General features: G+C 33.2%; 5 protein-coding genes across 10 annotated transcripts; 3 read left to right on the top strand and 2 right to left on the bottom strand.

Annotated features, from left to right (window-relative positions):
• The first annotated feature begins 22,779 nt into the window (after positions 1-22,779).
• On the top strand, positions 22,780-26,928 carry LOC148602315 (hypodermin-A-like). The gene is made up of 6 exons (XM_088553274.1): positions 22,780-22,873; positions 23,397-23,461; positions 24,146-24,300; positions 24,787-24,862; positions 25,235-25,409; positions 26,825-26,928. The coding sequence occupies exons 1-6, from the start codon at positions 22,834-22,836 to the stop codon at positions 26,926-26,928; spliced, it is 615 nt and encodes a 204-aa protein (XP_088409400.1). The 5' UTR covers positions 22,780-22,833.
• Positions 26,929-39,269: 12,341 nt separating this feature from the next.
• On the top strand, positions 39,270-46,432 carry LOC148602316 (uncharacterized). The gene is made up of 6 exons (XM_088553275.1): positions 39,270-39,453; positions 40,231-40,524; positions 41,330-41,605; positions 43,113-43,367; positions 44,675-44,725; positions 45,987-46,432. The coding sequence occupies exons 1-6, from the start codon at positions 39,381-39,383 to the stop codon at positions 46,430-46,432; spliced, it is 1,395 nt and encodes a 464-aa protein (XP_088409401.1). The 5' UTR covers positions 39,270-39,380.
• Positions 46,433-51,966: 5,534 nt separating this feature from the next.
• Positions 51,967-67,162, top strand: LOC148602317 (uncharacterized). Of its 3 annotated transcripts, XM_088552115.1 has the most exons (7): positions 51,984-52,128; positions 52,851-52,929; positions 57,722-58,009; positions 61,117-61,226; positions 61,593-61,785; positions 63,230-63,505; positions 65,274-67,162. In XM_088552115.1, exons 2-6 carry the CDS (start codon positions 52,863-52,865, stop codon positions 63,457-63,459), a joined length of 888 nt encoding a protein of 295 aa, XP_088408241.1. In that variant the 5' UTR covers positions 51,984-52,128; positions 52,851-52,862; the 3' UTR covers positions 63,460-63,505; positions 65,274-67,162. The 3 variants fall into 3 exon arrangements, with proteins under 3 accessions (XP_088408243.1, XP_088408241.1, XP_088408240.1); XM_088552114.1 differs by lacking the exon at positions 65,274-67,162 and having other exon boundaries at positions 63,230-64,035; XM_088552117.1 differs by lacking the exons at positions 61,593-61,785; positions 65,274-67,162 and having other exon boundaries at positions 51,967-52,128; positions 63,230-63,402.
• Positions 67,163-71,745: 4,583 nt separating this feature from the next.
• LOC148602318 (uncharacterized) lies at positions 71,746-95,920 on the bottom strand. 3 transcript variants are annotated; one of them, XM_088551619.1, is made up of 15 exons: positions 95,842-95,867; positions 95,242-95,350; positions 94,428-94,593; positions 93,948-94,019; positions 93,078-93,290; positions 90,806-90,925; positions 89,878-89,940; positions 88,294-88,359; positions 79,529-79,552; positions 78,653-78,983; positions 78,264-78,443; positions 76,459-76,742; positions 75,679-76,196; positions 75,095-75,130; positions 71,746-74,785 (listed from the first exon to the last, which is right to left on the bottom strand). In XM_088551619.1, the coding sequence occupies exons 3-15, from the start codon at positions 94,505-94,507 to the stop codon at positions 74,481-74,483; spliced, it is 2,292 nt and encodes a 763-aa protein (XP_088407745.1). In that variant the 5' UTR covers positions 94,508-94,593; positions 95,242-95,350; positions 95,842-95,867; the 3' UTR covers positions 71,746-74,480. The 3 variants fall into 3 exon arrangements, with proteins under 3 accessions (XP_088407745.1, XP_088407746.1, XP_088407743.1); XM_088551620.1 differs by lacking the exon at positions 95,242-95,350 and having other exon boundaries at positions 78,264-78,314; positions 95,842-95,920; XM_088551617.1 differs by lacking the exon at positions 95,242-95,350 and having other exon boundaries at positions 95,842-95,920.
• LOC148602319 (uncharacterized) lies at positions 80,606-88,064 on the bottom strand. Of its 2 annotated transcripts, none has more exons than XR_015916329.1 (2): positions 81,103-88,064; positions 80,606-80,724 (listed from the first exon to the last, which is right to left on the bottom strand). XR_015916329.1 is itself a non-coding variant. In XM_088551616.1 (2 exons), the coding sequence occupies exon 2, from the start codon at positions 87,347-87,349 to the stop codon at positions 81,440-81,442; it is 5,910 nt and encodes a 1,969-aa protein (XP_088407742.1). In that variant the 5' UTR covers positions 87,350-87,536; positions 87,915-88,064; the 3' UTR covers positions 80,606-81,439. The 2 variants fall into 2 exon arrangements, 1 of the variants encoding a protein (XP_088407742.1); XM_088551616.1 differs by having other exon boundaries at positions 80,606-87,536; positions 87,915-88,064.
• Positions 95,921-144,179: the final 48,259 nt, after the last annotated feature.

The raw sequence follows: 144,179 nt of genomic DNA on the forward strand, positions 1-144,179 counted from the left end.
CAAAATAACTAAAAGCATCGTCTGATCGTTTTTCTAATTATAAATCACCGTTCCATAGGCGGTGTATGAATTTTATATATAATTATATATATATGGACTCCTACTTAAAATATAAGCTACATATCAAATAGGTAGAACATTTATTTTTAGATGGAGTTGTACTTTAGTTGCATACTTTCTGCATGGTATGATCAATATCTTTCTTTTGACTGTTTAGTAATCTTTCTATTTAAATGAATTCTTTAAAAATGTATAAATATGCTCATTTTAAATTTTAACTTTCTAGAATTTAGCTAGCGTGTCACATTTCATGTATAGGTAATGGTATGGATACCCAATGCTAATGATCTTAGTTTCACTTCAGTATATCGAAAATGGTACCGAAGCACGATTGAAATAGAAGGACAGTGCAGACACATCAAAATTTTAAACCGTGGCTGAACGGATATAGAGATGATCGACGTACCCAATATAGACAGATAAGGAAAACGAGACAGCACACATGCACTATAACAGTTGTTTGACTTAAAAAGCAAACCAAAAAAATAAACAAATAAATAAAAATATAAAATAAAATAAAAACAAAAACAAAAACGAAAAACCAACAAAAAACAAACACACAAAAGTAAATAAATAAATAAATAAATAAAACACATACGAACGATATTTACACCCGGTATAAAATTCGTAGCGTTGCGTTGCTTAATAAATATGTAATCTCATTGAGTTTAATGATTGACACGTCGGATCTGTTTTCATTTTCTCGAGGTAAACGGAAACTGATATAACTGAACTTTAACTAGAATCGTGAACAAAAGTTTATGATGAATGACGTTTTTTACATTTCTGATGTACACCAAGGAAATGTTTAACAAGTTTCAGGATTTACAATTGTTGTCTATGTTTTTGATAATTTTTGATAAATTGTTTAGTATTATATCATTTAATTTTTAACAATAATAACAGACGCTAACAATGAATAACCAGGCAGAATTATGTCAATTTTTACATGTTACCGATGAAAAATTAACCAAATTTTATCGTCGAAAAGCAAAAGTAAAGGTTGAAAAACCAAAACTCTGGAAAAAAAACTAAAAGGTCAACAGACATAAAAAAATGACTTCGAAAGAAAAAAATCTAGGGAAGGCACAGAGGACAAAAAGTAAAAAAATCGAGTAGGATCTGTTCTGGAAACATTTGGCAAGCATTATTTTGTACACATTATGTTAATTTGTAGATCTTAAAAAAACTGTACTTAATGCACAAGTTAAAGAATAATCAATTGTATGAAGATTCGAGCGGAAATCAACAAATATTTTCACGTGAATTTCACTTAACACGACTTTCATGTGAACAATTCACGTGAATTTCACGTGAAGGTTCGATTCACCTGATTTTCACGTGAACTCTGTCACAAAGTTTATTTGTTCAATTCAGGTGAAAATCATGTGAAATAATTTTGACTGTGTAGAATTCTGAAGTACGAAAGAATGTCATGTCTCCGTGACAAGTGCCTAATCGCTTCTTTTTTTTGTCCATGACTACATCTGCACTCACAGTTAACTATGCGTAAAATATAATAGAATAATTTCACGTTCCCAGTTTCATTTGTTTTTCCAATTCCACTTCTATCAAAAATATAAATGGTTTTTATCAAATTCATGAGAATGTAAAATTATGGAAATTTGATTTCATAGTAGATTTTACATGCAAGTAATACTTGATCATTCATTTTTTATGGAGGCACACGGATATTTCTAATGGTTATCATTTACTACAAAAAGCGGTTCATTAAAATAAGACTTTACCAAGTAAATGTGATATTCCATATTAGAAAGAAGACAATAATGAAAATTTTAAGGCAGATTAACTAATAATTAGTCCTAAACGTCTATTCTAAAATGTGCGAACATCTTATTAAGCATACAATAATGATGTTTCCGGGTATCTTATTGGCTTAATTGGTCTTCATACTGGGTCATTACTTATACAGGTACAGGTATACAATATACTTATATAGTAGAGCTCTTGACCCACTTACATAGTAGTAATTAAATAATAACATTAATGTACAAATAGTAGGATACATAGAAGTCATCAAGAGAACCACGATATGAGTGAAAATCAATAAATACATTCAAAGGTCAAAGAATTGATAAGGAAAACAAACTCATACAACAAAGAGGTTTGGAACCTTAAATAACATACACAAAGAAACAAAAATAATAAGAAACCTCGAATGTAATAAAAACGGAGACATGGACTATATTCAATGGTAGGGTAAGCGTCCTCTGCTTTTCCAGAAATACCCGCCGAGTTGCTCATAAAATGTTACCTCCATGGTAGACGAATGGGGAAAGAAACACACTGACACGATCAACAAATAAGTGTTTATGATGCAGATGAATACACAATAACGATGAACTAGTTCATAATGACAACCATAAAATTTCTGTTGTGATGACAACATTATCCTATTCAAGAAGCCCATAAAATTTCTGTTGTGATGACAACATTATCCTATTCAAGAAGCCCATAAAACTTCTGTTGTAACCCTGTTGTAGTGGTTATATTACAAGGGAATTCGCAAAGGAACCTGGAAATATCACTCTATAGCTCTTGAATGGCATAAACATTATACTTGACTTTTTATGAACACCTCGGAGGGTGTTTCTAGAAAAGCAGAGGACGTTTACCTACCGATGCACCTGGTCCATGCTCCCAGTTTTTATTTGAGTCCAAGTTGCTCCTTTGCTTTTATTACTTTGTATGTATGATTTTAGTTACTTTATGTTCTTTGTTGTGTATGTCTGTTTTCCATGTCTGGTCTTTGTCCCTGGATTACATTCTTTTGATTACCGCTATAACCTTGGTTCCCTTGATTACTCTTTAACAAAGGTACATGCATATCTGTATTTATAAGCTACAGTTAAAAGTGGACCCAAAAAAGTATTTGTGTTTTAAGATTCTCAATCCAAAGATATCTTTTAAATAATAAGTTTTCTATTTTTCTTTTGAAATAAATTTTGATTAAGTGCTAGGAGTAGAGCTATCCATCTATGTAAGGTATATATAAAAGTACATATTTAAAGTGGCATTAGCTAGTTTATTGTGAAAGTTTTAAATTTGTTATTGGTAAAATTTCAGCAATATTTTTTAAAGGAAAAATATACAGCAAAACCAAAAATCTAAAAAGAAAAAGAAAGAATGGTTCTCTGATGCATTCCATGAGCTCAGAAACACTGTAAAAATATCTTTCACTTGTAAATAAATACCCAAATAATGACACTTACAGAAGTAAGTTCTACTCCTTCCTGTCTTAATACCGACAATAATTTGCAAATTTGCGATGATATATATTCAAACCTGACCAACGACTCTAAAACATTTTGGAGCATGATCAATCGACTGAATAATTCATGTACTGACACAATGACGATGTTATCAATAAGGAAGATTTTACTACTTTTTTTTTTGAAAATATCAACATTCTGAACGTACCCCAAATAATTATTTGCACAATTCTATAAAAGAGCAATTAGGAAAATATATTGATGATATAAATAAAATCTAAATATTCAAAGGAAAAGTCCATATGATGACCCTATAACAAAAGATGAGATCATGAAAGCAGTCAAAACCTTTAAAAATGGGAAATCTACTTCAAGTAACTTAATCTCTAATGAAATGCTTAAATATGGTATACACTTCTAAAAGTTTTCAATGTAATATTCAAAGAGGGGTGTTTTCCAAAAACAATTGAACGAAAGCTATGTCTTTGATAAAGGAGATAAAATGAATCCATCAAACTGCAGAGGAATTTCATTAACTTCCAACCTAGGAAAACTTTTTAATTAAATTATATTAACTATAATCATGAAATTCATAAATAATAATAATCTCATTTGCGAAAATCAAATTGGATTTAAAGAAAAGTGCAGAACTACTGACCACATCTTTACAATCAAGTCAATATTCGATGTATGTAAAACAAAGAAAAAGAAAGTTTTTACAGAATTTATAGATCAAAGACTAAGATCAAGGCTATCGACAAAGTATGGCCAGAAAGTTTATTTTATAAACTTTGTAAAAGTAAATTCCCTACCCAAATTTTTAATATATTTTCAATGTATAGAGACCCTAATTGCAAAATCAAGTTCAAACAAGGCCTAGGTAGAACATTTGTATCAAGATGTGGAGTAAACAAGGGGATGTTCTGAGACCCATTTTATTTAATCTATACATCAATGATCTTGTAACAAATCTAAATGAATCTCAAACTGATCCAGTTGTTCTGATATTACTATTATTATTATATTATATTACTATGTATACAGACTTTATTATTTTACTGTCCAACACCGGAAGTGGTCTACAAAAATCTCTAGACGTATTAGAAAAAATATGTTCATAATGGAAACTAGACGTATAAGAACAAAATTCTAAAATAATGGTCTTCAATTCAAATTAAACAGTTTTAAAATCAATAATACCTATACTGAAACTGTAAAAAAACATACTGCTATCTTGGAATAACTTTTAAATATAATTGTAATGAAAATGTGTCCACAAAACTATTAATGGAAAAGGGCCGGAAAGCCTGGTTCAAAATTAAGAAAGCCATGGGACTTAATAATGCTAGTTGTCTATTGGGAAAACTATTTGACTCACTTGTAAGTCCAATTACATTATATGGATGTGAAGTGTGGGGTGCATACTTCAATCTTAATGATACTGACCCATTTGAACACTTACATATAAAATGTATTAAAGAAATTTTAGGAATACATGGTAAAGCAACAAATGTTGCATGCTTAACTGAGCTTAATAGACATACTTTAAAAGAGAAATACTAGCAATAAAACATATCTCTAATTCAGCGAATACATTGTAAACAAAATATATACAAATATCCCGGATTCATATAAATGGATAACAACAATTAAATTATGGATAAATAAACTTGGTTTTGGCTACTTAATTGATAAAAATGTCTGATATCAAACAAAGACTCCGTGATCAAACCATACAAAACCAAAATAGTAGTATAGGTGAATGCAATAAATTATCTTTCTTTAAAACTATCTATAGATAAAACCAAAGGCCTTCCTATGTAGATACAAGTCTGATAGGTCAACAATTTGTAAATATAGAATAAGTGCCGACTCTCTAGCAATAGAGAAAGGTCGTTATAAAAATATCCCTCAAAATAACAGAATTTGCACAAAATGTACCACTGGGCAAATAGAAGGTGAATTGCACTACTTTATTTATTGCCCAACCTACAATTAGAAAAGAACTAATTACTAAGCTTAAAAGTAAAAATGAAAACTTTAACTCATTAACAGAAAACAAAATACAATTTGTTTTGAATAGCAGCTCAATAATAATCCTCAAGGCTTTCATTGAATATATCAGTAAATATCAAGACCACTAACTTTAAATTGTTGAGATAATGAGATGTTAAGACACTCGGTTTTCAAAACAGTTAATATTAAACCCCAAATTATACTGTAATTATAATATGTAAATGCCAAAGTCTCCATTGCCCTATCCCCAATTTCTATTGCCCCATAGCCCCGTAACCCGTAAACGGGAAGTTTATCCCATACAGGTACTGTAAGAAAAAACGAAATCACCGAAGTGCAAAGGAAAAAGTGGATGTCAAAGACGGGAAATCCAAGCACACAAACGTGTTCGAAACACTTTTGGCAATAACAAAAAAAAAAAAACCCCAAAAAAAACAAAAAACAAAAAAACAAAACAAAACAAAACAAAAACAAAAAAAACCCCAAAAAACAAAAACAAAAACAAAAGAATAAAGATGAAAAAAAAATACGTTGAGGTAAGCATTAACATGAACCAAAACAAAAACAGTTCCTGATTCTTTTAATATACCCATCGTGCTACCCAATGACGTCCAAGCTCGGTAAGCAAATCTACGGCAAATGAAGCTTACATTTGTTCTTTTTTTCATAATTGATCAAAAGATGCTCCTGCAGTTTACTTATGAGTATTTATGATCATTGCAAGATGCGCATATAATTGAAGATATATGTAAATTTGAATTCATATTGTAAAAAAAGAATTCGTTTTATGGATTTTGGAATTTACATGCTGTGTGTGTTGGTTTGAAAATATCCCTAACAATTTTGCTCCTGTTACAAAATATATGAGGTAGTATTGAATGAATTTCCATCATTTTTTATTGTAATCAATGATTTGAGCTTATCAATAATTCAATAATCATGTCTGCCACTGCTTCGAGTTTCTTACTTTCTTGATCATTTGTACCTAATGTTTGATATTAAAAAGTCTATTCCTTTTTTCCATTCCATTATAGTTTCTGATAGGGGTGGCTTGAGATATAAAGTTTTATACTCGAATATTCGGCCATGATACTCGCGAGTACTCGGTTAAAACTTTAACGTTCGGTGAAAAACTTGCGTTTGTTATTAGCTTTTGTATACAAGTTAATTCTGATGCCATTGCTCTGCATAAGTATCCGAGACCCAGCTCAAATTCATAACTACAACTATGGCATGTGTATTGCTCTACCTTGAACAAAGAAAACTTGAACAGAGGTTCTACTAATAACTTTTCATGATAGCATTTATTATATGTGTGTTTATGTTACCAATACGAGACATGTAAAAAAACATCGTTAAGTTAAGGAAGTCAGATTTGATAGACACAACCTGGGAAGTTAGCAATTTTGATTAAAACGTGTCCTATAATTTGCGTTGATAAACTATACAGCATCTGAGTACAAATACTTTTATAAAAGGGTGAGTTATTTGTTCGTCGTTATTTGATATTATTTAGTATTACTACTACACTCTTTGAAACGTTCACTTTTCCAATTTTAGCGTTCGTGCTTCGTTTATCGTTCTTTTACACATCGTTTTGTTTTCGATAAAACGCACGATGAACGCACGACAGAAGCGTTCGTTTAAACGCACGCTGTGAGCGTTCGTTTATTTTTGTACTTTGATTATTTCCTTTATTCAACTGTTAAATTTATAATATTTAATTTGAATATTTTCTTTAATTCAATTATTAATTTTTTGTTTCGTCATTATTTGTTAATATTATTATTTTTCATCGTTAGTCTTTTGTGGGTTTAAACGCACTCTTCGAGCGTTCGTCTATCGAGCGTTTAAACGAACTCTACTCTAGGCCAGCCTCCCTAAGAGATATAAATGTATTCACCATATCTATTATCGTTATACATATGGAAAGTACTGTAGTAGTCATTATCAAAAGATTATTCAGTAAATGACACTAAAATAGAATAGAAACTTTTTGCATTTTCGAATTACTGTATTATGTTCTTATTACCGTTCTAATCCTGGTTCTCTGGTTCCCGCAAAAGAAAAAAGTGATTCTCAAACATGATGTGAATGAAGAGTCGTTTCATAACCCATAGAGATAGGAATTGTATAATTGCGGTTGATGCTACATTAAAATATTCCGGAAACCTCAGTTAAACTACCTGTGCCTTAATGTATTACATTTCAGAAAAAAACGGTCACAATACACACTCAAAAACTCGGAAATTAAGTTGAAATGAGACATTTTTTCCTAGTTCAAGTAGTGTTTCATTCAGTTAAGCATAGCTTTTGAGCGTTTGATTTCTTCAAATTCTCTACGCTTGCTGGTTTTCTCTCTCTTTAAAATTAAATTGATACCAGTCTTTACCAAAAAGATATAAATTTAATTTGATTCTTTAATGCCTTCGACATGATACCTTGAAAAGACATTACAAATATGACCACAACCTGTGAAATTTAGTTCATGATATGTGTTACTATATTTATTGAAAAATTAATCTTATTAAAGCCCTTTAGTTAAAGGTGTTAAATTTAGGTGTAATTATCGGTGGTTTACAAATAACGCGAACCTCTCCACTACCGAAAGCGGATAATTTGATGGATCAATACTTTGCTTTTGATAAGGGTTAATGTGTTAACCTCTGCCGGATGCTTTCCTCATATCCATACTATTAGTTCAGGTATTTAATATGCCACTAATAACACGAAGGTATATAATTACCAATATCGTATTGTAATACATTGATATGAATAGCATATAATAAAACCACAAAACAATTGGACTGTTGTTATATAGTTACAGGAAAAGAAACGCTCAGAACAAATTCTGATGGGGATTCATCAACGAAAGTGGCCACAGGGGTATTAGAAAAATTCAGTGAAACACGTATAAAGTGAATAATCCCGAAATTCTATCTAGATCCAGACACTTACGAAAATCTTTTTATATGAATTAAAATATATTTTGAACTTTGGTTAATCGAAAACCTGTGTAAATAGAACAAATGATGTAGTCCGAAAAAGTGTGATTTAGACAGTTTTTGTTTTAGTATAATAAGCATTCTAGACTCGAGAAAAGCGTTGTTCAAAATACCCCATGTTTTGTATTAATTACTTATAATGTAGTAATCAAATACCAACTTTCTTTTTGTTCAAGTTCAAACCATATCGTTAAATGCAGTTACTTAAGATGTAAAGTCCTTAAAATACTAACTTGGTCTATAAAATCATGATATCTAAATAAAGTTTACTAGGATTTTCTTTTACAAAATCAAACATAAATCACAAAAGAGAAACCAATATTTACATAATTTAAAACAGACGCAAAATGCTAATACCATGTTTACGTTGTCTCAACTTATCATATAATTTCTTAACTTTAGGCCGGAAGAAAGAATCGCATCTACGGAGGAGAGATACGCTCATCGAAAAAGTCCCATGGCAGGTTTCGCTTATGTTGAATGGAGGAAATGTGTGTGGTGCTGTAATATTATCGAAGACAAAGCTCATAACAGCAGCTCATTGCTGCTCAAGAAAGTAATTGATAACTGTTTTTACTTGATATCATAGTCTACCAATCTCTCTGCCTTAATGTATGCATAAGGCTTTGATGATAGGTTTACTGGTGGCAGGATAATATCATTGTTTTTGCTTGAAACATTTACAAATGTTATCAAATCGCTTTTATTCATGTCATTAATATGTAATTTAGACTTTCATATAGAGTATACCGTAACCTCCTGTGAATTACTTAAAAAAATACAGTGAAACATTACTGAACAATGGATACACCAAAAACTTTCAAATCAAGATACCTTTAAACAATTCCTTCATTTAAGTTCATATGTATTTTGAACCTGTATAAGCAGAACACATGTCTAGACCGAACCAAATATGTTGTTGAATTTAGATTGGCATCATCACCATTTATGTACAATTCCTGTGTATTAACAAATGTGCATAAAACAAATTCCGCAAATTATATCAAAAAAACTAAACCTGATCTGACATAATATCCCCTTCACATACAAAAATATTTGTTACGAAATTGCATGGTAATTTATCCGTCGTAACAAATCGTGAACTACTATCATAAATGTACATTCAATCTAGGTAAATCGTAAACGGATCGTTCATACTCGTAAGCAATCACAAGGCACCCATAAATAATTCGCAACAGTCTCTTATTCGCAAGAATTAGTGTTGGTTCATGAATATTGTAAAATTTGAAGACTTGTAAATATTCCTGAATATATACGGGATAAAAGCAAAAAGTGGTCACATTGCAATTGTTTATGACAATACAGTAAAATCTTAAGTAAACTTTTTGAATGTAAGATTTACTTGGTTCAGTACAAAGGTTCAAATGCAAGGTTCGGTTGAGACATGTTTACTGTTTAAGAATTCATCTTGATTTAGATCTGTCCAAATCTAAAAATCAAACTACGAAATAAATATGTCATTAAACTTACGTTTTCCTTTTCTTCTATGCATTGTTGCATTTCAATAAAGCAAACCCTTTTCACATTTTATGAATCGTATCGGTCGTTTCCGTCATTTTAGATGGCGAAAAAAAAATTGGAAGGAATATTTTCTTTCTGTAAAGTTGTAATTCAAGCTATTGAAAGGAACACATATGATAAATAGTTGATAACCCTTTTAATGTATGATTAATGATAAATTCTTAGGTACAATGTTAATGCGGTGATCTAACGTAGAATTAGTCTTTTATATATCATCGGAGATCATGGTACTAATTGTTTCCATTAGAAAAATCCTTAGAAAAATAAGAGTATGCTTGTGAAGAACACACAATTAAAATCATTCCCACACATGCGTGTAAACCAGGTAATTTACAGTATCAATTTAACAAGGAACTTGTAAAATCAGGAATGTGCACCAAAATAACACCATACTTATTATTAGATTAGACTATTTCGGACTCGTTGTGATTCGAGCATCGTTAGAATGAAATAATTTACGTTTATATATGCCTAATTACCCTTTTCTGTGGACGAGTCGCCAAAATTCTGGTGACAGTAACATGAAGAATAATGTAAAATTAGTGCAGAATTTCCGCAGTAGTATGGGAATTGCGAAAAAGAGTCGACACACTTAGAGAAAAAGAGAAAAAAAAATAGTTAATTTTGATTTTCTGTGTCTTCGGTTTTTTTAGAAATAGAAATATAGATGTGAATACTGTGCCCTATTTACCATATAACGGATTTATAATTTAACAATGGTTTACTCGTTTCATCATCGACTTGGTGATCTTTCAAATGTGTTAATGGAGTAAACAAGTAAACTAACATGGTGTGTTATAACTACAGATCGTTAATTTCAGATAAGGTGAGAAAAGTAAACATAAGTAGGTAGACCTAAGGCAAGGGACACAACTCTTATAAAATCATTGGAATGTTTGTATTTAGCATTTTACTTCAATCTCATGTAAGCATCAAAGTAACTTGAATAAATTTCACTTTGTTTCAAACGAAAGCTTGATATGCTTTGATGATATTGAATATGATACAAACATATAATTGATTTCAAGAGTTATGTCCCTTACCCAAGCTCTACCTCCTTAATGCTTACCCTATTGCCGTCGGTATAACATTAACAATCTGATTCTTTACATTCAATTTTATATTTCTGGGTGATAGCGGTGGTCCATTAGTCTGGACTGTTGACAATCAGGTTTATCTTGCCGGTGTATCTTCTTGGGTGATCGGTAATCGAAAACTTCACATTTGTTACACGAGTATCCTGGTGTATATACACGGATATCCGAATTCTTGCCTTGGATTTCATCCAATTTGGTCATATGATGAAACAGATGTTATAATAAAGTAGCACTAAATTGTCACTCCTAGACTTTAATAGATTCAACAAAAAACTAATGATGTCCCTTATGTGGTAGGTATATGTGACGTGTACGAGCAAACCATAGTTTTGCCTGATGCAGAGAAGCCGGGGGGGGGGGTAATCGAACAAGTAATTATGTGAAATTTGAAATGGAAAAAATATGGACCATTTTACATAGACTTCAGCTAAAGAGCATAACTTTTGAAATCAATGATATGTTTGTATTATATGCAATTTCACTAAAGCATTTGCAACAGTATGAAATAAAAGGCATTTACTAGACACTTGCATGATATTTATATAAAATGAGAAACATGAATGTACTTTTGATTTGTAAGAGTTATACTCCTTAACCTCAGTCTTCCTCTTTGTTCTGCTACACATGATTGTAAATTTGGCATGTCCATTACTCATTTAGAGTCCACGAATTTTATTTCAAATTTACTACTCTTATTTGCAAAATAAAAAAGGAGCCAAACAGAATTTTTGAACACTGATGTTAGAAAACCAGGTTTTCAGTAGAAACTTCTGTTAAGACCTTTTCGGATGGTGTTTGGAAAAAATGCTCTATATTGAAACAAAGTTTCTGAAAAAAAGTTCTGAATTTAGGTTTCACTCAATTCCAATATAAACATCGAGAAAATAAGGAAAATTACGTAAGTGTATCCCAAAATCCAGCAAAGTCTTACCCAGCAAATTTGTTCTCTTTCGAAGTTTTCTCAGTATGTTGGTCATTTGTGTGCTGTTTTGGATGTGAATCAATTCCTGGTTTGTAACATTTACCCTGATTGGTCGGCCGAGGCACTTCAGTTCAAATCTCATAAGGATCTTAACCCAATTCGGTATACCAATGTTCGATTTATAGTACAGTCTACTACTAACTATGACTGATGACATTATCATTCCACTCATAATTATATTATACAGTTATTAAATGGGTTGGATGCAATAGACCAGAATATTTGTCCTGAGGTACTGATCCTTCTCAGTACCAAAGGACAAATGTTCTGGTCTATTGCATCCAACCCATTTAATAACTGCTTTATTACCTAATTTGTCTATGAGATATAATAAAGAATGGAAATGGGGAATATGTGAAAGAGACAACCATTCGATCAGGAATAGGAAATTGACCACTCCATGTTTACGAATTGGCAGACGAGAGTCACATCTACGTTTTTACACACGAGTTTTTTTGTGTGTAAATTCCAAGTCAATGAAGCGCTGAAAAAAGTTCAACAAATCAAAAGGCTTAAATAAGGTCATTATGGGGTCAGTGCAATAGACTCCTGAATGAGACTTTTGCACCGTGCAATAGTACATCGACAGTGCAATAGATCGCCTTGTCCTGGATAAATTTTGAAAATAGAGAAAAATATATGTATATTTAATAATCAAGATAAAACCTTATAATTAGGTAACAATGAACATTAATACGATGTAGATTGATAAAAGCCTCGGTTTGGCGGTTGCCGATAGTAGTTCCTGAGCAATGGTAAGTACACAACAACTGCAAGCAAACGTCTGATAGAAAATCCAATTCGTTCATCGGATTCTTGAGGTAAAAAGAAAACTGCAAAATTATCAAACGATAATAAAATTGTTGGTACATGTATTATTATAGTGACGAATAGAAAGCTCGGTCGACGTCTGAATGATAATGCATAAGAAACAAGGTTCAGACTTGTCACACTATTTATGATTTCAACGCTAGTTGTTTCAAGATCCCACTCGTTATTTTCTATATACTCAAGGGTTTGTACAGTGGAGTAAAACAAATTCAATTTAACATCATTACTACCGAAACACCATACAAGTATGTTCCAGTCACATTTTTGTTTGTCAAATGGGAAGTATGTGGTATCAATACTGAAAGAAAACAAAAGGTGTTGACCTAGATAATAAGTGATGTTCCCAGTGTGTAATACACAAGCACTTATTCCATGAATACCAAGTAATTGCATTCGTTTACCTGTGTTTGCTAAAGGCGGTGTCCAAACCGAATCTGGCGGTACATGCATATATGGTGTACTTGTTATAGTCCACTGCATTCCAATACATGTGTGGATCATTCCTGTCAAATTGAAAAATCCTGTAAGAGAAAATGTCCCTTCAACGGCGTTTATTCCTTGAGGATACAAAAGATAGAAATCGACGAAAACTTCAGTTGCTTGGCTGTTCGCGATGCGAGGTCGAATGTTCTTGTATTGACTCGACGTTGGATAAGTGAATAATGAAACGAGGTTGTTGAATGGTCCGACAATGGTGTTGTTCATAAAAGAAAATATTGCAAAATTAATAGCCACAAATGGTTCATAATGTAAATTGTCAAAATTTTCATTGTTATTAGTATTAAACAGTTGGTCCAAAATAAACAAAAAGATACACGAGATGAAACACTTCATTATGTTTTTTTTTCAATCTCATTGATACTTAAAAACGGTATATATATTAGTTATATTTGTTGTGGTAAATGGCTGTTCTTGTGTTGTTTTCAGAGAAACAAATTCTACTGAAAAGGTTACGTCAATACGGCTAAAATAAAAATATCATACTCTTAAGTGATGTTAAAGCAAATGTTGGTTCTTTGAAATTCCCCATATGACTATATTGAATTAGATCTTTTGTTTCGAAACTAAAACTAAAGTACTTTTTAGAACTAAACAAAGATAACTAAAATAAATGTTACAAAACTATTGGAACAAATGTAAAATCGATCCACATATGATATTTTAAATTAGTAAAAGTATAACTGTTGGCAATTTTAAAGTAATTAAGAAACCCAGTGACCTGCTGATTGTATTCCCTTTAAAAGAATTCAAAACCTGAACTTAAATTATCGATGTGTCTAAACTAGAAAACAAACCCGTTAATAAGCGGCTGACCTGTGAAAATGTGTGATGAAAAAATTAGTGTACATCAAATGTTTTGCCCGTTAGCCAAAGTTTATTTTCCTATTTACATACTAGCGACTGCAGCTACACTAGTACAAATGCCTCATATGTGCACATGCGTGTGATATGTATTTCACATTCGTGTCTCATACGCATATGAAAATGACGTGTAATGCTACGCATGTGATACATGTGTAAAAATCAAATGTGATACGTGTGAATCATATAAGTAATCATGTTATTCACATGCGTCTTCATGTTTGAAGGAATATGCATGTGACACATGCGTAAATATTTCAAGTGAAAAACATGGTGCATGTACTATACATGCACTTAATTCTTTCAAAATGTCCCCCTTATTCAACAAACATGATGGTTGATCATGTATCATTGTTCTTAAGTTCAGCAACATTGTATGGTATGTTTTATTTTAGTTTCAATTTTATTCATTATTAGATGTTGTAACTGTTTTGTAAGAAACAATTTATAAACAGGAATATGCTTTGCCCATCAGTTGATGGATTTCTGCTTTTACGAGTCCAGGTTTTACCATTAGGATTCTTTACTTTATATTATTCTATATCTGCTCTATATTTTAAAGAAAAAAGAACAATTAAGTTTTAGGTTAATATCATAACTTGTAATAACTGATGACTTGACCTACAATGTCACTTAACATGCTAACAAACGAACATAATATTCTTCACAGTGTGATGTCAACATTTAGTATGGACAAAAGATACTAAAACTTGTTCAGCTATGAAAAGTTAAAAAATTCTGGTGTGATTAGATGTTTGACAAAGTATATATGATTAGGATCAGAATGAAAGCGTCAAAGAACTTTAAAGTTTGCTATCAAATATGAGAAACAATTAATTCATACAAAAATGAAGAAAATTCTTATTTCTAGCATTAGAATGGCAGAAACCAAGAATATATTGCTTTTTCCCCAATTCTATCCTGATTACGGTCATTACCCCCTCACCAACATTATTCTCCAGCCTGACGTTGACGGAATGCTACAGATGCTCTTGACCTGATATACATGTACCCTCATGACCAATATCGATATGCCTGCATCAAAAGACACCAAAGTTACAGCCTGGACATGAATCGATATTGCAAAATCATTAATTTGACCTTGAGGTTGAAGTTAAAGGACAAAGATCAATGCACATCATTTTGAGCTGATATACCCTCATACAAAATATCAAAAGTTTAATCGAAATGACCACAAAGATACAGCCCCGATATGATTTGTTACATATAGTTTCAGGGCCCTGATGATGGAAAGAAATGGAGTTTTGCATGTATTCCTGAATGATCACTGATCCGATTTGGTCGCGGTTTTGTTACGTAAAATGACAGATGATCGGTTCATGTAAATATCAGAATTTTCATCGGAACTAATCAAATAAAATGCAATTATAAATTTATAAATTCACTTTGAGCTGACAATAATAAATCAACGTTTTGTATTTTGAAAATCAAAACAAACTGGTTCATAAAATATGTGAACCGATCAATTTTCACATGATGTAAAAAGGAAGCAATCACTGGTTTTAATGGATTGGTGATCGATAATTGCTTGCAATTATAGTCGCTCAGGTACTGTAAATAAAACGAATGGGAAAATATTGTTTTTCTTAAAAGTTCTCCCAACTCATTGAAAGAGTGATTGACAATAGAAAGTCCCTCCAAAATATCACTATTTTTACAATATCTTATTTAAAAAATCAGAAAAATATGAGATTTTGACCAATTTTAAAGCCTGATGTGTTTAGAAATGTACTTTTTTTCTGTTAGTAAGTAGTAAATGCATTTATAATGGTTTCTATTACTTGCTTGTAGAAATATCTGTTAGTTTAACCAAGTTAAGAAAGACGTTAGCAACTACTAGAAGGGAAATTTGTAAAAATTGAGATTCCATGAATGAAGATTAGAATGGTTGTCCAGCTCCCATATCAAGTATATTTTTTTGTAAATTCTTACTTATGTAACATTTTTGTTTGTGACATTTTAGTGTGAAAACATGAATATTACCAGAAAATCACCCAAAACAAGTCTTCCATTTACAAAATAGAAAATTCACGGTACTGGCATGGAGGGTTAGAAAGGGGAGGTAACACAGCATAGAAACTAATAAATGTTAAAAATGATCAATTAAGTAAAAACTTGACAGTCCAGTTTGTAGTTTTAATGACCACCTTGACAGTCCAGTTTGTAGTTTTAATGACCACCTTGACAGTCCAGTTTGTAGTTTTAATGACCACCTTGACAGTCCAGTTCGTAGTTTTAATGACCACATTGACAGTCCAGTTTGAAGTTTTAATGACCACTTTAATATCCTTCAATAAAAACCACGTTTGTTTCTTAAATTATTCATTGAAACTGTCTGAAAGTTAGTTAATACAACGGTATTCTAAAAATTGAACAGAATGAATGTTTTTATTTTTGAAATTGAAAAAAACACACCAACAATGTTTCTTTAGGTTACATACTACTATTTCAATCAATGAGCTTTTAGAACATGCACAAATATAGTCCTACACATGATATTTTCAGAGCTATTAGTGTAAAGATGCAGCTCTCAGGTTATAAATATATAGCAAAGAACTATGTATAGCTTGATATAAATAAAACATCATGCCATCTCCAAAATAAAGGCTTATATGTAAAATCTTTACTATCCCTCTCTTTAACTCAGAAACTAAAATTCCAATTATGTAAAAAAAATAACAAATTGTTGCATGCAAAGAATCCCACACTAAACCATTTTTGTCAAACCTTGGAAAGGAAGACACCGACATGGTACAAATCATAATGTTTAGATATTTTGTATTTACCAAATATCTAAACATTCCCTCCTATACTAGCTGAGAAATCTGTTATGGAAATTTTCAAAATGCGCCGCCTAAAAATAACCAAGTCGTTCAATTAAAATGAAGTAGACGAGAGAGGATTATGAAAATGAGAGACACAATACAAGTCATCACGCCGAAGCACAATATTATCCAATTCAAAAAAAGCATTCTATTCAATACAAGCTGAGAAATCTGTTACGAAAATCTCTATTGTGCAAAACCTAAAAAAAATACTATGTCGATTTATAAATTGGAAGTAGATGAGCATTAAATCTCAAAAAAAGGAGATACGGTACAGGTTACCTTGCAAAAGCAACATGCCAAATATGTTATCAATCCCTCAAATAGAAGCCGAGATATCTGTTACAGCAAAGTGAAACGGACTGACTGACAGACAGACAAGGTGATTGCAATATAGCCCTCACTTATTGAATTATAGTTATGATAATATACAGTCCGTTAGACTACCATAACAAACAAATGTGTAAAGAAGTCTATTGACTGAGGGGTCTACAAGGGGTCCCCAAGTCATAGTGTGGCATGTTAACGTGGATAGACGGCGGACATTAAAGTCAATAAGGAACTTACATTGAAGGAAAAAAACACGTCATCAAAGTTTCATGGACATTGCTGCAAGGGTTTGTGAGTCAGGTTTGTGAGTCATAGTCCGAAAACAGAAAATTGCTCATAATTCAAAACTGAAAAATGCAAGACATTCACATAAAAAAACCAATTCAACAAAGTTTCACAAAAAATGGTGACAACGTTTTTGAGTAAAAATGCATTAATCAGACAGACAGATGGGTGAACACTGGTTAACCATAATATGTTCCCTCATGTAAGACAGGTAAATATGTATATAACTTAAACGCGGTACATAGATTATTGAATATATTTTTACATAGTACTGTATACTGTGACTCATAAACTTTCCTGGTTTTCTTCTCCCTAAATAGAAAAAAAAAACATAAACCACAAAGTATCATGTCCAATTGGCAAATCAGACGTTGACAACTACAATGTACATGTACATTTCTACATGAATGAGTTGTGATAACTTTTGTAAATAAACAACATAATTTTTATGGAAATCTTTAACAAAAAAAAAGCACTAGAAACATAAAAAACTATAAAGAACATGCAATGTAGCATATTTTTACCACGACAATCTATATTTTGCACAAATTAGCTTCATTTATATATGTACATTTCGTACATTGTATGCAACACAGATGTGCATGTACACAGTTCTTAACTATTCCATTTTTATCTCAGAGTTCGCAATATAACGAAATTGGATGAGGGTGAATACTCCTGCATCTCGAGTGCTGGGTTATCGTCATCTGAGGTTTCCTTTGATTTACGATTGATGGATAAGTAAGAACAAAAGCCAAATTAAGTGTGTGTGTGTGTGTGTGTGTGTGTGTGTGTGTGTGTGTGTGTGTATTCGAAAGATAGAATGAGAGAAAGAGAGAAATAGATGTGGGGAGAGAGTTTATAGAATTAATAATTATTGAAAAAGGAAGGCCCTAAATATTGAATTGTTTTCCAATTGTTTCCCAATGTATGAAATGAACACTGTATTTAACAAAATTATAGTGTATATAGAAAGAAAATACATGCCTATCTAATCCCAGTAAGTCTGTCAATGCCTATCTAATCCCACTTAGTCTGTCAATGCCGGAAGTTATTACTGACAATTAAGGAAGTTGTTAAAGCTAACATCAAAACTAGTCTAGTATTTTCATAACCGTTTATGATTTAATCATAAATGTTGATTTAAAAAAAAAATCAAACTTAAATATTATCATAAAAATGCTTTTGATAGATGATAAATACGACAAATCAATGCACTTCTTGACCTTCTTGACAAACAAAATTAAAGCCAAGTTATATGTAATACGAGTTTTAGAGTGAAATAATCCACATAGTCAAAGTTTTAAGAATTTGGAATCTTCTACATTTGACGGTTTATGGTGACTATTGCATCCAAACACAGAATCATGAGTTAAAATTAAATGTTTTGAAAGAATTGTCTTCGGGAAATCAAGATATTGGGGCAATATATAAATATCCGCACTTCAATGAATTATTAATGATCTGTTTAAACGACATTTTATGTCTTGTTTCATACTCTTGTCTTGTGACAGTTGAAATAAATCCTTGATTTAATTTTGAGACAAACGAATCTATGAATAGCTACACATTTAGAAATTGTTCACTAAAGGACAACTATATCCCTTTTAATGATGTTTTTTTCATGTGTAAGTTTCACCAAGATATATAAAAATAAAGAACGAAATAGGAGGTATGATCTTTGCTGCGAAAGACCAAACAGTTGATTTTTTGCAAATTAAATGAGTGTTAACACTTGAAATATCCTTAATGGCCTTATATTATTGTTTAAAATAATAACATTTCTCAAAATGACATAGTTATGCAGACTGTAAGGGTGCGAAAAATTTTCATTTCAATATTGGTCCAAAATTACTGTTAAAAATATAAAAAATGGCAATATGTGTATCCGGTTGGTGGTTGCGACACTCATATTTCAGTCAGAAATCTTCAAAATGACATATTTTTGCGAAGTGTATGTGTGCGAACACTTTTAATACACCTATTAATCTAAAATTATTGTGAAAAATGTTAAACTTGTCTATATTATTATTATGTAGATGGCTGTGATACATATATTTCAGACCAATTTCTTGAAAATGGGATATTTTTTTGCAAATTTAATGAGTGCGAACACTTGAAATTACCTTTATGATCTTATATTATTGTTTAAAACGTTATAATTGTCAAAATACGCATCATATGTTTGGCTGTGACATATTAATTTCATTTCAATTACTCAAAAATGACATAATTCTGCAGAATGCAAGGATGCGAACAGATTTAATAATGGTCTAAATTTCTTGTATAAAATATTAAAAATGGCAATAATATTATCCTTTTCGAGGTTACGACGATTGACACATTTCTGCCAAGTGAAAAGGAATCAACATTTTATATGTTTTTTTTTTTAAATGATCTTGTTATTATTGCTCAATGTGTTTAATTTTCAATATTAAAATCATACGATTACTCTAAAACAAGCTTACATTTGTTCTTTTTTTACTTTTCTTCGAAATTGGTCGAAAGATGCTCCTGCAGTTCACTTATGAGTATTCATGATCATTACAAGATGAGCATATAATTGAACATATATGTAAATTTTAGTTCATATTGTAAAAAAACTAGTTTTATGGATTTTTGAACTAACATTGCTGTGTGAGGTAGTATTGAATGAATTTCCATAATTTTTTATTATAATCAATGATTTGAACTTATCAATAATTCAATAATCAAATCTTCCACTGCTTCGAGTTGCTTAATTATCTTACCATCTTGATCATTTTACCTTATGTTATATATTACAATAGGCTTTTCCTTTTTCCTATTCCATTATAGTTTCTAGGGTTGGCTTAAGATATAAAATATTCGGCCATGATACTCGCCAGTACTCGGTTAAAACTTTAACGTTCGGTGAAAAAACTGGCTTTTGTTATTGCCTTTTGTGTATAAGATAATTCTGATGGCATTGCGATGCATAAGTAAGTAGCCGATAATCAACTCAAATTCAAAACCTACAACTATGGCATGTGTGTTGGTCTATCTTGAACAAAGAATACTTGAACAGAGGTTCTACAAATAACTTTTCATAATAGCATTTATTATATGTGTGTTTATGTTACCAATACGAGATATGTAAAAACATCGTTAAGTTGAAGTCAGATCTGATAGACACAGCCTGGGAAGTTAGTAATTTTGATTAAATCATGTCCTATAATTTGCGTTGATAAACTTTACAGCATCTGAGACCATGTACAAACACCTTTACAGAAGGGTGAGTTGTTTGTTTGTTGTTATTTAATATTAATTAGTATTACTACTATACTCCTTGAAACGTTCACATTTTCCATTTTAGCGTTCGTGCATCGTTTATCATTCGTTTACACATCGTTTTGCTTTCGTTCAAACGCACGATGAACGCACGATACAAGGGTTATATTGCTACAAGATTGAAGTCATCACTACAAAAGTTTTATGAACTCATCAAGTCATCATGAACTCATGGATCGTTACGGTGTATCCATCTGCGCCATGAAAACTGATTTCTTCAACGTGTCATGGTTTTATTTCCTCTTTCGTCTACCCCGGACTTGACTTTTTATGAGCAACTCGGCGGGTGTTTCTAGAAAAGCAGAGGACGCTTACTCTACCGGTGCACCTGGTCCATGCTCCCAGTTTTGAATGGAGTCCGAGTTGCTCATTTGCTTTTGTTACTTTGTATGATTTTAGTTACTTTATGTTCTCTGTTGTGTATGTCTGTTTTCCATGTTTGATCTTTGTCCCTGGATTGCATTCCTTTGGTTACCGATATAACCTTGGGTCAGTTGATAACTCTTAATAAGAACTTGATGGGGAACTGCATCAAAATGTTTAAAACGCAAACAAGTATCCGAGTACTTAAAATATTACTCGAGTACTCGAATACATTTATATCTCTTAGGGCGGTTGGCCTTAAGTAAGGTACATAACTCTTATCACATACCCTAAATAAGATGCAACTTGCGAGAAACAATAAAAAATACTTTTAGATGTACAATGTTTGTATGTTTTCAACCTACTTAAACTTCGAAGTTGACAGATTCAAATTAAGATAAGTCATAACTAAGTTCAAAACAAATTGTATCTTTAGATACCAGAAAAGAATATGGCGGTAACATGCTTTCAAATAATTACTTTAATAGTTTTAAGCCATAAAACATAATAGATTTCAGATATTTATCAAACAATACATTATAAAAATACAGGTGCAATCTCGTATAAGGAAATTATCCAAACACATTTGGACGTTTATTTGCAGAGTTTTTACAAGCTTGAACAGCAAGGTAATGTATCTTTTACTGTATTGTACACTTCAAAGCAGGTTTGGGAAAAGGTAAACCCATCAAAAGATAAGCTAGTGGTCATGGCAGAAGATTTGTTCTAATTCCAGGCACGTGAGTAATTGCATTGTACATGTACGGAACACATCAGTTATATATGATTTACACCACGTCTGTTATATGTACTCATTGCACGGACATAATCCTCTTTTTTTTCTGACATTTCAAGAGGACATTGGCGTCTATTTTATTACAAGATGGTGTTTCGCTTATATGATATACCTCATTAGAGTATAATTTGTTGAGTTAATTCAAGAGTGAATTTCGAATTCTCCAGTGATAAAATTAACTTCATCATGACTGTTGAAATTACATTGGATTGTTTAGTGTGAGTCAAAAGCCAGAAATATCATGTGTAGATGTATAGTGGTATATTCGTAATGATTAATCATTGATAGTTATGATGAATCCGATTTGTTAACTGTCATAATTTTTTTTTTTAAATTTCGTCTACGTCTACCCATAAGTGAAATTGAATTGGTGGGTGACTGTAGAAAAGCACAGGACACTTACATTGTCGGTGCATGTTGTCCATGCTCAAAGTTTTTAGTGTTGCCCAGGTGTCTATGTGCGTGTTTTTCTGTTTGTTTCATATTCTTTGTTTTGGTGTCTTATTTGTAAACGAATCACTGTATTATGTTCTTATTACCGTTCTAATCCTGTTTCTTTTAATTTCCCGCAAAAGAAAAAAGTGATTCTCAAACATGATGTGAATAAAGAGTCGTTTCATAACGCACAGAGATAGGAAGTGTATAATGCGGTTGAAGCTACATTAAAATGTTCCGGAAACCTCAGTTAAACTACCTGTTTTAAAGTGCCTTAATGTATTACATTTCAGAAAAAAACGGTCACAATACACACTCAAAAACTCGGAAATTAAGTTGTAATGAGACATTTTTTCCTAGTTCAAGTAGTGATTCTTTCAGGTAAGCATAGTTTTTGAGCGTTTGATTTCTTCAAATTATCTAAGCTTGCTGGTTTTCTCTCTCTTTGAAATTGAATTGATACCAGTCTTTACCAAATAGATATATATTTAATTTTATTATTTTATGCCTTCGACAAGATACTTTGAAAAGACATTACAAAGATGACCACAACCTGTAAAATTTAATGCATAATATGTGTAACTTTATTTTTTTTAAAAGGAATCTCATTAAGGCCCTTTAATTAAAGGTTTTAAATCTAGGTGTAATTATGGATGTTTCACAAATAACGCGAATCTCTCCGCTACTGACAGTGGATAATTTGATGGATCAATACTTTGCTTTTGATAAGGGTTAATGTGTTAACCTTTGCCGGATGCTTTCTTCATATCCATACTATTAATTCAGGTATTTACAAATATGCCCTAATTACACGAAGGTATATAATTACCAGTATCGCATTGTAATTTATTGATATGAATAGTATATGATAAAACAACAAAACAATTGGACTGTTGTTATATAGTTACAGGAAAAGAAACGCTCAGAACAAATTCTGATGGGGATTCATCAACGAAAGTGGCCACAGAGGTATTAGAAAATTCAGTAAAACATATATAAACTGAATAATCCCGAAATTCTATCTAAACCTAGCTGTCCTTTTCACCAAAAACCGTAAGTGTAAAATTAGTCGTAAGTTATGATGTCATAATAGAGTTAAGTATTGTGACGTCACAACTTATGACTAATTTCAATCTTACGATTTTTTGTGAAAAGGGCTGCAGACACTAACGAAAATCCTTTTATATGAATTAAAATGTATTTTGAACTTTGGGTAATCGAATACTTGTGTAAATAGAACCAATAATGTAGTCCAAAAAAAGTGTGGTCTAGACAGGTTTTGTTTTAGTATAATAAGCATTCTAGACGAGTTTATACTCGGGAAAAGCGTTGTTCAAAATACCCCATCCCAAAAATGTATTGTATTAATTACTTCTAATGTAGTAATCGAATGCCAACTTTCCTTTTTGTTCAAGTTCAAACCTTATCGGTAAATGCAGTTACTTAAGATGTAAAGTCCTACAAAATACTAACTTGATCAATAAAATCATTATATCTAAATGAAGTTAACTAGAATATTCTTCTAAAAAATCAAATACACAAAAACCACAAAAGAGAAACCAATCAGGAATATTTATATAATTTAAAACAGACGCAAAATGCTAATATCATGTTTACGTTGTCTCAACTTATCATATAATTTCTTGATTTTAGGCCGCAAGAAAGAATCGCATCTATGGAGGCAGAGATACACTCATCGAAAAAGTCCCATGGCAGGTTTCGCTTATGGTGAATGGAGGACATGTGTGTGGTGCTGTCATATTATCGAAAACAAAGCTCATAACAGCAGCTCATTGTTGCTTAAGAAAGTAATTGAAAACTGTTTATTTTACTTGATATCATAGCTCACTATCTTCCTTAGGTTAGTCATCTGTCTTCGTCTTCAGTTTGCTCTTTCGTGAAGTTTCTGTCTAAGTGTCATTGGCTTACTAATGCGGTACATTATGGTTATACGGTCTTTTCCTGATCGATTATTCCTTTTTACTATTGCCTAGATGTTTTCAGATTATTTTGTTATTACTTTTAATGATACTTGTATACTGTATACGTAAAAAATAATTCAATGTGTCAATTGTTCATTTTCAATGTCAAAATTAATGTTAACTTCTTAGTTTGATATATTGAAAAAATATACCCCATAGCCACTCCCCCAAAAAATCCAAAAACAAAACAAAAACACCCATTGCATTGTATAAATGCAATGCTGGATTTTTTGTTTTCATTCCGAAAAGCTTTTTGAAGTTTCAAGTTTCCATAGAAATAATATCAATCGTACAACAATAAATCTATTTCAGGGGAAGTTATGAAATTCGAGCAGGTTCATCAGTTCACCAAGGGGGCAAAGTTGTGGGCGTCAGTAGTTGCATCATCGTAAGTCTATTAAGTTGAAATTTACACAAACTTTCCTGTCCTCATTGTTACAAAACAAACAAACAAACAAACAAAAAAATGAATATGATAGAAAAAAAGATACAAATGATAGTTGGTATTTTTTTAAATTTCGGTAACTAACAGTGATATTTCTAATATTATGTGAGATCGCAACCTTGAAGATATGTGGTAAATGAATGGATTCCTCCAAAATACAGATCTACATACTGCACATACTATAGTTACGTAAAGAAAAATGCAAATCGAAAATGCTTTGTTTGTTATTTATGTTTTTCTTTAGCATTAATTACCTCTACCATTGAGATTTTATATTAATTTGTATTTATATGATGAATTTGTTTTATATCACAGCATGAGAGATATAAACAAGATCGATGGACCAAGTCCAACGACATCGCTATTGTCGTGTTATCATCGCCTCTTAACTTTTCAAATCGTATAAAGCCAATTTCTTTGCCAAATCATGAACAGAATTTTGACAATATGACCTGTTTGGTTAGCGGTTGGGGAAGAACCTGTGACTCTTGTAAGCATATAATGCTAATTTATATAATGAAAATCGCAAGTAAGGTTGTCCAAATTCAAGACGATGATCAGTCCATTATGATTCTAGTTTTTAAATGTTTAACTGATGCCATCCAGAACTGTTTTTCAGATCTACCCCGGACTTGACTTTTTATGAGCAACTCGGCGGGTGTTTCTAGAAAAGCAGAGGACGCTTACCCTACCGGTGCACCTGGTCCATGCTCCCAGTTTTGAGTGAAGTCCGAGTTGCTCATTTGCTTTTGTTATTTTGTATGTATGATTTTATTTCCTCTATGTTCTTTATTATGTGTGTCTGTTTTCCATGATTGGTCTTTGTCCCTGGATTACATTCTTTTGATTACCGCTATTTTGTTAACATTGATTACTCTTGCAATTTATTATACGATTAAAATCTTCAAATGATAAAAAATAATAATGATGAAATAATGTGATCGAAAGATACCGATATGCTTTTCATTGTTTTAAAGATTGAATTAAGAACACAAAATAATTTATTTTACTCAAATACAAAATACCAATCATATAAATCGCAAATGTCGATATGCTTTACACGTATTCCAATGAGTAACCTTCTCATCAGTAGCAAAAGAATCAAATACATATGAAGATCTTAATTTAATTATTTACAAGAAGTACTCAACGCTAACGAAAGTTAAATTCATCGATATGAGGTTCTACCATGAACAATTTAAGGAATGAATCCTCGCCTCAGTAACTATGCAAATTACATTAAATACGGTTCGGTTCATGTGTTTAGTTTTTTTTAACAATAACGTTGTAATGTAATGATTGTCTAACAAATAAGAAGATAACCAAATTTGCGACATTTTTGTGCTCTCAACCACTTTAGACTATTACACCAACCGTATCAAAAGCTACACATTCTCGGCGTAGGTGATTTGATAAAATTATTTAAAATTAATCTTGATATTCTGAAGCATGTTTGTATATTTTGTCTAAATTTCTAAAAAATAGGTGGGTCTAAAATGGCGCAGGTTTCACAAATGTAACAAAATGGTCAATTTTGTTTTAAAATCTAGCTATTTTTGCAAACCCTTGGTTTTTGTATTTCGTTCATTTGTCATTATTCAAGTAGAATTAAGTAAACTGAAATTGCAATACGGTTATTTTGTTCAATGAGTCCTATTCGTGGCGTTTTATTTCTATATTTCGAAATATAACTTAGTAGGGGGTTAAAAGTACCCTTAAGTGTATCTAGTATCTTTGTGGTATTTCGAAAGACGGTAAATTTTGATAAATATGATAAATAAAATCTGATTAATTTTGGGGCCAGACATGTCTGTCTACTAGGTTGGTGAATATGCTTTACACCCCATCCCCCCCTAAATGATCACAATGATCTATTCTTTCAAAAAATGTTGGTTTTTTATATAGGTCCATATTCTGTGGCCCGCGTGCTTAAAGCGGCATTTATTCGGGTCTTACCGGAAGAAGAATGTAAAACAAGATTTGAATTTGATAGGAAGCATCGCTGTTGATTTGTATATTTGGCGATGGCAAAGGAAGAGGTTCCTGCATGGTATGTATAACCTGTTCAATTTTGTTTTTGATGTAGAGTTATCTTTCTTTTGATTTTTTATTGCTTAAATCATTTACAAAATGTTATCAAATCCCTTTTATTCATGTCTTTAATTAAGATTTTCATATAGAGTATACCGTAACTTCCGGTGAATTACTTAAAAAAATACAGTGAAATATTACCGAACCATGGATACACCAAAAACTTTCAAATCAAGATACCTTTAAACAATTCCTTCATTTAAGTTTATATGTATTTTGAACCTGTATAAACCGAACACATGTATAGACCGAACCAAATATGTTGTTGAATTTTGAAGGGCATCATCGTCGTTTATATGAAATTGCTGTGTATTAACAAATGTGCATAAAACAAATTCCGCAAACTTTGCAATTAAACTAAACCTGATCTGACATAATATCCCCTTCACATACAAAAATATTTGTTACGAAATTGCATGGTAATTTGTCCGTCGTAACAAATTGTGAACTACTATCGTAAATGTACATTCAATCTAGGTAAATCGTAAACGGATCGTTCATACTCGTAAGCAATCACAAAGCTCTCATAATTCGTAACAGTCTCTTATTCGCAAGAAATCGTGTTGGTTTCATAAATATTGTAAAATGTGAAGACTTTTAAGTATTCCTGAATGTATACGGGATAAAAGCAAATGTGGTCACATTGCAATTACAATACAGTAAAATCTTTCTTAAGTGAACTTAACTTTTTGAATGTAAGATTTACTTGGTTCAGTACAAAGGTTCAAGTGCAGGGTTCGGTTGAGACAGGTTTATTGTATAAGATTTCATCTTGATTTAGATCTGTCCAAATCTAAAAATCAAATTTCTGGATAAATATGTCATTAAACTTACCCTTCCTTTTTCTTCTATTTTGCATTTCAATAAAGCGAACACTTTACACATTTTATGAAGCGAATCGGTCGTTTCCGTCATTTTTAGATAGTAAAAAAAAATTGGAAAGAATATTTTCTTTCTTTAAAGTTGTAATTCAAGCTATTGAACGGAATAAATATGATAAATAGTTGATAACTCTTTTAATTAAATGATTAATGATAAATTCTTAGGTACAACATTAATGCGGTGACCGTAACGTAAAATCATTTTTAAAATTCATATCTATCATATATCATCGGATATTATGGTACTAATTATTTCCATTAGAAAAATCCTTAAAAAAATAAGAGTCGGCTTGTGAAGAACACACAATTAAAATCATTCCTACACATACATGTACACAATTTCACAAGGTAATTTACAGTATCAATTTAACAAGGAACTCGTAAAATCAGAAATGTACGCCAAAATAACACCACAGTAATTATTATTATAGACTATGTCGGACTCGTGATTCGAGCATCATTAGAATGAAACAATCTACGTTTATATATGCCTAATTACCCTTTTCTGTCATTTCTCTTAATATGTGACTTCAATTTAAAAAAAATGTTAAGATTCAGAAGCGGAATGGCCGGTAGTTTCATCCAATACTTTCTTTCTTATGCTGAGTTTCAAGGTCCTACATGATTGTATATAGTGTGTTGTATATGATTTATATATTTGATGACGTACGCTTGCATGTGGTGGAAGAGTCCAAAAACTTTTGGTCTAAAAAAATGTCCAGCAAGTAATAATTAAAGCTAAGCATTAAAAAACAGTAACATGAAGAATAATGTAAAATTAAGAGTGCAGAATTTCTGCAATAGTATGGGAATTGTGAAAGAGAGTAGAACAAATTAGAGCAAAAGAGAAAATCCAATAATTAATTTTGATTTTCTGTGTCTATGGTTTTTTTTAGAAATAGAGATGTGAATACTGTGTACCATTTACCATAAAACGGATTTATAATTGAACAATGGTTTATTCGTTTCATCATCGAGTTGGCCCTCTTTTAAATGTGTTAATGAAGTCAACACGTAAACCAACATGTTGTGTAACAACCACATATCGTAAATTTTAGATAACATGAACAAAAGTAAACTTAACATGCTTAAAGAGGTAGATCTAGGGTAAGAAACACAACTCTTACAAATCATTGGAATGTTTGTATTTAGCATTTTATTTCAATCTCATGTAAGCATCAAAGTAACTGTGATGGATTTCACTATGTTTCAAACGAAAACTTGATATGCTTTGATGATATTAAATATGATACAAACATATCATTGATTTCATGAGTTATGTCCTTTACCCTAGGTCTACCTCCTTAATTCTTATCCAATTGCCGTTACTTTGACAATCTGATGTTTTACATTCAATTTTGCAATTAAACATTTTAGGGTGATAGCGGAGGTCCATTGGTCTGTACTGTTGACAATCAGGTTTATCTTGCCGGTGTAACGTCTTGGGTGTTCGCCAATCTAAAACATCACATTTGTTACACGGAGTATCCTGGTGTATATACACGGATATCCGAATTCTTGCCTTGGATTTCATCCAATTTGGTAATATGATAAAAAATGTTACAATAAACTAGCACTAAAGTGACACTCCTTGACTTTAATTGATTCAACAAAAAACTGTTGATGCCCTTTATGTGGTAGGTATATTTGACTTACGATATATATATACGAGCAAACCATATTTTTTCCCTGAAGAATAAAGCGGGTTGGGGGGAGGGGGTTTAGCAAGTTATTATTATGGACCATGATACACAGAGTTAAGCTAAAGAGCATAACTTTTGAAAACAATGATATGTTTGTATTATATGCAATTTCACCAAAGATTTTGCAACAGTATGAAATAAAAATCATTTACTTGACACTTGCATGATATTTATATAAAATGGGTAACATGAACGTACTCGTGATTTGTAAGAGTTATACTCCTTAACATCAGTCTTCCTCTTTGTTCTGCTAAACATGTTTGTAAATAAGGCATTGTCATTACTCATTTAGAGTCCACGAATTTAATTTCGAATTGACTGCTCTTTTGTAAAATGAAAAAAAGTAGCCAAACAGAATTTTTGAACACTGATGTTGGAAAACCAGGTATTCAATAGAAACTTGTGTTAAGACCTTTTCGGATTCTGTTTGAAAAAAATGCTCAATATTGAAACAAAGTTTCTGAAAAAAGTTCAGTTTAGATTTTACTCAATTCCAATATAAACATCGAGAAAATAAGCAAAATTACCAGTAAGTGTGTCCCAAAATCTAGCAAAGTCTTACCCAGCAAATTTGTCCTCTTTCGGAGTATTTTCAGTATGTTGGTCATCGGTGTGCTGCTTTGGATGTGAATTAACTCCTGGTTTCTAACATTTACTTTGATTGGCCGAGGCACTTCTGTTCAAATCTCATAAGGGTCTTAACCCAATTCGGTATACCAATGTTCGATTTATAGTACAGTCTACTACTAACTATGACTGATGCTACTATCATTCCACTGCCATTATTCATTATATTGAACATTAACACGATGCAGATTGAAGAAAGCCTCGGTTTGACGCTTGTCGATAGTAGTTCCTGAGCAATGGCAAGTACACAAGAACTGCCAGCAAACGTCTGATAGAAAATCTAATTCGTTCACCGGATTCTTAAGGTAGAAAGAAAACTGCAATATTTATAAACGATAATACAATTGTTGGTACATGTATCAGTATGGTGACAAATAGAAAGACCGGTCGACGTCTGAATAATAATACATATGAAACAGTGTTCAGACTTGCCACACTATTTATGATTTTAACGCTAGTTGCTCCAAGATCCCACTCTCTATTTTCTATATACTCAAGGGTTTGCACAGTGGAGTAAAACAAATTCAATGTAACATCATTACTACCGAATCCCCATAAGACTATTTTCAAGTCACATTTTTTTTTGTCAAATGGGAAGTATATGGTATCAATACTGCAAGAAAACAAAAGGTGTTGACCTATATAATAAGTGATGTTCCCAGTGTGTAATACGCAGGCACTTATTCCATGAACACCAAGTAATTGCATTCGTTTAACTGTTTTAATTAAGGCGGTGTTCAAATCGAATCTGCAGGTACATGCATATACGGTGTACTTGCTATAGTCCACTGCATTCCAATACATGTGTGGATCATTCCAGTCAACTTTGAAAATTGCTGTAAGAGAAACTATCCCTTCAACGGCGTTTATGTCTTGAGGATACAAAAGATAGAAATCGACGAAAACTTCAGTTGCTTGGCTGTTCTCAATGTGTGGTCGAATGTACTTGTATCGATTGGAAGTTAGATAAGTGAATAATGAAACGAGGTCGTTGAATGGTCCGGCAATGGTGTTGTTCATAAAAGAAAATATTGCAAATATTAGAACCACGAATGGTTTATAATGTAAATTGTCAAAATTGTCATTGTTATTAGTATTAAACAGTTGGTCCAAAATAAAAACAAAAGATACACGAGATGAAACATTTCATTATGGTTTTTTTTTCAATCTCATTGATACTTAAAAACGGCATACATATCAGTTGTATTTGTTGTGGTAAATGGCTATTCTTGTATTGTTTTTAGAATAAAAATTCTACTGAAAAAAGTTACGTCAATACGCTAAAATAAAAATATCATACTCTTAAGTGATGTTAAAGCAAATGTTGGTGATTTGAAGTTCCCCATATGACTGTATTGAATTAGATTTTCTGTTTTGAAACTGAAACTAAAGTACTATTCAGAACTAAACGAAGATTACTAAAATAAATGATACAAAACTATTGCAACAAATGTGAAATCGATCCCCATGTAATATTGTAAATTATTAAAAACTATAACTGATGGCAATTTAAAACTTATTAAGGAACCCAGTGACCTGTTGATTGAATTCCGTTTAAAAGGCAGGAATTCAAAACCTGGACTTAAATAATCGATATGTCTAAAATAGAAACAAACCCGTAAATGCAATTTATAAGCGGTTGACCTGTGAAAATGTGTGATGGAAAAATTAGTGTACATCAAATGTTTTTGCCCGTTAGCCAAAGTTTGTTATTTTCCTATTTACATACTAGACACTGCAGCTACACTAGTACAAATGCCTCACATGTGCACATGCGAGAGGCATGTGTTTCACATTCGTGTCATACGCATGTGAAAGTGACGTTTAATACTACGCGTGCGATATATGTGTAAAAAACACATGTGATACGCATGAATCATATAATTAATCATGTTATTAACATGCGTTTTTCATGTGTGAAAGATTATGCATGTGACACATGCGTAAACATTTCAAGTGAAAAACATGGTGTATGTACTATACATGCACTTAATTCTTTCAAAATGTCCCCCTAATCCCTTATTCAACAAACATGATGGTTAATCATGTATCATTGTTCTTAAGTGCAGCAACATTGTACAGTATGTTTTATTTCAGTTTCAATTTTATTTATTATTAGCTGTTTTAACTGTTTCGTAAGGAACAATTTATAAACAGAAATACGCTTTGCCCATCCATTCATGGATTTCTGCTTTTACGAGTCCAGGTTGTACCATTAAGATTCTTTATTTTACTCTATATCTGCTTCCTCGCTGTTCATCATACCATATCTTTGTATAAAAAAAACACACACATTTGTTGACATCTTGATTTTCTTCCAAAGGGTATATATTTTAAAGGATACAATAATATTTTAAAGAAAAAAGAACGATTATGTTTTAGGTTAATATCATAACTTGTAATAACTAATGACTTGACCTACAATGTCACTTAACATGCTAAAAATCGAACATAATATGCTTCACAGTATGAGGTCAACAATTAGTATGGACAAAAGATACTAAAACTTGATTTAGCTCTGAAAAGATAAAATCTCTGGTGTATTTAGATGTTTGACAAAGTATATATGATTATGATCAGAATGAAAGCTGTCAAAGAACGTCAGAGTTTGCTTTCAAATATGAGAAACAATTAATTCATACAAAAATGAAGAAAATTCTTATTTCTGGCATGAGAATGGCAGAGACCTGGAAAATATTACTTTTCCCCCAATTCTATCTTGGTTATGGTCATTACCCCCTCTCCAACATTATCCTCCAGCCTGACATTAACGGAATGCTACACATGATCTTGACCTGATATACATGTACCCCAATGACCAATATCAATATGCCTACACCAAAAGACAGCAAAGTTACAGTATGGACATGAATCTATATTGCAAAATCATTAATTTGATCTGGAGGTTAAAGTTCAAGGACAAAGATCAACACATATCATTTGATCTGCCAAATATCAAAAGCTTAATCCAAAGAGTGATTTACACTAGAAATTTCCTCCAAAATATTTTTTTCAAAAATCAGCCAAATATGAGATTTTGTCCAATTTTAAAGCCTGATGGGTTTAGAAATGTACTTTTTTCTGTTAGTAAGTAGTAGTAAGTAGTTTATTGCATTTATAATGGTTCCTATTACTTGCTTGTAGAAATATCTGTTAGTTTAACCAAGTTAAGAAAGACGTTAGCAACTACAAGGAGGGAAAAGTTTTAATTGAGACTTCATAAATGCAGATTAGAATGTTTGTTCAGCTCCCATATGAAGTATATTTTGAAATTCTTACTTATTTAAGAGTTATCAAGGTTATAGCGGTAATCAAAAGAATGTAAGGGGCAAAGACCAGACATGGAAAACAGACATACACAACAAAGAACATAAAATAACTAAAATCATACATACAAGTGCGAAAACATGAATATTACCAGAAAATCACACAAAAAAAGTCTTCCATTGACAAAATAGAAATTTCATGGGTACTGGCATGGAGGGTTAGAAAGGGGAAAATAGCTCAGCATTTATTTGCAAAAAAATATTAAATGTTAAAAATAATAAGTTAGGTAAAAAATTTTCTTGACAGTCCAGTTTGTAGTTTTAATGACCTCTTTGGTATCCTTCAATAAAACCCACGTTTTGTGCTTGAATTACTCATTGAAACTGTCTAAAAGTTGCTTAATACAAAGGTATTCTAAAAATTGAACAGAATGAATGTTTTTGTTTTTGAAAGTGAAAAAGAAAAAAAAAAACAAAAACATTTCTTTAGGTTACAAACTACTAATAAGAACAAAAAATGGTCATACACAAATTTTAGTGGACTTGTCATGTGTCACTGTTGAAAATGGACATCAAATCTGCACGTGAGCCTGTTTTTGGAAGATATATTTTTCCTTTATTTCAAGACATAAAGTGGTTACTGTAACTTAATAAATTAAATATTAATGAGTTTTGCATGAGGACCGCCTTTTTGTGAAATGTAAGGAATTCCCTTTGTAGTTTGTTCATTGTCTTCTAGCACCCGGTGTCGCACAGCAAGGTAGTAAAATAAATCCCACAAGATACCTGGGAAGGGGAGACATCGTCATGGTACAAACCATAATGTTCAGAAAAAAGCATTTTATTCAATACAAGCTGAGAAATCTATTACGAAAATCTCCAATGTGCAAAACCTAAAAACATATTAAGTCGATTGATAAATTGTAAGTAGATGAGCATTGAAACTCAAAAAGGAGATACGGTACAAGTCACCATGCAAAAGCACCATACCAAATATGTAAGCAATCCCTCAAATAGAAGCCGAGATATCTACAACAGAAAAGTGAAACGGACGGACAGACTGACAGACATGGTGATTGCATTATCACTCACTGGATTATGGTTATGATAATATACAGTCCGTTAGACTACCATAACAAACAAACAAAAAATGTTCATTGACTGAGGGGTCCACAAGTCACATTGTATCATGTTGAGGAGATGGACGGCGGACTTTAAAGTCAATTAGGAACTTACATTGAAGGAAATAAACACATCATCAAAGTTTCATGGACATTGCTGCAAGGGTTTGTGAGTCAAAGTCCGAAAACAGAAAATTGCTCATAACTCAAAACTGAAAAATTGGAGGCACTCACATAAAAAACCAATTCAACAAAGTTTCACAAAAACGGTGACAGTATTTTTGAGTAAAAATGCATTAAACAGACAGACAGATGGGTGAACACTGGTTTGCCATAATATGTTTCCTCATATAAGACAGGTAAACATGTATATAACTTTATTACTGTACATAGATTATTGATATAATACACAATCATTTAATAAAGCGTGGGTCTAAAAACCACACATTTCAGTATGCCTGTGGCACGTTCTCGTGATGGGCAAACCAAAGTTAAAGAGAGGTTGACTGCTTGGCCACCTAGTTTTCTGTTCAACATCTTATAGGGATAATTAGTGCAGTGACTTTCACTCCATATTAGTTCAGTTTCGGAAAACTAGCCTGTGTGAAAAGTTGGGTATTTTTCTTTTATTTCTACCCCTGAAAACATAGTATACATTATTCATAGACTACTGTTTACCAACCAATTCTTTTTCTTATCTGTACAAACTTTACATGTGTATGTGTACGTACTGAGGAAGTTTTGCTCAGAAATTCTGTAGATGCTTTCTGTGTCCTCATCTCTCTGATACTAATACTCCCTGTTTAAGTGTAAATATCAATGAATCTTCTTCCTCCTAATTAGTTAAGCAAGTCAGGTGACTGTATATATTTATACATAGTACTGTATACTGTGATTCATAAACTTTCTTGGTTTTCTTCTCCCTAAATAAAATAATAAAAAAAAGACAAAACACAAAGTATCATGTCCAAATGGCAAATCAGACTTAGACAAATACAATGCAAATGTACATTTCTGCATGAATAAGTTAGCTCTAATTGTGATGACTTGTGTAAATAAAGAACACAAATTTTATTGGAAATCTTTAAAAAAAAGCACTAGAGAGATAAATAAGGAACATGCAATGTAGCATATTTGTACGACGACAATCTATATTTTGTACAAATTAGCTTCATTTATACATGTACATTTTGTACATTGTATGCAACACAGATGTACATGTACACAGTTCTTAACTATCCATGAGTATAAAATCAGAGTGATTAGGTCAAAAGGATCAGGACTATAGACCTAAGCATAGTAACTTTTTCATATAAACCAGTATAGACCCTGTGGTTTTGATTAACTTTAAATTGTTAATTAGCTCTTACTATACGAATCAATAAGCGTTAAGAGTTTACAATTTAGCCTGGACCCTGGTGACTTGTTGATAAAGAACGTCGGAAGGCATTGTGTCATTTTTAACCAAATAAATTATAATACGATTCAATTAACTTTCGGGATTTGGAGCTAGATATATTGCCCCCGCAGCATGATACCAGGGATACGGGGCGGTGGATGATTTGAAAATCAACATATTTTTCTACGCAATACCAAAGTCCACTTTACACGCTACAGAAAATACAGCACGTTTTCCATCAGTGTCAAAACAAAAAAAATATCTGCGGCGCCAAATTCCAAAATGGTTTACAATTGTATCAAATATATGGAACAATTAATCAGTAATACTTATCCGACAAAGGAACTGGTGCAATTCATAGATGACTGTCTGAATCACGTTTCCATCTTCACATTTTCGAAAAAGGACAGAACGCTCGCGAGACGTGATGGACCAATCGACCCAGTACAAAACATGTACATGTATAAATATCAAATACATGCCAGTATGTACAAGACTTATTGTCCAGTAATCTGTACAAACCGATTGTCAGGAATTTTTTACTTTTGTTCGTCTGGACAGGGTTTTCCCTAAGAAGCGGCTGGAGGCCAAATTGCACGGTTCAAGCACATTTTTGGGCTATTCATGCTGAGTTTTTTCTTTACAAATGTATGCAACATTGTTAAGTTTTGAGCTGTTTCATAGCTGTTTTTGGTCGGTTTCAGCAGAAATTAGGGAAAACCATGCTGGTCTTATAACCTATAATGGAAACACGAATTTGTGGCTTAAGTAGAACGAGCCGCTTAAGGGCTTAAAGTAAGGGACACAACTCTTAAAATCATTAGAACGTTTGTATTCAGCATTTTACATCAATCTCACGTACGCATCAACGTAACTTGATTCTATTCTGTTTCAAATGAAAGCTTGAAAGACTTTAGTGAAATTTAATGTGATACATATCACTGATTTCACGAGTTATGTATCTTACCCTAGGTCTACCTCCTTAATTGAAACCACGAAAAGTGTCGAATACATATTGTAAATGTACAAGTAGATGTATGGGTTCGCCTGTATTAAGACATGCCAATAACATAAAAAATAAACAACAGTCTGTGGTCCACAGACACAGATCAAAATGCAAATTGGCATTTATCGTGTGATTGGAACAGATTGTGGAATTAATTTAACAATATTAAAGCATCCATTTAATATTTTTTACATCCAAAACAATGACTAGCACACATGTATGCATGAAAAACACATGTGTAACACTTGGTAATTTTGGATATATCACATGCACCTCCAAACACGTGTTACATGCATTTTTAAACAAATTCGTAACCTTTGTACATTTTGCATGTGTCGCATGTGTTTTTCAAACACATGCATGATACGTATGTTTTGTTGCACATATGCGTATCACACTCATTTCAACGCATATGTACCACGCATGTTTCCCATCTGTGGCAAGAAACGTGTATTACGCATGTCAAATACCTGTTTACATGCGTTTTCAGGTACATGTGTGACACATGTGTGAATTTTTTACCCCAGTAATATCATCTTAAAATTGTAATAGTCACCTTGAAATACATAAACACATATTTCTTCTGTAATGAAAGGCGTTTTCAGGTTAAATTTGACAAATCATTCGACATGTTCAGCAAATATGTAAAAACAGATGCACAGCAGTAATTGAATGCATTTACATGTAAGACTTTATGAATCTAACATCGCTCAGAATGCACAGACGGAGAAATCTCACACACCCAAGGAAAGATTTCAAGTTTTTTTAACGAGGCTTTGCCGAGTAAGAGAACAATGAAATCTTATCCGAGGGTGTTAGAAATTTCCTAGTCTTGTAGTTAAGCTTTGTTTGATTCTTTTCCTTAGTCTTAAAGTTAATTGTATAATTATTACACCAATATGAATTATTCTGCTTGCCGAAATTCCTTTGAGTTTACGCGACGTCATACAACGTTTTATTCTGATGTCACAAACGCAACCTTGAAGGAGATAATGATATCTCACATGGATAAAAAAGATAGGAATCTGCCTGTCTCTTTAGTGAGAAAAAAAACACGAGTTTGAACTCTTTTTTTTTATATATAATACTCATGCTTAATGAGAATTTCTATCTTATTCATTGTTGTCTTTCCGTCAGAGATATGAATTTGAAACTGTAGTAAATATAACATTAATATCAGTTTAATCATTAAGTAGAACATTTCATCTTATTTCAAAGATATTTCAATTCACTGATATTTCAAAGAAAATTACGATTTTAATTTGCTGCTTGTGCTTTTGTTGAAAACAAAACAACATTTTTCCTACTTCCAAATTTCAATAATGACAAAATATGGATAAATAATTGATAAAAATACTACATATTTTTTTCAATTTAAAAGATGCCTTCAATACGTTATTTGTAAATGCTTTACAGCGGAAAAGCGACTTTTATGGCAAAAAGAAAAGTATAAGCAAATCAATGTCTTTGATAAAATACGATTTTCAACAGAAGTAACGATGTTGGGGTAGAAATCAATAATAAAAAACAAAACAAGTAAAAGAAGTCAACTTTCATACATTGATTCGACATCATGAACTAATCAACGCAATGAAAGTCAAATCTAATAAGGCTTTTAACCAAGACCACCGGTTAACAATTCACTGGGTATACACTATTGATCATGATGCAAGGTTCTACAATTTAAACGTTCAGCCTTAAGATACACTGTACCATTTCATATTTCATACTAAGCAATCTGCCTTGGAGGTGTCGGTTTCTATTACCATATGGGATGTTGTGTATTCGGTCCAAGACAAAGTCATACTACAGGCCTTACAGATTTGATTTTAGCGATTTCATTTTAAAATGCCTGTACAAAGTCAGGACCAGTGCGGGGATTTCCAACTTTATGATTTTTACACTGATATTGCCATTTGTGATACGGTCTTTCCTTTTAGTCTATTCCTTTTGACTACTGCCTAGATTTCATCAGTTCCGTCATATTGTTATTGTCCTTCATTTAGCAGTCACTGATTTTTCGCTTTAATTGAGTGGTAATGCAACCGGAATGATGTATAAAAGTGGAATATACGCTTTCCTGTTTGTTGTTGCTTATGAGGGCTTGTACATTTAAAGACGACAGTAAAGTATGGTCTGTTTATTTATCAGCTTTTCTTGACCTGAAATGCATAAAATGCATTCCATCAAAAGCCAATCAATCAAACATATTGATTTATATTTATATGATGTGAAGACAATGAAAGACTCGATGAAGTACCAAATTTGATACAATAAATGATTTCATTATATTGCGACCGAAACAGGAAGTTTGTGATGTCATGCACTTTTTCGTGTCAGACAGTTCAATGCTGATTGCCATGGCATATGAACGTTGATATCACCAATATGTATGCATATATGTTTTTTGCGACAGGACTGGGCTTTTTGTCATTTTCAGGTACGTAAAGCACAATCAAATAATGGAAGGAAAAAACGTATATACTGTAAAAGTACTTTAATACGCGGATACCAATTTTCGTAGATCAGGGAAGAAACACAAGTTCGTGGATTGTTGAATACGTGGTTTTGAAATTTTCAGTATACACATCTATGGGAATCTACTATTCGTTGGGAACAAAATTTCGTGGTTTTACCTACCCACGAAAAACCACAAAAATTGGTATCCCACGAACAATAGTTCTTTCACAGAAATGGAATCTTCCAATGTAGATTTTAAATAATATCTAAAAGGTAAGGTTCATTGTAACATATTTGCATATGCTGTGACATATTTGGTTACTATTATTGCTATAACACATTTGACCACTATTAATGCTGTGACATACAATTCGTTGGGAAAATTTTCACATCACTATTTAAACATTTATTGGAACTGATTTAAAAAAAAAACAATTATTTCCTCTCTGTTGCCACTTGCGGCTTATTTAGGTTTCAAATGACTGCAAAATTACCAATCGTTTAAATTCAGGAGAAGTTTCTGTGCAGCTTAAAGTTTGTTAAAGCGGAAAACGGAGAGGTACCCTATCTTTTCACTTATGTTGCTTCACATATATACCAAGATAATTTTGACCGGTACAATGGTTCTCTATATATAGCCCGGAAGATATTTCATCATCAGTTCATTATAAAAAAAAAATAACTGAACTTGAAATGGTAGAATAAGTAAATAAAATATGTTACATTAACATGCTTTGTTTTAATAATTATGATATAGGTACTGCATCAACCGATGTTTTAACCAAACTCAATGGATGTATAGTGTTTAATTGTTCTACAGAACCCGGAAATAGTGTGTCTTGGCATTTCAACAGACACGTTTATACAGTTGGGACTAGAATAAATAAAAAATTTGCTGACAGGGAAAATATTGCTCTAATAGGAAATCATCTGATTGGCGAATTTAATCTCAGAGTTTGCAATATAACGAAATTAGATGAGGGTGAATACTCCTGCATCTCGAGTGCTGGTTTATCGTCATCTGAGTTTTCCTTTGATTTACGATTGATGGGTAAGTAAGAACACAAGCCAAATTAAAAGTGTGTAATATAGAAATATAGAAAGAGAGAAACAGATGTGGGGAGAGAGTTTAATGTTTATTGAAAAAAGGAAGGGCCTAAATACTCAATTGTTTTCCAATTTTTAAACTCATATGAAATGAACACTGTATTTAACAAAATTATAGTGTATGTAAAAAGGAAATAAATGCCTATCTAATCCCACTTAGTCTGTCAATGCCGGAAGTTGTTACTGACAATTAAGGAAGTTGTTAAAGTTAACATCAAAACAAGTCTAGTATTTTCATAACCGTTTATGATATAATCAAAATAATGATGTAAAAAATCCAGTTTAAATATTATTATAAAAAATGTTTTCATTGGATGATAGCTACGACAAATCAATGCACTTCTTGAAAAACAAAATAAAAGCCAAGATTGATGTTATAAGAGATTTAGAGTGAAATAATCCTCATAGTCGAAGTTTTAAGAGTTTAGAATCTTCTACATTTGACGGTTTATGGTGACTATTGTACTTGCATCCAAACACAGAATCAAGTTGTTTGAAAGAACTGTCTTTGGGAAATCATGATATTTTGCAATATATAAATATCCGCACTTCAATGAATTATTAATGATCTGTTTAAACGATATTTTATGTCTTGTTTCATACTTTTGTCTTGTGACAGTTGAAATAAATCCTTGATTTAATTTTGAGATAAACGAATCTATGAATAGCTACACATTTAGAAATTGTTCATTAAAGGACAATTATATTCCTTTTAAAAATTATGACTTGATGTTTTTTTCATGTGTAAGTTTCACCAAGAAATATGAAAATAAAGAACGAAATAGGAGGTATGATCTTTGCTGCAAAAGACCAAACAGTTGATCTAATGTGTACTGTGGATCAAGGCATTCCTCACGAAAAACTTGTATGGGTCACAGGCCATAAGATACTAGCCAACGGAACAAGAAGAATTGGGTTCAATTTTACAGCAGATAGAAACAAACATCTTCAACTTTACACATGCCGAGCTTCTCATCCTGCTCTCACTCAACCATTAGAAAAGTCAGTTCAATTTGTTCTTAACCGTAAGTATATCAGTAGGTGATCCGAAACTTGGAAAACAGAAATAGTAGAGGCAACAAATGTGTGAATATCCATGATATAAGTTAATCTAATTTCTTGACAAAAACAATTTGTTCTGCTAGCACTCATTCATCATTTTGTTTTGCTAGCGGTTACTCGTCATTTTCAGATATATTCATTCATAGGCGTAGAAACTTTCTTGCCTTCAAAGACAGAGTGAAACTATGTGGATTCCGTTGAAGATTTTTAAAGTACTAAACGTCAAAATATTGATCGGTATGTTTATTAACATACTTGTCCTCTTTGTAAGAGTCATACCTATTCAAACTATGTGGTTTTCGATTATTTATAGTTTTGATATAAATTAGGCTAAAGCATTTAATCTTCGGTGTTTTGTGTGAATATTACTTATTAAAGACATTTGAGGTAAAAGAATTAACTAAAATGTGCTTGCAAAATATTTAAAAATCACTTCTTAAAAGCAAAATCCATTGATTAAAGATTAAACGAAACCTTTTAAATAATATTAACACTCTAAATCATTCTATAGAACATACCAAAAATAAATTTATGTGATTGTTCAACCAATAATTTAACGTATGTATGAAACTAAGTTGTATTTTACTTAAAAATCATCCATACAGATCTTGCAAATTTCGATATACTATACTCGAGTTTCAAGGAGTAACCCCTAATCAGCAGCATGACTACCACATACTTAAGAAATTCAAGTTTCACCTAAAATATCGATATAGGAAGCCAAATCTAGCATTGATCTACCAATTTAGTAAAGGAACTACATATTGATACACTAGGTTTAATACAAGAAGTGAAATCCAGTTTTTAAGAGGTTTTGAAATTTGTATAACGGCTAGTTTTTGTAAGAGTAATCAAGGGTATCAAGATGTTAGCGGATATCAATGCAATAAAATCCAAGGATAAAGACTAGAAAGGGAAAACAAAAGCTCACAACAAAGAGCATGAAATACAAAAAAATCACACAAAGATACAAAAGAAAATGGGCAATTCGGACTTTGCTAAAACTTGGAGCATGGGCCAGGTGCACCGGTATGATAAATAATATATAATTACATAAATATTAGTCAGACAAGTCTGACTACTGCGTCGATGAATACACTTTTGTCCTTTAATCTATCGGCAGTGTTTTACTAAGATTTTATGTTTTAAATAGCCAAAACGGACACAGACTCTAACGGAAATCAAGAGAATGCAACCCAGGGTCAAAGACGAGACACATTAAACAAACACACACAAAAAACTACCAAAGCAAAACATACAAAGTGACAAAAGTAAATGAGCATCTGCAAACATATCTTTGTTACAATGGAGACAGATATGTAAATAAATGTCTTCATCGATATAAATATTATGCAATAGAGTGCTTTTATTATTCTGTACATGTTTAACAAAAACATTTTTATCAAATTTCCTTATTTCATAACATTTATATAGATTTTTATGCAATGACTTAAATTTTATGTCATAAAGAGCCACCTATTGTACATGTAATAACATCACCAACCCAGATGATAAAAAATGGGCACAACATTTCGCTCCTTTGTGAATTGGACCATCATATAGGACTGAAAATGATATCATGGACACAAAAGAATAAAACATTAACCAACAGAGGAACATTACTATTTCTGGAGAACGTAGACAAAGATCGTGAGGGTTTGTTTTGTTGCCATGCCAAAAACAAATATGGCATCGGAACGTCTTGTACTTTTATTACAATCACAGGTATGAATAAACATTTTTTTTTCACTTAAGTATTTCTCTGTTCTCTGTCTTAAAATCTCCTCCCTCATACTACATCTTAAAACTTTAGGGGGGAAATATTCCTGTAATTTTTTCTATAGTAGCGTTTAATTAATAGGCACAACGACGACATCCTTTATATGAAGATGCTATGAAGAAAGAAAAAACTCCGTCCCTCATAGGCAATACCTTAAATAATATTAAGTTCGAAATATATGCTTATCCCAGAATATATAATTTGTTATCATTGTATGCTTCTATTTTAAAAAGAAACTGTTCATATATGACAATGGATTAGATAATGATGACATTTTTAATCTCCTATTTCACTCCTTTAAAATTTAAAACTGAAATATAAAAGTAGACAAACATACACAACTCAGGGATAATTATGTTTATAAGAAATAAAAAGAAAAATCGATGATTCTTGGGTGTGGATTACACTTGCAGTCATTTGTTGTATAGATTGTTGTATACTTATAGATTATTTTATGATTTTCCAACGAAATTTTGTTCTCATGTTTATTAAGTCCAGCAGCATTTCAGACAGACAAATACTGATGCCTTGATTCTTGTAATGTGCAATTCATACGACGTAAACATTCTTAATAAATAAATACATAATGACTCGCACAAAATTATAACATTATTGCTTTTTTGCAACCTAATTAATCAAAAGAACCAAGATTCGAGCCAAAAAAAAAAAACCAAAAACAAACAAACAAACGAACAAAGAAACAAACAGAAAAAAAACAAACAAAAAAAATATTCAAAACAAAAAACAAAGCATGTGAAACAACCACAATAACATATATAAAGAAGTCTATAGTAATGAACAGTCTAGCTGGACTCCAATTAAAACTGGACACATGAACAGGATGGACGGGTTGGGTAAGCTACATCTGTTTTTCTAGTATTATCCAACGATTTGCTCATAAGGTGCCACCTCCGGACTAGACGAAATGAGAAAGGAAAACTATGAAACGTGAAACAAATCTTAAACCTTAACAAATTATGTTGGTTTATGTTCATAGTTTTCAAATTCATACATTAAATGTTTGATATCATACTTTTAAATTTTCATTTTTAACTTATTTGGTTGTAGCTTAATAATGGAAAATAGTAGAGATATTATTATGAAAATTTAGGCTTTAATTCTAAAATATTATAATTTGCCCAAACAATTCATGCACGGTCAAATCTAAAATAAAAACCAATATGATCTGTACGGACACGGTTTAATTGTTTGATTTGTGACTGTTAATAGACCTTCAGATAAATTACTTCAGATTCGGAAGAAGCGAAGGATGGTAACAGATCAGTCTCGTCATCTCAAATAGGTAAAAGTTAACCTTTATACTGCTTTTCTTTAAGAATAATCAAGGGAACCAAGGTTATAGTGGTAATAAAAAGGATGTAATCTCGGGACAAAGACCAGACATGGAAACAGATATACACGACAAATAACATAAAGTAACTAAAATCATACATACAAAGTAAGAAAAGCAAATGAACAACTCGGATTCCACTAAAAACTGGGAGCATGGACAAGGTGCACCAGTAGGGTAAGCGTCCTGTACTTTTCTAGAAGCACCCGACGAGTTGCTCATAAAAAGGTCATGTCCGGGGTAGACGAAAGAGGAAAGGGAAACTATTACTATTACTATTGAATGAATCAGTTTTCATGGCGCACCATAACGATTCACAAGTTCATGATGACGAAAATAAAACTTTTGTAGTGATGACTTCAATCTTGTAACAACATAACCTTGTTCCAGAAGCCTATTTGTTAGAATTCTAGCGTAACAAAAAGTTTCAGCAAGCTCTGGAATAACGTATGAGTTGTGATATATGAACACTTCATACACAGGTGCTGAAGCGATGTTGCCACAGATGAAAGGAAAGTTGACAATTCTGAATGAAAAGTCATCATGTTTGTCGTAAAGTCTCATCAATAGTTTTACTTTACCATCACAGTTTCTGTAGTATACTTTATCTCAATTTCTTTGTGGTAGATGCGATATATCAAACTCCCGAAATTAGGATTGTTTAAAGATAACACGTCATCTATATAGCGGCAACTGAGATTAAAGGTAAACGATAATCGTTCTTTCGGATCAGATCAGCTATAAGGTCGGCCTCATAAGAGTGAAGGAATATGTCAGCAAGTAAAGGAGCACAATTTGTTTCCATTGGAATGCCGACCGTTTGTTGAAAACGCGTCCACCACACTGGAAAAATATGTTGTCGATTAAAAATTCAAGCATTTTGTTAACATCTTCCTCTGTATATTTGGAAATGTTTCGGAATTATTTCTTACAAAGTATGAAGAATCTTTACCAAGAACTATATATTTGTATCTAGGTGTACCATCTTATTTGGAAAAACATTGGTGGATATTAACTGTGGGGAATAGAAATATACAGTTTTAAAGTAACTTTATTGTTAATTTTCTGTATTCCATAAAAAGTTGCTCCTTAAATTCATATTCTACGTAACGTATTTAACTTTCTGTTAATTTTTTATTTATTTGTTTAATAACAGATTAAATTTGAGCTTTTTCTTTAACAAGACATGTCTAAGATAACGCAATATTTTTAGGTTTCGAATTACAAACAATATCATACCCAACTGCCTTATTATGCGCAAGCACTGTTCTTCTGGCTTCATTGGCGATTTATCGATATTTAAAATATGACAAAAATAGATACATTTTGAACCAAGAAATAAACAATTTGGACAATACTGAGAGATTATCAACCGAGTCAAATGACCGCTACGAGATAATTGACGAATCAGAGATATCAATGTACCTCGAAGCATGTGGAAAAGAGAATAATTTTGAAATTGAAAGTGGCGATTTGGATACAACAGATGCTACTGAAAAACAGCAGTCAGATCCTTCTTCCTATCAGTCATTACATATACATACATATAATACTAATAGAAAAATGGAAATATCTGAAGTTTGTCGAAAAAGTTCTGGTAAAGATGATCTATGCATTCATACAGACCTTCATGAGACGAGTGAAAAAATTGTGTCGTAAATATGAATGAATTTTACACATCGAACACTGATATACAACTTCGGTTTGTTTACATTAGTTTAATAAGGTAGCATGTTTTTGTAAAAAATCAGACAACAGATTATTCATACATGCCAAGACAACCGATCAAATTCACTTTAATTTATTTCTTTTTTGAAATTCAGAAACATATTATAGACCTGATCCAGTCTTTGTTTGCAATTGAGTTGTTGCACCTTTGAAAAAAATATGTAAATGTTTTGTGTATGCTATTGGCACTTTGAAAGAGTAACTTTTCTGGTTAGATTTATTATAGTTGAACATGAATGTATGATTTCCTCTATAAAACATTTGCTCTATAACCTTGGTTCCCTTAATTACTCTACAACACAGAAATGGCTGTAGTTATGTAATAATATAGCACACGAAAACCGAAGCAACTTTTTTTAGCATCTTGAAATAAATATTAATAATCATAGTAATGCGGAAAATGGTCACATGTTGGACAATTCGAGAAATTAATTAGCTTCGTTTTCTGTCATCTTGATTTTTTTGTTAGAATACTAAAATACTGCATGCTTTATTGATCGAAAAAATAATGATTGTACAGACGATATCACAAAATGCGGATTGGCAAAGGATTATGATATATGGACAACGAAAACAGATATTGCCTTCACCATCATTTACATTTTTGTTATATTGCACAGAAGAACCATACACTGATACTACTGCTCTTTGGTTCATATTTATTGTGTTTGTTGCATAAATGTGTGTGACTCTGTAGAATCCGGCGGCTATATATTTTAGGAAACAATATAGAAAAATATAACGTTTATTGTCAGTAATACATTTACACAATTTAGAAATCTCCATGAACAATTTATAACTATTTCAGCTGGCAAAATAATAAAATATCAATAAAACGTGTGAAAAATATCCAAACCTGGGATAATTGTATCACAATCTATAATTTAGATTATCCAATTTGTATGTAAATATTTATACGGAACAAAAACCCCGGAGTCTATAAATAAATATCAGTACAGTGAAATGGAGATAATCGTCGGTAAATTTGCGAACTTCCACGTTTAGTGACTATATTTTGATGAAAATCTAGTTTGTGTGTAATAAACCAACCCAAGATAAGTTATTATTCATCACAAATGCGATTCCAAATTTCACAAAAGGTCGAGAAAATGAAAAAGATGCGTTCGCTGTCTGGGCTAAAATTAAAACATGCTTTCCGGTAGGATTTCCAAAAAGTGAAGCGTTGAAAGTCATTTCTTACTACTATGACAACGACACATGACACTTTCCCGCAAAATGTTTCGCAGAGAATATCAAAGAAAACAACTGACGTCTAATTTCTAACAAAACTCTTGAATAAATAGCGTAAGACAAACACAATTCGTTATGGTAAACAAAGTTTCACTGCAAAGACCTGTGTAAAGATCGATAACTGTAACGTTTAAGGTCACAAAATAGAAGAAATACAATTCTAGGATAACATGAATACGTGCACATTCTATGCTTTTAAATTGACCTAAAGTGAGTTGATTATTAAACATAAATATTCTAATAACACCTTTCATCATTAACGTCTAAAATACCGTAAAAAAGTAGTTTCATTCAATTCCTTATGCGAGATTCTAAATAACGATGCCATTTTACAACAGTGTTCCTACCTGTTAAATTGGCATATTTGGACATGTAACGTAGTATAACTGTATGACAGATGAACTTGGTTCCCTTGATTACTCTTCGTAACGTTTTATACAGATGCATTACTGAATCAGAAAGTAACATAAAACGAGACAAACTGAAAACTAAAGAACTAACCCGATTGTAGTGCTCTCACTAGTATTATATTTTCCTTGACTTCACAGTTATAATAAACACAATTGTATCATTGTTCAGTTTCTGTTTTTTTATGTGGCGTTTATTCTACATTTCTCCTGTATTTTGTGGTATTTTATTGTCCGACATATTTTTATCGTCTGCTAATTACAACAATATGACAAAATAACCGATGCGTATAATAAGGGGAATAAATCACTTGTAACTAGCGGAACGAATTTTGGTACCTAGCGTAAATGTTTCACACGCAGCTTGTTTTAAAATAAATGATCCATTAACTGTTGTTTCCTTTCCAGAAAGGGTTTTTAGTGCATACCAGGTACATAGTGTACATATTGTACCATTTATGCAATGTACCATAAAACTGGAGCGAACAATGACTACTAATTCAGAAATGTTCATGATGTTGTTCATGACCCCAAAAAGGCGATAGCCCGACAAGAATACATATTCAAATCATCAATGTCTACCAGAATGTCCATGATTTATCTCCCTTTGACAACGAGTGTTGTATTTTACAATGATGTCATATACCTCTTACTGATTGGAATAATGAAGCTATGTTACAATTTAACGATCGTGATAATTATTTTGTATAGTCCATGCCTTAAATACGATATGACGATCAATTGTGCAGTTTACAATATTAACACTCCTTTTTTACGAGTGTTTTAAGTGTATGCTTAATGCTGAATTGAAAAATATCTAATATTTTGTTTGTATTTGTTTTTTCTTCTGTCTCTTAAGTAAACAAAACTTAAATAAAATAAGTTAATGGTTTCAAAATTGAGATATTTTTCTCGACTCTGCTTGTGTACATCAAAACCTGTAAAGCATGAAACTGCGATGTGATTGATCTTCTCTAGAAGGTGTTTTTAAAGAAAGCTGACCCTCCACACTTAATTATACAGTCAATCTTAAACATGTGACATTGCTTTCTTCAGTTTCAAAATCTCAATTAACTGCATTCCTTTTAATACCAGAACCCGATTTTTACTCGTAGTAAAATCATCGTTGAAGGTTCAGGTATTATTTGACTGTAGATGCAATTCATTTGGCTAACATCCTCCATCACAAAAACGTTATCAACAAAATTCCCCCATATTTCAAACACAAATCCATACCAATTATTTCATATTCCTATACATTACCCATTGCATCCAAAATTTTCAATTATAAAAGGCTATTGCAGAACCTCGAGATTGAAGACTTCAAGGCTAAACCACCTGACTGTTCTTGAAAAAAAAACTCTTCATTCAAATATGATCCTTCCGGTCACGTCGTTACGGGTGATTTGTCCATCATCAAAAACGATTCTCTGCGTAATATCCTTTCTAAACGTCCCAGGTACAGTGAACCGCGCTCGGCAAATTAGAATTATAACTTTAAAGTTCTTATGGATGTTGAGGACTACGGAAGAAAATGAATAAAACGAGAACAAGAAGACATTGATTCTTTGCCAGAGTGGTTAAAGGCCGTGAGCCTTAATTTTGAAACTAATGAAAGTTTTAAGTAGGTCAAAGAGTGCCAATGCTACATCAGTTTTCAAGGACCCTGATGTAGCAAAAACATTGTCTACTATACATGACAAATATGTTGTCGTACCAGCAGACAAAGCCCAAAACAACATTGTTTTTGTCTGCAAAACGTTTTAATCCAATGTTAATTATCAGAGTTAGATATAGAAAATAATAGCAGTGATAAGACCTATACTACTATCACACTCTCCAAAGAAGAAATTGTGGAAAACCATAAATCTGTGCTATCCTCTTTTGGTCTCTGTACCAAAGACGATGACTGTGATTTACCGTCTATGTACTGAATTCCTAAACTCCACAAGAATCCATACAAACAACTTACATAGCTGGATCTGCAAAATGTACCACCAAACCTCTTTCAAAACTTTTAACTTATATACTCACAACTGTCAAAGAGGGTTGCAGTCCTACCACAAGATTTGTTACTCCCGTAGTGGTATTAATTCAATGTGCATCCTGAAAAATTCGAAAGATCTTTTGGAGACAATCAATTCAAGACTATTATCAGAATATCATAGTATTAAAACCTATGATTTTTCAACGCTGTATACCTCTATTCCACATACTCAGTTAAATCCCGACTTAAAAACATTATACATCGTTGTTTTTCCAAAAACGTTGATGCACCTAGATATAAATATATAGAGATTCCTCATAATTTGCAAGAAATAATCCCAAATCATCTTCCAAATATAAAGAAGATGTTAACAAAATGCTGGAATATTTAATATTTCAACAAATGGTCGGCATTCCAATGGAAACAAATTGTGCTCCTTTACTTGCTGACCTATTCCTTCACGCTTATGAGGCTGACTTTATAGCTGATCTGATCCGAAAGAAAGAGTATTGTTTAGCTAGATCCTTTAATTTCAGTTTCCGCTATATAGATGACGTATTATCTTTAAACAATCCTAATTTTGGGGACTTGATACATCGCATCTAGCCCAAAAGAAATTGAGATAAAGGATACTACAGACACAGTGAAGTCAGCCTCACATCTTGACCTACATTAAGAAATCGATGGTAAAGGAAAACTATTGACCGAAGTTTACGACAAACGTGATGACTTTTCATTCAAAATTGTCAACATTCCTTTCATCTGTGGCAACATCCCTTCGACACCTGCGTATGGAGTGTTCATATTACAACTCATACGTTATGCCGGAGGTTGCCGAGACTACGCAGACTTTTTGTATCGCTCTAGAATTCTAACAAATAGGCTTCTGGAACAGGGTTATATTGAAGATTGAAGTCATCACTACAAAAGTTATATGGTCGTCATCATGAACTCGTGGATCGTTACGTTGTATCCATCTGCGCCATGAGATCTGATTTGTTCAACGTGCTATAGTTTTCATTTCCTCTTTCGTCTACCCCGGACTTGACTTTTTATGAGCAACTCGGCGGTTGTTTCTAGAAAAGCAAAGGACGCTTACTACCTTCAACCCATACACATTATATCACTTTTCTGCTTCTGCTGTATTATAATAAATTATCGGTATGTACTGTGAGATTATTTTTGACTCCCATCTAAAACAAGCATGATATTTCGAAATCTACAATACACATGTAACTTTACTGAACAAAACCCTGATAAAACTGGCAATCTGTGTAAACCAGACATTTTTTTAGATCCCTTTATCTCCGTTTCAATACTTGTTTAATCTATATAAACCTAACAACAGAGTTTTCACTGCATATAATCTTAAGTGTATACCTTTTAGAAATTGCAATATGAAACAGGTATGAATTTATATTTCCACGACTTCACGTTATCTTAGTATATGCGTTTATCCCCCTCTTTTTGAACACATTTATAAGGTTATGTATTGGTTGATATATATATTGGAGTTATACATTATTTAAAGTGAATATTCCGATTGTCATACTTGTTCATCGGTATTGAATGTAGAGACAACTTTTATGTTATAATGTGGAAGATTCGAAAACCAGAATTCTTTTTAACAGCAAAAACGATTTCGAACAGTGTTTTTGAATATTTTATTTTATTTGTAAAATTTATCGACTTTAAATATAACAGGTAAATACATGTCCGGTATAGTTTTGTAAATTTTCTGTCAACCAAGGTAACTCTAATATGGCTTCATGTACATTATGTAATATGCAATTTCAATGTTTTTTCTTCATAAAATAGGCATATTTGTAAACGAAAGTTATTAGCAATTTTGAAATGCTATTCTTAAATTTGTTAAATAAAAGCAAGGAAATAGAATGGACCTAAAAATAACTACGATATTAAACGACCAGGAACTATAAATCATTTTGTAGTTGGACTTTATACAAAGTACAAGTCGTTTGGTAAGTAGTAAAATTTTCCTATCAATTCACAATATAATTTGACAAAGTTGTTTAAAAAGCAAATAGGGATCAAGTGACCCTATTCACTGTTTATTGTGATATATCAAGGAACAACCCCAAAGCAAAAAGAAAACCAAAAAACAAAAAACAAAAAAACAAAAATGAAAATAGTATTGCGAAAACGGACAAAACTCAAGGAACTTCGTTTTGTAAGGATAAATACGATCCAGATGTTATAAGAAGGTAAATGTCATTTGTACTTGTTCAAAAATTAAACATGTCAAGTCGCTTTTCTTAATATCGGTTTTTGATTTGTAAGAAAATTGTTTACATATACGTAAACTAAATTGATAGTAAATGAATATCATATTACATGTTTAAACTTATCTCTTCAGTCATAAACTGCATGTATAATATTTTAATAATGTTCTGGATGCATGTACAACTGAAATAGATGCAATGATATTGCATTTGGTTAAATATATAAATATATACATACTTGATACGCATACTGCCAAAGACTCAAAATGGAAAGCTCGAATTAATCTGTACAACTATATATTAGAAACTAAATTGTGGCACCACCTAAGAATGAGTGACGAAATAACAACTAAAAACAATCATCTAAACAAAGAATACATTTGGAACTAAACGATAGAATTGCATGGGTGGAAGCCTTCATGCGAGATTCTGTGCAGATCATTTTTGTTTCTTTCTTCCAGAGATGTTGAAAAATGAGATACTTCCCTAAGCTTTTGCTGATTTTTGTTGTAGTGAAGTCATTGTATGGTAATGAGGCAGGTAAGTGTTTACGTTTAATGATCTACATTGTAAGCATGGGATTGTGTATCGATTGGTTGTTTACATGCTTGGTCCATGCTCCCAGTTTTCAGTGGAGTCCGAGTTTGCTTTTTTTGCTTTGTATGTATTATTTTAGTTACTTTATGTTCTTTGTTGTGTATGTCTGTTTTTCATGTCAAGTCTTTGTCCCTGGATTGTATTCTTTTGTTACCGCTATATCTTGTTCCCTTGATTATCATCTTACAATAGAAGTCATAAACAGATATTAAATTGAAGTCCTTACTAATGTCTATTCTATTGAACATGTGAAAGTTAATTGGATTAAGTTGCAGCGCGGTATGTACACGCATCTTTGTTATAAAAAGCTGTAAAAATATTCAATTTGTTGAGTAGTTCCGAATTTAATTACGGCCTGTATCTTTTAACTATACGTTAAAGCATACTCACGTTTATCTTTGTTCTGGGTTTTAATAACCTTTTCCTTCCGTTATGCAAACTATAATTGTTTTCAGACTGAATTAGTCTTGTTATATGGTCAGTATAGCTTTTTGCTGTAGAACCGACAATGATCTCAAATTTTACCAGGTTAATGGTTGTTAATCCCCATATGCTGTAATATATGTAATATCATTGTATAATTCATATTTTAGTTGCAAGTCAAACGATTTTCTTCGTTTCTATTTATAAACTTAAACGGTCATATGAGCTATTGCCATCACTTTGAGTCCGTCATCTGTCGTCGAATGTTTGTATCATCGTTAACGTTTCTTTTCAAATCTTTTCCGTAGGAACCACTTAATGAATAATTACCAAATTAGGTCACTTGCGTATTTTCTCGAAATTGTGCGGTTATATAAATCAAGAGTAAGACATGGCCGTTTTTGTAATTATCAGAATACAGGGGCCAAGTCACGAACTTCATCATACATCACAAAAACTAAACGAGATAAAGGAAAATAAATTTAACTCCTTCTTTTGCCTTCAGCATGGAAAACTCCAAGAAAATGTCAGTTGGCTCAAAATTTAAGAATGACCCCTTGTTAGTGTTATTACTGCTCAATTTAAAAAAAAATGTTAAAAAAGTTTTTAGCCAGAATTTCGGAAACAATGAAAGGTAGACCATACTAATTTTCCATTCTTAAATTGATATTTACATTAAGGTCCAACAAAAGTCGTCTTTGGGTTGTAGTATTATCTTTCGAAGGCGAAAAACGTTTTTTTCTCAGTTTTTAGCATTTACCTTGAAAAACAAAATAGATCGAATAAAAAATAATCAATTGATGTAATGATTCTTTTGATGAAACTACAATTGTGTTGAAGTTATAAGACAACTCTTTGACATATTTATAGCCATGTATTGAAATACTAAAATTATGTTTATGACATTTAAACACATATCTTGAAATCGAAAATACGAAGTAGTGTCCTTTAAGTACAATTTCGTTTTGATCTACACGAAACCGAAAACATTTTCTTTCATCTTTGTAATGTGTTTGGTCAGCTTTTCCTTTTGTTATGCCAATTATTGTTGTTTCCAGACAGGATTAGGTTTGTTATGTGTCAATATACATTTTTATCGTAGATATGAACCATATCCTCATGTTTTAATTAGTTTATGGTATGTTAGTCTCTATGAATATGGTGTAAAATATAAAATATATATGGTATAATTTTTATTATAGTCACAAATTATTTACTTAAATTGATTATTTTTGTTACAGTATATAAGATCACCTTGTGAAAGGCCATGTGGGCTATTGCCATTACTTTGCGCTCTTCATATGTCGTCGTGTGTTGTCTATCATCATTAACATTTCCTTTAAAACCTTCTCTTTTGAAACCACTCAGTGTACTACTACTACATTTCATCACAAGGACTTGTAGGGTATTTACAAGTACATAGAAAATGTTTCGATCGTAAAATGTGGCCGTCGTTGTCATATTTAGAGTGCAGGTGCCAAGTCACAAATTTCTTTGTATATCCCCCACCTAAAAAAATAACCAAAAGAAAAATCTCCTGTACTGAGGATAGCTCCCGAAATTGGGACAAAGTTTTAGGATAACTCCTTGTTAAAGTTATTACTGTTGTAATGCAAACAATGACGTTTGTTTACTATTTCTAGCCATAATCTAAAATAAACCTTTCAAGGAGTTCTCATTGAAAGGTTTATTTAAATTGAAAGGCAAGAAATGATGCTTATTACAGCTTTAAGCAAGTTCCATGAAATCCATAATATTAAGAAGTTTCTTTTGAGATCAATTTAATTTTAATCCCCACGAAAACGTGGCATGATTTATTTCTGATGGTTGCATGAAATTGCTTTTTCGGAACTAATTACATATTTTTATTGCACAACAATTAGTAAAATTGTCAATACAAAGAATCCTAACAGAAGGTTGAACAAAATAATGCGTTTTTAAGCTAACAATAACGTATATAGACTCTCAAATTGTTCTCAATTTGTTGACTAGTTTATTACAGCGTAAGAGCCGTTTTAATGAAGATAACTCTTTTAATTGCTTATTAAACCCATTAATTGTTAAGGTCTACAATAAAAAAATACAATTGTTCCTCATAATGCGCCATGTTGTTATAATAAAGACCTTTACATTTAATCATAAACCATGAAAAAGGCTGTCAAACAGTCTTATAAGATAAAATTCCTTACTATTATCTAGTGTATTTAACAGTTAAAATAAAAAAAATCGTTCATTGGACTAGATTACAGGGGGTTTCATATTTTGTTATTGAACGTGGGAGAAATATTTCATTTGATATGTCAATTTCAATTCATGGCTTTTCTTATATAATGAATTTGCAATTGGTCTGTATGTCGTATAAATATCTAAAACCTTCACGACTAAGCACATTTTCTTCTTTCATCTTTCTAATGTATTTGGTCAGCCTTTCCTTTTGTTATTCAAATTATTATTGTTTCCAGATTAGGTTTGTTATGTGGTCAATATACCTTTTATATTAGGTAATTATTTAATTCATTATTTAAGAAATGAGCCATTACCTCATGTTTTAATTAGTTTATGGTATGTTAGTCTCTATGAATCTGATGTAAAATATATAATATCATGGTATAATTTTTATTATAGTCACAAATTATTTTACTTAAATTGATTATTTTTGTTACAGTATATAAGATCACATTGTGAAAGGTCATGTGAGCTATTGCCATTACTTTGCGCTATTTATATGTCGTCGTTTGTTGTCTCTCATCGTTAACTTTTCCTTTAAATCTTCTCTTTTGAAACCACTCAGTGTACTCACTACCACATTTCATCACAAGGACTCTTAGGGTATTTACAAGTACATAGAAAATGTTTCGGTCGTAAAATAATGTTGTCATTGTCATATTTAGAGTACGGATGCGAAGTCAAGACAATTTCTTTTTATACCCCCCTGCTAATGAGAGGTTACTCCTTGAAATACATGTACAGCATTTCGAACTTTACAATATATAAAACTGGTATTTTTTTTATTTATTTGATAAAGAGACAGTTTGAATGGGTTTACAAACACTAGATATAAATTCATGTCAAAAATATATAAAGTGACTTCAGCAAGAACCTGGTAAGCAAATATGAAAGAAAGAATTTATTAGATCAATAGATCATGATTAAAATGAAGTTTTTTATTCCGTCGGAAACAGTTTTAGACAATGATTAAAATATCGTCAAAACATGTCTATGTGTGTATCATTGTTATGTGTCCTGTTAACTTGTGTAAAATCGATTGGTGTTTTCAATTAACACTATAGAGACATGATCCTTTTATCATAATTTATTGACATAGGTTGATTAATGTAGACCTCAGTGGCCAATCTTTCTTATGAATTCCTACTTAAAAAAAATGTTGTTTTTTTGTTAAATTAAAAACTAAAAATATCAGAAAAAATCAAAGAATAATCAAGGAAATCTATCATCTAGCATTGCAGTGAAAATATACATGAACTGGTTATTTTTATCCTCATTTTTCTTAAGGAAAATTTTGTTAAGAGTCAAATTCCTTGATCTGCTACTCATTAAGCAAACCATAACATACTATGTGCCTTGTAGACATGCTCGTACAGGTCAAACCTTAAACAGTATGGGCAAATTAAAGTTTTGTTGGGAGCAACCACATGTTCATGTAAACTTGTGTGTGGAGGTCCAAACCTAATGATTTTACCCACTAAATTCTAGTTAAATAAAGAAATTTGCAGGACAGAGCATAATACAACCACAATATTTTAAACTCTTTTCAATTTGGGCAATTGTGGACATAATGTTATTTTTTAAAGTCGGACGTCACTAAATCTTGGAGCATGGGCCAGGACATAAACGTTGTATGGACTAGCATATAGTAAGTAAACAAATACAACTTTTAAAAGTATGATATTATTGGATATAGTATAGTATGATCCAAATTAGATCGAAATGCGTGATGCATACAATATTTTTCAATCTTCCTGACCTCTACGGAACGTAAGTTTGTTAAAACCAATTAGACTTGGCATTTACAATAGTTAAAAAGAAAGTTGAAACAACCGCAAGTGGGTTAGAACAGTTAAAAATTCCGCTTCTATTACGGATTATTGTTTCCGGTGTATTACAATACAAACAGTCAGAACACAACTACAACCAGGCAAAATCAGTATTTAAAACAGCACATAATATTGGGTGATTGTATTATGTAACTGTATCGTCTATATCTATCGGTAATCCATAAATAGCAAATATATGTCGAAATTACTTCTTTGATCTATGCCAAATTAAAAAAAATCTATTTTTGACATTTCAGTTTACTGGAAATTGGTGACACCGAAAATACAACTACACTCAGCTGTCATTTTAGAATGTAATCACGAATGTTGTAGTCGGAATTCCTCAACATACTGGAAAATTGAAAATGGAAGTTCAACTCTTGCGACTCAGTATCCGTTCAAATATACAATTTGGTCTAGTACAAGAAGTTGTCGACTAGAAATACACAATTTCATCGTGGAAGATGCAAACATAAACTACACGTGTTTTCATACTTTCAAGAGTTTCAGCAGAAACCTAAAGCTAGGGGTGGATAACTTTATTCGTATGTATATCTTAGCAAATCTATCATAAACCTGTAACGAACCTTACGATTAGATGATTTATTTTTGCATTAAGGATGATCGCTGCTTTGTTTAAGAATAATATTGATATTAAAAGGTAAAATCATTCAAGGTCTTTCATGCTAGAACAAAATGAAGAAACGATTGGTCAGTTTGCTCGTTTTTGTTATATCATCATTTAGAAATTTGGCGGGAAAATGATTCGCTGTGTTTTCGATAGGGTTTGACTTAGTAGGTTCTAGCTATTAAAAACCCGGAAGAAAACATAAGAATTTCATAGAAAAAAATTCAAATAACAGATGTGTTTAATGATATCATGAAAAGAAAATTGGGGTCACTAGGAAATAATATTGGTGCTACGAAATGGATAACGCCAGAGGGGCCCGAAAGTCTGACAAAAATGACTGAACTCGAATAGCGAACATCCTTATAATACCCTAATTGTGGTCCCATATACGAAATAAGAAAACCAAATACAAACGATCATAGCAACATTATACGCTTTGATAATGCACATGACATCGAGGTCATACCATTTCCTCAAATCAATGACATTTCATATATGTTAAGCGTTTGTATTATTCAGGGCCCAATTACAAACATGATAATATTTGTTAAATAATTTCTTGAAACTCTGCAAACTGGAACATCAACTTAGTTTATTGGGGAATTACTTAAGGATTAACGGAAATATCAGATAGAGCTCTTTGTTTTTGTTATGAAAATTATATTATTAATTAATCGGTCTAGGGACTCTTGAATAGTTTCATCATTGTACAACATTTCCAAAAAGGAATTTTCCTTCCAATTTGATATCTGAATGTACACAACGTACAAGATTTACACAAAATGTTTAAGTTAAAAGGCATGTCTTTTGCTAAATTTAAAATGACAAAGTTTTTGCTGTCACACACAGAAATGAAATTAATATCGAAATGCTATTTAACAATGCTTTATGAGATTAACGATGCGTTTACAAATATTCATAAACAACTAAATGTACAAGGTAATAGAATTTTTAAAGAAATCTCTTTGATTTTACATGTTGTTGATATATAAATTAGCAACAAATGTAATATAAGGACTGTTCACTATACTGTTGATGTCTCAGGCAGTTACAGTCATTTATCTAGTCATTTATATGTTTCATACACTTAGTAATATCATTTATACTAGTTTTTGACATTACGTTCAATCCGAAAGACTTTAGTTTTTAATTTAAGATAGTGATGTTTGGCCCGGTCTAAAGATGACAGTAATTGTTAGCTCATTAGGATATATTACTTAGGTTATGTTCATGATTTTTGTACAGGTCGTATAAAAAACCTTGTATTCGGCAGGATAGTTAAGGTACTTTGATTACATAAAAAACCTTAGTCATATTATACTACAACCTCATAAGTAATGTCCATGTCAAAACGTCAACGTGATTAAGATATTCAATAAATGAAACACGTTATTAAAAACCTAATGTGAAACATTGGATTAGAAGAGAAAACTGATAAAATACATTATCATCGTAATGAAATAAAAACTTTTAGTAAATTTGCCTATTTCATATTTCTGATGATTTCAATAAATTGGAAAATGGCGAGGTTTCAAGCTTCAACCTCAATTGGCACCACTTCATATCAATAATTAAGTAATATTAAATAGGCGTGAAAATGATATAAAATACAACCTTTATACTCCCAACTCCTCTAAAAGTGCAATATTGAGTTTGATTAAATGTTCACAGACTGTTTTAAATCACCGGAATGCTTTTTAGGGGTTCTAAAGCAATGATGTACTTTCTCAGATGTCGACCGGTGTATGGGGGCTTTTTTTATCTGCATATTCTCTGAAACTTCCCTGATACAAAACATGGCCTTATCATTTGCCAACCGGGGAGGAGTTCATTCTTGTCCACAAATCTTCTGTATCCTCTGCTTCGAATTTGATAAAACTTTCACAAATTCTTTTTTACATGATGCGATTGTTGTGTACCATCTACTTTGTTAGAATAAACCTGTCCATATACTTATCCTATCAAAACTCAATACCAATGCCTTTTTTATCGAGTAATATTTGTTAAAATGGATACGTGTAGGTCTTATCCTTCCCTTTTTAGATGTTCAGTTCGCCTCATGGTTGAATTGTTTTATAGTATTTATATTAAGTTTTTGTGTCAAGCAAGTTTTCTTATAATCTAATTTAGGAGTTAATTTTCTGTGTGTTTATCATTTTTGAATTGTACTATATCTTATTTCCTCTTTTATTTTTTTATGGATTCAAAGAAGGTAACAATAGAGTAACCTATCTTTTTATATTTGATATGTTCAAAATTATATAAGAACTATTTTTTTTTCTGTTCACTTCGGATATCAATTAGGTCAAGATCTAGAGCCACACATCAGGAACTGTATTTATAAAGAAAATTTATTTCATTTAATACAAAACATTGACTTTGTCATTTAATAACCGGGCATGGTGGTGGGATTGGGGGTGTCCTTCTTATTCGGAACTCCTCTGCATGGCATTTGATGAAACTGTCACATATTCTTTTTAACATGGTATCATTGTGCACCTATTTCGTTTTCCATCTGATTGATTTTTTGGAGTTTCCGGAAGCAATACATAAACTTTATCATGTGTCGACAAAGATAGGATTTTTTTTCTAATTTTGGCGGAATTATTTAAACAGGTGCCTGGAACAGATGGGACAGCTCCGATCAGATTATACAAAATAACCTGGTTTGCTCAAAGAGACAGCCTGTTACAATTTGAGTTCACTTACTAACATTTAAATTGCATGCATTTATTGTAGATTCCTTTTGTGGTCCATTACCGTGTCGAAAGAACTTACATTTATTTACTGATGGGAATGAAGCCATTGATAATTTAACTCACACTTCCAGTTCAGAATTTAATTCAGAAGAAAAAGATATATTTCTTATTTGACGGAATTAGACACAAGATGACATATGTTAGAACAAGTGCTATTTGAAAAATACCCGTAATCGACCTGCGTAATTTATAATAGAGTAAACATTTTTTAATAAGATTTCTGAAACAATAACATGACATACGTATTTTTTTTCTCTCACAGAATTACCATCTCGAAAAGATATAATAACCAGTTTAGATGCAGAACAACAAACCTTTAACATCAGATTGAGAAATACATATCCAGCTGTCAAATGTTTTGCTCACAATAATGTAAGTTTAATTTATCTCCTTAGAAATTTAAAATGCAGGGGATGCCGTATGCTAACTATGTTTTAAAAGATTAAGCTTATTGAACTATTGAAACTTTATATACCCATAAATAAAACAAATAAAGTTACATTAGTAAGACAAACAACAATGAAATAATCTTTACTTCAAACAAATGACCATGAGTACATTATAAATTCAAATATTGAATACAAAGTATTGAGGTATTCATTGTACATTTGTACATGAATAAATCCGTTTATTTTACAAGAAAAACTGACAACAGCTTAGGGAAAATTATCTTATGGACGACACATGTACATAATAAGTGAAAATGGGATAACTTGGACAACTAACTTTGAATTTCAGAATACATCCGTCCATGTTGCAAAATACACAAAGATGATAGGGATGTTGTTTTCATCAAACATAAAAGTCCGAATTCCAGAATCAAAAGGACTTTTTATCATAAATTGCCGTGTGAAAAACACTGAGATTTTCAGATATATGATTTTTACACAACAAATATCAAATGGATCCCGTGTTGATGTCCTGTCAAAAGGTATATACTTACAATACATGGTAAAAAGGTCACTAATAAATGTTTTTCTGTAACTTTTCAACAAAATGTAAAATGAAATAAAAAACAAAAAACAAAAACAAAAAACAAAAACAAAAACAAAAGAACAAACATTCATTTTGACGAATATTTCAGAATTTCAATCAATAATTATTTCCTATTGCGCGACCTTGCTAGTAAATTTACAATAATGCATACCCAATATTAATAAATTATCCTTTTTTCACTTTAGAAAAAAGTAAACTGTTAATTTGATATCGATGACATTCGTGAAATTGAAAGAGTAATCAAGGGGACCAAGGTTATAGCGGTAATCAAAGAATGTTATCCAGGGACAAAGACCAGACATGGAAAACAGACACACACAACAAAGAACACAAAACAACCAAAATCACACATACAAAGTAACAAAAGCAAATGAGCAACTCGGACTCCACTAAAAACTGGGAGCATGGACCAGGTGCACCTGTAGGGTAAGCGTCTTCTGCTTTTCTAGAAACACTCGCCGAGTTGCCCATAAAAAGTCAAGTCCGGGGTAGACAAACGAGAAAAGGAAAACTATGACCCGTTGAATAAATCAGTTTTCATGGTGCAGATGGATACACCATAACTATCCACGAATTCATGATAACGACCATGAAACTTCTGTAATGATGACAAATCTTGTAGCAATATAACCCTGTTCCAGAAGCCTATTTGTTAGAGTTCTAGCGCGATACAAAAAGTCTATACTCGAATTCACCTCAGCCTGTTTCAGTTTATTTTAGATTAATTTTTTTATTACTCATAAGTTCCTTTAAAAAAACTTGCCATACAATTACTTCTCGTTCTTACCTCCGAGATTGAAAAAAAATCAAAATTTATTTTTCCTACGAGAATTTTGCACTGAACGTATTGTTTATCCGCCATCTTGTTTCTATGGATATTTTGAGATGTTCCCTATTACCTCACAATTGAAGAGCTGAAATACCATGATTTCCTGCCATATGGGGACAACTTCCTTTATCATAGTATATGGGGGGAGGGGGGGTAAGGTAAGGAAAGGGAAATGGGCAATGGAGATATGAAATAATGTATTGGAATGGAGATTTTGAATGGGGAGGATGGGGAAATAAATTTTTCAAGTATTATTTTATATGAAACATGAATTATATTTCATAAGAGATGACCAATAAATTCAATTAGATGATATAAATATTTGTTATAAAAAATCCAGTGTGGATTTATGTAGGGAATGATGTGTGGGAACAATAAGGAATGGGGAATTGGAGGTGGTATATGGTGTAAATTGAACTTTATACCATTCAAGAGCAGAACTTGTATCAGTAAAAAAGGAATGCTTTCAATTCTTATCTTCCCTTTCCGAAACCAGCATTATTCGTTCTTTTCTCACTGTTGATAGATCTTTTCTTATCATTATTTACAGAAACGGACAACTGTAAGGTAATCGCTGGCATAGCAACAGTCCTATTATTTGTGTGCCTTCTGTCGTACAGTCTACATTCACTTTGGAATTGTACAAAGAGGAAACATAGTCATCTTTACTCTGAGCAAAAGTTATCCGTCCAAAATTATGGAAAACCATTATTGAACAATAACAAAGTTCCTCCAAACAACATCAACTCTCTGAATGTAAATGAAACAAAACAGACATAACAAGAATGCGCATAAAGTGAATTAAGATTGACAATAGTGTTGACTGGTAAGTCCTCTTTAGCAAAAAAGGTTATTTTGTACAACCTGGCTTGGTACCATGACACCATTACGTTCGATTGGTCTCGTCTCTGTGATTCAAATACGTCCAAACGAAATAACGTCTTTATTTTGAACAAATTCTTAATATTTTGTCTGTCACACATTAGAAATAAGTTTATAAGGAATGTTTCAAATCATTCAACAGGTTTTAAAGTTGCTCGGGTCACTGTACACTTTTGGTAAATTGTCCCAAAAAAGGTTATTTCGTTAAGCATTTTTTTTAAAATTCGATATATTCCTTGAGGGGTTTTGCTTTATTCAAAGATTATGTTCAACAATTTCAAAACAGTAAAATTGCAAAGTAATTTAAATACTTATAAAATATATTTCTTTTCTTCATGAAAGTTTGCACCAAGTCTGAAGAAAATTTTCAGGTGGTCATATCAGTGAAAAAGTGGGAAGTAATGTTACCTACGAAATATAACTCTAGTTAATTCAACAAATTATCAATAAATGATACGATGCAATAAAAAACACTTACATGAGATTAAAGTGCAATATTGAAGCTGTCAGTAACATGAACATTAGCAACTCGGCGGGTGTTTCTAAAAAAAAGCAGAGGACGCTTACCTTACCGTTACACTTGTCCATGCTCCCAGTTTTACTGGAGTCCAAGTTGCTCATTTGCTTTTGTTACTTTGCATGTATGGTTTTAGTTACTTAATGTTCTCTTTTGTATATGTCTGTTTCCAATGTCTGGTCTTAGTCCATGAATTACATTCTTTTGATTACCTCTGTAAACCTTGGTTCCCTTGATTACCCTTTAAGTATATTTAAATCAATAAAATAAGAAAATCCATGGGTTTAAATAGATTTGCAAACGTTTTTAATTATTGTACAAATATGACAGTGTTTGAATATTGTCATTTGGTAACGTCCTAGACGGATGACCGCTAGGCAGTTGACGAATGTCAGGCGGTCAGACTTTCAAATGGAATCTCATAGAGCAGGAGAAAGCAAGGGAACCACCCTTCTAATCTAGAAACATCCACCGAGTTGCTCATAAAAAGTTAAGTTCGGGGTAGACAAAAGAGGAAAGGTTGAATATTGCAAACTATCAGATTATCATTTTTATTTAAGTTTTAGGTTCGTTTGTTATGGTGTTGAAATAATATAACTAAACTTGAATTTTGCGATGTTCAAGTTTCACTCATTATGGAACCTTTACGCTTATTATAGATTATCTGTCCTGACAAAATCTGTTAACTTTTCTATCATTTTCTTTTTAATTGTTTTAATATTAACATGTTTAAGATCCACTCTCTCCGGTCAATTGCGTTAACTGTTGCCTAATCTTTACTTTATCATTACTCAGGTATGTTTTTAAGTAGCACTCTAGTTAAGAATCATGCAAAAAATACGATTGGTGGTTGGAAAGTCTACACATATCTTATTTTTGATATGTTTGAAATGCTTCAGTAAACAGGAAATTACATGTGACTATTCGTAGAACCATTCTTCATACGAGATAACAACTATATAGAATCCTCTGTTGATTTTAAAATGAATGGAGACAGCTATTGAATGTTAATGTGAATAAACTCTTTAGAGAAGACAGATTGAAATGAATGATTGTACTTTTCATTATAAAGACCTATTACGCAATTTAATAACAACAATATTAACAAATGAATAGCTTTTTTTGGGTGTATCATATTTTACAGAACTTGCATGATTCTTACAAACACTGCTAATTTAATACTTTATCTTATTAGGAAGACTGATAAAAGGTTATGAATAAAGATTTGGCAATGTGTTATAAACCTGCAAAGAGAATGTCTTACATTGCATTGTCATTTATAATTTTCTATGACTTTATTTTTCGATAATATGGACTGACAAAGGATGTTATCAATTCTCTGACCATGAACGTTTCATTCTGACCAAACTGTATCAATTTTTGTATTACATTAATCATACAATGGGGATTGACAGAAACCAATTCTTTAAGCATTTCAACAATACTGTATACACTTTATTTAATCATTACATTTCTTAGTGTTATACCTGTGAACTGACAAAAAGCTTTCATTTCAGCTTTTACCATGAGTTTTTTTTTTCATTCTGAAAAATAAAAATGGTGTTTTACTTTTAAATTACTGTTGATGTTGTTTTTAAAAACTTTTTTTGAAAAAAAATGAACCAGTCAGTTGACCATGTATCTTTTTTTATTGAAACAAAATGCTATTGCATTAACAAAATAGTGTTAACTATTGCATCACTTTTTTGTTATTTATTACTTTACTTTATGTTATGTTGCTTGACTAAAAGCTTTGATTTTAGCTTTGAACATCAACTTGTTTCATTCTAAAATGAAAATGTTGTTTTATATTGAGTAACTCTTGATGTTTTTTTTACCATATTCTATTTATTGAAACAAAATAGTGTAAACTATTGAATTACTATTTTTGTTATTTTTTACTTTAATCGATGTTATATTGTGGTCTGACAAAAAGTTTTGACTTTAGCTTTGCAATTTGACTATGAGCTTTATCATTCTGAAAAAAAAGAAATGGTGTTTATTTTTGAATTACTGTTGACGTTGTTGGTTTTTGAACTTTTATTTATTTTATATATAAAACACTGTAAGCAATTAATTAATTTTCATTGAAACAATATAGTGTTAACTATTGCATTACTTTTTTTTTGTTATTTATAACATTAATTAATGTTATATTGTGAACTGACAAAAAGCTTCGATTTAAGCTTTGACCATGGGCTTTTTGATTCTGAAAACAGAATGGTGTTTTCTATTGAATCACTGTTTATGTTATTGTTTTTTATATTTCATTTATATTTGAAAAAAATGACCAATTATTTAACCAAGTATATTGTATTCTAACAAAACAGTTTTAACTATTGCATTTCCATTGCTTGTTTTACTTTAATGTTATATAGAGGACTGACAAAACGCTTTGATTTAAGCTTTGATCATGAACATTCTTATTCTTATATTTAACATTGAATCATTGTTTTTAAGTGTTTTTTTTTTAAATTAAGTTCAAAAGCGTACTGAAAAGAAAAAAATAATCAATTCTATGATCATGGATCTTTTGTTTAAACAAAAAAGTGTAAATTATAACATTGCCATTTTTGTAATTTATTATTGTAATTGACAATATATTGAGAACTAACAGAAAAGCTTTGATTTTAGCTTTGACCATGAGTTTTAAATTCTAATAAAATAGTGTTTACTATTGAATTATTGTTGAATTTGTTTTTTTTAACTTTTATTAGTGTTTTAAAAAAATGAAAAAAAAAGTTGCTTAAGAAAGTAATTGAAAACTGTTTATTTTAATCGATATCATAGTATTCGAATAACTCTACCTTGCTGTATGCATACGACTTTTATACTAGGTTTACTGGTCGATGGATAAGCTCACTGTCTTTCATGTTTAGCTCGCTATCTTAATCAACTTAGCTCTCCTTCAGTTTGCTCTTTCGTGGAATTAGATAACTCTCTAAAAACCCATTGACTTTTTTTGTGATATTTTATGGTTAAACGGTCTAACCTTTTTTGTGATATTTTATGGTTAAACGGTCTAACCTTTTCGATTTGTCCTTTCGACTGTTACTTTGTATACGTAAAACATGATTCAATGTGTCATTTGTTCTTTTTTTAGTGTCAACATTAATGTTAACTTCTCAATTTGATATATTGTGGATTTGGCTTTTTCCGGTATGTTGACTTCTGAGAGCCAACAAATTCTCAGTCATTCACTCCAAATTTTACTTCTACTTTAAGTTGGATTTATGTTCAACGTACAACAATTCAAAAGAAACAAAAAGAAGATGAAAAAGGAGCATATAGAACGAAATACATCCCTTCCCCCCACAAATACACAAAAAAATAAACACATTATGCAAGTGCAATACTGATTTTTTTTTTCCATTTTGAAAACCTTTTTTAAGTTTAAGGTAACCATAGAAGCAGTATCAATCTTAGAACATTGTTCAACAATTATTATGTTCCTGAAGCAATGTCTTAAACTCAAATTTTAATATATGACCTGCCAATATTGATACTGAATGCTCAAAATGTCGGGTTTGTGGTAAATGAATGGTTTCCTCCAAAAAAAAAGATCTACATACTAAACATACTATAGTTACGTGAAAATGGAATGGAAGAGAGAGGTTTAGCGCTCTGTAAAACCTAGATTTAACCCACCATTTTTTTTTCTTTATCATCAATTTCCTTTGCAATTGAGAGTGTCTGAAAGTTTTACTAATTTGTACTTTTATACACTTCAGTGATGGATTTCTTTTTATATCACAGCATGAAAGATATAAACAAGATCGATGGACCAAGTCCAACGACATGTCGAGTTAACATCGCCTCTTAATTTTCAAATCGTATAAAGCCGATTACGAATAAACAATAAATCAAGAACGAGATTTACGAGCCAATTTCATACGAAATAACTGTAAACGATGGATAATTCCGTCTTACCTAGAGTCATCTTTCATTTGGTTATATATTTGTGTTTTTATCGTTTTCAAATGTTATCGAATCGCTTTTACAAATATATTAGTCAAATGTATAACAAAAAACTTTACACGGAATGTGCAAAAACACAAATACATTGTACAAAAGACCTATCTTATGGAGACCAAGTTTACATATATTTTAAACAGGGATAGACTGAACCAACTATGTTGTTTTGATAAGAAGGGCATCATCGTCATTGTTCTGCATTAACACATGTGCATAAAACAAATTCCGCAAATAGATGCAATAAAACTAAACATGATATCATGATATATAATAATCCCTTCACATACAACACAATTTCGTACGAAATTGTAATATATCTGTAACAAATCTGCTGTCGTAAATGTGCATTCTAAGTAAATCATTCAAAAAGTAAAAAAGGTGGTCGTTCATACTCGTGAGCAATAAATTTAAAAACACCTATAATCACGTTTTACAGTCTTATATGCAAGAATTAGCTTTACGAATCTTGTATAATATGAAAATTTGTCTGTGTTCGTTTATGTATACGAGGCATGAGCAAAAATGGTTGCATAATTTATAGAGTATTGAGTCTCTTGTTAAAGTAACAGTTAATCTCCATTGTTCGTTGCTACCATCTCGCGATATTTTCACATAGGAATTTCTTATTTATCATACATTTACATGTAACACATGCTTACAGCGTCAAATTTCAAGCCATGAAGAAGCATCAACTATTTGTAACACGCAGGTTCCACAGATATCCGAAATCTTGGATTGGATTTGGCAGGTTGTATGATAAAAATAATAAATGTTATAATAAACAAGCATCAATGTGTCCTTGACTTTAATTAATTAATTCAAACAATAACCGTTGCTGCCCTTTATGTTAAGGTACGTGTATATGTGACATATATGAGAAAACAATAGTTTTGTTTGGAGAAGAACAACAAAAAAAAAAAACAAACAAAAAAACAAACAAAAAAAACAAACAAAAACAAAACAAAACAAAAAACAAAAAACAAAAAAAAAAAACAAAACAAAACAAAACAAAAAACAAATAAACAAACAAACAAAATTAAACAATAATAAAATAAAATAAAAAAAAAACATACCACACTTAATCCCTGCAAATGTCAGAATTTCTTAACACTGATGTCAGAAATCTACGTATTTAAAAGGTACATGTGTTTAGAGCTTCTCGGCTTCTCGTTGAAAAAATGTTCTATATGGAATCAAAGTTTCTAAAAATAGTTCTGACTTAAGGTTTTACTCGGTTCCAATATAAACATCTAGAAAATAAGCCAAATTACTAGCAATGAAAATAGCGATATATATAATCATATTAACTGTGTCCCAAAATCTAGCAATGTCTTGACCAGAAATTTTGTCCTCTGTCGGAATATTCTCAGTATAATGGTCCTCTGTATGCAGTTTTGAATTTTTGATGTCAATTAATTCCTGGTTTGTAACATTGACTTTGATTGGTCGACCGACGTACTTCGGTTCAAATCTCATAAGAGTCTTAACCCAATTTGGAATACCAATGTTTGATTTATAGTACAGTCTACTACTTACTATAACTGATAATAGTATCATTCCACTCATTATTAAATTGAACATTAATAAGATGCAGATTGATGAAAGCCTCGGTTTTGCGGTTGCCGGAAGTAGTTCCTGTGCAATGGTAAGATACACAACAACTGCAAGCAAAAGTGTGATTGAAAATCCTATTCGTTCACCGGATTCTTGAGGCAAAAAGAAAACTGCAATATTTACAAACAATAAAAAAATTGCTGGAATTAGTATAGTGACTAATAGAAAGATCGGTTGACGTCTGAATAATAATGCATATGAAACAGTGTTCAGACTTGTTACACTATTGATAATCTTAACGCTAGTTGCTTCAAGGTCCCACTCGCTATTTTCTATATACTCAAGGGTTTGTACAGTGGAGTAAAACGAATTCAATTTAACATCCATACTACCGAAACCCCATAAAACTATGTTCATATCACATTTTTGTTTGTCAAATGGGAAGTATGTGGTATCAATACTGCAAGAAAACAGAACGTGTTGACCTAGATAATAACTGATGTTCCCTGTGTGTAATACACGAGCACTTATTCCATGAACACCAAGTAACTGCATTTGTTTAACTGTATTTACATTTGCTAAAGGTGGTGTCCAAATCGAATCTGCAGGTACATGCATATATGGTGTACTGTTATAGTCCACTGCATTCCAAACCATGTGTGGATCGTTCCAGTCAACTTTAAAAAATCCTGTAAGAGAAACGGTCCCTTCAACGGCATTTATTTCTTGAAGATTCAAAAGATAAAAATCGACGAAAACTTCAGTTGGTTGGCTTGTCTCTGTGTGGGGTCGAATGTTTTTGTATCGACTCGTCGTTAGGTAACTGAATAATGAAACAGAGTCATTGAAAGTTCCGGCAAAGGTGTTTGTTAAAAAAGAAAGTATTGTAAAAAATAATACACACATTTTTTCCATCATTATAGGTACTAAATAGTCGGTCGACCTCAGAAAACTAATCCTCACAACAAAACAATTAGATTATTAATTCTCTTTATAATTGAACATTTAGCGCATTATATTTTAGAATTAATAATATTCCTCGGCTTCGATTGGTACCCAAAAAGAGGTTATGACATCAAAACGATTAAAAGTGCGTTATTGCTGATCTAAGAGATGCTAACAACAAATAGTGGTTCTTCAAAAATTACCTTTTACTATATTGAATACGTATTTAAACAAAACTAAAGCTTTTCTGGGATAAAAAACGTACATGAAACAAAATGGTTTTGTGGCACTCTAAATGCAATGGGATTCCTTTAAAATGTTTGACCTGACCATTTCTAAGTCCATTAAGATTATCGATATTTATTGATTATCAATTTGTTTTTTTCCTAAATTATCGCTTAATGTACCCTGAATTTCAAGTTCAAATACATTCTATTGAAAAATATCAGTTTTTGTTTGTCTTTTACCCTGACAAATAGTCCAAGATCATTTTAAGATAATTTACAAAAATCAATTTTAAAACGAAAATTGTAATTGCGTGTTGGTTAATCACTAATCAACAGACATATATGAAGAAAGAGTTCAAATAGTCTTACCACCGAATCATTTGTTTTCTGTGCTACAGTATACAAAATTTTCTTTTTTTGTATCATCAATTGTATCTGTACTTTCAGTATTAATTTAGATCATATTTTATCTACCCTATTTATGAAATCTTCCAGTTTTCCAAATTTAAAAATACGTAAAACACTGAGACTGCAGTCCTTGCATTGCATATGATAGAACCTCTTGGTGATTGATTTGGCTTCCTTTTTCGATACTTTTGGTTCTGAGTACTTCTTGTATTCAACTACAATTTTGATTATGATCTTCCTACATATTTGATTTTAATGCTGCTGATGAGAGGTTACTCCTTGAAACACGTGTACAGCATATTGAAATTTACAATATATAAAACTGATATTTTTTGTACTCAAATACTTTCCTGTAGCCTGATGCATAAACAGAACTTAAAGGGGGAAAAGTTTCTGTAAACTAGTTTCTTTGCTATTTGTATAATTTGAACATTTAGTAGCTTTTACATGAAATTATAAAACTCTTGAGTAGTTGAAAAGTAACTGTTTCTTTAATTAATATTTTTGCACGGAAAATACACATTGGAAAAAAATAACGCTTTAATATAAGTACTCGCATGTTGTTTATTATCAGCAATTATTTATTTTTTAAGGTTCCATCAATTGTTTCCGCATTATCTATGAAATTACAAAAAAGCAAAACATAAATATAACAAATTGGTTATAACAATACGATTGCTTCAGTATGTATAATATGCAGTTAGGCTATTGATCTAAGAGTAATCAAAATAATGCAATCCAGGCACAAAGCCCATACATGGAAAACAGACATACACAACAAAGAACATAAAGTAACTAAAATCATATATACAAAGTAACAAAGGTAAATGAGCAACTCGGATTCCACTAAAAACTGTGAGCATGGACTAGGTGCACCGGTAGGGTAAGCGTCCTCTGCTTTTCTAGAAACACCCGCCGAGTTTAGTTGCTCATAAAAAGTCAAGTCCGGGGTAGACAAACGAGGGAAGGAAAACTATGACCCGTTGAATATATCAGTTTTTATGGTGCTGATGGATACATCATAACGATTCACGAGTTCATGATAACGACCATAAAACTTCTGTAGTTATGACTTCAATCTTGTAGCAACATAACCCTGTTCCAGAAGCCTATTTGTTAGAGTTCTAGCGCGATACAAAAAGTCTGCGTAGTTTCGGCAAGCTCTGGCATAACGTATGAGTTGTGATATGAACACTCCATACGCAGGAGCCAAAGGGATGTTGTCACAGATGAAAGGAAAGTTGACAATTCTGAGTGAAAAGTCATCACGTTTGTCGTAAAGTTTAGTCAATAGTTTTCCTTTACCATCGATTTCTAAGTGTAGGTCAATATATGAGGCTGACTTCACAGTGTCTGTAGTATCCTTTATCTCAAGTTCTTTTGGGTAGATGCGATGTATCAAATCCCCGAAATTAGGATAGTTTAAAGATAATACGTCATCTATATAGCGTAAACTGAGATTGAAGGATCTAGCAAAACGATATTCTTTCTTTCTGATCAGATCAGCTATAAAGTCAGCCTCTAAAATGTATTTTTAAAATCGTGTAGCGATCACTGTTCTCCTGTTTAGTGGGTATAGGTAGCGGAGATAGTTTTAGCAATCCTACCTTATATGGTGATAAATATCATCAATGAGTTGGGTCTACCGACCATATCCTTTGTATTGACAGAAATGCAGAAAAATGAACAAAAATATTTTTGATATTGAAAAACAAACAAACAAACAAAAAAAAAAAAAAAAAAAAAAAAACTAGTCATTTCTAAGATTTTGTTCCTTGACGTTTAATTAGTGAAGGCTCTTACATATCTTACTGGCAGACACCCATTCAAAAGAAGCTTGTATATTACTGCACATATAAAGAATTAAATAATTTGGAAATTATAATCGTCTCTACCATCATAATGATTATTAATAAGGTGACTAGAGGTGTCAAATTTGAGACGTATACCCACAACTAGGGCAGAGGAAGCAATATCTGTTTTTCTTCAACTTCCAAGTCTAGATTATAATAAGATTAACTCATCTAGTTCGGTACATTGATTAATAAAACATCGTCACTGTTTCCGTTTGTGCAATTTAATATGGAGTTTTATGGAGCTGCATAGAGTGTGGATACCAAACACATTGCATGGCAAAAATAATGTATTGAAAAATGCGATTCACGTTATGTCGTCATTCAAAAAAATCAGGTAGCGTTATATTCGTATGTATCGAGCGAAACATTAAAATATAAAATAGTTCAACTTTGACCCGCAATAAGCAACTTAATTTTATTTTATAATATTTTAGATTTAGTATTTCAAAACTTGATGTGATGTTTGATTAAATATAACATGCGCACCATACATGTTATAATGCATTGTATTTTGTCAATCAGTGGAGAAGTACTCTCTGAAAATGTGTTTTAAATGGTTATTATATCTAATGGTAAAAAAAAGATAAAGTGTAGTTTTCACAATATAAGGACACTGCATATATTTGGGTTTAAATTTGTTTTCTGTTACATTACCCTCAGGAAGTTTACTATAATAGATTAGAATCCACTAATTAAATAAATTGTAAACAGCATCAGACTAGGATTATTTTTAGTTTTAAATTTTTTTTTTATTGTGTATTGGCAAAAATTGTGCCACAACTCTAGCCTTGTATTTATGTTCTGTCAAGTATTAATGATAGCTAGAAAAGAAATACCTGAACATTGGGGAAATATAAGGGTACAAAGTACAAGGTAAAGGATAACAGTGAAAGGAATATGTTTGTTGACAACCATATTTGTCTACATTTAAGCATTTAAGACACATGTATTTGTAGTCGACTGGCCTTTATTATTTTTTAGCCTTTAAAATTATGTAAAAAATGATACTAAACCACAATATTAAAGATATTTAGCATAAGGAACTCATTTAGCTGATCGTAAAATGCATAAAATCTCTAAACTCGTTATGCTTCGTTGACAGGAAAGATCATCAAGTCCGAATTCAAAAATGAAAGTACAGAACAGTTATCGTTGTTTTAATATTGTGTTTACCAGCGAAAACATGAGACATTGATAGGGGATTTTAATCAGACAACCACCCAAAGTAGTATTTGTTAAAATTCGTTATTACAATTATAAGATATGTCCTCGTAATTCAAGATCAAATGAACATACACAAAGAACATGAAATAACACAAAATAATGGAAGGGTATTTGTCATTTGTTGTTTTTTTTAAACTCTCCCCATTTCACATTAATACGTCCACGACAGACGAATGAGAACAAAACAACTATGACACAGTGATAATTCTAAAATTACTTTTTGAAAGGTTCACATTTATCTAATGCATCGAGAATTCCATGTGCCAGATCTCCTCTGTCGATGTCATAAAATGCTTCAATAAAATCCTTAACATCCGGTATAGTGTCCGTAATATTACTCTTCCACATTAGAATCAGACGGAAAGTTTTACTTTCTATACTGCCATACATAATCAAGATTTTAGAAACCTTTTCTGCTGGTACACCAAGTCTAATTGCCAGCTCAAACCCTTCGCCTTCTGATAAACAAGCAGCTAAATTATGTAGACTTTCTGCACTCAATATTTTCTCTAAGGCTTCTGAAATAAAATTATACATACGCTATCTATCCGTTCACTATTTTGATTTCAAGTTTCTTGTTTAAGTATGCACATTATATCATATGGTTTCCTCAACTCTCTATCAATGTTATTTGGATTACAAGTTTGATGTTTACATGTAAGTATGCACATGATATATGATTTTCTCAACTTTCCGTCTTCTTTCAAAGTTATACTGGCTTGATTATTTCTTGAGTGCGTTTAATGTGTCAAACATTGAGTACAACATTTTTATTGATATAACGGAAAAACTAAAAGGAAGAATCTTCTTTCCGTTATTCAACTCACCTTTACTAAATTCTGGGGCCACAGGTTGTGTTGTTTCTAGAAACAAAATATGTAAATGAAAGTTGCGTAAATTTAAATTAAAATATTTTCAAGTGTCTGATTGGTTTACAGGTTTTAAAATAAACCAATAACAAAATAAAATTGTTTAACTTGAAATTTTGCAATACACAGAATAAATGACTCAATTTTTTTGGAATTACATGTAAGTCAGCATTGTATTGTACGTAGGGAATGGAGCTTTGATGGTAGGGAGACAGAGATAGTTAAATCTGTAAAATTAAATTGTAATTTGTAATATGATAGAGAAAATGTAAGAAACTGCTTTTTATTTGAAGAATGAAAACTTTCTGTGGGTGTGGGGACAACAGCAGGAAATGGAAAATGGGTGATTTTATACGGCGTTGAATGAAAGTTTAAAGTACCTGAACCGATCAGTGCACTTGTAATTGCAATATGTCATCGATGACTGCTCAGTTTCAGATCAGGGATCAATCCGTTAAACCGATCTGTTTCACCAACGATCGCTTTCCTTTTCTACCACATAACCGTTAATATATTATTCAACTGCGGTCAAATCTACTCACCTTGATATTCAGGTATAGGTGCAGAAGTATCAATTTTAACTTCATGAACAACTTTGGAGCCATGATAATACTTAATAACACCATATTTCTCTTCTTCGTTACATAAATACGGATTGATTCTACATGAAACTTTAAATTGAGTTCTACAAGAACGTCCAACTTTGAATTTAAGATTTGGCAATTCTTTGTATTGACGCTGTTTGAAATTGACATCAAGGTCAACAGTGACGTCACCAGTATTTTGTGTAAAATCGATCGTCTGTGACATTCCTCCTTCATCTGTCATTTCCAAGCGCTTTTCTGACGTTCCATATAAGTTCAAATACTTGTTTATTGTTTCATCAACGTCAGGCTGTTCTACAATGCATATCCAAAGGTTAAAGTCGTCTTTTTTATTCTCATGGAATGTCAGAATTCTACAGACGGAGAGACGCTCCGACGCAACAGCAAATGATCGTTCTATTATAGGTTCATACTGTTTGTATTTGTTGATTTGCTTTGTCACAACAAACCAGAATCTAAATGATCAAACAAAATATTATAAACTTGTTTTTTTTCATGTCTAACAATACAAGAACATCCAATTCTTGCTGAAAAGCGATAGTTCAAATAAGACATATATTAAAACTCATTGTAATGATAGATTCTTTATAATATCTCAATTATCGCACGGCCTAATGCTATATTTCGTCAATCACAAATGCAGTGTAGTTAATTAGAAATACAAAGAAATAATTCTAAATAAAACAAAACAAAAAAAAAAAAAAAAAAAATACATACGTTGAATGTGAATGATCCAACATGGCTGTAAATTTCTTATCTCTTGTTGTTCTACTTCCAAGTATATTAACTCTTCCATCTTTCTCGCGCACAAGAAATACGTCACTTCCGGTTTCATAATGAATGTCATTGGATATATTGATTATCATAGGCGAAATTCTCTTGGCGTACAACATTTTGTTCCGGCGTAAGTACAATCCATCCGTAACGTACGTGATTGGGTAAACAAGACGTGGACTTATGTCTTCATGCTTAGAAAATCTTTCACGATCAATTAAACGAATCTAAAAAAATAAACTAAAATATATAACATTCATGCCATAGATACGATAAAAAAGAACAAAACAAGTTTAAAACAATTCTTTATAGAAATCTGTTTTTTTTTATTTTATTCATTCATTGCCTCCTGAGGAAATATAATGACAAACACATTTACAAATAAATATCAGTAAAATGTTAATTATATAATAAGAATAATGTTACAATTCAACTTACATGACTTCTAAATTTACAGTTTATCTACATTACAACAAAATATATTTCATGATACGGACTAATTACTCATGGGGTGGGTTGATATTTTCTGCATTAGCAAATCTCAGGAGCCTATTATATTTTCCGAGGCGTTGCACCACATGAACGTGACATAGTCTCATAAAATTGAACAAAAAATCTATTTCGTCAGATGTATTTACCAATTTACCCAGAAATATTTCAAATAAGTCAGATTCATCACGCTCGTACAGGTTGATAAACAAACACAACGGAAAATGTTCAATAATAAGGTCACAAAAAGAGTCTTGCAATGGTTTGATCGCAAGACAGCTACAGCAGACGTGAACATATATATCCGAAAATAGTCTCGTGCACAGAATACATAAACCAGCGGTGATATTTGGAGTATCAGTTAAGGGTTTTGTAACAAAATAATATTTTTTTATATCATACTGTGTTACTGCTTGTTTCCAAAACGGTGCTAATTCGACGCTGTTGAAGACATTTCGAAACCGAAAAAAGTCTCCATCAACACTAGTGCGGGATTTCCAGTTAGTTTTTTTGCATATGCCAAACTGAATTATTCACGATTGATTTCCATTCATGTTTAGTAGGAAAATGGCCAGTAAATAAAAATTCTTTCAGGTACCCATGGAGCTCATAATAAAATAGAATTTAAAAAATGTCAGGAATGAAACAAAAATGAATGAGTTCCATATCAACGAGGAATGAAAAGAGACGAATAAGAATCTTCTTTGTAAGGCAGTTGTCATCTAACGATACAATTTTATGTAAAAATATTAATTTCCTTTTTTTCAATGGCAGCAGTTATCGGGTAGAGTCATAACAGACTTTCGCATATGTCCAATCTAATACTAGTTTTTAAGTTAAGTATCTGTTTTGCAATAAAATGTTGAAAGCGTTCAAGCATTGTTTTTCTACAGTTTTCAGGTTAGTCCGTACTTCTCATCCGTATAGGTAACAGTATGTTTTATACAAACGTACAAGAACATTCGGGTTAATGAACTTTGAATGAAATTTATTCAACGCAAATAATTAGATATCTATGACAGTAATATTATTTGTATTGTAGGTTAAACTTTATGCAGTTTTGAAAACACCAGAAAACTAGCATGATTAACAGATTACTTTAAAAGCGAAGACTTTTTATGCGATTTTAAATGGAATGGAATTTCAATGACATAACAAAAAGCGCAATGGTACATATGTAATTATGTTTTTTATAAAATTACATACCATCAAATTTTAGAGGCTTTAGGATAGAACAGGAGGAAACATTATAAACCAACCTGAAATGTCACCTCTTCTGGTTCCTCCATGGCGGTTCCTTTTAAGGTCACCTGAAAATCCGGAAGTAGATAGTTCCGGAAGTTGAAGCCATATTTGTCTACTCGATTTGTAAATTGTACGAAATCACAGGTTGCAAAAAAGTTTCCTCTTATGTCAGTCTTAAAAACAATATACCCTTCCTAAAACGATATCAAAGCCTTATCATAACTAGCTTGCTACATTCTAAACATAATATGCATATTCAATAATAAAGAAGTGCACGCTTATTTAGTGTTTGGGTATAAAAATAATATTTGAATGTAAAAATTTTTACCGATTGCTAATTTCTATAACAACCTTCCTTCCAGACCGGAAATATATTCGAAAAAAATATCAAGTTGTAACTTACAAATATTGAATTTCCAGGACTTTCCTCGAACGCTGCATCAATTCTTCGCCATACTAAACCAATTTTCATCCGTATACTGAATTTAAGTTTTGCAAAATCAAATCGTATTTTCACTGGAATTCGCACAGTAACCAAATTAGTCAATTGAACACTTGGAATCTCCGACTTCAAAACATAAACTGATGAAACTATTTCCTCATCAGGTTTAAAATATATCTCGTCTACAAGTTTGTGACAGTCTTGTATTCTAAAGCGATCAAAACCATCAAGAAAATCTATTTCTGGCACATGAATTTTTTCAAGCCCTGCTTGTAAAACTAATTTCGGTTTGCTAAAGTAAATATATATGCAATTATTAAAATCATTAAATCATAATCAAGTAATGCCTATGAATAAAGAAACAAGTTTAATTGTTAATTTCAGATTTTCGAGAAATCTAATGTAATATAACGTTTTCGATCTCCTTAAGGTTGTAGACCTAGGGTAAGGGACATAACTCTTTAAATCAGTGATATGTTTGTATCATATTCAATCTCACTAAAGCCTGTCAAGCTTTCCATTGAAACAGAATGAAATCAGTCCAAGTTACTTTGATGCTTATATGAGATTGGTGTAAAATGGTGAATACAAACGTTTGTATGATTTGCAAGGGTTGTTTCCCTTACCCTAGGTCTACCACCTTAAATGTAACAGTAAACAACTACCAACAAAACAACAGATAGTGAATGTAAATGTTGAAGAAAAACATCGAATCAGGTGCATCAGCCATCATAACTTGTTGAATTTATTTTTTGAATTTATCATGATGCTGTTTTAAGAAAGTAAAATCGAAGAAATAAGTACATGTATAACAAAAGTATTATAAAACATTAAAACCTTTGCTCTCCGTCTTCGTCTGATCTGAAAAAAAAAGAATCAAATTAATTCATCCGTTTATCTCCCTTTACAACGACATCCGTTGCAGACAACACAAAAGCAGATTTGGTTTTTAAATTGATTTCTTCAACGTGTTACAATTTTTATTTCCTCTTTCGTGTATTTGGATTTGAATTTTTAAGAGCAATTTGGCGGATGTTTCTAGGAAAGTTGAGATAACCCTATCGGTACACCTGGTCCATGCTCCCAGTTTTTAGTGCAGTCCGAGTTGGTCATCTATTTTTGTTGCTTTGATCGCAATATTTTAGTTATGCTCTTTGTCGTGTGTGTATTTTCAATGTATGGTCTTTGCCCAATGATTGCGTTTTTTATTTCCGCTAGAATCTTGGTTCCCTTGATTACTCAATACTTAATAAAAAGATTTGCAGAACATTGAATTTCATTAGATAGAAAAAAAATGTCCACGTAAGTTCGTAACAATTTACGTCTTTTTTTTTGTTGTATTTTATATGTGATATCGTTTTCACGAGAACTTTGAACATAATTTGCGTTTGCGGAAACAAGTGCATGACTATTTATATATTTTTACTTTACTGTTATCATATAAGACTAATGCTATGATAAGCTTTATTGTATTTTGTCTTCACATTTGACATACAAAAAAAAATCAATACCAAACAGTTAGATATTTTACAGTTTTGCCGTTACGTCCATGTAAGGTTTTTTCTAACGGAATATCATTTATTCCTATTGTAAATAATAGATTCATATAGTCTGATGTTGTCAGTTGACTATTATCTTCTATTAAAGGGGTTGATTTGTTGTTTTCTCGCACACGTTTACCTACCAGATCAAGTATCTTTTACTAGACGACTTTATTTGGATCATTCATGATAAAATTGTGGCATCCTTGTAAAACGAACATTGTAAGGTTTCTTATCACAAAAGTTTTCCCTACAGTGATGTATGTAAATACTCCCATCTAAGAATTATGCGGTGGTGTAAAAGAACAGAAAATAAATAATAAAATCGAACAATCAGTGTGTTGGCTAGCAAATGGGCGTGGAAATATATAAGTAAATGCGTAACATCTTTAATGACAACAACCAGAGAGTCCAGAGATTCCAGAGAGTACATTTCATTAGCTGAACAAAAATATAGATGATGTTGACGATGTTGACGATGTTGACGATTTACTGAAAATAGAAAAACGAAATACAATGTACCTATGTCGTCAACCAAGAAAATAACCAATCAAAACAAAAAATACAAACACAATAGTAATACAATATCAATAGAAAATCAATAGAAAATGACACAAAAGCATGAAAATACAATATGTAAAAAGAACTTAATTAAGATTTAATTAATTAAATCGCTATTAAGCTTCACTGAGAAAATAATTTATCGATCGGCACCCAACATACAGTGAAAAATTGCGGTGCACTCGAAAATCAATCTGCCTAACATTAAAATTAAAGTCAATAAACCTACAAAAATTATATCTAATTATCAAAATGTATGTAATTAACCATCGGAAGTATATTTATACAAAGATAAAGTAAAAAACTCACCAAATTAATAATATTTCCACCAAATCAACACAGAAAAACAATCGTGAAATTACAACGGAAGTACTCGAAATAGTAAACAATAACACTGGATGGAAAAGTGATAATCGAAAATGATGATTAATGATATTTGGTTTAACGGTGGAAATGAACTCTACATACCAGCCCCTTAATTGTGAAGCATAGCGAGCAATTACAATAAAACAAAAAAATATAAACCAAAAAAAAAAAAAAAATACAAGAAATACCCTCACAAAATAATCAAAGTGAAAATGTCAAAATAACAAATGAAACATATCTCAAAATGTCCCTACTAGGTAAGTATACATAATACCCTAAACTAGTCTAACTCTAAAATTGTACACAGTTTGTCAATCGGACGGGTAAGTATGGTTGAACCAATCTTAACTTTGACTTGACGAACTAGTCCATTACGATCAGGAATCAATGAATGTACAAGTCCCATAGGCCAAGAATTTCTTGGAGAGTTCGAATCAACTACTAGAACTACATCTCCAACATGTAAATTTCTCTTAACATTGTTCCATTTTTGCCGTTCTTGAAGAATTGGTAGGTATTCACATAACCATCGACTCCAGAATAAATTGGACATGTACTGAATTTGACGCCACCTACGTCTGCAGTAATTGTCAGTCGTAGAAAATAATCCAGGAGGAAGAACCGGCTTGCATTTCATCAGAAGCAAATGGTTTGGCGTTAATGCTTCTAAATCGTTCGGATTGTCAGAGTTCATAGTAATAGGTCTGCTATTCAGTATAGCTTCCACTTCACACATCAGTGTATGTAGACCGTCATCGTCTAGAACTTGTTCCTTGATCACACTTGAAATTACTCTCCTGATACTACGAATCAACCTTTCCCAAATACCTCCGAAATGGGAACCACTAGGAGGGTTGAATTTCCATTCAACACTGTTTTGAAGCATCGAACTTTCAATCTGATGTAAATTCCATTCGTCAATAGCTTGTTTCATTTCCCGTTCCGCACCAATGAAATTAGTTCCGTTGTCAGATCTTATGAGTGAAACTTGTCCTCGTCGAGAAACGAATCGTCTTAGAACGTTAATATACGAATCAGTGTCCAATGATGAAGCGATTTCCAAATGAACTGCCCGACTGGCCAAACACGTAAATATCACTCCGTGACGTTTAACTCTAGATCTGCGTTGTTTAACATCAAAAGGTCCAAAATAATCCACACCGACTCTAGTAAAAGGCGGATCGTCCGGTAACACACGATCTTCTGGCAATTCTGCCATTTTTTGCTCTCCAACTTTAGCACTTACACGACGACAATTTACGCACTTGGAAATTATCTTTCTGATGGCGGAAGGAGCACTAATTATCCAGTATCTTTGCCTCAACGCTGACAACATATGATTACGACCACTGTGTTTCAAAAGAATATGAAAATGATGAAGTATCAAATTCGACACGTGATTGTTCTTTGGCAGTATAACTGGATGTTTACTGTTTTCTGGTAAGCTTGAAGAATGTAAGCGTCCTCCGACACGCAATAAATTTCCATCAAGAAAAGGATCAAGAGTTCTTATGCGACTGTCCTTGTGAATTTTCGGATTTCCTGACTTCAAAGCACCAATTTCCTTTCGGAATGCTTCTTGCTGCACAATACTTATAATAGTGTTTTCGGATTCTTCAAGATCTTTTAAAGTCAGTTTATGCCTAATCCTGTGATCTGCTCTTGTCTGTAGTTTACGCACACGCTTCAGTAATTGCTCTTTCACTTTTATTATCCAAGCTACGGCACGTTTTAACTTATACCATGAGGAATAATGCTCGAAAAGTTTTAACATAATGTCAATGTTTGTGTTGTTTAGTCTTAACACAACTGTAGCAACTTTCGCACGCTTTATTTCTCGATCTTCCGTGTCGATGTTCCCGAGATCTTCTGTAGGTAGACTAGGCCATTCATCCGGATGCCGATTCAAGAACGCCGGTGCATCGATCCAATGTTTTTCTAGCAAATCGTTAGCAGATGCACCTCGAGACGATATGTCTGCAGGATTCATCTTCGTATTAATGTACCTCCAATCACTAACATTCGATCCCTCGTGAATAACTGAAAGTCTATTCGCTACGAATGTTTGAAATCTAGCGGTTGTGTTGTTGATATACCGAAGAACGGACATACTATCAGTCCAGAAATACGAATGGTCTATCGGAATTTCGAGTTCACTTATAATCATCTTGTTAGTCCTAACAGCGACCGTCGCTGCCGTAAGTTCCAACCGGGGAATAGTAACTTGTTTCAATGGCGTAACTCTAGCCTTGCCCATTACGAATGAACAGTGAATTTCGTGGTCGACATTTTCAAGTCTGAGATAACTTAATACACCGTAACCCGATTCGCTGGCATCGGCAAAATGGTGAAGATGAGCAGATAACACGTTTCCGAAATCGGGTGGTTTGAAGCAACGAGGCACACTGAAGCTAGAAAGTCTCGACAAATCGTTGTACCAAATCTCCCAGTTCTGTAATAGTACGTCGGGTACCGGATCGTCCCATGCCAATCTCAACTTACATAGTTCCTGAAGAATAATTTTTGGTCTCAAAGTAAGCGGAGCCAAAAATCCCAACGGATCGTACACACTACTGACCATTGATAAGATTCCTCGTCTGGTTTTCGGTTTGTCTTGAAGAGATATCTTAAACTGAAAAGTATCGGTTTCAACACACCATTGAACGCCTAACGCTCTGTCGATCGGCAAAATCTCTTGATCTAAATCAATGTCCTTCACTTCTTTGGCTCTATCTGATATCGGTATCGATCGCATCACATCTCGACTACTGCTAATCCATTTAGCTATCCTGAATCCACCTCTCCGAAGAAGCGCTTGTAAATCCTGAACTAACGTAATAGCACCGTCAACTGTTTCCACCGATTTAAGACAATCGTCCACGTAAAAGTTTCTCAATACCGTATCTATCACTTTATCATTGAAATGACCTCTGCCTTCTTCTGCAGTTTGTCTGAGCGCATAATTGACACAGCTCGGTGACGACGTGGCACCAAAAAGGTGAACGTTCATTTGATACTCGATCGGTTTCGAGTTAGTGTGTCCATCTTTCCACCATAGGAATCTTAAGTAATTTCCATCTTCAGTAGGCACGCGCACTTGATGGAACATGGAATCAATGTCACCCATTATTGCAATGTCATCTTGCCGAAATCTAATCAATGTTCCAACGAGACTGTTCGTAAGATTAGGACCTTGAAGTAAGCGTTCGTTTAATGACGTACCTTGGAATCTTGCCGCACAATCGAAAACCACTCTGATCTTGTTCTTACGTGGGTGATACACACCGTGATGTGGTAGATACCATACATGACCATCGTCCTTTAACAAATCTTCTGATGATACCTCCGACGCATATCCTTCACCTAAAACTTTTTTCATGAACGTTACATACTCATCTTGAAAGTGTTTGTCTTTTTCAAAACGCTTAGCCAGTAACATCAACCTCTGTTCTGCCTGCTTACGATTATTCGGCATCGCGTTTTCGCTCGACTTAAACGGAAGGTCTATAATATAGTGTCCATTTTCGAGAGTTATCGATCTTGAAACATTATCTAGAAATTTACGATCTTCTACGGAAGGCGAATTGACATCATCAATAGTCCTTTCACAAAAGTCAAAGTCAAACTGATTGCGAATTTGATCTTCCAGCGAAACGTCTACACGATTCTCGGACACAACTGACGCATTGATGCGATTGGCTCTGACGAAATTACAAGAAGTATTTTCATCTCTAGAAACATTCAACGGACCGTTTATTACCCAGCCAAGCACAGTCTCAACCGCGAAAGGTCCACCATTAGCACACGGTACCACACTCCACGGCTCCATTGCACGAGGAACATTAACTCCGATTAAGAGTCCAACGTGATCGTTACTAATCCTTTGTAATGGAATATCACGCAAATGTGGCCAATTTGAAATGTCACTTACTGAAACGATATCACTACTAGTAACTGGTAATTTCTCCTGTGAAAAAATAGTCGGTAAGGATATAACATTATTACCGTTTAAGTCACTGATTTCCAAACCACTAACTACGTAACAGTCTTTCACATCCGTTTCCGTCTGTGTCATTGTAAGCAAACCGATTTTCGTTTTCTTTCCTTCGACATTCAATTCGCGCATGATAGTTTCTGAGCAAAACGTTGCGGTACTGCCACAGTCAAGAAAAGCGTACGTTTCAACAAACTTGTCACTTTTCGCACATTTAATTCTTACTGGTAATATTGGAAGTACCTGCTGGACGACATCTCCAGCCCCTGTAGACGTTGCAGAACTAGTAACATCTCTAACCGAATTGTCATTACAAGTTTCATTTACTTTCTGTTTACGTGAATCGACGTGAAGAATTGACGGATGACCCTTTTTACACACGGAACACGTTGCCTTCTGACTACATACAACCTTCTGATGACCGTATTTCAGACAACCGAAACAGAAACCTTTAGACTTGAGAAAATCGTATCTGTCTTTAAGAGACTTACTTGTAATCTTGTCGCACATCTTCAGTGAATGACTTGAGTTTCCACAGTAAACACATGGTTTCGAAAATGCATTAGGTTTTGAGTCCGTACTATCGTTACGATCATTTTGAGAGTTAGATTCAACTGACGTGGCCAACGTTTTACGATTACCATAAGACGAGGATTTCGATTCTTGAATTTTCTTTACCGACGAGGGTGTACGCATAACGTCTTTACCGTAAATAGGGTCATAAGCCTTTTTTGCTTCTCCCTTAACGAAATCTACAAGTTGACTAAATAACAAAGTTCTTCGCTGTGACTTTGTTTCATACACTATATTACGCCACTTGTCTTGTAAATTGAACGGAAGTTTTCGAACTAGAGTTTTCATATTGTCCGAGTATTCTAACACCCTGACCTCATCGACGTTCTGAACAGCATACACACACTCGGTAAGAAATATCGAAAAGTCATCTAACGCTTTGGGGTTATCTTGCTTAACCACGGGCCAATCTAAAGCCTTTCTAACGAACGAATTAGCTATCACATCCGGCTCACCGTACCTGTCCTGAAGTTCATTCATTGACGCTGTATAGCCTGTTTCCGCATCCAAGTGAGAAAATCCTTTTACAATACGATGTGGCTCTCCAAGGGTAAACTGTAACAAGTAAGTTAAACGTTCATCATAGGAAACCGTATTCGATTCAATTCTAGCTTGAAATTGTCTCTTAAATCCATTGAACAACATAGGATTGCCATCAAATTTCTGTATGTCGATTTGAGGCTTATTCAGCTCGCGGACTATTGAAATACTTTCTGACGGAACGACAGGTGTGTTTCTATTTACTAAGTCGTAGTTCTTCACCCTAGGCGTAGACTTACTTGGAATCCATTCAGATGCTTGCGGATTTAAACGTGACGTTTCTTCCTGTACATACGTTTTCATACGTGTTGCCTCTGATTGTCTAGGTTTCTGATTGTAAGATACTTCAGTTAGATTTTCATGTCTATTGAGTTTAAATTCTAACAAATCGTCGTCTCTCATACTTTTCTCCAGCTCCTCTATCACCTTTGATTTAGCGTCACTAACTTTAAGCTCCGTTTTTATTTCCAATTCTTCTTCTTGAATTTTAAGTTTTAACTTAGCTTCCTCGAGTTGTTTCTTCTCACTTAACGCTTCGGCTCTTGCTAGCAATTCTACCTTACGTTGTTCTTCCATTAACTTGGCTTTGGATATATGACTTGCATTACTAGATCTCGCACTTCTGTGGGACCTTGCACCTGAACTCCTGTGCGATCTTACGCTCCCGGATCTGTGTGATCTCTGATCATCTTGAACTATATGTTGCGGCGATATTGTTTTCGCTTTATTCAATATAAACCAGTCCTTTGCTGATTGATTTGTTGATAGAAAGACTCGATTTTTATCCTGGAACGAAGCATTGTCTACTTGTTTATCGTTCAAGTCAGTAAAAATTGCTTGGTACTTATCATGTGTCTCTAGTAATTCCTCGTATATACCTATCCACTTAGAATACACTGGTCGGACCAAATCAACGTCTCCTGGTTGCGATATCAATCGTTCAAGTTCACCACTTAGGATTGTCAATGATTTTATAAGACGAGTACGTTGGTTTCTATAAAGATTCATGGAATACATCAATCCCTTTTCCGTAAGCTTTCTTTCGCTACTAGCTTCTACTAAGTCTTCCGTATTGTCATCCATTGTCACTTGATAAATTATTAATTTGTAAATAATGTGTTGGCTAGCAAATGGGCGTGGAAATATATAAGTAAATGCGTAACATCTTTAATGACAACAACCAGAGAGTCCAGAGATTCCAGAGAGTACATTTCATTAGCTGAACAAAAATATAGATGATGTTGACGATGTTGACGATGTTGACGATTTACTGAAAATAGAAAAACGAAATACAATGTACCTATGTCGTCAACCAAGAAAATAACCAATCAAAACAAAAAATACAAACACAATAGTAATACAATATCAATAGAAAATCAATAGAAAATGACACAAAAGCATGAAAATACAATATGTAAAAAGAACTTAATTAAGATTTAATTAATTAAATCGCTATTAAGCTTCACTGAGAAAATAATTTATCGATCGGCACCCAACATACAGTGAAAAATTGCGGTGCACTCGAAAATCAATCTGCCTAACATTAAAATTAAAGTCAATAAACCTACAAAAATTATATCTAATTATCAAAATGTATGTAATTAACCATCGGAAGTATATTTATACAAAGATAAAGTAAAAAACTCACCAAATTAATAATATTTCCACCAAATCAACACAGAAAAACAATCGTGAAATTACAACGGAAGTACTCGAAATAGTAAACAATAACACTGGATGGAAAAGTGATAATCGAAAATGATGATTAATGATATTTGGTTTAACGGTGGAAATGAACTCTACAATCAGTCTACTTTACTTTTGCTTGATAAGAGGCTGATAATCAAGGGTTACATTATTTAATGGTTCAATCTTATTTTAATGGCTGTATGTACATACAGAAGCCACGGTGCACCCGTCGAATCAAATTGTGTGCTTTTGACATATATTTGTTTTATTTCAGCTTGTGAGGATTTTCTTGTCCCTTCATGAGGTATAAATAAAATAACAAATATATATTTATATACCCATCTTTGTCCTTGGTCAGATCAAATGAATCCAATCTGCTGACAGGATGCATGGTTTGTATTTCTCTGACATAAAAAAAATCATCATGAACTATTGTACAGATAAATAATTTGTTACACATTTTGAACTATTGATTTGTAATGAAGACGTTTAAAAGCACTTTTATTCATACCAGTCATTTATTTTCAGTATTTTGTAAACACATAAAAGATAAATAGGTGCTGTCTATATGAAACTTTCAATCATAATATCAGTTTAACCGTTATAAAGTTCAAATTTAGCCTGAACTTTTGAACATAATTTGTATCATGTTTCTTTCTCAAATTTACGTTCATGACTTACAACGTGATGACTTTTCATTCAGAATTGTCAACTTTCCTTTCATCGGTGGCAACATCCCTTCGGCTCCTGCGTATGGAGTGTTCATATCACAACTCATACGTTATGCCAGAGCTTGCCGAAACTACGCAGACTTTTTGTATCGCGCTAGAACTCAAACAAATAGGCTTCTGGAACAGTGTAATGTTGCTACAAGATTGAAGTCATCACTACAGAAGTTTTATGGTCGTCATCATGAACTCGTGGATCGTTATGATGTATCCATCAGCACCATGAAAACTAATTTATTCAACGGGTCATGGTTTGCCTTTCCTCGTTTGTCTACCCCGGACTTGACTTCATATGAGCAACTCGGCGGGTGTTTCTAGAAAAGCAGAGGACGCTTACCCTTCCGGTGCACCTGGTCCATGCTCCCAGTTTTTAGTGGAGTCCGAGTTGCTCATTTACTTTTGTTACTTTGTATATATAATTTTAGTTACTTTATGTTCTTTGTTGTGTGTGTCTGTTTTCCATGCCTGGTCTTTGTCCCTGGATTACATTCTTTTGATTACCGCTATAACCTTGGTTCCCTTGATTACTCTTTTACAACATTTTGCACTGAGAAAAAAGGAATACTTTTAAGAACAAAGTTGATCCTTTTTACCTAAACGTACAATTTGTTTAGAAGAAATGGCTTGACAATTGAGGTAATTGACATTATGGAATGACAAGTTTATGAGGAATTAATGTTTAAAATTAGTTTTTTTTTCATTTAGATATTCCTATGTACTTGATTATAGTGCTTCTAATGAGAGATTACTACTTATTATATAGTTTGCAGTGTTTTATCGAATGTTCCTTGTGTAATAAATTTCGATAATTCACACTGTGATATAAATTCAGTAATTTCACTCTCGGACTTTCTCCGCCAAAACGTCACAACTTTGATATAAATCCGCCAATCACAGAATTTAAAATTCATGTTGAAGATATCGATAAATAATGAATAAAATCTATATAGAAAATAAGATAATCAATTGGTTAGGGTAAATAACCAATTTATGATCACTTGTGCCGAGAACGCTTGAAGAGTTAACTCGTGTGCGGAACAAGTTCCGCAAACTCGTTGAATCTAGGCGTTCTTAGGCATACGTGATAATATTTCAGTTATTCACTCTTTCTTATTATTACAACACGTCTAAATAAACACTTTGTCGTTGATTACTTGACTAGCTATAAAATTAAAAAAAATAATTTTTATTTACCTTTCAATCGGTAATGAGCTCCTGGATAGCTCTGTTTGAGATACTTGTGTATTCCTATTTCTTCTACAGTAAATAAAATATGTCTATAAATACAAATGCCAATATTTATGTTTTTGATTGTCCCAAACGAAAAACAATTAGAATTTAAAAAAAAATGTACTGTCTGAACATTAAAATCTATTGAGTAGTAGTCTTGGTAAGAATCATGCAAATTCTGTAATAATCGATGTTCCCCAAAAACGATAGGCATTCTTATTTGTGTAATTAAGTTGCTTTATAGGTCTATATGATGAAATATTTCATTATTGATTCCAATCTATCTACTCTTAGGGTTAATCAACAATGAAAATCCAACAGTTTATATTGTCTTTTAGAGTTATTTACAGCATTATCGGCTTTAATTTTGAATTCTACAGTAAACTCTATATCATTGGTCATGTTGGTATCTCCTAAGAAGAAGGGTTACAAAAAGTATTTGAGAAGCTACATGTTAATTCTCTTTATCATAATATTTTTAAACAAAATACAAAAATAAAAATACGTAAAAAGAATTTTACATGATTCTTATCTTGAGTGTAACTTTAAAAAATACACATATCAGTCACCATCAAGGAAATTTTGCCGAACGAAAAAAAAAGGAGAAAAAAAAAACAAAAACAAACAAACAAACAAACAAACAAAATACACAAATAACTTTTATGATGCATGATAGAATAAACTATAAAAGTTATGGGTCACTTTAGAAGATATTCAATATTAGAAAAACTGTATAAAAACCGGATGAAAACATTCAAGTTGTGAAAAGGGTAGTTTCAGAATTTCAAGCGTCAAAATTTGAAGTTCGAAAGGAGAAAAGCCCAGTAATTCAGACTAGAATACTCACATTGATAATCGAAGCAACACAAGACACACAATATAATAACTATACCGTTTTGTTCTAGTTTGTAGTTGTTCTTCATTTTTCAGATTAAGATTCCACATCTTCACTCGGTGGTTGCTGTAATCTCGCAAAGCGCCATCTATTGAGGGACGTACTTCCGGTAGATTTCTGTAGGAAATGGTACATATTTAAACGATCAAAAATGCAAAATAGTGTTAGTTAATAATGTTTCATAATTTCAACGCTTTATAATTATGTTGTATGTTTGTTTTTGATTAAGTTTAAGTTGCAAGGTTTGAAAAAAAGGCATTACTCAGCTGTGTTTGAAGCTATACTTTATATTTACTATTTATCTTTAAGATATACCTAGAATTTATATGCACGTATGTAAGTAAAACATATTTTGTAGGCACTAAAAGCATGTTTGTTGGTGAGGATTTTTTTTCTAATTAAATACTTGCGTTATTCTATTTGTTCGTAATTACATGTATCAATGTATTAATGCATTTCCACATTACGAAAAGCGTGAAAAGAGCTATAAATGTGTAACAATTCCACATTACGAAAAGCGTGAAAAGAGCTATAAATGTGTAACAATTCGTCGATAAGTCATGCCGAGTGTAAAATATCTACACGTCATGTCGTGAGTGATAGATCCGTATTGATATCTTCCATGAATGCATTTACAACATTATGAAAAAAGTGAAAAAAGCTATAAAATATGATCCATCGAACGTAAAAGGTCTATATCGTCTTGCCGAGTGTAAAAGGTCCATATCGTCACACAAAGAGTGATAGACCCCTATTGTTATCTTCCTTGTTAGTGTCAGTATATTCAATATGCTTTAAGCAAAATTGATTGGAGAACTAATAAAAGAACGTAAAAAGGTTCAGAAAAAGAATTGAATACAACAAAACGTATCTAATCCGAACCTTGAAAAAAAACTAAACATCTGTATTAACTTGTATTTGAAGCCCTTTTTATACCAGTTGAAAATTTATTGTAAATTGATTTTTTTTCAATTTGGATTTAGCGAACTTGTGTCTAAACCGCACAAATTCTAGAATCCAAAATAATGACGCATAATAAATGGGACATTTCAAATATGTCAAAAACCAAATACATGGACTGAATATGAAATAAGGAAACAAAGACAATCTGCATATAAAAAAATACAGTTTTTGAATTTTAAAAACTCCATTTACACCATATATAATTCCCCATTCCTCATTGAGAACTCCTCATTCCCCATACATAAATCCTATCCTCCTATATATCCCCATTGCTTTTTCCTTAATCAAATATTAACGTTATCAAATTAAATGGTATATCTTTGATGAACATTTAAACTTTTATTATTAGTTAAATTCATTACATATATTCATATCAATAAATTCTTTGAATACTTTTTCCCCACCCTCTCTAATTCAAAATCCCCATCTCCAATACGCTATCCTATTCTTATTCCCCTATTCCACATTCCCAATCCTTCAGAATGGGAAGCTTTCCCAATACAGGTACTGTTCATTATAACGCGAAGCATATAACATGACTGAAATATAAAAAAAAACAAAACATTTTCAGGTATTGACAGGTTTCACTGATAGGAATTATTCTGTAAATGAGTTTACATGTAACTCGGCTGTATTGGAAATGTATCATTTAATTATTTCAGATACACCATCTGTTTCGTTTCTTTTTTTTTTTAGTTTCTGGGTATTTGTGTGGGAACTTTCCCACAAATTTGAAGTTGTTTAGAAAGGTGACAACGTTTGCAGTCTGCTCTTTGGTTTGAGGGTTTCTTCGTCGTTCATTGAAGACTCAGGGGTGGTCTTGAGCTGACGTTTCTTTCTTTCTGTTAGGGTTGTTGTATCTTTGACATATTCACTATATCCATATTCTCGTTATATTCATTTTATATTTCTCTGATCAATAGGTGTATATGTGCTAACTTTTCAACTAAACTTAAGGAGGTAGACCTTGGGTAAGGGACATAACTCATGGATTCAGTGATATGATTGTATCATATTCAATTTCAGCAAAACATTTCAATCTTTACTCTGAAACAGAATGAAATCAGTCTGAATACAAACGTTCCAATGATTTTGATGAGTTGTGTGCCTTACACTAGATCTACTTCCTTAAAGTTATTATATGTACAAGTTGTTTAGATAGTTGTCTAGATTAATGGTTGTCTAGAATATATAAAACTAAATTATGTCTTAGTTAATCACAAGCTTGTTCGTTTGTACCATTGATTATTTAAAGTCATTCCATTATCAGTGTCAACATATGGAAGTTTATGCATAAATATTTTACCTTACGAAAATTTCGGAGCCCTTCAAACGTCGACCCGAGACAAGTCCCCCTGACGTATCTTCCGAAATTACCGAAAACATCCCAACATCTTCGTAGAGACTAAGCAAGTCACGTGTTGATGACATTTTATTGACATCTGGTTTATCAAGTACTTTTTCCCTGCGGTTGTCCTCGTCTCTAGTATACTTATCAAATATATTTAGTCTTTTCAATCTACGATTAATAACAACATAATTTAAAGGTTGCGTTGATTATTTACTATGTCATATTTGATGCAGGAAAAAAAATAAAGTCAATGTTTTCATGTACCTTATAAATAGGTTCGAAATAATATCACATATCATTCTGTTCGAATAGTAGCGATAGGCACATCGTTAATGTAGACAAAACGAAGCCCTTAGAATTACCAACCCGACTTTCATACAAGCTTAGCACATACTCAGGACAACGACACGAAATCAATGATGTGTAAATGTAAGGTAATAGGGAGCCTGTAGTCTACCTGAAGAATTGAATTCGAAGTCTGTAGTTTCATCATAACATATCAGATAAACCTTAATGTCCTAAGCTTGGGACCTTTTTAGATGCCTTGAAACGCAACTTATAATATCTTAAATTGTATTGAATGTTGAAGACAACTACACAAAAGCAGTAATATGTACATGTAAGGGTCTTTCCGAAGAACCGAATTCGAAGTCTGGAGTTTGATAAGCTTGAGACTTTTTTAGATGTCTTGAAATGTATCTCGTCATATCTTACGAATGTGTGGACTATTGAGACATTGCATCATATTAGACAAATCTCAAGATATAAGAAACCGAGATTCATTTGCTATAAAAAAAAAAACCCAAAAACCCCAAAAAAACTTACGTATTAATTCTCCCTCTCAAAGCTCTGTATTTGGATCGTAAGATGATATCACTATGTTTGTATTTGTATTTTCTGAAGAATCCAAATCAATAAATTAGTTCTTTACATATATAAATGTAGAAAGTCCAAACTTGTGATCATATATTCACCATACTGGTCATGTGATGTAGTTTACAAGAATCAAACAAACTTTAACAATGACTTGAGCAGCGTGTACCAAAGTACCGTTAAACTATCAAGTTAAGTGGTTGGTTATTTTGAGGTGAGATTTTAAACTAGCATTTTAATCGTTAAGAGAGCACCCTTGCAAAAACAAAGATAATAATAAAAATAAAATAAAATATAACATGTGACAATTTTGTTTGAAAGTTTTTCTTCAATGATTTCATCTCACAATTGCATCCTTTCCAAAAGTTGAATGTTGGTTTCTTGATTAACTGCAACGGTAAAAGAAAAAGCAAATACATATGTATAAAATACCTATCAACATCTGATCTATAAGTTATCGGTTTCATCATCTCGTTGTACCGAATTTCATCATCATCGTTTGGTTCATCCATTCCTCCTATACCTTAAACGTGGACAGTTTGCCTTTTGATTGTGGCCCTAAAGATCTTAAGCTGCTGTATAATTTGAATCCTTACATCTATAAGATATAAAAAAATATTGCAATTATATTCCATAAAAAGTAAACCGCAGAAACTTAATTTTAACTTTAAAAAGGTTTAAACCATTGAAAATAACGTTTTTGTAGAGAATATAAAACACCTTTTGTGCTTTATAAATGAAAACAAAAATTATAAGGAACAGCTTAAAATGCCTTTTCATGGGTCAAGAAGTCTTTGAAATGCGATTGGTGGATGTATTACTCTTTGTGAATACACATGTAGGCGGTACAATTGAATTTTGTTTTTCTCTTTCAATTATTCGTCTCCATTTACTCCCTAAATTTTGTACTTTAATTATTTTTACAGATTACTTTTTTTACACATTACAAGTATCAAAAAGAAATTTTGCAGTAAACTCATGGCCTTTTATATCAACAAACGTGATAATTTTTTGTAAACTTACTTATTCAAATAAGAAAATGTTTATCTTATTTAAATCTTGATGATGCTTAAATTAAAAAAAAATGTTTCACTGAAACGCTTTCCGTTTTTTTGCACTGCTATTTTCTTTTGATCTGCTGTTTTCTTAATTCCACTTACCGCCATCTATCTTAATGGATAAATGATTTTTGTAAAAAAAATACAAGTGACCTTTTGTTTGGGTATAGATATATAATATTTATAACCTTGACGCCGAACATGCTAAGAGTTGAACGTTGTCATCAGGACTTCCTTCGTCCAAAAACCAAACATGTATAGTATTTATTGTTTGTCAGTCAGTTAGTTCAGTTGTTTCTGCGAAAAATAAACAGGACCAAATAGGGGAAAAAGAGAAAAAAAAGTTTTGTACTGAATTAAACTGGAATGTCTTTTTATAAAGATTCTATGTAATCCTTCCATATAACTCTTCGTTTAATAAATAAGCTCATGCAATATAATATTATATTTGGGACCACATTTTCCAATGTTCATGCAATAATTCGGGGTTTCCAAAGAGGCGAGGTACCAGGCGAAATATTCCGCTTAATCTCAATGAAATCGACTGTTTAAAAAGGAATTTTGTTATAGAAAACAAATTCACTTGTTCAGATGTTTATTTCTCCTGTAGATAAAAAAAAAATGTTGAAATCCCTGTTAATAACTGTATAATAATGCAATCATCCTGTCATATGTATGCAATCATCTGTCATATGTATGCAATCATCCTGTCATATGTATGCAATAACCTTGGTAACTTCTTCCTATAATATAATATTGGTAAATAACAATCAAGCTGCACTTCTTACCTTAATGGCGTCAATTAAACCTACTATATATTCAGCGTTTATCAATGTTTAAAAATAATTGTTTAAAATTTAAAGGTACAGTTTGTACCAAAACAAAGGATACTATTAAAGGTTAAAACAAGTTGTAACTAATAGATTTTTATCGTTTACTGTTTAAAGACAATTATTTAAATGTTAGATGATATTGATAAACATACAGATAGTGACATCGACGGAGCGTCATCGACGTAATTTATATGTAAGACCAGAGTCATGAATGGCTAAATAATATTCTGACGGAAGTCACGATTTTGCAAGTACAGAGGCACTATTCCATCTTTAAAAACGTCAATGGATACGATTTCATTTCTATTTATTTATTTATTTATTCAATAATAATTTGAAAATTATTGGCTGTATAGAGATGTACAAAGCTTTTAAAAAAGAAAAGTTCATATATTCTCCTTCCCATTGCAAAATGTCAGTGCACCGTAAACAAAGAATGATTTCCGTCCATCATAGGCATAGCCTTAAATCATATTAATCAAAATTGTTACAAACTTACGACTGTTTCTTTCTTGACGGTTTCTGTCTCGTCATTGTCATTTTTGAGCTGGTAATAGGTTCTTTTCTTTTTGACTAATGCGATGCATTTGACTGTATTGTGCTACTCACCAGTGGTACATATATGAGGATTTCATTGTGCAAATGAAGTTGAACAAATGTATTCTAAACTTTCAAAAGTCCCAAGATCAATAATATTTTTTAATATAAGTCGGCCTTCCCATGGTCATCTACCAATGTATATTGTGCGGGAGCAAATAATTTTGGTACTGGTAAAAGTTTGATAACAAACAACGTGATATTGTTTATGATATGTATAAACTGTTGTTTTTTTAACTATTATAATGATTGAACGGAACAGGCTTCTGATGTTAGAAACTTGTTATTTGACTTTGGTGTAACAATTTATGGTATAATCAAGACGATATTAATGTAACATATAAAAATCTAATTACACATTTAAGTAGCTGTCTTAATAAGAATCATGCAAAATCTGAAAAATGGGATACACCCCAAAAAGGCTACATATTTTTATTTTGTAATTAAGTTGTTTTATGGGTCTATTCTTTGAAATGTGTAATTATTCATTCAAATCTGCCTGCTCTTAGGGGATGATCAACATTGAAAATCCAGTCGATTCTATTGTATTTTAGCGACATTTACGGGGTTATCTCCCTTAATTATGAAATCTACAGTGCATTCTATATAATTTGTATCTCCTAAGAGCACGGGTTATATGAAAAACCACATGTTAATATCTGTTCACTATGACGTTTCAAACAAAATATCAAAAATAAAAATATGTAGGCTTTTTACCCATGAATCACATTTTGCATGATTCTTAGCTGGAGTGCTAGTTAATTAAACAACACTAACATTTCACAAAACAAAACTCCGAGAAACTGTGTGAATACAAGGTTATAAAATAAGATTTGTTGATGTAGGATTATTTACGACAGCTTCTGAACGTTAAATTATTAACAAACCTTATATTTCAAATGCAAAAGTTTAATACTGAAACTTGAAGATGTATCAATTAGAATTACTAGATCGATTATGCCTTTGTTGTAATATGCAAAGTATTGAAAATTAAGACAAAATCTAGGAAAATAATATATATAGCAAATTCTCTCTTTAGATTCAATTTTGATAAAAGGACTCATATACTTTCGTAATTATTCAAAATATAACTAAAGACGTCAATGTTTGCACTCTGTAGTTATTATTCTACAATAAGTTAATTTGAGATAAATACTGTAATCTGATTGGTAAAAAATATATATCTCAATAAATAACAACAATATTGACACGCCCCTATCCAGTTAAATTCAGAGCTACTTTTCTCATGTGTTAAGATAAAATATGTTTTAAAATTAATTTATTAGAATTGGCTATGCTCTTCGCGCAATAAACCATATGCATATGGAAAATTTATGTTATTTTTCATGAGACAAAATTTTTATTATTGCCAATTCTTAACTGTTTAATTGATTACGTATAATATTTCTTTAAGGCAAGTTTTCTTTATTTATATTTTGTCATGTTGCTTATGATTGATATGTTGTGTATATGTTACATGTATATTTGTTTATGCTGATGACTTTAAGTTTCTTCTTCTATTGACTATAACTATTGCCAAGTGTTTATTCGGTTACCTCTATTAACTATAAATATTGCCAAGTGTTTATTCGGTAACTTCTATTGACTATAAATATTGCCAAGTGTATATCGGGTTACTTCTATTGACTATAACTATTGCCATGTGTTTATTCGGTTACTTCTATTAACTATAACTATTGCCCAGTGTTAATCCCGTTACTAATATTAACTATAACTATTGCCAAATGTTTATTCGGTTACTTCTATTAACTATAACTTTTGCCAAATGTTTATTCGGTTCCTTCTTTTGACTATACTATTGCCAAGTGTTTATCCGGTAAATTCTTGTTTCAATATACGAAAATAGCATTCTAAAATGTAGTACTCAATAATTACACTTATTAAAAAGAATGATCAGTCTCACCAGCAGCATAAAAATCTATGTGAAAGAGAAAAGGAGTATCTAGACTCAAAAATGTATCCCTAAGAAGATCTCATTCTAATAACGAAATCATCGACAAAGAACCAGAATGTCTCTGTTTGACTTTAATAATAGTAAAAAAAGAACCTAACATAACATTTGGTGATAAACGAGTTATTTGTTCAATGTGTTATGTTTGAATATATTTAATTTGCATAAACGTATTACAAAAAGTAAAGTTGTGCATGGTAGCTGTGGTAGCTGTGGTAAAGGTATTAGCTGCAGTAAAGGTGGTATCTGTGGTAGGCGTATTAAAGGTGGTATCTGTGGTAGCTGTGGTAAAGTTGGTAGCAGTGGTAGTTGTTGTATTTGTGGTAGCTGTGGTAAAGGTGGTACCTGTACTAAAGATGGTACCTGTGGTAAAAGTGGTAGCTGTGGTAGCTTATGTAAAGGTGATAGGTGTGGGAAAGGTGGTAGCTGTAGTAAAGGTAGTATCTGTGGTAGCTGTGGTAAAGGTGGTAGCTGTGTTTAAGCTGTGGTAAAGGTGGTACTCGTAGTAAATATGGTACCTGTGGTAAAAGAGGTAGCTGTGGTAGCTTATGTAAAGGTGATAGGTGTGGGAAAGGTGGTAGCTGCAGTAAAGGTGGTATCTGTGGTAGCTGTGGTAAAGTTGGTAGCTGTGGTAGCTGTTGTAACTGTCGTAGCTGTGGTAAAGGTGGTACCTGTAGTAAAGATGGTACCTGCAGTAAAAGTGGTAGCTGTGGTAGCTTTTGTAAAGGTGATAGGGGTGGGAAAGGTGGTAGCTGTAGTAAAGGTGGTATCTGTGGTAGCTGTGGTAGCTATGGTAAAGGTGGTAGCTGTAGTAAAGGTGGTAGCTGTAGTAAAGGTGGTATCTGTGGTAGATGTGGTAGCTGTGGTAAAGGTGGTAGCTGTGTTTAAGCTTTAAGTTTGGATCTCAGATGATTCGGATTTTATTCATCAAAGTGTTGTCGTTTAAAAATCTGATGAGAATCACGCATATAAAAAAGTCAAAGATCACAAAACAGTCTTAGTTTTCCATTTGGTTGTTGCACTTCTGAGATAAAAAAAAATACATAAATTGTGTATCATGAAGGAGTTTGTAACTATATAACATGTAGATAAAAACGTATCACTTGTTTGGTGAGTATTTCTACACCAGGAAATAACCCTACCAAGGTCAGTGTCTGATTTTCTAATGACGGGTACTAAATATTTTTCTTCATTGACAGAGTATATAGGCATGACAGACATTTTCTCTAGAACTATTCCCGCATATTCAAGATTTAATGTATAATAAAATGGTAATGTTATATGTAAACAGTCAACGGTCAAATGGGTTTAAAAGGTAAGACTTAATTGAAATGCAACTATTGTCTTGTCTTGTATTGTCTAGAATCTAACTATAGACGCTGAAATAATATATTTGTGAAATATAAAAAATCTTCAAATGTCGAAAAAAGGAAATAACTTTACGTAAATCAATTATAGCATCAAAGGAAGCTTGATTAGAACATTTTCTGATATTTCGAACGAGTTTCGTTTTGTTCTAAACAGCATTAGTTGAATGTCGTTGTGTCGTCACTGTAGTACATTTTTTGTGTTATGACGATAAACAACATGGTTGAGAGAGTTTGAATCTTAACTTTGAAGAATCATTGCTTGAGGAATTTGAAAAAGAACGTCGTACAATATAACTCGCGGAATTAACGTATTAAAAAGCACCGTTTGATTTATATCGCTTTAAGAAGTCTAGAAACTCATCCACTAAAATTTTAAAAGCTATAATTTTCAAAATGTTCGTCCTATTGAAGCGTAGCAGCCGTATAAGTATTAGTATATAGAGTTTGCTATGTGCGTGCTGTTTAGAAATAGTGTGTACTGAAAAGACTACATAGGTTACATACGCCTTTACAGTTTTCCCACACATTCCAGCCTTCATTGTGTACACGGAGTGTTAACAAAATAAAATTTTGTTGATGTAAGTGAAGAACGTTTATATACCTTTTACATCATTGGAGGAAAAAAATGTTTAACTACATGTACTTTTGAGGTGTGAACAGCAATCCTACATTTAGTAAAAGATTAAAAACGAAAATGTTCAGGTGATACAGTTCTTGTATAATCGTATTGTTGTAAGGTATACCAATTTGCGGTTGCTGATTTTTTTTGCGGTTTCTGTAGAGTGAATTTTAGACAAAAGTCACATTTGGTACCCCAAACTCGTTAGGAAATTGCAATAATCTTGTCCGTGTATTGTTTAAACACATACATCCAATGTTTATTATCAGAGGTAGACGTAGAAAATAATAGCAGTGATAAGACCTCTCCAAAGAAGAGATTGTGGAAAACCATAAATTTGTGCTATCCTCTTTTGGTCTCTCTACCAAGGACGATGATTGTGATTTACCGTCTATGTACTGGATTCCTACACCCAACAAGAATCCATACAATCAACGATTCATAGCTAGATTTGAAAATGTGCCACCAAACCTCTTTCAAAACTTTTAACTTCTATACTCACAACTGTCTAAGAGGGTTGCAGTCCTACCACAAGACTTTTTACTCCCGTAGTGGTATTAATTCAATGTGGATCCTGAAAAATTTCAAAGATCTTTTGGAGAAATTAGTTCAAGACTATCATCTGAATATAATAGCATTAAAACCTATGATTTTTCAGCACTGTATACTTCTATTCCCCATACTCAGTTAAAATCCCGACTTTATACATCGTTGTTTTTCCAAAAAAGATGATACACCTAGATACAAATATATAGTTCTTGGTAGAGATTCCTCATACTTTGTAAGAAATAATTCCAAATCATCTTCCAAATATACAGAGGAAGATGATTACAAAATACTGGGATTTTAATCGACAACAGTGTGGTGGACGTGTTTTTCAACAAACGGTCGGCATTCCAATGGGAACAAATTGTGCTCCTTTACTTGCTTACCTATTACTTCACTCTTATGAGGCTGACTTTATAGCTGATCTGGTCAGAAAGAAAGAATATCGTTTGGCTACATCCTTCAATCTCAGTTTCCGCTATATAGATGACGAATTATCTTTGAACAATCCTAATTTCGGGGATTTGATACATCGCATCTACCCAAAACAACTCGAGATAAAGGATACTACAGAGCTTGCCGAAGCTACGCAGACCTTTTGTATCGCGCTAAAACTCTAACAAATAGGCTTCTGGAACAGGGTTATGTTGCTACAAGATTGAAGTCATCACTACAGAAGTTTAATGGTCGTCATCCTGAACGAACTCGTCGATCGTTATGGTGTATCCATCTGCACCATGAAAACTGATTTATTCAACGGGTCATAGTTTTTCTTTCCTCGTTTGTCTACCCCGGACTTGACTTTTTTGAGCAACTCGGCGAGTGTTTCTAGAAAAGCAAAGGACGCTTAAACTATCGGTGCACCTGGTCCATGCTCCCAGTTTTTAGTGGAGTCCGAGTTGCTCATTTGCATTTGTTACTTTGTATGTATGATTTTAGTTACTTTATGTTCTTTGTTGTGTATGTCTGTTTTCCATGTCTGGTCTTTGTCCCTGGATTACATTCTTTTCATGACCGCTATAACCTTTATTTTCTTGATTACTCTTTTGAACAATGAAAAAAATTATGTTCGTGAGAATTGGTTCATGGTTGGTAGAAATTCATTAGGTAGGTTTGGCAACGTTGAGGATTGGATTATATATTCTTTGTAACGTATTCTTTTATCTAATGTTCTTTTGGATTTATTCAAAACATTTGAAATTTAACTTTAGAGATCGATATATCAAAACTCATAACAAACGCAGTGATTGATCATTCCGTATTGTCAATTTTTCTTTCGTCTATGGGAAAGAGTAATCAAGGGAACCAAGGTTATAGCGGTAATCAATAGAAACGTACTGAATTTAAGTAGAATGTTTTCCTTACGAAGATTTTAAGCTGTAGATCCTTTTATACAATTCTTCGATTTAATATTCTATTAAATTTCATGTCAATTTGTTGGCTTTTGATTGTTCAATACGAGGGTAATGTTCTGCTTTATCACACGTCACAGAGGGGATATTGTTTTCTTTGTCTATTACCCTCCCATGAAAAGCTAAACTGGTTCCGGTAAAAATAAGGTACCAGTTCAATCTTAGTCAGTTTTGCGTTTGACGGAATCAATATGCGCAAGTTCTATATCAATACTGTTATGACATCGAATATTAAATGAAATTCACCTATAAATGTACATTTTTTTTTCTTATGATGCTAACTATACTTTAAACATGTACCCAAACATTGCTGACTGTATTTTCAAAATAAAAGTTTAGAACTGGAAAAGAGAGTTTATGTCATTGTTGTTAAATTTCCATACAATGCATTCGAGACCGTTATGTTTTTGTTTTTGCTTTGTTTTGTTTTGTTTTGTCGTTTTAATGCCTCCTAAAATCTTACAGTAACAGTTAGATTGATTAAATAAATACATAAACACAGGAAACAGAATAAAACTTCTATTTTTTGTCATTGTCATGAGTAAAATCGACAAAACAAGGAAAATAGTGTCCTACACGTAGTACGCTCCTTTTTCTTAATAACCCCGACTTGGACCCATCCTTTTCAAAGTATTTTGATCCGATCATGAGGCAAATTAACGATACATTGAATGAGATCACTTGACGTTTACAGTTTCAAATGAATGTAAATTGGAACGAACATAAAATAATTTTAATGAAGAAAGTAAAGACAAACATACAAAACTGATTGTTTGGGCTTACTTTGGATTTTTTTTTGGATAACGTTAGATCTTCATGTGCATTTAGCAAAATACTTTCAAAAATTACGCTTACAATGGCTTCAAAAATGACTAAGTCTAACTTTACCTGTACATGTATAATGTGACCTAGCAAACTGTCACAGGATTAAACACCTGGCCACCCGTGTAATATACTCATATATTAAATGTAAAAACATAATTACACTATAGCACATGCAGTAGATATATTATTAGAAGAGCTTTTATCTCAACTTTTTGTCAAAGAATGAAATAAAATCTGAAATAATCAAATGTCGATTTTGAAATACCTACTGCTACGAATATGCATGCATGTACGTAAATGCACTAACAATAAACCCGAAATGCACGATTTTTGCTCTCTGCATTTATCATTCTACACTGTATAACAATAACGTAAACCATTTCTTAAATCCAATTCTTCTCTTTATTTATTCAAAATGTATTATGTCATGTAGCTTACGATTGGTATGCTGTAGATGTTCGTGCTGATGAAAAAGTTTTTTCTTCTATTGACTATAACTATTGTTAAGTGTTTATCCAGTTAGTTCTATTGACTATAACTATTGCCAAGTGTTTATACAGTAACTTCTTTTGACTATACCTATTGCCAAGTGTTTAACCGGTTAGTTCTGTTGACTATAACTATTGCCAAGTGTTTATTCGGTAACATATATTGACTATACCTATTGCCAAATATTTATCAATGCGGTAACTTTGAAAATCTATCATTTTTTTCCACAATTTATACTTCTATTCCCCCATATACTCAGTATTTTACATCGTTGTTTCTCCAAAAACTTCTTGGTAGAGATTCCTCATAATTTGTAATAATCATTCAAAATCATCTTTCAAATATACAGAAGAAGATGTTGTAAAAATGTTGGAATTTTTTATCGAACATTTTTTTTCAGTGTTGTGGACGCGTTTTTCAACGTACGTTCCGCATTTCAATGGGAACAAATTGTGCTTCTCCAAGAGGACGCTTGAAATGCATGTACAAAAGAGTTGACCTTTTCCGTCACTCTTTTGAAGCTTACTTTATAGGTGATTTGTTCCGAAAGAAAGAATATCGTTTAGCTAGATCCTTTAATCTCAGTTTCCGCTATATAGATGACGTAATATTGTTAAACAACCCTAGTTTCGGGGATTTGAATAATCGCATCTACCCTAAAGAACTTGAGAAAAATGATACTCCAGAATCTGTGAAGTCAACCTCATATATTGATCTACACTAAAAGATCGATGGTGAAAAAAAACTATAGACCAAACTTTACGACAAGCGTGATGTCTTTCAATTCAGAGTTGTCAATTTTCCTTTTATGTGGCAATATCCCTTCAGCACCTGGAGTTTGCATATCACAACTCATACGTTATGCCAGAGTATTCCGTGAATACGCAGACTTCTTACAATTAGACTTCTGGAAGAGGATTATGTTGCTTCAAGATTGAAGTCATAACTAAGTTTAATGGTCATCATCATGAACTTGTAGATCGTTTTGGTGTTTCCATCTGCACCATGAAAACTGATTTGTTCAATGTGTCATAGTTTTCCTTCTTTATATCGTCTTCTCTGGAATTGATTTTTATGAGCAACTCGGCGGGTGTTTTTTGAAAAGCAGAGGACGCTTGAAATGCATGTACAAAAAAGGACTTTTGCGGTACCAACAAGTATTATACCTATAAAGGTTTTTGTTTGTTTGTTTGTTGGGGTTTAACGTCCGAGAAGCAATGTTTTACCTATAAAGGAGCCGTTGTTATAAAAATCTGTCAAGGATCTTGAAAAAAAAAACACAGGCCACATAATTACTTTGCCATTTGGTTGTTTCCGAGATAAAAACTACATAAATTGTGTATTATATTGGTACTTTGCAGGTAGTTTCCGCTCTTACTTTGGTTTGAGATAAATGTATTTTGTTCTCAAAAATGCAGATCAAAACACAGGAAGAACTTTTGTTTTGTAACTATATAGCATAAGCAGATAAAAAAGGAATCTTTGTTTGGTGGGTATTTCTACATCCATGGTCCACGCAGCAACAGGCATTCCTTTCCTCTCATATTTACCGCTACAGACAGGTCTCCGAAATTCTCGGGTGATATTTAAACCATATGTCGATTGACAGTCGGAAAACTTTGCATAAAGCCATTCACTTTTTCTCGACTTTGCAAGATTCTTGCTTTCTAAGAGGGCGTCTTCCGTGAATTTCGAACGTAAGACGCTGTTCTGAGCTTGTCCTTTACCATAAAGTAACGCTACCAAAGTCGGTGTCTGATTTTATATAGACTGGTAATCAATATTTTTCTCTTCATTGACAAAGTATACAGGCATAACAGACATTTTCTCAAGAACTATCCCCACATATTCAAAGCTCAGTGTATAATGTGATGGTAATATTACATGTATTTGTAAATAGTAAACGAGGTTTTATAGGTAAAACTTAATTGAAATGCAAGTGAGCAACAAAAAAATTAATTATGACACAGGTTTACTGCCTGATTTTTTTCTCTAAACGACACATTAAAAGTACAAACAGTTCATCATTTAAAAATATTTTCTTTCGAATCAAACCAAATTTTTATACATCAAAACATTGTTTGGTCATTGTCCCATCCGATAAAATACACAATTAACACATCAAGCTACGAACAATATCTGATCTTAGAAACTGACTATAGACCCTGCAGAAAGCTGTCTGTGAAATTAAAAGAATCTTAAAATGTCGGTCAAAAGAGAATAACTTTACGTTGATATATATTGGCATCGAACGAAGCCTGATACCAAACGAAGCCTGATTATAATATATTCCGATATTTTGAACAAATTTGTGTTTTTTCTGAACAGCAGTTTGGCATTAATGCCTTTGTGAAGTCATCTTGAGATATCACGATAAGGATAATAGTTGAAAGAGGTTGAATCTTAACTGTGAAGAATCGTTTCTTGAGGAATTTTAAAAAGAGCATCCTACAATGTAACTCGCAGATTTTTCTAATTTAAACGAATGCTTAAAAGAAACTGTCATTTAAGTATATCGCTTTAAGAAATCTAGAAACGCATGCATTAAATGTTAGAATCTATATTTCTCAAAATGTTTATCATATTGAATCGTATTATTAGTATGTAGCGCATGCTTTATGGGCTCTGTGTAGAAAGTTTTGCATTTTAAATATCATTTAAAAGGTTAGGTACGGCTTACCATATAAACGGACGTTTTGGGATATGGCAGGTGTGCACTAGGCGACACACGACTTAAGTGTTTCCCCACACATTCCAGCCTCCATGTGTATACGAGTCATTAAAAATAAAACTTTGATGACTCAAGTGAAGAATGTTTGTATAACTTATCCATCTTGTATAAGAGGAAACAATTGAACTTTGTCATAAATGTAGGTAAACCAACCTAGATTAAAAACGGAAAGCTCCGGTGATTGAGGTAGTATGTATATTTCACTCTATGCACTGTAGATTATATAGAGTCTTCAACAATAATATTTTTTTTTGGATTTTATACATCACATCTACCCCTAAAAAACACTACAAATACTCTGTTGTCCTCCTCATATCTTGATCTACATTTAGAGATCGATAGACCAAAACTCATGACCAACACGATGACTCCTCATTCCATATAGACAATTTCATCTGTAGGAACATACCTTTAACACCTGGGATATGGAATATTAATAGCACTACTCATACGTTATACCAGAGCTTGCCATAACTTAGTGAACTTTTGAACCGTGCTAAACTTCTTACAACACGGCTTCTGGAAGAAAGCTATCGAACTACAAGATTAAAGTTCTCACTGCAGAATTTCCATAGTCATCGTGATGAATTCGATGATCTTTATGGTGTACTCTTTTCGTGTCAAGGAGTTTTCGAAAGTAACTTTTGCGGCGTCCGATGATGCAAGAAACATCCCAAAATTAGCTGGCTTATATCTTGTTTTCCTGTCAATTGACCCTTCAGATGACACACGATTAATTTGCTTGAATATTATAGAATATTCAAATATTGAAATACCCGAAAACATCTTCAGGATTACAGCTAGCACCAAACCACCTTCATATTCTCGCGACAAGAAGAAAATAGTACCAAATGTGGTAGTGAATGTATATGCGATCGTTGAACCAATGATTTGATACTTGTATCGATCAAAATAAAGTTTCGTTCCAAAGTTATACGATTTGACGTTCAAATATCGCTGGAAACAAAGCAAAAAAAAAAAAGGCAGAGAGCAAGTCGAAACCATGCTATAGCTAAGCATGAAGATCTGGATCCGATATGAGATGTGTTCTGAAAAACTCAACCTTCGGTGCAAGGGCACACAACGAACACCCGAATCCTAAAACTGCATCACTGTTGGATAGAGCAAGAATGACCAGATTGAAGAACTTCAGTATCAATACTCGGAAGTAGACGGTGATGTAGACGATGTTTCACTGTTCTTATTATCGATGACATTATGGCAAAAACATTGACTACCGGAAGAGAAATTGGTATTACCTCGTCGGACGCTATCTTAACGTCTGTTAAAAGACTGCTTTCATTTAAAGACTGAAAGAAACAATAGTATAACTAAAAACGTTAATTTGAAATTCGTAATATTACTTTTTGATTTTATTCGTAAAAGGACCATTTTTCAAAGCATTTCAATATTATTCTTGTTTAATAGAAACAACTTTTGAACACTTAACCGGCCTCCAATATTGTGTTTTGCACTATACTATATTTTTTACAAACACTTAGGAGTCTGTCTTTCTTTTTGTCCTAATGACAATAAAGAAGTGTTTTCTTATAGATACTATATCATCAGACATTAAATATGTAAAGTACCTGTATGTGTTAGCGTATCATTAAATGAAGTATTTGGGAGTAGGCTATTGGACAATAAGGGATAGAGCAATGGGACATGGAACGAGAGACATGAGTACTAGGTATAAATTTGGGACGCATTGACGATAAATTTTAAACAAAACTATTAATGAAAATGAAATATTAGACATTGTTATTTCTTTTTGAAAATCAATCATATATACCAAAATTACGACATCTTATAATATTATTGTTATTTCGCCTTTTGCACCTAAGATACATGTAAGACATTTATTTTTTTATTTTTATTACCTTATGTTAGTTGTTGTGTCTGTTTTCCATGTCTAGTCTTTGTCTCTGGATTACATTCTTTTTATTTCCGATAGAATCCTGGTTCCTTTGATAACCTTTTTGCATGAAAAATAATTTTGTTTTATGTCTGTTTAATCATGTTTTGCATTGTTTTAAAATCTTTTGTGTATTCTATTTATTTTTGTACGTAATTAATGTTTTTATGCAAAGCAAAATAATAATTATGAAAAAAATATTATTAATATTAATAAACATGATATTATAAAATAATAAAAAAAGGAAGAAATAAACGTTAGGCATATATCAAAAAGATAGTATTATCATATATTTAGCAAAACACACTATATAAAGCACCAGTGGACAGTGTGGCCGACAGGTTATGGCACATGCCTTGTGAGCTATGAGATCGACACCGCTGCGGGTTTCAGTCATACATGTATTCAGGATTCCAGACACCGTCCCTAGTTCGATGATTTCACTGATTTTGCAGCCTAGAATATCGTGCCTTTCTACCTCATTAGCACAGCAACCAATAGAAAAGAAGCACATATTATTCAAGCAGTCGTAATACTCGCTGTCGATTAAAAAACTCTACAGAATTTATGTTAATTGTTGACATGTAAACGCATGTTCATATAGCGATTTTATATAAAATTTACCCTTAATGCATTATTATTATAATCCCTATTTCAAATGTAGTCTACAAATGACCTTCCCGAAATCAGTCTTTTTTTAAGAGTAAAAAACAACATCATAACAGTACATTCTAATTAATGAAATGAATAATTACATAAATTTAATGTGTCAAGTGTGTTAATAATTTACTTTTGTTCGTCACCGATATTAGCTCAAGGTGTTAAAATATATGCGATACATGTCACAGATATCATATAATTAACTTGCCAGCTACGTATTGAAGGTGTTTCATCAAAGATATGTGAACATCAAGTGTAATATCATTTTATATATCATAAACAGTCTTAATATTTTTTTTTATTTTAAGGTATATGTACTAATACCTTATATATTCTCTAAATATGGAGTTGTTTATTGGATTTGGACACCATTTCCTACTTGCACAAATATGTCCAGAATGTTACCAAAAAGTACAAAGTTGCACAGAATATCTGATAATTGGTAAACTTTAAATAATGTTTCTGTCCCTTCAATGCAAGAATTATCAGAAGTCTGTATGATTTTTCATTTGTGATGGATTCTAGTCTCAACATTCACACATATATTATTCAACATTGTATGATGAATTTTCAGTTGAGTTTTAGGCAAGAAAATGTTATTTGTTTGTTAACAGTCTTATATACAAAAATCTTGAAATTTTCAAAGCACCTATTCCTCATCGTGTTAAGTGCAGTTGAAAGGAAGAAAGATTTCTTTTTGAATTTCCGTTTTGTTTAGTTTGACCTTGACCTGTCACTCTTCCCCTTTTCTATCTTCAAAAACCAATTTTACCTACCATAATCCTCTTATTTTATGACGATCACTTATAATCATCACAACTTACAACTTTCCACCTCACATCAGTCTTCTTTTGTTTGCAGCATCTTACTGCAACAACTCACCAACAACCTTTAAACCGTTCCATATCCAATCAACCCCATTTTGGATCCAATATCTGATGACCAATTATAAAACATCTGACTTTCCATTCCCATCCTCTTATTTCATTTAATATCAAACGATCAAGTCAACCTAAAAACGGTCTACTGTCCAATAGCCATCCATTACATAATCCAATGATACCATGATTCAACCACTTTCTTCCAATCTCACGTCCCAGGATCAAATTTAAAATTATATTACCTCCTATTACCAAGTTTCAAACAATATCATCTCATATCATTTCCTTTTCCAATCTCCCCAATTTTGAAAAACTTTACCCAATGTTACTCAAATACCCAATGAACACAAGTGCCGTGTAAATACAACAAAGCACACAACGCATTTCAGTTATATTTATAGATCAACGAAATGTGCAGATCATGCACCTATACTACGATCTTAAAGCATTAACTGCGATACAATAGATAAGTTGTATAAGGTTATAATATCGCAAATAAGGTCTTTTAAAGATTTAAGTTCTATGCAAATTAGCTCAGACATTTTATATATGTAACGTGAACATATTAGATACAATAAAACATGTTTGAAAGAGTAATCAAGGGAACCAAGGTTGTAACGGTAGTAAAAAAATTTAATCCAGGTACAAAGACCAGAGATGGAAAACAGATATACACAACAAAGAACATAACATAACTAAAATCATACATACAAAGTAACAAAAGCAACTGAGCAAACCGAACTCCACTAAAAACTGGGAGCATGGACCGGTTGCACCGGTAGGGTAAGCGTCCTCTAGAAACATCCGCCGAGTTGCTCATATAAAGTCAAGTCCGGGGTAGACAAACGAGGAGAGGAAAACTATGACCCGTTGAATAAATCAGTTTTCATGGTGCAGATGATACACCATAACGATCCACGAGTTCATGATGACGACCATGAAATATTTGTAGTGATGACTTCAATCTTGTAGCAACATAACCTTGTTCCAGAAGCCTATTTGTTAGAGTTCTAGCGCAATACAAAAAGTCTGCTTAGTTTCGACAATCTCCAGCATAACGTGTGAGTTGTGATATGAACACTTCATACGCAGGTGCAGAAGGGATGTTGCCACAATGAAAGGAAAGTTGACAATTCTGAATGAAAAGTCATCACGTTTGCCGTAAATTTGGGGCAATAGTTTTCCTTTACCATCTATTTCTAAGTGTAGGTCAAGATATGAGGCTGACAACACAGTGTCTGTAGTTTCCTTTATCTCAAGTTCTTTGGGGTAGATGCAATGTACCAAATCCCCGAAACTAGGATTGTTTAAAGATAATACGTCATGTATATAGCGGAAACTGAGATTAAAGGATCTAACCAAACGATATTCTTTCTTTCGGATACGATCAGCTATAAAATCAGCCTCATAAGAGTGAAGGAATTGGTCAGCAAGTAAAGGATCACAATTTGTTCCCATTGGAATGCCGACCGTTTGTTGAAAAAACACATCCACCACACTGGACAAATATGTTGTCGATTAAAAATTCCAGCATATTGTAAACATCTTCCTCTGTATATTTGGAAGATGATTTGGAATTTTTTCTTACAAAGTATGAGGAATCTCTACCAAGAACTATAGATTTGTATTTGGGTGTACCATCCTTTTTGGAAAGCTAACGATGTAAAATGTTTTTAAATCGGGATTTTAACTGAGTATGGGGAATATAAGTATACAGTGTTGAACATTCATAGGTTTTAATGCTATTATATTTAGATAATAGTCTTGAACTGATTTTTCTAAAAAGAACTTTCGAATTTTTCAGGATCCAGATTGAATTAATACCACTACGGGAGTAACAAGTCTTGTGGTAGGTCTGCAGACCTTTGACAGTAGTGAGTAAAGAAGATAAATGTTTTGAAAGATGTTTGGTGGTATATTTTGCAGGCCCAGCAATAAAACGTTGCTTGTATGGATTCTTGTGGAGTTTAGGAATCCAGTACATAGATGGTTAAATCACAATCATCATCCTTGGTAGAGAGACCAAAAGAGGATAGCAAAGAATAATGGTTTTCCACAATCTCTTCTTTGGAGAGTGTGGTAGCAGTATAGGTCTTATCACTGCTATTATTTTCTACGTCTACCTCTGATAATAAACATTGGATATAAAACGTTGAACTCCGCATAATTATCAAAATCACATGTTTGTACCTTTTTATTGAGTATAATACATCTGATAAAAAACACTGGTTTTATCTAGAATGGTAAATAAAAAGAAGATGGAATATTTTAGCCATTGCATATTTGAACGTAACAAAAAATTATGCATGATAACATTACATGAATGACTGAAAAAACGATATGTGAACTTTCATTGCTGAACACTTAGGAAAGAACACTGTAACTCATATAGTTCATCCAACCCATTTGTATCAAAGTGCACGTCATTTGTTTTACTTTTTTCCTTATTCAACAATTTTAAATCTGTTTCAAGTTTTATCCATTCTTATATATCCGTTTAATATGGTATCAAAAGTTCAAATGTGGATTACAAGTTTCTTTTCAAGTGTTCAATTCAGACCACAACCAGTTAAGTAATACACATATCGAGACGCATGTATTTTCGCGATGTAACAACGTTTTCACAATACATGTAGTTAAATAATCGCAAAGTAAACTCTCCAAATTATATTAGTCTATTTTCATTTATTGTCGTCACAGGTGTTCGAAAGTCTTAATTATATATAAATGGAAGGGTCTGAAAAATTCCCAACGATGTTAGAACTTTCAAATTTCCAAAGCAAATTAATGGTCGTTCGCTGTGACATCTATGGCAACACCGCCTGCACAAAGTCCAGAGACCTGGACCGCTCGGTCAAATATGCTTTATGAAAATATAGCTTTCGTTGGCCAGGTCTTTCATCCTCGTATGATTAATCTAGGGCTGTAACTAAGTATCGTTCAGTACTTATGATCCGAAAATAATGTAAATGCAAATTTAGCATGAGAAGGAAACAAACACAAACTTTAGAAACTTACTTTACGTCGATCAACTGCTAATGTTTGCCTGACAGAAACAAAAGTTTATATTTAGTTACGATTACTTAAATCATTTATTCATATCATAAAACTTAGCCCATACGTAAAAAAAATAACCGTTGTCACCTGCCAATTGAAATGCCATATTAAGTGCACGTGATATCGTCAAAACAAATCAATAATACATATTATGTATTATTCTTCTTAAATAAAAAATAACCAAGGAAATTTGTAAAACATCTGCAATTTACGCACTTATCATCAATATATTGATAGTCCTATGTTTACAAGTAGAACATGTAACCTGTAGAGTTAAGTTATTGATAAGAACTTTTGTTTACAATACTCTGATGGTCAATTCGATGTAACAAGTCAGTTACAGTAAGCAAAGGAACCCAAATTCTTGCGGAAATCAAAAGAATATAATACATGGAGAAAGACCAGACATGGAAAAAAGAAAAAAAAAAAATTGTTAAAAACGAGTACACCGACATAAGTATAAAAATGAATCGAGTACGAATATAAAACTATTTCGGTATTTGAAAGAGTAATCAAGGGAACCAAGTTTATAGCGGAAATCAAAAGAATGTAATCCAGGGACAAAGACCAGACATGGAAAACAGACGAACATGAAAAAGAACATGAGGTAAATACAATAAGACATACAAAGTAACAAAAGTAAATGAGCAGCTCGGACTCCACTAAAAACTGGGAGCATGGAACAAGTGCACTGGTAGGGTCAGTGTCCTCTGCTTTTCTAGAACCCCCCGCCGAGTTGCTCATAAAAAACTCAAGGTTAGGGTGGAGAAAAGAGGAAAGGAAAACTATGACACGTTGAACAAATACAAATTCGTTTTCATGGTGGTACAGATTGATACACCGTAACGATACGCGAGTTCATAATGACGATCATAAAACTTCTGTAGGAATGTCTTCAATCTAGTAGAAGCATGCCCTGTTGCAGAAGCCTTATTGTAAGAAGTTCAGCACGATACAGAGTTTGCGTAGTTACGGCAAGCCCTGGCATAACATATGAGTTGTGATATGAAAACTTCATACGCAGATGCTGAAGGGATGTTGCCACAGATGAAAGGAAAGTTGACAATTCTGGATGAAAAATCATCATGTTTGTCGTAAAGTTTGGTCAGTAGTTTTCCTTTACCATCGATCTCGAAGTGTAGATCAAAATATGAGGCTGACTTCACAGTGTCTGTAGTTTATCTCAAGTTCTTTGGGGTGGATGCGATGTATCAAATCCCCAAAATTAGGATTGTTTAAAGCTAATACGTCGCCAATACAGCGAAAATGAGATTAAAAGCTCTAGCCTAACGATGTTAATTCTTTCACGTCAGATCAGTTATAAAGTCAGCCTCATAAGAGTGAAATAATAGATTTGCAAGTACAGGAGCACAATTTGTTCCCATTGGAATGCCGACCGTTTGTTGGAAAACGCGTCCACCACCCTGGACAAATATGTTGTCGATGAAAAAGTCCAGCATTTTGAAAACATCTTCTTTTGTATATTCGGAACATGATTTGGAATTATTTTTTATGATGTATGAGGAATCTCTAGCAGGAACTATATATTTGTATCTAGGTGTACCATTCTCTTTGGAGAAAATGCTTTTGAGTCAAGATTTGAACTGAGTATGGGAAATGAAAGTATACAGTGTTGAAAACTCATAGGTTTTAAGATGTTTAATGCTATTATATTCTGATAATAATCTTGAATTGAGGGTCTCCAAAAGATCTTTCGAATAGTTTGTGCTACCTCCAAGCATTATTATTGCATATAAATTATAGGTTCCAACATTCTTTCGGTCAAAATTAAATCAGCTTATGTATAGAATTCCAAAGTATTGAAAGTAACCGGTCCGATATATAGAAGCGAATCTACAACGATAACGAGTTGATTATGGAATTTCTCAAATCGAGTGAAATAAATTTTATAGTTTTGACCGCAAGGTTTGCCGAGCTATTCAAACTATAAAACTTATTTCACGAGATGTGAGAAATTCATCATCAACAAGATTTGAGTTTAGATTATGTTTCTCTAATGCCCTAAAAACGTCAAAATACCCCAAAAATGAAAAGCGCACGAAAAATGTTGACATCACACAAACGCAAACATTCCAAACAAAAGAAACCAGACGATTGCAAAGGTGTTTTTTTCACTTCCAATCTTCCCGAGTCCCTTCATAATTTTAATTTGAGGTAAGAAAACACCAAAATTATCTCATTTAACTGAAATATAACTATAATGGCAATCGAGGCGATTCAAGATGGAGTCCAAGACAAACGATTTCTAAGCCAATCGAACTCTGAGAACAAAAAAGTTATGAGTGATGAGAACATTTTTTTCCACACTGCTCAAACGGTCTATGAAAATTAAAGAAAAATTAGATAATATCTTCTATCTGTTTAATATGTAATTAATACATTATTAGTATTTTTCACATTTTAAATACTCAGTTTTAGTGAGAAGACAACCTTAGTGAAGTTTGATATCACGATAAAGGGTTTATGACGGTATAGACACGTTAAGCCATATACAAGTACATGTATACATCTATCAGTAGATCTCATAAGTAAATTTATTACCTGTAATTTCAGTCTTAACGTCTTTATGGAGTGTATCAACAAAAACTCTCTATAACTACATGATTATATCTACTTAGAGTAAAACTAGTCTTCTGTGAATAAGACAATCGTTCTGGATTTATCCTTCTTTTAAAGGGCTTCAAAGTTTATTTTTACTGCATTTGAATGATAACTATTTGGTTAGCAATGCTGTGATAATAAATATTTCTGTCGAAATTTCAAACTAAATACTTTCATTTTTTTAACTTTCTATATCTCCATGGACCATTAGAGATAAGTTATTCAAATAGTTCCGATGAAGAATCATACATTTTGTAATGGTCATTATGTCCCGTGATCAATGTTTGGTTATAATCTTCAAAATAAAGTGTAATATTTCTCCTGACTGATGTCATATGTGTAATGATTTAAAGATAAATCAAGGGAACCAAGATTTTAGCGAAAATCAAAAGAATGTAATGCAGGGACAAAGACCAGACACGAAAAACATACAAACACAACAAAGAACAAAAAGTAACTAAGATAATACATACAAAGAAACAAAAGTAAATGAGCAACTCGAACTCTACTAAAAATATGGAGCATGCACTAGGTAAACAACCTTGCTTTTCGTTTACATAAACATAGCAGCAGCCTAAGGGTTAGAATAAAAAAAAAAGACACAAGAATATATGAAGATCAATGTCAATAGCAGAAGACCAATTGTTGTAGGAGAGGATGTACTAGAAGCGGGTACAAAAATATACATCTAGAAATTGTCGATAATAAACTATGAGAGAAAAATCCAAGCAAGAATATGGAAAGCTAACCAGTAAACACATAACGTCAATCCAACGTTGGATATGGGATGGATTTTTTGTTACGACGTGGTCGACCGCGTGGTCGATGGTCGGCCATTACGATCGCTCCCGATTTTCGTTGTTCGCTCGGGAAGTTTAAGGGATTTAGAGGAATCGTCTCTGTGTATCTCGGAGCAGAGACAGCACAGTGACAATTCGCTTTTCTTTTCTGTAAGAATTTTCAGGTGGAAATTATTTTTCCCAAATCCTAGGGTATTGTCTGGAAGGGCTGGTACGCTGTGGGACAGATAGGTCTAGGACATTAAGGACTTGCTTGGAAACCTACGGATATTTTTATAGAAGAGGGTGCAGCCATCAGCCACTTAGCGTACACAGGTAAGAGTGAATTACTGCTCGTATGAAGAGCTTCTAGACCTCCCAGGTATACGTAGAGCTTCAGCGGGGCAAATTCTTAATTTTAGGGAGGAAAAGGGATCCCTAACCCCCCTCCCACAGTTAGTGGATTTAATGGACTTTACCCGATATGAGGAAAAAAGTGAGGGGGATTATCAGGATGACCATTGGGAGCATGGAGAAACGGTCAAAAGAGTTGACGAGTTGGTAAGGACAAGGTCAAAACCTAGCCAACAGGGTTATGTAACCCTAAGCACTACTGGGTTTGGAGGGGAGTTGGGTAGCGAGGGAAAATCGTGGGCAGAAAGAGCCCCTTCACCCTCTGAGTTAAGTGAGCTATCCCTAGATGATATTGGAGAGCATGACTCTGCATTTTATGTTACCCCTGGTACCACATCGCAGGCAACCCCATGGTCGCACGGTACTCCTGGCCCGAGATACCCCCACCAGAGACAAAGGTCAGTGTCGCAAAGGTTGACGTATGAGACCCCACTAGTAGAAGGTTATGAAGGGGAGAGAAGAACAAAGAGAAATACATTTGTTAGTAGTAGCGGTTACAACCGGAATAGGCCAAGCTTTTGAGGTGGACGGGGTCATTTCAAAGAGAGGTGGAGTGGGAGAGCAGACCCGAATCATAGGAGGGAAACCGGGAGAGGTACAGGTAGGCCCTACGGTGGGAGGAACTGTAGGGACGAACCTTATAGAGAAGGTAGTTTAGGGGTAGGCCCCAAGATGTAAGAGTCCACAGGGATATAACACCATCGGGCAGGATAAGTGAGTGACCTCACTCGGGTCGTGCAGGTTCAGCACCTTTGGGTAGAGATGATTGGGAACAAGATGAAAGAGGGAGGGGAAATTCCAAAGGTGTCACCATCCCAAATGCCTTAAAATATGATGGGAAGTCTAACTGGCAAGCTTTTTTTGCCAAGTTCTCCCGGTACTCAGAGGTGAATGATTGGTCCCCACAGGAGTGCATGGACCAGTTGTGTTGGGCCCTTGAAGGAAACGCCAGTAAATATTACGCACTTCTGGTGGAGCGCAACCACAATATTGCTTATGGTGACTTCATCAGAAAGTTTGAAAAACGGTTTGAGTTTAAAGAACTCCCAGAGACGGCCCAAGTGCAGTTCAATAATGCCCGACAAGCCCCAGGAGAGTCCCTTGAGGACTGGGTATTAATCCTGGCTATTAAGACATTCAGGTCTCTCCCAGATCCCCACATGTACAAACAGGCAATTCTGAAACTCTGTCAGGGTGCGGCAGCCAAAGAAGCAGGGAGCTATGCTTCCAATATACGCCCCACAAGTATTGAGGAGGCAGTTGATGAGATGCGCTGGTTTCACTATAACCACCAAGCTGTATATGGTAGGGGCCCAGAAGGGAAGTAAAATGGTGGGTCCCGAACGGGGTAGGGGCAGCCACTCGGAGAGGGAAGAGCTTCCTCAAGTATGTGCAACTGCAGAGGGGGATGGAAGAGGCGAATCAGGCTCCCTGGAAAAATGAAATTGAACGGCTGGAGGGAAAAATTGAGGAGATGAGGAGGCTGGTTACCAATATGGCTGGTCAATTCAGGCCCTCAGTCTCCCGTAGCCCATCCCCAAGGGGGGGAGTATTTCCATTGCCATCAGGAAGGCCACTTTAAGAGGGAGTGCCCAAATAGAAGGCCTGACTCCCCGAGACCAAAGAGCGTAATTTTTCAGAGAGGCCGTTAAGCAGCAACGGGTCAGTTCACGAGGCCTGAACTTGACCCCTGAATTCAAAGGTCTTACGGGTAGTGAAGCAGTTAGGGCAAGCAGTACACTAAGGGTGCAAGGGTCTATTCTAAAAAAAAACTTAAACCGGGGGCTCATGTGGATGGCAAGGGGAAGCAAGTTCCCCCAGAGTATCCTAGAACCAAACTTGGGGTAGAACCTCAAACCATGGCCCAACTTAAATCAAACACAATGTTGGAGAGTCCCCACCCTAGGCAAGTGTCTCCAGGGAGGGGTAGAGCCCAACAAGGTTGCCCTAGAGAAACGATAGGGAGGACCCATCTAGGGACTCCACTCTTAGGAGACCCAAACTCGAACAGCCGTGCCCGTTCTTACAGCCTATCGCCACATAAGGGGGTGCGGGTGACTCGTTCTCCAAATCATGGACTAGCTAGCACATCCACATCTAGTCCAGCCCATAGGGAGCAAAGCCCAGAACGTTCTCCTAGCCCAATGCCCAAAAATTTCCGATCCTCAAGCGCAGGTGGTTATACATTGCTTTCACATGACACTAATTGGGACAAAAAGCTAGCCCATGGTGATCCACCTTTTGTAACCGCAACTCCAGAAAAAGGCTATGAGTCTGATACGTCTGATGAGTTGGATAAGGAAGTATGGCAGTACTTCTCTGGGACGTCAGTCAATAGGGAGGATTCATCAAGTAGTGATAACACCATACGCCTGAATGCAGGAGAGATAACAATTGATTGTACTGAGTTGGAAAATTGGTCGAAATGGGGAGATCAGGAGCACAAAGGGGACCCTCCCCCCTCAGATCTGGGCGGAGTTAGTGAGTCAAAAAGGGGAATTGGATCATGGAAAAGTATATACTGAAACGGTGGGGGATAGGACAAAATCACCCAGTGAGGCAAGGGGGGTGACAGAGGGAAGGAATCAGGGGGATCCTATCGCTATCGGCCTTGTTGAAAGTGGGACGGAGGAAGTAGATAGAGTGTTGGGAGGGAACATGTTAAGAATCCCAGTTACGGTCCAGGGCCAGGATGTGTTCAAGTCCCTAAATGTCACACCACCCATTAAGCGGGAGGTAGTAATGAAAACTGCAGGCAGAGATATGCAGATGAATGGGTTTGTAGCAGGGCCTGTGGAAATTGGGATTGGTAGGCAAACATTTAAAGCTGATGTTCATGTAGCCCCAGTAAGTGATGAGATGTTGCTGGGGATTGATTTCTTGAAGCTGCAGGGGATGGACCTGCAGTTGGCTAAAGGTACATTTTCAGTTACGGGGGAGTCAGTCCCAATGAGCAGTGGGCCAGTCTCAAAATGCCCCCAAGTAGCAAGGGTGGCTCTGGAGACAAGAGTAAATATACCCCCGAACTCTGTGGTCCGACTGAAGGGTACCCTAAGCGAAACTTTGAATCGGAATTATTTCCAGGGGGTAAGCACGTTCAAAGAGATTTTGATCCCACGTATACTGAATAGAGCGGGCTCAGAGCCCATTGTGTGTCTCATCAATGTGTCAGATTTGTTCATTGGGCTAGAAAAGGGAATTGAGCTGGCTCATGCAGAGGAGGTGGAGAGTGTTGAGGGAAGAAAGGGAGGGGGCTGTTTAAAGGGTCCTACTATAGGCCAGATATCAAGCACAGAGGACACGCCCCACTCTAGTGTAGAGGTACCCCCCACCTTAGGGAACTGTACACCAGGTCGGAGAGAATGCTTGGGGAAGAACACCACCCTAAATAAGCGTCGCTTCTACAGGAGTTTCAGGATGTATTTGCAAAAAATGAATTTCACCTGGGGAGTTTTGATCACATAAAACATGAGATTGACACTGGGGACCAACCCCCCCCCCCCCATTAAGCAGCGTATGCACCGTACCCCCATGGTTTTGCCCATGAAGAAGAAGCCAACCTGGAGAAAATGTGTAAGGCAGGGGTGATCCAACCCTCCATATCAGAATGGGCGTCTGCCCCAGTATTGGTACGTAAGAAGGATGGCGGGGTTAGGTGGTGTATAGACTACCGCAAGCTCAACCACCTCACTCGCAAAGATGTTTTCCCCCTTCCATTGGTAGAAGAGTGCCTTGATTCTCTAGCGGGTAATGTCTGGTTTTCTAAACTTTATTACCAAGTATAGGCTTTTCGAGTTTGCCCGTATGGCCTTTTGTTTATGCAATTCGCCGGCCACATATGCCCGGGTGGTGAACCTTGTCCTCAGGGGATTGACATGGAATGTGGTCTTGGCTTTTCTGGATGATATACTTGTCTTAGGCAAAGATGTGGATACACATTATGAAAATATAAGGGCAGTATTCCAAAGTTTTAGGAAGTATGGCTTGACATTGAAGCCCAAAAAGTGTGAGCTAGTCCAACAGGAGGTTGAGTTTTTGGGGAGGAAAGTGGGGCCCCAGGGAATGAAAATAGGCCCCAGATATTTAGAGGATGTTGAAAAATGGCCTATTCCTCGAAACACAAAAGAGGTGGAGAGATTCCTAGGATTTGCAAACTACCACCGCGCCTTTATCAAGGATTATTCCAAAATAGCCATCCCTCTGCAAGACTTAACAGGTAAACGGCCCTATCATTGGGGTACAAAACAGCAAGAAGCCTTTGAAACTTTAGGGCAGTCCCTTTTGTCAGCACCCGTTCTAGCTATCCCCAATACTGCGGATCAGTTCATCTTAGATACTGATGCCTCTGACAGGGCAGTGGGGGCTGAGCTTTTGCAGGTCCAGGGGGGTTAGGAGAGGGCAGTGTCTACCGCCAGTTTTACTCTGACTCCAGAACAACAGAAGTACTGTACAACCCGCAAAGAGTTGCTTGCCATTGTGCGGTTTACACGCCTCTTTCGTCACTATTTATTGGGGCGTTCCTTTATAGTACGGACAGATCACCACAATTTGACTTGGCTAACTAAGTTCAAGGAGTCACAGGGGCAGCTGGCAAGGTGGATGGAAGAACTTAGTCAATATGACATGGACATACAGCATAGGGCAGGGTCCAAGCATGCCAATGCAGATGCCCTGTCGAGAATGCCTTCCCCGCTCCCATGTCCAGAGTTCATACCAGAGGGCCCCCTTGCCGGTTTGCCGTGCGGTGGGTGTAACTACTGTGCCAAAGCTCACCATAATTGGACAAGGTTTGCCGAAGAAGTAGACGATGTTGTACCCCTTGGGAGGAATAGGCCTGAGAATGAGATATTTGGGGGCTCGGATTTAATTCAAGTGAAAAAGTTGTCGGTGGTACAGTCCGGACAAGAGTGGTCACTGGTGTCCCAACAAGGGAGGGAACCAGCCGTAAAGGTAACCAGTATTGTAATTATTGTAACAGGGGAGGGGGTGTCACAGAGACAGTAGTTGAAGCTGACGAGGAGCAAGTACCACACGAAAGGGTAGTAAAGTGTCAAAGTAGTGGGTACTGGCATGGCTGAAAGAAGGCACCCAACCTCCCGAAGCAGAATTGTTTTGGGCAGGCCCAGCTGTCAAGTATTATTGGATAAATAGGGAGGCCTTTGAGCTTCAGAGGTATGGGGTCTTAGTGAAGAAGAAGTTTTGGGACAAACCCACACTGTTAGTGGTGCCCACTGAGTTAAGGGGTAAGCTAATAGAACTAAACCATGACATCCCTATGGCCGGGCACCAAGGGGAAGCACGAACCCTAAGTAAAGGTACTACTGGCGGGGAATGAAAGAGGACATTGTGACATTTATTAAGGGTTGTACTCAATGTAACCATAACAAAAAGCGAATAGGCATGCTAAATATCCCCTCACTTTACACCATCTAGGGGCACCCATGGAAAGAGTACTTGACTTTATAGGTCCCCTGCCTAGGTCTGAGAGTGGTAATGAAAACATCTTAATGATGGTGGATCGATTCACCAGATGGGTGGAATGTATTCCCCTGCCATCTCAGAATGCAGAATCAACGGCAAAGGCCGCCATCAATAATTTCTTCACGCGTTTAGGTCTTCCCCTCCAATCCATACAGATCAGGGGAGAAATTTCCAGAGTCAACTGTTCAAAGAGATCTGTGAACTGTTGCACATCCATAAGACCCGCACTACTCAATATAGGCCTAGCAGCAATGGCCATTTTGAAAGGTGCAACCGAACCCTTATGGGAGCAATTAAGTGTTTTGTGGGAAGAAATCAGAAAAACTGGGATATGTATTTTCCACAATTGGCGGCAGCGTTAAGGGCCTCTGTTAACCATAGCACAGGGTTTACCCCTAACAAAATAATGTTAGGGAGAGAGGTTGATCATCCAGCGGAACTAATGTTTAGGCCACCGGGAAATGAGGAGTCCCTCGAGGAAGAAAAGTATATCCAGGAGCTAGGGGTAGCAATGCTCAAAGCCCACGAGATTGCTAGGGAAAACTTGAAGTAATCTCAATTGTGCAATAAGGGAGATTATGACTTGAAAGTAGTGTCCAACCAATACTGCCCTGGGGATTTAGTTTATCAGTTAGATACCGCATCTGTCAAGGGGAAGTTTAGGAAGCTCAGCCCATCTTGGAAGGGTCGAGGGGTAATTACCAGAAGGATAACCACTTACTTGTATCAAGTCAAATTCAAGAAAACAGTGCTCACGCCATATCACGACCGATTCAAACTTTGTAGGGATAGAGATGTGCCCATACGGGATGGGGACAATATATTTGTCCCCAGTGCTCAATCCGCAGGTAAAGTGTATCAACTGTCTTTCAGATCATGTCAGAAGAGGGGAGCCCGGCAAGCCCTCCGGGGGTCCTGGCAGGCGGAGAAAGTCACTTCTCCAATGGCCGCTTGTGCCAGGGCCATCCAGGAAGTGGACAAAAGGAGGGAAAGGGAGAAGCAGGTGTCGGGGGAGGGGCAAAGAGAGAAGCAGCCAGAGGGGGTACCCGAAGGGAAGGGGGGCCCAGACCCACCTTTGGAGGCGGGCAAGGGGAGGCGTTGGGGGCCTTGTTGCTCTGCTCGTCGGAGGGAACAAGCTGCTTCTTCCCCATCCAGGGAAGGGAAGGATGTTAGGAGTACGGTGGGGTGTCTTTTTCCCGGGTAAAAAATAATAAGAAGAAAAATAGTTCTAATTATTTAATGAATTTCTATTAATTAGTCCCAAGAAGGGATAGTAGATATCTTGGACTATTATCTTGTATGGACCCAAGTAGGGTATATAAATATATTGTTCTGGCAACTCCTAGAGTGGAGTCAAGTGTTATTATAGTTGAACATCTGTACGCTTAGTTTTTACAAGGGGGAAAGTGGTCATATATTAAATAGTGGTAGGGGTGGATTGTAAAAATTAGAAGGACATCTGTTTAGCCTCTGCAGGGCTGGGGAGGCTGCGGGGAACCAGGGGTGTTCACTAGTTGGGGGCCCAGGGGATTTTTATAAGCCCAAGGGGAACACCGGGTAAGGGGGGCTTTAATAAAACGGAGGGGAGTGTTTTGGTCCGGGGTTTAAGTTGCCCCAATAGGATGCAGCTTTGGGGAATCCCCGACACTGTTCCCGCCGAAAACCAGCCAGCCCAGCCGGAACGAGGCAGACGGTTTCCAGATTCCAACCTAGTTAGACGCATTTTATATACGAAGAGGCGATTAATGCGCAACTATAGATAGAAGCCAGGTATATACCACATATAATAGTAAGTAGTCGTAAGCACTATATATTTTTGATTTTCAAGCAAACTAATTGATAAAATCATGTAAATGAAGTATTCAATGTAAAGAGTATCTATTATCAAACAATAATGTCATATATTAAACAAAGAGTAATGCCGAGCATAGAATGATACAGAGATAAATCACGGGACCCAATATTTTTGCGGAAATCAAAGTAACGCTTTCTAGGGACAGACGAAAACCAGACAGGAATTTCATACACTCAATAAAGAACATAAAATAACCAAAATATTACGTACAAAGAAACAGAAGTAAATGAGCCAAAACTGGGAGCATTGTAACTGCGGTTTAAAACCGACTTTGAAATTCCATATTATCAATGAAGCGCGTGATAAATTTGCTGAATGCTATACTTAAGTGTCTATGAAAAAATGATATAGTATGTTTTTTCACCTCTACCTCACTAATCTATGTGCATTTAATCGACATTTACTTTGTTGATTTACAATGAGTACTGTCCATTGCTAGTGAAAATGTTCTTGTTCTAGATATCATAGCAAATAGGCTAAAACAGAGTAAAATGTAGTAATGAAGGAAACAGTTAAGATATATGCCCTACTTATAGCTTAAGAGTCTCGCGAAACGGAGTTATTATTAGTATTGTTGAAAAGACTGCTTTCTAGAAAAAAAAATTAAAAAAAACAAAACAAAAAACAAAACAAAACAAAAAACAAAAAACTGTCAGCTATAAAAAAAAAAAAAGCAAGTAACGGGAAAACAAATCAAGCGTTATACATATGACTGTACAAACAATCTAGATTCTAGCGGAAATCAAAGACTAGATATGGACAACAGACACAAATGAATATATCAAAGAACATAAAATAACCAAAATAATACATTCAATGTAACAAAAGTACTCCACTGAAAACTGGGAGCATGGACCAGGTGAACCGGTAGGGTAAGCGTACCCCCAAATAAGAAAAGAAACTACATGCTTATGTTACATGTATGATTTCATTTTAAATGATACAATTGAAAATATGCTTCTAATAAAGGAACATTATTGAGGCATTAGAGTTAACTACAATTGTAAAATTGTTATGTGAATACATTTGTTAGGAACTTTCAGGAGAGAGGGAGAGCAACTGCTTTCTTAATGTAAGTGCATTGTATCCATTTAAATATTATGTATTGTCCATTGTCTTATGCTTAGTTTTCCAATTTTTCGAAATGCTGTAGGCTTTGACTATGGTTGTCACCCAAATTGAGAAGATATTGTATTATCATGACTTAATGTTGCCAAATTATATATCATATAACCAAAACTGCTGTGAATTTGTTAATTCGAAATTGTTTTTTGGATGTGGACACTATATAATACAGCAAATATACAAATCATATTATCAGACTAAAGAAGCAGGTATTATTTTTCCACAAACAGTTAGGGCTTTTTTTTTTGTTCTTTTGAAAATTATTGCTTTATTGTTATGCTGTATGAAATTGTCTAAATGTTGTGTAATTATTTTTTTTATCTTAAGGTCATTATATCCCACAACTTAGCTTTTTGATTTTCAGTTTATTTTTGTTTTTTATTTTTTATTTTCTGTTTGTTTTTTGTCGTTGTTAGTCTTAAGTAAATTTTTGGAGCATTGTGCTACTCATCAGTGGTGCAGGTATGGAGATTACATCGTGCTTTTGAAGTCAAACAAATACATAAAAAAATTGACCATTAGTTTCGAAAGTTCAAATACTGGTGAAAGATTGTATAACCCTACCAGTGCACCTGGTCTATGCTCCCAGTTTTTAGTGGAGTCCGATTTGCTCATTTGCTTTTGTTAATTTGTATGTATGATTTTAGTTACTTTATGTTCTTTTTTGTGTATGTCTATTTTCCATGTCTGGTCTTTGTCCCTGGATTGCATTCTTTTGATTACTGCTATAACTTTGGTTCCATGATTACTCTTTTATAAATAAACCTGATATTGTTTATGGTGTATGTAAATTGTTGTTTGTTTTACTGTAATGATGATAAAATGGACTTCTAATGTTAGAGACTTGTTATTTGAACCTTGGTTTAACAATTGATGGTATAATCAAGACGATATTAATGTTACATATAATATTTCTGAATAAGTGTTTATTTGAACAACACTGACATTTCACTAAATTAAACTCCGAGAAACTGTGTGTATATAAGATTATAAAATAAGATTTGTTCATGTAGGAGTATTTTAAGCATTTTATGAACGTTAAATTATTAACCAATCTTACATTTGGAGCTAAAATTTAATATTGAAACTTGTGAATATATCCACTATAACTAACAAGATAGATTATTCCTTTGTTGTCATAACAGCATGTCGTCAGTTCCGGTTAATATATTTTTCCAGTGTGTATTGTCCGTGGCCAAATATTAACAAAATGTATAGTAAGACATAATCGAGGAAAATAATATGTAGCATTGTGTTCTCTTGAGTTTGGATATCAAGACTCAAAATGCGTTCGTAATTGTATACAGTAAACCTGAACTGCATGCATTTTTGCACCTGCAGTTATTATTCCACACTGTTTAATTGATTACGTATAATATTTCTTAAATGCAAGTTTTGTCTTTATCTATATTATGTTATGTTGCTTACGATTGATATGTTTTGTATATGCTTCATGCATATCTGTTTATGCTGATGACATTAAGTTTCTTCTATAACTATAACTATTGGCAATTGTTTATTCGGTAACTTCTATTGACTATAACTATTGCCAAGTGTTTATCCGGTAATTTCTATTGACTATAACTATTGCCAATTGTTTATCCGGTAACTTCTATTGACTATAACTATTGTCAAGTGTTTATCCGGTAACTTCTATTGACTTTAATTATTGCCAAGTGTATTTCCGGTTAGTTCTATTGACTATAACTATTGCCAAGTGTTTATCCGGTTAGTTCTATTGACTATAACTATTGCCAAGTGTTTATTCAGTAACTTCTATTGACTATAACTATTGCCAAGTGTTTATCCGGTAACTTCTATTGACTATAACTATTGCCAATTGTTTATCCGGTAACTTCTATTGACTATAACTATTGCCAAGTGTTTAAGCGTTAACTTCTATTGACTTTAATTATTGCCAAGTGTATTTCCGGTTAGTTCTATTGACTATAACTATTGCCAAGTGTTTATCCATTAACTTCTATTGAATATTAGTATTGCAAAATATTCATCCGGGAACTTTGATATAACCATTAATTATAAATATATGTTCTACTTCATTGTTAAACAGAAGTAAGGTGAAAGTACTTTATGTCATGCGAAGTAATTACTTTTCTGGTCGGCAGTTGAGGTAAATTTGTCAAGTTCCGGTTTTGACCATTGTTTCAATATAATCGAAAATAGCATTCTGAAAATTTTATACTCCATGATTATACTAGTTAAAAAGAGTGTCATCAGCTGCATAAATATACATGACAAAGAGAAAAAGGAATATCGAAACGCAAAAAGGTATAACTAACAAGAAAATATCAAACTTATAAATAAAACATCGATAAAGGAATCAAAATGTTTTTGATAATGAACATAATTAACGTGACATTTTGGCGTACAACGAGTAAGTTGCTCAATTTGAATATATCTTATTTGCATAAACATTTACATAAAAAAGTTGTGTTTGGTAGCTGTTGTTAAACTCAGATGATTCTGAATTTATCAAAGTAGTGTACCTTTTAAGGAGTCATCTTTATAAAAATCTGACTAGAATCATGCAAATAAAAAACCCACAGACCACAAAATGAATTTGTCATTTGGTTGTTGCACTTTCGAGATAAAAATTACATAAATTGTGCATTATATTGGCACTTTGCATTGGAAGGACTATCGTTTTGTAACTTTATAGTATATGCAGATAAAAAAGCATCATTTGTTTGGTGGGTATTTCTACACCATGAATTAACCCTAACAAAGTCAGTGTCTGATTTTCTATGGACTGGTACTCAATATTTTTCTCTTTTGACAAAGTATATAGTCATGACAGACATTTTTTTCTAGAACTATTCCCGCATATTCAAGACTCAGTGTATAATGAAATGGTAATGCTATATGTAAACAGTAAACGGTAAACGGTAAACGGGGTTTAAAAGGTAAGACTTAATTGAAATGCAACTGAACAACATGAAATATTAACTATGACACAGGCTCATGGTCTTGTTTTTTTTCTCTTAACGACACATTAGAAGTACAAACAGATCATCATTGAAAAAAATATATCTAATCAAACCAATGTTGGGTCATTGGTCTCATCCGTTAAAAAACATACAATTAATAATCAAGCTAAGAACAATGTCTGACGTTAGAAACTAACTATAGACTCTGAAGAAAGCTGTTTATGAGATATAAAGAATCTTGAAATGTCGGTCAAAAGGGAATATCTTTAGATACATCTATCATAGTATCAAATAAAGCTTGATAAGGATATTTTCCGACATTTCGAACGAGTTTGTTTTTGTTCTAGACAGCAAATTAGTTGAATGTAATTATGTCGTCATCATAATAAGTTTTCTTGCGTTATGATAAACACAATTGTTTAGAAGGTTGAATCTTAATTGTGAATAATCGGCATAATATACATACAAAAACTTTGGTTATGGCAGGTGTGCACCTAGACTACATAGGTGACAAAAGATTCCGAGTTTTTCTACACATTTCAGCCTCCAGTTGTATACGAAGCGTTAACAAAATAAAACTTTGATGAAGTGAGGAACCTTTATGTAACTTTGCAACCGTAGGAGGAAACAAAGTGGAAGTTTCCCATACATGTACTCTGCTTGATGTGTGAACAGCAGTACTACATTAGGTAATAGATTAAAAACGAAAAAGTTAAGGTGATACAGTAGTTGTATAATCGTATTGTTGTAAGGTATAAATATTCGCGGTTGCTAATTTTCGCTGTTTCTCTACAGTGAAATTTAGACAAAAGTCACATATAGAACCCCAATTTCGTTAGGAAATTACAATAACCTTGTCTGAATATTTTATAAACACTTGTTTGTCCTATGAAGAAAATTATGTTCGTGGTATAAATTCTTATCAGTAGTTAGATTTGACAAAATTGATGATATGATTATAATGTCTTTGTTACGTTTTGTTTTTGTAACCTCGGGTTCTTTTGGATGAATTCGGAAGGGTTGAAAATAAAATCTAAATCTGATTGACTTTTTGAACCGTGCTAGACCACTTACAAAATGGTTTCGTGTAACTACAAGATTGTTGTCACTATAAGAACCGATTTGTTCATCTTTTCATAGTTTTCCTTATTATGAATACCCTGGACGTGACATTTCATAAGCAACTAGGCGGGTGTTGCTAGCAAATTTGATGACGCTTACCCTACCACCTGGACCATGTTCCCATTGTGTAGTTGAGTCTGGGTTGCTTGTTTACTCTTGTTTTCTTGTACATGTAATTTTGATTATTTCATGTTCTTTGTTATGTGGGTCTATTTTCCCTATGTAGTCTTTATCCTCCAGATATATTCTTTTGATTTCTGCTTGAATCCTGGTTCCCTTGATTACTCTGGAATATGTTGGAAATCAACATAATTTATTTTGGCACTCTCTGAAAATCACAAATATTAGGTCAGTTTTTGATTTGACTTTTCATAAAATTCATGTTACTGCCTAATAACTGGTTGTAGTAAGAAATGTGTTGTATAATATAGTCTATATTTGTCGAGCGATATTGATAAAATTAATAAGAGTGACAAGGAACAGAGGTAAACTTGTGTTAAATTTGATGGAATAAAACCACCATATCGGACAAAAATATTTTTGGTGATAAACAAATGTCAAACTTATTTTTTCATTTGTATAAAAAGAAAACAAATTCAGGACATCAGTACAGACATTAAACCAGGCACGTTAAGTATATTTGAGTACACAAATGTCCAAAATTATCAACTGAATATCATCAGGTGAGATCGACAGTTCTATCATCTACAATATTCACAAAGATGTAAATAAAGTTTAATACAATATTCAAATACTAAGTCATGATACATCAAACGTGCGTTACAATTTCGAGATCATTTCCAAATGAAATCGAACAAATTACGCAATACATATATATACGTAAGAAGAAGGTGTGTCTTTACTGTTTTATGTACATGAATGTTTAAGTCGTCTCATTCATTGAGAATTTATACAACGCCAACTGCATTTGTTTTCCCGTGTTTCAAACGAAAGTAAATCTTTTTGAATTCGTTTCGAATTTCGGGAATTCTCCATGCGTATAAAAAAGGATTTGAGAAAACATTTAATGAAATCGGTAAAAATAATAACATCTTCTTCTCCATCGGGAGCGGTATTCCAGAAAGTACATCAAACCATATAGAAACGACAAAAGGACCTGTGAATATTATGGCGGTTAAAGCAACAAACAGACTTGTGATAAAGGCTCTCAATTCCCACTCCTTTCTCGTTAGCTTCTTGTTATCCATTCCGATAGCACCTTCGTGGTCTTCTAGATAATTCTTTCCCTTCTTTGTCTTCTTTTGAGTTGTATTGGCAGTAGATGTTTCGCATAGGCCTCCATCAATATTTGGGTCATCTGGAAGGAAACTCAGATCCACCATGTCTTCCGAGATGTCTCTACTTTTTCTTTTGTCATGGCCATCTACAATATTAAACATTGAAGACGTTGTGTTTTCCTCGTTCTCTTTTTGTACTAATGATTTTTTGAAAGTGACTTTTTCGGCGTCTGATTTAGCTAGAAATATCCCGAAGTCAGTTGCTTTATTTCCGTCTGATTGATCTTTCTTACCAATTGACCCTGCAGACGACACACGATTAATTTGCCTGAAGAACATTCGGTAAAGTTCAAAAGCAGTCAAAATCGACAACGTAAATAAAAGCAACATGACAAGCGTAATTGGCGTAAAAACAATGGTATAGAATATTCTAAAATAAAAATACCCAAAAACATCTTCTGGATTACAGCTAGCAACAGAAGTGCCTTCATATTCTCGCGGCAAGAAGAAAATGGTACCGAATACTGTAGTGAATGTAAATGCGATCGTTGAACCAATGATTTGATACTTGTATCGATCGAAGTAAAGTTTCGTTCCAAAGTTATACGATCTGACGGTCATGTATCGTTGGAGACATAGCAGAAAAAGCAGAGAGTAGGTCGAAACGATGCTGAAGCTAAGCGTGAAGACCTGGATTTGACAGGATAGGAGATTTGTTCTGATAAACTGAACCTTCGGTGCAATGGCAAACAACATACACCCAAATCCTAAAACTGCGTCACTGTTGCATAGAGCAAGAATGACCAGATTGAAGAACTTCCGTCTCAATACCCGGAAGCAGACGGTGATATAGACGATGTTTACTGATCCTATCATCGATGACATTATAGCGAAAACAATGGCTACCGGAAGTGAAATTGGTATTACTTCGTGGGACGCTATCTTAGCATCAATTAAAATTCTGCTTTCATTTGAAGACTGAAAAAAGAATAACATGAATAATAATAATAATAATAATTTTAATTTCGTTATATGAATTTTCGATTGTATCTGTTTAAGAAAATTAGTTTGGTTTGAGATATATTTACCAATTATGACACTAAAGCATGCAAATGCTATGCAATCTCCACTGGTATATTTACGCTGCGATGGAAGAGGGATGTTTAGCCCGCTGTAAAACCTAGATTCAACCCATCATTTCCTTTGAAATGCCTGTACCATTTCAGGACTATTGCGGTACCAGCTGTTCCGGTGTTGTGATATCTATTTTGTCAGATTAATTTTGGACTTGAGTTAATCATGGATCGGATTAGTGAACAGTAATTTTGTTGTTACCTTTATAATAATGGTATTATTCAAGGCCTTTTAATATAATTCTTAGTTTAAACACATTTTATTTCAAAGAATACATCAATATATGATATAACGATATTTTAATACAACACAAGGATTCGAAATCAACCTGAAGCTTATGCTAATCCGTTTCCTAATAAACAACGAACTATCTTAAGACAATAATAGCATGCTCTTATATAATTATGTATCTCGATGTAACTATCTATTGGAAATGTAAAGGTTGAATAAAGAATGTGTATCGAAATTGAAGAGGCATAGATAGGAAAGTATACACAAATGGTATTGTGGAGTTGAAAAGCACAGAAGATAACACACAATACAACAAGATATATGTATATACACAATTAAGCATTGACAGATCGTTTACTTTTTAAAATGCAAGTTTGCACCTTTAAGAATAAATCTGTATTTTATTCAAAAGTTAGAGCATCAGACCCTTTGAGTAATTGTTACATTCAGGTAAAAAGTGGCTGTTTGTTTCTCTTTGTCCCAAGATACAGTTCGGACTAGCCACCAGACCTCGCCTGTAAAGATGTTCATTGAGTGAGCTGCTGTCCATGCGCAATCTGGCGTGCAAAACCTGACCGGATCTACTACCAATATTATAGTACATAGGTCTTTTTTACGATCATTCGAAATATTAATACGCGTTTTGAATAGTTCATGCCAGGAACCGTCGTCGGAGAAATAGATACCGAGATGCTTGCGACTGTTGACCTCTTGAAGAACAGAATTATTCATCTATAAAAGAAGGTGGTTTTGTCTTACATGTTTACGTGTTATCAACATAGCTTCCGTTTTATGAAGATTAAATCGAACCAACCATCGCGTAGCCCATTGGTGGATATTTTCCATATCACTATTTCATGTTCAAGCTTCAATATTTGGCGTCTCTACTATGACATAAAGACTAATGTCGTCGTCGAATAATTTAATACAAGCATCGATGTCGTTGACGATATCGTTAATAAAAACAATAAAATAATAAAGGGCCGAGTACATCCTTGGGCAACTCCAGCTCTCAATGGTTTCCAACTAGAAAAGCAACCGTTGAAAACAACTCGCTGATGTGGGTCCGAAATATAACTACTAAACCATCGCAAAAGATGTCCTGTTATACCGTACTGTTGTAATTTGTATAGTAAGCCTCTATGCCAAACACGGTCAGAGGCCTTGGATATATCGTAGAAAACAAAGCGAATTTCCTTACCTTATCCAAAGCTTGACCGAATGAATTTGAAATATCTATTAGTTGGTTGATAGCTGAGTCACCATGAGTAAATCCAGAATGGTGTTGAGTAATAATCCGATTATTTCTCAGAAAATTATGTACGTGCTTATAAACACAACGTTCAATACATTTTGAAATAATACTCAGTAGCGAAATAGGCTGATAATGTTTAACTTCTCGCGCATTTCCGCTCTTAGAAACTGGCGTCACGTTCGCTCCTTTCCACATAGATGGAAAGAGAGACTTCGAGAGAGAGAGAGAGAGAAAGGTTAAAAAGTCTACATAAGGGACTCTTCAGTTCGGAGTCCGCAGCCTTCAGAAGTCTAGGGCTAATAAGGTCAGGGCCTTAGACTTACCCGTGTTAAGGTTTATCAACACATCTTCGACCTTGGATTCGCTAATTACACATTCGTTAATCTCATATTCACCTATGATGGGGTGAGGAAGATGAGTGTTAGTGTCGTCTAGTTCCGTTTGTAAGACGAAAAACTCATTAAGTTCACCCGATTTGGCAGTATCATCGGTGATAAGATTACCATTTATTTGCTACGGAGGTATACCAACTTTGCGTTGAGCTCGACGAGACTACGCAGACTTTTTTGTATCGCGCTAGAATTCTAACAAATAGACTTCTGGACCAGGGTTATGTTGCTACAAGATTGAAGTCAACACTACAAAAGTTTTATGACCGTCATCATGAACTCGTGGATCGTTACGGTTTACCTATCTGCGCCATGAAAATTGATTTGTCATAGTTTTCCTTTCCTCTTTCGTCTACCTCGGACTTGACTTTTTATGAGCAACGCAGCGGGTGTTTCTGTAAAAGCAGAGGACGCTTACCTTACCGGTGCACCTGGTCCATGCTTCCAGTTTTTAGTGGAGTCCGAGTTGCTCATTTGCTTTTGTTACTTTGTATGTATGATTTTAATTACTCTATGTTCTTTTTGTATGAATGTCTGTTTTTCATGTCTGGTCTTTGTTCCTGGATTACTTTCTTTTGATTACCGCTATAACCTTGGTTTCCTTGATTACTCTTTCATACCTAAAATTTGGTTACATATATACCACCAAGACTTCGTAGACGCGTGGTTATGTTTTAGCTTATCTACTAACTGAGCTTGATAGCTCTGTTGAGCATTCGGTACTTGTAAAGTAATAACGTTTCTTACACGTCTAAACTTGGCCCAGTCACCTTCTCTATTCGTACGTAGTGTTTTGGAGTGCATACGACTCTTTTACCGATCATTCTCCGTAGATCATACGTGAACCATCTGGGGTCCGCCTTCCGAACCGTTACCAATTTATTTGGGATTGATTCGCCGACCGAATCCAAGATGATGTCAGAAAAATTAGGTACAATTCGGTCAATATCATCTGACAAGAATATTCAATGCCAATCGATATTTGATAATAATTGACGATAATTATCATAATCGCCTTTGTCGTACAGCCATATTCTACCCTGGAATGAACTGTTGGTGGGTTTGGGTGAATTGAATATCCCAATTACAGGACAATGGTACCTAACCTGGTCTAGTAAAGGAGGTCCCACCCCAGTATAAGACACAAAGTCAATAAAACTAGTGACAATTAAATCTATGACTGACGATGAATTGTCAGTAAAATTTTTTGGATCATTTATCAATTGCTCCAAACTATACGTAGCACAAATACGATTTATTCTTGAGTTAGATTCACCTTGTTTATCATTAAAATCACCAGTTAATATAACCTTGTCACAAGAATCATCATTTACGGCCGACTCTACAGAATTTTCTATCTCACTCCATACCTCATTATTACATTGAGGTATGATATAAAAGGTTTCATATAAAACCTTTTTATCACGTATCCTTAGTTGTATCCATATTACCTCTAGATCAGATAATTCTAAGTCGGATCGCCTGGTGGCATTGACATTGTCCTTGACATATACTATGACCCCACCCCCTGTACGATTCCCCTCCATGTCCCTACGAAATGGTTTTTGGTAATGAATTAATTCTGTAGAGTAGTCATCAGATGGTTTTAACCATGTTTCCGTAAACGACAATATATCTATCTCACTATAATCGGCTAATATTAGGTCTATCTTAAAGTCTGTACATTTAAAATAGAAACGAAACCGAAACAAATCATAAATATATGACAATTCTGAGAACTCACTATTAGAAATTGAACTTCCGTCCTCAGATAAATTATCATCAAGGTTAACAGGAGGGCCTGGATTGAATTCTAATCCAGATATAAGGAGTAACAAAAAGGACTTGTTTCTCATAATTCACAGAGTTATTAAAAATGAATACATTCTGATTTGATAATTTAAAGTAACAAACAAATATATGGTGGGGAGTTAATATTATATATGGCGAACATACATATATACAGATTACATCAAGCAATGTCAAAGGCCTAGGTCTATTGTGTTTCATTGATAAATTGAAAAGACCCACTCTCATATTGTTCAATTTCGATACCCATAATTAAGAGATACCTGGATGGTATATGTACACACAATGAGAGCGGGGTAAACACAAGATCACAAAATACGATAACTTCCAGACAAATATATAGTGACTATAAAGTGCAAGTTTAATACCATATATTAAAATGGATATGCAGTGCATTTCATGAGAAGAAGGTGAGTATGTATGAACATGAATGCAAAGAAACGAATAAGCGAAAAGAAATAAATAAGTGAAAAGAAATGAATGAAAACAAAAGAATATAAAAAACGCCGCTAATGCATAAGAATGCATTTTTACAAGTTTGAAATGTGAAACATAGAGGTCTCTTGTATTATCATAGTCATAGACTATCTATGTATTTGAAATATTCTTATTGTTATAATAAGCTCATGATTTACTGATTGTAAATTCCATTGTCCTTGAGCGTAAAGTAACCCGCCACACCAGTGTCTGATCAAGAGCCAATCAAAAGTTTAAGATGAAAATGATTTAACGGTAAAATATGATTCTTGTATTAAACAATAGAATTGATTTGAAAACCTAAACCAGCATCCAGTATCTTGTAATTCACTTTACAATATTTTTACAATCACTTTGCAGGCACGACATATGAGAGCGGGTCTTTTTGTCCTACCGATAATTAAGATGCTTTTTATTTTAAATATTACCTTATTAGACACATTGATATATATTAAAATGAGTAAACAAGGGAACCAAGCGGATATCAAAAGAATGTAATCCAGGGACAAATACCAGACATGGAAACAGACAAACACAACAAAGAACCTAAAGTAACTAAAATAATACATAAAAGAAACAAATGTAAATGAGCAACTCGATGTCCACTAAAAACTGGGAGCATGGACCAGGTGCACCGGTAGGATAAGCGCCTTCTGCTTTTCTAGAAATACCTATGAGTCGCTCATAAAAAGTCAAATCCGAGGTAGACGAAAGAGAAAATGAAAACTATTACACGTTAAAGAAATACAAATTACCTTTTATGGTGCAGATGGATACACCGTAATGATCCACGAGTTCATGATGACGACCATAAAACGTCTGTTGTGATGACTTCAATCTTGTAGCAACATAAGCCTTTTTCAGAACTTTAATTGTAAGAAGTCTAGAGCTATACAAGACGTCTACGTAGTAACTGCAAGCTATAGCATAACGTATGAGTTATACTATGAAAACTCCATACGTGGGTGCTGAAGGGATATTGCCATAGATGTAAAGAAAGCTGACAATTCTGAATGAAAAGTTTGTCGTAAAGTTTAATCAAAAGTTTTCCTTTACCATCGATCTCTAAGCGTAGGTCAAGATATGAGACTGACTTCACAGAGTCCTTTATCTCAAGTTCGTAAGGGGTAGATACGATGTATCAAATCCCCAAGACAAGTATTGTTTAGCGATAATGTGTAACAAATAATAAAAATGTGTAGCTTTTCTGGGGTGTATCACATTTACAGAATTTGCATGATTCTTACAAAGACTGATACTTACGTGTAACTAAGAAAACTGAGTTTCCAAATATTTTAAAATAAAAATAAAACATCTTGAAAATCGAAAATCATTGACACGTACTGAATGAAAAAAAAAAATTGGAACTATAAATGTATAATTGAATTTAAACATGAAATGTGTAAAATGGACCAAATTCATAAAATCTGAAAAATAACTGACATTGTTCCGTTGTTTTTCTCTTAAAAATATAAACAAACAAAGTGGAAAAATATGTTCGTAGTTAGTGTTTTATTTGAGCTATTCCTGTGCGTATTATATCATCTAATCCATACAGTTGTATATATTACAAATCAATGTGCTAATCATATATAATTGTATTGTATTATATTATAAAAGATGATTGTGTATAACCTTATTATCCCTGTGAATAAAGACATTTTGTTTTGTACTGGAAACCTATTAACTAATTATTGTGAGCAATGAAGAATTTGTAACAGAATATGATGTAATGAAATGTAGATATTCGGAAAAAAGAGTTACCATTTTGAGACGGGATAAATCAAATAATTGAATATAATTAGATATGATCAATGCTTAATATGTTTTAATTTACATTTTGTTTATTTAATTTGAAAATACTTTATACTGACATGGACAACAGGTGAGCTAATATAATATTATTGATAATAACAATAATAAAAAAAAAAAACAAATGATGACATGTTTCAGTGATTGATGACGGGATAAATCAATGAATTGGACATATTTTGAAATGATCAATGCTGAATATATATTTAAATTAACATTTTCTTTAATCAATTTGACAGACAGATTGTTGGTATTCCAATAAAACTAATTGTGCTCCTTTCATAGCCAATTGAATTGTAGGGCTTCCAAATCAAATCAAAAGTCTAGAAAAACTTAGTACAACATATTTTTTCAACAATGAAAGATATCAACTCTTCAGTATTATACTGTCAACATCTATTGTATAGTTATAGTTTTGGTTATGTTTTGTTGGTTTTAAGTCATACATAATGTTGACTTTTACCTACGACCAAAAAGTATTCTAATGTTTAACTCAAATATAAAAGTTGATAACAAATTATGAAATACCTAGCACAATTATTCAATGTGACAAAACACACACAAAATGAGAATAAAATTAATAACAATAATAATACTAACTAGAGGCTTTAGAGTGTTGAATCTTTCACCTGGTCATAAATAATTTTGTTACAATCCAACCTACTAGTAGTCTCATAGGGGAAGGTTTGAAAAGTTGAAACGTAAAATTCGGGGAAAAATTCATGTCACTTTTGAAGGACTATAACTCATTCATCCGTCAACGGATCTTTCTGAAAAGTCAATCATAGGTCCAACTAATTATGCTGAACAATTTTACTCCCATCAAGACTTTAACTAATCCCAACTGTTTTGGAGATATTTTCAAAAATCTGCAATTAGACCATTATGGTCAATTTTTTGCAACGGCGACCATGTTTTTCGTAAGATCAAAATAAATCCCCACACACAGATTGTTCAAGCCAAGTTTTGTGTCAATCCGTCTAGTACTTTCAGAAGAATTGTCCAAGATGGAAATGAAAAATTTGGGAAAAAATCCAATTCAATTTCGCAGGACCTATTACTCATTCATCCGTCAACGGATCTTCCTGAAAATTTTGGCATAGGTTCATCCCATATCTATCATGTTGAACAATATTACTCCCAGCCAGAGTTTAGCTAAACTAAATTGTGTTTTTTTAGTTATGTCCTAAATGCTGCAATTTGACCCACATGCTCAGTATTTAATAGTAACGGCGGCCTTGCTCTTCACAATATCAAGAATCATAACATATTGTTAAAAAATTCCATAAAGAATATTCAAGCAAAGTTTGGTAAAAAATCAGTTTTCTGAGTTTCAGGGGAAAAATGTTTGAAAAAGTTTACGGGGGACGACGGACGACAAACATTGTGATAGCAATTTCTCACATGGACTTGAGGCATAATTATATTGAAAATAATAATAATAAAACAATGCCAATTGGACAAGGCCAGATATGGAAAACAGACACATACAACAAAGAGCATAAAACAACTGAAATAACACATACAATGCTACAAAAGTAAAGAAGCAACTCGGACTCCACAAAAACAAAAAAAAAATGTACTTACATTCATGATTTCGAATGTCGGTCAGTGACTGAAAGTAAAATAAGGACAAAGCACTGTTAATAACAGATTAAATAAATAAATCAAAACAATGAACTCATAGAACAAAAGTTAAAAAAATAAAAACAGAAAGTAAAGAAAGAATAGGTATCATATTATTTACTTTCAGATTTCCCTTAATAGCATTGAAAACAAAACAAACAAAAAAAACAAAACAAAACAAAATAGCAAACAAACAAACAAAACAAAAACTAAAACAAAAATAAATGATAATAATAATGTTAAATCATACGTACCTTATGCATATAAAGGCATAGGCTTTCTGTCGATGAAAATATCCTGATATTATATAGTTCCACATATAAATTAACAGGCGTTTTCCGGGAAAGCTGTCAATTATTAGAAATTAACTGTAAATCACTACATGTGTTATATTTGTGTAAAGATATCACCTACGAATAGAAATTAAACACAGTAGGTGTTTAATAAAGAACACCTTAACACAGGTGTTTCATTTTATAATCCAACTAAATTCAATTTCTGTTTAAAAATATACATGTACAAATATCATCATAATTCATTAATAAATGTTCTAGAATTCACAGGAAAAAATGGACCATTCGCTTGATTATTAGTATTTATACACAAAAACAAGATGTCGAATACATATGTGCTGTATTCGTGTACAAATATATGTACATGTATAGGTTTGCCTGTTTTATCTGTATAAGTCCTTTTCTATCTGTATTTTGTAAGTCACTCCATTTGTTTAAGTGACAGGTTTTATAGCAATCAGACAGCAGGTGATTCATCCTTGTCAAGAACCCACTAAGTTATTTCTTACTCAGAATCGGTAACAGACTACTAGTCATAGTTTTCCATTTGGTTGTTTAACTTTTGAGATCAAATTTATATAGAATGTACATGCAATTAGCACTTCGGAAGAGTTATCGTTCTTAGTTTTGTTTTGATTTAGTTAATTTTAGTGTGATATGAATAGGTGGTTTTCACAAACGCACATATTTGAATACAGAAAAACAACTGTTACGTAAAAAGATAGCATCTATAGACCTAAATAAACTTGTTTATTCCAGAGGGTTTTTTCTACACCACGAATACCCTCTACTACAACTAAATTTTATGTGGACTGGTACTTAATTAGAACACAATGTTACAAGGGACACAAAAGGAAACAACTACCGAACTGATAAGCAATTATCCAAGACAATAGTCAAAATGAAAAATCTAAGGAAATCAAGTCAATATAACTGATAGCAATTCAAAAACAAAACAACCGCAGTGCTTCTGACTGTTATAGGCATTTCTGATACAAATAAATGTAGATTTTTGGCAAAAAAGGAAATAAAATTGAAAATGAAATAAATAAATTACCGGTAGAATGAAATTTCGTACAATTACAAACGAACAAATCTTGCTGACCAATAAAAACAACGCATTTTGTTTATTAATTGTCATTCTACGAGAAAACCAGGCAATATTGAAAAATATTAATTTATGCAGTATTCGCAAACCCCAAAATTGTGATAGATTTTAAAAGTATATGTGTTTTAAAGGATAAAAATGCGTGTGCTATTGTCTTCTGTTTATAAAAGGGGGGGGGGGGTTGAAATGCATAAAAATGAGTGAAAAATATCGAGCCAAAAATGACAAAATGAAATGAAAAAATGTAGGTTTGTGATTATTATTTCCACAAACTAGCAACAAAAATATGAACAGTAATGCTAAAAATCTAGTATGAGTTACATTTTTTTGAAACAGTAATTGACATATTGCTATGGCAACAACGCGAAATGACGTCATGTCATCTATGGTTCAATTAGTATCGACTTTACCCAGTATAAAAGCATAGAATGGACGCATTGTTTTGTTGAAAACATGTATTTCAGCACCTGCGTATGGAGTGTTCATATCACAACTCATACGTTATGCCAGAGCTGGCCGAAACTACGCAGACGTTTTGTTTCGCGCTAGAACTCTAACATATAAGCTTTTGGAACAGAGTTATGTTGCTACAAGATTGAAGTCATCACTAAGAAGTTTTATGATCGTAATCATGAACTCGTGGATCGTTATGGTGTATCCATCTGCACCATGAAAACTAATTTATTCAAAGCAGTTTTCATGGTGCAGATGAAATGTAATGAAATTTAAATAGGTTAGATAGCAAGCGACTTTTCCATTGACTGATAACCCTTTGATATGTGTATTAGCTAGGAGAAAGTTTATGTTAGGAGCAAAAAAAAAGACAACACATCCGGGTATCTCAAGTAATTTTAAATTGTACACAAGAATATACGGTCAAAGGGATACTCTAGCGTGTAACTCATCTGTTCGAAAATTGCCTTGTAAATCAAGTACAATGAATGGTAAAAACAGTTTACTGTTAAAATAAGAAATGTAAATAGAAAATACCGAAGTACCCATTAAAAAAAGGAACATAAAAGAGGGTAAATACCATGGTCTGACAAAAACAAACAAGACAATACAAATGATATACACATAAAAAAAACCAGCACGAGTGTATTGAAATGTTAGTGTCTTAGGCTGGTATTTGAAGCATATGGAGATGCATCAATCTGACGACCACTAGTCACTTTTCCCATTTAGTCGCAAAGGCTCAAATCTTTAGCACTCAATACTCTGTGGAATAAGAAGTACTACATTGGATCATGCTTGTTCATGGTTTTGTTTTTGATTTTTCAATTTTGATTTTTCAATTTTGCTTTTTGCTTTTTGCTTTTATTTTTGTTTTGTTTTGTTTTTGTTTTTGTAATAAAGATCTATCTTTCTTTACTCCTATTATTTGTTTTCTCCTTCTACTTGTTATCTTTATCTCAAATTTGTACGGTGATGCCTAAAACATTCAGTAAAGTCCTTATCTGATCATATGTTTTCATATACGATAATATTTAACAAAAGCAATTTTGAGATGAGCAAAAATGACAGCACAACGTCAATGCAACTGTATCGGCACCTTTGTGATGTATATGGGACGGTAGAAACCGTACATGTACGTCGGAAAATTTACTTTGTCGCTGAAATTATTCATAGTTTACACCATATTCAAACAATTCAAATCGAAGTAAAGCGGAAGGATCAGAACTAATGATTTTGACGTCATGAAGTTATGGCGAGATATTCGAGTCTATGAGACATTGTGTCATATGGACCCATCAGAAGATGCTTTCAGTATTGTAATAGATGCATATGACACTAAACTTGGATTTACTCGTCTTAAACTTCTAAAAATGGTATATTGTCAAACTTCATTAATGAAACATGTAAGTTTATATTGGAAAATATTGTCAATCCTGAAGGTGTAACATACATATCAAGTTTGTCAGTTCGGGATTCTATGTCCTATGAATTACTGGTACCTTACGCACCGTGCCAAATGTTGAAATTTTGTGATGTAGAATTCAAAAATCTGTATTGTTTTCGCTGTAAAGCATGGATATCATTACCGTCACAGTGGATTAAAAGAACTAGGAGTTCTTGGCTAAGTAATCAGGCCATTAGTGACATTACTCAGTATAGTGTTTTTTCTTCCAGTTGGTAGTAATTCATCAAATTATTAAGAAATAGAGTGGAGAATATCATTTTCAATTGCAGAGAAAAAACTGATTCAATCATTTACTCACACTCAATTATCATGTTACGCAATGATGAAGACCGTCTTATCAGATAAAATACAGGAAAAACAAAAATATTTGTTATGCTCATATTTCTTTAAAACTAACATGTTCTGGATGTCAGAGGAGAATGATTTAAATATCTGGATACCAAAAATACTAGAACATTGTTATCTGGGGTGTTTAAAACGATTGATTTATTGTGTTCAACAGCAAACTCTCCTTAATTGGAAATTCAGAAATGGTTTGGAAATAAGCAAGGGTAATAAAACCTCTTCCGTTGTAGCTCCGAGGGGATGGTTCATATCAGTACGTTATGAAAGCAACAACTTCTATAATATATTAAAAACGGCAATGAAATGCACATATACGTATTCGTATAGTACAACAAGAATGAGCAACCGAGTTTTGTCTCATGTTATGGCATCAATTTTTTCTGACAATTTTTTTAAACAGCGGCCAATTCATTTCGGGGTTACCAACAAACAGCTTTGCACTCGGTATAAATCAATTCTGTCTTGTATATCGATCAAATAAAGACTGACGGGTTAGTGGTTTGTGTCACATGGCTTCATTGCTATACAAACTTAAACAGTTCGAAAAGTGTACGTATAATGTGGATTGTTGTCTGACCAAATGTACAAGTGACAAGATGTTGTCTTGTGAAGCACACACTTATGTACGAAGCCATATAAAGGGTCCTATAACGAAAGGTAGTTATTGTACAAACGTATTTCGGCATTTCTTCTTAAAATATGCGATTTCGAGTCTTTTTTACTAGTACCGATTGAACTTTTAAATTCTTATTGGATTTGTTCCGAACTTAATCAGAAACGTTCAATAAGTATTCCACCTCTGGGTTACTTATTATTTCTCAGGAGTCTCTGTGCTTATCATCTGAAACAATACAGAAATATGAATGAAATCTATGTTGAAAACGAAAGAGTTTTAGATAAACATTACCAGCTGGCGGTGGCATCGGTATATAAGTACAGTTGTAAGCGTTAGCCACAGAGAGGCTGCTGTCTTCGTTTGTCGGTGTTTAGTAACAAATGTTCTCCATTTAAACTTGAAGTTCAAAAAACGTGTTTTATAATGGAGAATGAACTTTAAAAGCTCTTCTGATAATGCCATAGACTTTGTTTTCTTTTTTTTTTCAATACGATAATAAAACAAATTGATCAACTGACGTTTTTTTTCTATTACCTTACACTTTATTTTGATATGTAACAAGCTTTCACATTGGTTGGGTATTTTTAAGCAAATCAGGTTATTTCGTATAACCTGTTCA

Source organism: Perna viridis, chromosome 11 (genome assembly GCF_037379345.1).
Source record: "Perna viridis isolate PV_CMFRI_1.1 ecotype Kerala chromosome 11, ASM3737934v1, whole genome shotgun sequence".
In the NCBI taxonomy this organism is placed as follows: Eukaryota; Metazoa; Mollusca; class Bivalvia; order Mytilida; family Mytilidae; genus Perna; species Perna viridis.

Excerpts from the sequence above, each read along its gene's own strand:
- LOC148602317 (XM_088552115.1), top strand. The coding sequence starts at position 52,863 with ATGAGATACTTCCCTAAGCTTTTGCTGATTTTTGTTGTAGTGAAGTCA. Across the intron at positions 52,930-57,721 it reads ATTGTATGGTAATGAGGCAG|TTTACTGGAAATTGGTGACA; the intron begins GTAAGTGTTTAC and ends TTGACATTTCAG. Across the intron at positions 61,227-61,592 it reads AATGTTTTGCTCACAATAAT|AATACATCCGTCCATGTTGC; the intron begins GTAAGTTTAATT and ends TTTGAATTTCAG.
- LOC148602316 (XM_088553275.1), top strand. The coding sequence starts at position 39,381 with ATGAACGTTGATATCACCAATATGTATGCATATATGTTTTTTGCGACA. Across the intron at positions 39,454-40,230 it reads GGGCTTTTTGTCATTTTCAG|GTACTGCATCAACCGATGTT; the intron begins GTACGTAAAGCA and ends ATTATGATATAG. Across the intron at positions 41,606-43,112 it reads AGTTCAATTTGTTCTTAACC|AGCCACCTATTGTACATGTA; the intron begins GTAAGTATATCA and ends TATGTCATAAAG.
- LOC148602319 (XM_088551616.1), bottom strand. The coding sequence starts at position 87,349 with ATGGATGACAATACGGAAGACTTAGTAGAAGCTAGTAGCGAAAGAAAG.
- LOC148602315 (XM_088553274.1), top strand. The coding sequence starts at position 22,834 with ATGAGACATTTTTTCCTAGTTCAAGTAGTGATTCTTTCAG. Across the intron at positions 22,874-23,396 it reads TCAAGTAGTGATTCTTTCAG|TTACAGGAAAAGAAACGCTC; the intron begins GTAAGCATAGTT and ends GTTGTTATATAG. Across the intron at positions 24,863-25,234 it reads GCGTCAGTAGTTGCATCATC|CATGAGAGATATAAACAAGA; the intron begins GTAAGTCTATTA and ends TTTATATCACAG.
- LOC148602318 (XM_088551617.1), bottom strand. The coding sequence starts at position 94,507 with ATGGATGAACCAAACGATGATGATGAAATTCGGTACAACGAGATGATG. Across the intron at positions 88,360-89,877 it reads AGCTCATTACCGATTGAAAG|AGAAATACAAACCATGCATC; the intron begins GTAAATAAAAAT and ends TTTTTATGTCAG. Across the intron at positions 76,743-78,263 it reads CAGAAGAGGTGACATTTCAG|ATTCGTTTAATTGATCGTGA; the intron begins GTTGGTTTATAA and ends TTATTTTTTTAG.